This window comes from Pseudonaja textilis, chromosome 7, assembly GCF_049901715.1.
Source record: "Pseudonaja textilis isolate UNSWEBS1 chromosome 7, rPseTex1.2, whole genome shotgun sequence".
Taxonomy (NCBI): Eukaryota; Metazoa; Chordata; class Lepidosauria; order Squamata; family Elapidae; genus Pseudonaja; species Pseudonaja textilis.
The window spans coordinates 54,752,889-54,897,067 of NC_141996.1; the positions used below are offsets into that span (position 1 = coordinate 54,752,889).

The 144,179-nt window shown below is 40.1% G+C and overlaps 3 protein-coding genes and 1 pseudogene across 8 annotated transcripts in view; 2 read left to right on the forward strand and 2 right to left on the reverse strand.

Moving 5' to 3' along the window:
- The first annotated feature begins 4,975 nt into the window (after window positions 1-4,975).
- PDXK (pyridoxal kinase) lies at window positions 4,976-97,044 on the forward strand. 4 transcript variants are annotated; one of them, XM_087937676.1, is made up of 12 exons: window positions 5,001-5,653; window positions 36,227-36,281; window positions 59,445-59,549; window positions 70,653-70,736; window positions 73,366-73,412; window positions 74,027-74,112; window positions 84,868-84,913; window positions 86,520-86,631; window positions 87,818-87,954; window positions 88,435-88,501; window positions 91,441-91,555; window positions 94,864-97,044. In XM_087937676.1, exons 1-11 carry the CDS (start codon window positions 5,561-5,563, stop codon window positions 91,551-91,553), a joined length of 945 nt encoding a protein of 314 aa, XP_087793802.1. In that variant the 5' UTR covers window positions 5,001-5,560; the 3' UTR covers window positions 91,554-91,555; window positions 94,864-97,044. The 4 variants fall into 4 exon arrangements, with proteins under 4 accessions (XP_026569462.1, XP_087793802.1, XP_087793804.1 ...); XM_087937678.1 differs by lacking the exon at window positions 5,001-5,653 and adding an exon at window positions 13,293-13,348; XM_026713677.2 differs by lacking the exon at window positions 94,864-97,044 and having other exon boundaries at window positions 4,976-5,653; window positions 91,441-91,581.
- On the reverse strand, window positions 15,968-19,350 carry LOC148125344 (uncharacterized; annotated as a pseudogene).
- Window positions 40,346-45,526, reverse strand: LOC148125345 (uncharacterized). The gene is made up of 2 exons (XM_087937866.1): window positions 45,310-45,526; window positions 40,346-41,517 (listed from the first exon to the last, which is right to left on the reverse strand). The coding sequence occupies exons 1-2, from the start codon at window positions 45,524-45,526 to the stop codon at window positions 40,346-40,348; spliced, it is 1,389 nt and encodes a 462-aa protein (XP_087793992.1).
- Window positions 97,045-137,892: 40,848 nt separating the features above from the next.
- AGPAT3 (1-acylglycerol-3-phosphate O-acyltransferase 3) overlaps window positions 137,893-144,179 on the forward strand; it is a 105,047-nt gene continuing 98,760 nt past the window's right edge. Inside the window, exon 1 of one of the 3 annotated variants that reach the window (XM_087937671.1) lies at window positions 137,893-138,236. The gene's annotated coding sequence lies outside the window, so the exon portion shown is untranslated. Of the gene's footprint in view, window positions 138,237-138,384; window positions 138,659-144,179 lie in introns of those variants that run through there. The other 2 variants (XM_026713627.2, XM_087937670.1) reach the window with 2 other exon arrangements.

The window sequence follows — 144,179 nt, forward strand, 5'->3', positions numbered from 1 at the left end:
TATATATATATGAAGCTGTATACATAAGATGAATATGCATATGAAATTGTGTCTGTATGGAAATGTGATAACCTGGAACTATGCTGTACTCAAATAAGATGTTTTATTTGTTTTGTTAAAACTTAATAAGCAGCTTTCAGAAAAGATGTTTTATGTTTTTATGTTTTATGTTTTGTTTGTTTGTGTATTGTGTATTTGAAAATTAATAAAATTTGTTTACATAATAATAATAATAATAATGATAATCACGTGATACCAAGAGCCCCCATAGTACCTAACCCATCAACTATAATCACCGAGGTGCCAGCCTCAGCCACCTATTTTTCTGTCATAGATTTGTGCTCTGCCTTTTTTAGCATTCCGGTAGACCCAGCATCCCAATATCTATTTGCCTTTACTTGGCAAGACCAACAGTATACTTGGACTCGATTGCCACAAGGCTACACTGAGTCCCCCAACCTATTCTCACAAATATTAAAGGCAGACCTCTCCTCCATTTCCCTAACACAACAGTCTATTTTGATCCAATATGTTGATGATTTATTGCTGGCATCTCAAACCGAGCTAGCATGTAAAACAGACACCCTATATTTACTTGAAGCCCTGGCAGAAAGGGGGCACAAAGCCTCCCCTTCCAAACTGCAATATTTAAAACAAGAAATAACATATTTGGGCTACATTATTGCACCAGGAATTAGAAGACTGGCCCCTAACTGGGTAGAAACCATTTTAGCCATGAAACCACCCCAGACAAAACGACAGGTCAGAGCCTTGCTGAGAGTACTGGGCTTCTGCCGCCCATGGATTCCCTCCTTTGGAGAATTAGCCTGACCTCTCATTCAACTAACAGCCAAAAATATGCCTGACCCCATTGAATGGTCCAAATCTTTGGACAAAACACTTCAGACCATAAAACAAACCCTGGCATCAGCCCCAGCACTCGGGCTACCTGACTATAGGAAACCTTTTACCTTATTCATCCATGAAAAATTAGGTGTTACTTCTGGCGTATTGACACAACTTTTTGGACACACACATCGACCAGTCGCTTACTATTCTGTAACCCTAGATCCGGTAGCTCAAGGGGCTGTCCCCTGCTTAAGAGCTGTGGCAGCTACAGTCGAACTGATAAAAAGATTTGGTACTAGGACATCCACTATTGCTAAAAGTCCCCCATGAAGTTTTTGCGATTCTCTTAAAGAGCCAGACACAAGCCTTTACTCAGCAGCGTTTGGCTCAATATGAAGCTGAATTTTTTACCTCTGATCACATTACATTTGAAAGATGTAATACTCTAAACCAGTGGTCCCCAACCTTTTTTGTGCCGCGGCCCGGTACCGGCATCACAAAATCACCCGTGGCCCGGCATGGCAAGGCGAGCCGAGGACCAGTCAGCCAGCCGTCCCCCGCTTCTCCCCGCCACCTTCAACTCCTCCTTTGTACCTGTGTCGATGGGCTTCGGGACGGCTTTGGGACGGTCGCTCGGCTCGCCTTGCCATGTGTGCTGAAAGAATCCTCGCGCCTTAGTTTTGTTCGAAGCCGCCCCCCCTCGATGAATCTAAGACGCAAGGATTCTTTCAGCACCCAAACGCCGCTTTCTACCCGGAAAAGCTCACCGGAAGCACTTTTTCATCAAAACAAGATGGCGGCGCCCAGCAAACCGGCGGCCCGGTAGAAATTGTTCCACGGACCGGTACCGGTCCGGGGACTGGTGGTTGGGGACCCCTGCTCTAAACCCAGCTACCCTGCTCCCCACAGAACAGGAAGTGCATGACACTGAACTACCCCGCTCTGATTTAACAGATACCCCGCTACAAAACCCCAACATTGAACTTTTCACAAATGGCTCCTCCTACATGCACCAGAACAAAAGAGTAATGGGAGCAGCTGTAGTATCCCTACAAGAAATCATCTGGGCTTCCCCACTTCCTCCCTCCCACAGCGCCCAAGCAGCTGAGCTTATAGCTTTAACGAAAGCTTGTGAAGCTGCAAGGAACTGATCTACCAACATTTATACAGATTCCAAATACGCTTTTGGAGTCTGCCATGCGACAGGAGCTCTATGGAAACAACGGGGTTTTTCAACTTCAGCAGGACAACAAATAGTACATGCATCATTAGTAGCCAAACTGTTAGAAGCCATCCAATTACCACAAACGCTAGCAGTCATCCATTGTAAAGCCCACCAAACAAATGACTCTACAATAACGAAAGGAAACCAATATGCAGATGCAACAGCCAAATGGGTGGCAGCCAAACCTCTACCTCACACCATTATAACACCTGCCTTAACAACAAAACCAGAAATACCATACGAGCAGTTTCTAGATAAAGGGGAATCTGAACAATGGGGAAAAAAATTTCAGCCGGTTTTGAGCAAGGATTTTGGAGAGTCCCAAATGGCAGACCTATAGCCCCACAATGTCTCCTTAGGTTAATTTGCCAAAGACTACATACAAAGGGACATTGTGGCACACAAGCTATGGTAGATGCCATCAGGAGGGTATGGTATGCACCTGGACCCTATAGTGAGGCTACAAGAATAGCCACCACATGCCAAACCTGCCAAGCGAATAATACCTCCTCCAGGAAAACCATTCATAAAGGAGGAAGACCCTGGGCACAGAAACCATTTTAAAAGATCCAAATGGATTATATACAATTACCTAAGGCAAATGGGTACCAATATGTTCTTGTCTGCAAGGACCAACTAACCCACAGGGTAGAGGCCTTCCCATGCCGCCATGCTACTGCCCTAGAAACAGCCAGACACCTCCCCAAAGACATTGCGCCTAGGTTTGGGGTCCCCACCATTCTGGACATGGATAGGGGAAAACATTTCATAGCACAAGTCCTCACACATATATTTCAGGCTCTAGGCATTACCCAAAACCTCCATGTGCCCTATTCTCCCACATCATCAGGAGCCATGGAGAGAGCAAACAAAGAGGTGAAGACTTACTGGGCAAACTCTGTCAAGAGACACACCTCTCCTGGCCACAAGTGCTCCCAATTGCTCTCTTTTATATCAGGACTAGACCAAGACAGGACATAGGTATTTCCCCTTTTGAGATCCTTTTTGGTCGGCCCTCTGATACCCTACAAGGCCTCGATCCTCATTCCCTCTGCCTAGATAGGGGGGATATGGTTCTCTCTTCTTATATTACAGCCGTGCAAAAGAGACTACAGACCCTCTGGACCCAGAGTGCGCTGACACAGACCTTAACCCTGGAAGAAGCCCTGCATCCATATGAGCCAGGAGATTGGGTGTGGATCAAGTTCTTCACCAGAACCTCCCCTCCACAACCCAGGTGGAAAGGACCCTACCAAGTCTTACTGACTACACACACCGCCACAAAGGTTGCAGAACAAGACTCTTGGATACATTGGACACATGCAAAGCCAGCAGTCATAGACCATAGCCAAACTCCACCACAATCAATCCCACCCATCAAACTCAAGAAAGATCGGGACACAGATCAATGGACGCTTGCAGCATTCTTCAACACTGTTGAACCACACCACTGTGAGGAACCAAGTGCAAACGTTGCATTACACAAAAACTGGACTCCCAGGTGCTGAGTTATAAACTATTTTTTATTTTTTCCTCTCACCTTCTCCATTTTTTCTCTTTTTTACCTTTTTTCATCATATTTTTTTTACATCAAAGACTTTAACCATACCTTTCTAATTTTTTTTTTTTTGATACTTGACTTTTTACATTTTTTTTTACATTGCTATAAAAAAGGCAGGGGAGGAAGGGAAGAAAAGGAATCTAGCAATGGGGAACATGAAATGCAACATATACTATGTAACAATTCTATTATATATAATTTATATTATATATATATATATATATTATTATATTATATATATTATTATATTATATATATTGTATTATTATATAATAAAAAATCTGTAACAATTGTAACACAAGCAGCTGCATTCCTGGAACCAAAGCTTATCCCAGAGAAAGGAAACATATGGGAATATTTAGCAAGAGAAATACCACTAACTTTTGCTTAGCAGGAGGGAAATCAGTCAAGGACATCTTAACCACATGCCTAATGGGAGTAGCAACTAGGCCACATAACATCATTAACTACACCACGTTTAGAAACCTTCCTGACTCCTACGAAAGCATTTTTAGCTGGGGCCACTCCACAAAAACCAAGGACCACACCATGTACACCCTACACATCGCTGCAGTAACCACCTCTGAGAAATGCTTTAATGTCACTGGGTGCAGCACACCTAGGGTCACAGAATGCACCAGTCTTAGCAACACAGAACTAAAATGCAACCACACAGAGACCATATCATTCTCATATAGTTACCTGAAGCTCCCACCAGGGTGGTTTTTCCTTTGTGGCTTAAAAGCCTACTTATACCTTCCTGCAAATGCCACCAATGGCCCCTGCACCTTGGGAAGGTTAAACATGCTTATGCCATCCTTACACAAACGGCACAGGAGAGCCCTCCAAACCTTAGACTCAGACTGTGACTCCAAAGTCTCCCTTCCCACCAGAACAGAATACGTCTCATTGGCAATATCCCTGGTAGGGGATGAGTTTCTGCTTCCGAGTTTCTACTCTTTTTAGAGGAAATATTCTGCCTTTTTAATATTTCCTGGGCTATTTCAATTTTCTAGGAGAGGGGTGGGTGCTAACTTCCTACAGTCACATCAGGGCTACAAAAGTCCAGATGACCCCCTTGCTGGCAGCAGAGAAATAGAGGCGCACCCTGTGCCATCACCTGAAAGCCTTGGCAGATAGGGATGAGGGGGGGGAATATAACCTTGGGCAAAGCCCTGCACGAAAGGCACAGTAACCCGCTACGTCTTTGAAATGTGTCACAAGACGCCTCTAGAACGTGGCTCCTCTCTCTCTCTCTCTCTCTCTCTCTCTCATTCAAAGTTCCTTGGTTAGGAACGCACGCACACACAGTCTCGCGCGCGCCCGAGCTCAGAGTCGTTCACGAGCAGCATCGGGAGCTCCAGCGCTGCTGGAGAAGGTGAGGGCGGACAGGGAGCTCCGCACGGGGGGCGTTTCGGCGTGAGGTTTCTGTTTTTCCCAAGCGAGACGTGGGCCCCCGCAGCGGCGCCTCTGCCGTAGATGCCGCACGTCGGCGGCTGACTGGTCACGCTGGCGGCGGCAGGAGCAGCAGCAGCAGCAGCCAAACGACGGAGAAGCGGGGGGGGTCGCTGTTCCTGCCCTCCCCCTCCTCGCGCGTCCTCGGAGGCGGCCTTCTTGCTCGAGCCACTCCCTCCCGCTGCAGGGCGGAGTGTGAAGGTGCCTTTAAATTGGGCGAGGGAGCTGCTGCCTGCACAGTCTCATCTGTGATGTAAGGAGAGATTTTAGGCGTCTACACCGATCGCCTGACTTCGCCTGTCATTTTCTGCCGGGCACCCTTTCTCTCTGCCACTCCGCCGCTCGGGTAGATGTGCCCTTAAACCGCTTCCGCCGCCGAGCAGCAGCCGGCCCGGACCTCGTCTCTGTGCCTCTGCCCGGCTTGACCGGCTGGTGGGCGCTCCGCTCCTTGCTCTCCAGGGTGCGCAGGCATGGAAGAGGAGGAGGAGTGCAGGGTGCTCTCCATCCAGAGCCATGTTGTCCGGGGCTACGTGGGCAACAAGGCGGCGACTTTCCCCCTACAGGTAGGTGGAAGAGCCGGCTACTCCCGCGCACCTAAAGCTTCCGCCGAGCGGGCGGCGAGCGGTCTCGCGTTTGCAGCGCTGGGCAAGCCTGGGGAAGCGCGGAGTGCGCCTTCTGCCAATCCACGTGCCAGGCTGTGACGCCGCCAAGGGATCTTTCGTCCGCTGTTGCCCTCAAGAACTCGCCTCTCGCTGTTCAGAGGGAGCTGCCAAGTTTATACGTGCAGAGGCACTCTTTCCTTTAAGGCGAGGCATGGACGTGAAGAAGCCCTTGATGGCCCAAATGCTTGCATGAGACCGCATGTCTCTCTGCAAGGAGGTGTCCAAAAGCCTTTCGCTTCTCTGGTTTTATTGTATATACAAACGCCGTTTGTTTTTGCAGCGGTTGCCTTCCGAGGTTGTTGTGGTTTTTTTTTTCAATGCCCACATTGCCTTTATCCCAAGACAAACAAAGTGAGGTTCAAGGAGTGTGATAGAATAAGAAGTGGGCCTCTCTTTACTGTTGGGATCCTTATAATTTGCCTATGGTGGTTCCTTTATATTTTATGGAGAGGTAGAAAGAAAGAACGGAAATGTATTAATTAGGGCACCTGGAAGATTTGCCAGGATATGATATCAAATTCTAGGGAATGTATTGAGTGATACTTTGAAGACTTCTTCCTTTTTAATTAATATATTTTATAATGTATGTCTTTATTCAATATCATCAAGTTTAGTTTTTTTTTTCAAGGTTAGGCTGTTTGGCATCATCATTTTAAAATGCTTTTAATAAAAAAAAAATAGGTCGACTATATTTTCGCTTGCTGGTGTTTTAGATTATTTTAATATCTCTTGAACATTGGCTATTCTAGCTGTGGTTTATGAGACTTGTAATCCAAAGCACCTGAAAAACATCTGTTTGCTGCTCTCAGATCTAATCTGTTTATTATGGCAAAATAAATTGTACTCCTTTCTGCATTGCAAATGAAGCTACCTGATTTGTTTCTACAGAAGAAAATAAACAGGACACAAATCTGGCTTCACAAATTGACATATTCAGGAATTAATTTTTAAAAAGGCCTTTTACTTTACTCTGCCACTTTATCAAGGCAGTCATTCATGAGCAATGATTTTATTAACATGTACTGCTTTCATTTTAAAATACACTCCAATTCATGAAGCAGTTCAGCTTTTATTTCCTGAAACTCTTATAAAAACATCTTCAACATGTATGTGACTTTACTTTCTTTAATCAGCTCACTATTACAAGGAGCTGTTACATGAATCATGACAATTAATTAGGTAAGTTATCAGAAAGTATTGTTACATTTCATTTTCTATTTTCACCTTGAGTTCTATCCTTTACCCAATTTGGGGTGGAGGTGATTGGACTCAAGTTAATATTTTAATTTCTGGTGGCTAAAATCCAGAAAAGTTTGTATGTTCACCTTTAAGGTACCATGACATCTTTAGCTTTTGCTGCAACAACAGATTGATTTGATTACCTCAAATGTAGATATGCTAGAAAAAACTATTCCCCAATTAAAGTACTGTGTGTGGTTTTTTATGCAACTAAATTAATAATTGTTGCAACACAAGCATTGATTTCTGAACAAGAAATTGGATTTGAAATACATATTGCATAGGACATGGACAGACTTAGCCATACTTTCTGTTAGGAATGTAAGTCACCTAACAGTTGGGTTGGAAAATATATAAACCAGGATAGACATTTTAATACTGTCTCTTTAAGGGAATGCTAAAATTGTAATTGGGTGTGGTTCCTCAAACGGCCATAAGATGGAGCCAGAAACCAGGGTTGTTCTGTTGTTGCTGAGAGTGTTGCCCTTCCTGCATTTCCCTATTGACTTTCGCTGATGGTTGTTATTGGGAAAGGTGTTGATTGGATGGAGGTCTATTTGCCAGAAACATTTAAGTTTGTCAACAGTGGGGGCTGAATTCTCATGTTTGTCTTTATTATGTACAAATTTAGTTTGTTATAAGCAACTATTGATTCATATGGGAATTGATGTAACAGATTCTATTGTTGTTTATGAAGACAACCAATCAGCAATACAGATGGCTTCAAATCTTGCTGTAAAGATAAGATCAAAACACACAGATTTAAGATATTTAAATGTGAGGCAAAGTGTGCAAAGTAAGATGATTAAGCTGGAATACTGTATGTCAGAAAATAACATTGCAGATCATTTTACAAAAGCCCAAGGCTCTGTAAAGGATAAGGCTTGCTGTGAGGATTATGGACTTAGAATGTAAGGTTGTATATATTGTCCTATCCAAAGGGGAGAATGTTAGGAATGTAAGTCACCTAACAGTTGGGTTGGAAAATATAAAAACCAGGATAGATATTTTAATACTGTCTCTTTAACAGAATGCTAAAATTGTAATTGGGTGTGGTTCCTCAAATGGCCATAAGATGGAGCCAGAAACCTGGGTTGTTCTGTTGTTTCTGAGAGTTGTTGCTGTTCCTGCATTTCCCTATTGACTTTTGCTGATCGTTGTTATTCTTGGATTTGATGTAAGTCTGTTACTAAACTGTTTATGATACTGGACTTTGTTAATTGGATTATCCCTGGACTGAAAACTGACTGCTTTAACCGTGAATGACTTGGACTGTTTGTTGAACTTTGCTTAACCGTTTTACTGGAAGTAAAAACCTACATTTAACTATACAGTGTATCTGTGTGCTGGTTGTGTGTTATTCTTCACTACTCTCACTACATCTCCCTGTGTGCGCTCATTCTCCTAACGGGGAATTACCTCAACACTTTCAACTGGGAAACTGAAAATTCTAGACCAAACTAAGTCCAAAAATGCTAGGCAGTTTCTGGAAGCCTGGCACTCAGAGAAATAAACCATCAACAGGCACATAGAGATAAACATTTACACATTATTCAACACCAAGATAAGCAGGATATAACACTAGAATTAATTCCAGACCAATTGAGAAGTACGTAATACCCTAATCAAGGAGCTACCAACTCAGTTATTTACTCAAACAGTAAACAATAATCTAATCAATGAACTATCAAGAAGAAAACACTTCCATCAATACTGATAGGGCAAGCCAACTTTTATGACCAATCTTAGTGACAGTTTGCCCTTACAACAGCTATTAAAAAGTAACTTTTATGACCAGCCTTCACATTTACAACCTTTGCAGGGTGGTAAAGCAAAGGAAAGTTGTACTAAGATCATAAGCACAGTTGTGATTTCACCTAGCAACCAATTCCTTTAACAACCAAGTTGCTGGTCCCAATTGTTCTTAAACAAGAAGTATCTGTATTTGCTTTTATATTTCTTGGAAGGTTGTCTTTGATTTCATTGAAAATGAGTTGTGTAAAAACCAGTTGTTGAGTTGTTACAATGGCAAAGCAGTACTAAAGCTGGACCACATGCTGAGAAGATCACGTTGCATAGTCCTCTGAGAACTATGTATTATAAAATGGTGAAGAGATGAGATACTGGCTATGAGTTTGATTGTCTTCAAAAAAAGAGTTGGACCAATTCATGGAAGTCATGGAGATGGCTGGCTACTGGCATTGATCTTGCTAGCATTGTGATCGCCTTTGAAAGTATCTGCTGGTAGACTAGTGGACTTCCTCGTGCAGTTGGTTTGCCACTGGGAGGACAGTCTGCTGGACTAGATGGGCCATTGGTCCAATTCATCAGGGTACTGCTTATGTTCTTATGTTAAGATTATAGGTTAGGGGAAGCTTCTGGTTTGGGTTTCTTCAGCAACAGGCTGAAATCCACGATCGTGTGCAGTTTCGATCTGTGCTCGCCGCTGGAGCGCCCCGATCCTTTGGATTCGGGGTTGAAGCCACCCCGTAGAGGTGGTGAAGAGGGGGGAAATTGCTAGCTGAGTGGAGGGGAGCTGCATCTCTCCTTCTTGGCTGGTCTAAACTCCCTTCCCCAAAGGCAGTTGCAGTGGTGGTCAGAAATGGCCACCTCAAAGAAGAACCCAGCTGGATAAGATTGTGCAGGAGGAAGGCAAAGAGGAAAGCAGGACAGACCGGGCTAAACGACAGAGAACATCTAAGCAAGGTACCCTGAATCTAAAAGTACTTAGAGGGATACTTCTGAAAGAAGACTTTTAAGCGGCAAAGGAGAGAGAAAAGGAGGTTAAAAACCCTTTTTTTACCTTTATATTGACAGTTGCAAATGGTATGGAAAGAAATCTATATTAATTTACTTTGACACTAATAGGCAACTTTAAACTGAAATTTAAGTGTCAGAAGGAGAATAGAAAAAAAAAAATTTTGGTCATTTTAAAGCCCTAAAAAGGAGAAGAGTGGAGGCAAAAGTGTGGAACTTGGAATAATGGAAAAATGGAGTGCCACCTGGAAAAATAAAGAGGATTAACAGCGAAACTTTGAAAAGACTCCCAAGAATACATTGTAACTGAAACCTTATTAAAAGATACAGTAACCCACGGAAAGGAAAAGTAAAGAAAAGAAGCAAGAAGGAACAGTCTGGGGTCATTTGGTGATATAAAAAAAAGTTTTTGGCATTGGTTTTTTCTTTCTTTTTCTATTTTTACTTAAAGTCAATCGGGTGGTTGTTCAAAAGTGTTTAAAATGCCATCACTCCTGGAGGAATTGAAGATGAGTCTTAAAAAGCAGAAAGAAGATGCAGAAAGGGGAGGAAGATCCTTTGGCTTCATATATGAATTTCTTGAAATGGAGATCCTGAACTATGAAAAGCAAAAGGAAAAGCTTCAAGAGCAAGAAGAAGGGCGGGACAAAGAAGAAGCCATTTTCGATGATCAAATAATGCAAAATGTGGTAATAAGGGGAAAGGGGGGGAAAGGAGTTAAAAGTTTGAGATCAAAGGGAACAGCCAAAAAGAAAAATAGCCTGAAAAGGAAGTATAACAGCAAGGAGAAGCAGAAAAGAAAACCACAGAAGGGAAAATTAGAGAGAGAAGGGTATAAAAAAAGGGATGAGAAAAAAAAAGGGGGGGGGAGATAGAAAGGGAAAGAACTCAAGAGGGACAAAAGCAGGAAATAAGGAAAAAGGGGAAAAACTACCAGGATTAAAGGTATTTGCTCAGCAAGAAAACACAGAGAAGCTAAATTAAGTTAAAAGTGAGGATTCTGCAAAGGTACAAAAGATAGTGTTGTGACAGTAGAATACTGTAATGAGTTAGAAATGAAATAAGTAAATAATCTATGAGATAAAACTGTATTGTTATGTAATGGTATATTTATAATTAATACAATAATAAAGAAGAGAGGGAAACATTGCAATTGTTTCTAAAGATTGAAATGTGAAAGATTTATAAGGAAATTTATACCAGTTACTAGAATGAATTTGAATAATTATTTTGCTTATTAATAGTAAATAACTTATAAGATAAAATTGTATGACTGTCCAATGGTATGCTTATTAACAGTTAAGTAATAATGAAGAAGGGAGGGAAACATTTCAATTGTTCTCAAAGATTGATAGATATTGAAAAGAAACATGAAAGATTTACAAGGCTCATATCAGTACTAGAATGAATTTGAATAACTATTTTGTTCACTAATATATCTATATCTATATATATCTATATCTCTATATCTCTATCTCTATCTCTATATATCTATATCTATATATTGTTTTTGCTATGTTTTTAGAATTTTTCTTTTTACATTTTTAAAGGGAAGTACCAAGCAGAGTCTGAATGATGACATCTACGTGATATAAAATAGATATTAGAAATTTTAATGATATAATTTTAGAATGCTCAAATTTAATGTTTAATGAAATTTCATATGATAATAACAAGACTTAAAGGTGTTGCACTCCGATTGGCAATCATAGAGGGAATTTTGCTTTTTAAGAATGTTGGAAGAGAACATAATGAAATTGTAAACAAGACAGGCGAAAGTATAAGTGTAATGAATAAAAAGATACAGAAATTTAGGTAAAAGAAATACAATTAAATAAGAAGAAAATGAGATAATCATAAAAGAAAATTAAGAGAAGTAAAGGGAGAAATAGTGAGAAATTGGGAAAAGAGTAATAAGATATGAAGTTGAATATATAAGATGAATATGCATATGAAATTGTGTCTGTATGGAAATGTGATAGCCAGGAACCATGCTGTACTCAAATAAGATGTTTTATTTATTTTGTTAAAACTCAATAAAACTTTATTTTAAAAAAAATTATAGGTTACGATACTACTTGTATCCTCCATGTCTAAATTTCCTTCTGTATTCAACCTTTATATTGGAAAGGAGGATCTTCGGCTAGCTTGTTAAGACATGTTGGAACAAGGAGTTAAAAATAACATATAAGCAAATAAAATATTGCATTGAATTTTTCAGCATTTTGCATTGATCTACAATTACACGGCATTATTGATATACTTGAGCAATTCTTCTAGAGAATAAATGTGAAAGGTTGTCATAATTCGTGATGTCACTGAACAGGTGTGGGGAGCACAATTCAGGAAAAATAAATTCTTATTTAGCTAACCATCACTTAGTTCAACAACTGCTGATCATTTAACAGTCCTAGCAGAAAGTTTCTGCAGTTGTAGCATTTAATTGTGGAATTCTCTTCCCAGAGAGATCAGTCTGGTTCCTGGGGTCAGCCTGGTTCCTTCATTGTGTACTTTTCACTTAGGACTGAAAATTCCCCATAGGCATCAAAATTTAAATTAATTCCATATTCTTTTGGTTGATGTTTATGACTATGTTTTTGCTTTCACATCCCCCTATAATTTTTGTTACACTTAACATTTGAGAATTTCTCAATGAAAACAACATATTAAAATATTAAAATATATGGAGTTTATGTATTTATAACTGCTTTAGCGAGTAGAATGGATATTTTCTAACAATGGATCATTTAAAGCAGAAGTTACAATATGCAAGGACAGACAAAATGAACATGGAAATATGCACCAAAAACTGCATTTTATAAAACATAAGCAGCTAAAATACCTTGAAAACTTCTCATAAATAAACCTTAATTGGATATCAGATTAGTTCTAAAATCTGAATGCAGTAACACTCAAGGCCCTCGTGAATTCAACCTGCCTAATCTATAAATGTTGGAGTAGCTCACACAGGAAGATGCCTGTAAGATATTCAAGCGTAAAAGTTGAAATTTAGTTATGGTATACCTCCTCTTCAAGTTTTTGGGGAGTTTTTATCTACTGTAATGACTTGAGAGATGTATTTACAAAAGCCCTTTGTAAATATGGCCACCATTTTTATATTCTTGGATTATGCAATTTATGATGGTATTCTGTGTACCATCATGCTTCTTCTTTAGTGTATGTGCAAAATAATGAAAGTCTTATTATTTTGGATAGTTACTAGAAAATATTGACAACAATAGTCAATATTTACCTAACACAACATAGGTGAGATTTGATACCTCAATATCATATATATATTTAAACTACTAGAGCTTACCTGGTGACAGATTTTAGATAAACAATTCCCAGTGCCAACTGCACAACACTTCTACTGGAACACTTTTCTCCTTTAATTTTCTAATTTTCCCTGCTTTGTAGTACTTCATTTCAATTAATAGCATTTCGGGATGGGAGGATTTTCAGTGCACAATTGAAGCACTGCCCCTTTGTACATTGACCAGTGTCCGAAGGAGTAGGTCTGATTGCACTGCAGGGTCAGCCACCTTGGTTTTAGGTCCCCAATTCATGGACACTTCTGCTTTTAATCCTGGAAGTAAGGTATGCTACCAGTTTTTTTTCCTATTTGAACACAAGAGAAACAATGAATGGAACCAAAGTAAAATAAGAGATTCTTGGATATTCTGCAAAATTCTTCTATTTTTCATTTATGAAGTAAGGTACAACTAGATTTTGAAAAACCATTCCTGCTATTGAATAAAAGCCACAGTAGTATGAATCTACTCTGGGAATATCTAATTTGGAGAAAGGGAAAGTTTTTTTTAAATCACCAGAAGAAAATTATCATGTATTTTAAGTACTGGAGCAGACGTCAAAGTATGTCAGAATGTGCAATGTAGAAGCTGTGAGGTTAATCTGTGCTCTGTAGTGGCAGCTGTTTCTGATGAGGGGAGGTGAGTCGTGCATTTGAGTTCTGAAACCTCTGTAAACTAAATGGCTCTGAATCAGAACTGAAAAACTATTCAGCATTCTGACTCATGCTGACGTTTTGTTCCTATTAATAGGAGAACATGAAAGCTGCTTTAAACATCCAAATTAACCACAATAAAGAAGATTTTTGACAAGTAGTCAAAATGTGAGCCTTACAGCCAAGTGAATCAGAAGAATGAAAGTAAATTGATATCTGTCAGTGACAAATCTATTACATAGTTTAAAAATCAAAGCCCAGAGCTGCTGACAGCCAAATAATTTGCAACATCCAGGATTTATTTGAGCAAGCTTGCTTGATTTCTTTCACTTTCCCTTATCTTAAGTAGGACAGATTCTGTACATTATTTGGGGGTGAAAATATTTTATTAAACTGATATCTCGCATTGTGTATTGCTTTCTGCTTTTCACTTGGCTGATGAAAGCCACTGGTCAGAAAGTAAGACAAGAAAGAAAAGCTTCTCATTAAAAATTGGACTTCTTATAATTTCTGATTGCTACTAATCATTAAAAAAAAAATCAATCATTTCTGGCTGATGTTGCAGCACTGTTGGACATGAGGAGCGGGTCTCTTCACTCCCACACCGAGTTCTCCCTGTTGAAGGGTTCCAAAAGGAGCTAAAGCTACTCTGTAGGGATGGTGAAGAAAAAAGGAGCAACTCTCCTGCTGGACTCGGGGCTTTTTCCCTCTCTAACTTTTTTTCAGTGGCATTGTAACTTTGGTGTTGTAAGTTAAGGACTACCTGTAATAGCGAGATCCTTTGGATGGACTTTAAATTTTAAAAAGAAACAGGCTAGAAAATATTGTTGGCTGAAAAGAAAGATTGTAACAATCTCTATTGTTGTCTGCCCTACTTGTACTTGTGCATTGCTTCAATGATTGTTTTCAAGTTAAAGAACGGGAATCTCCATTGAGAAAGAGAGCGTGAAACTAAAGTGCAAATTAGACATAGTAGGGGATGGTGTGAGAAATTAAAATGAATTTTGCTACAAATAGATAGGAAAAGGTTAGTGAACCTGTTTTAAGGATGTGATAATAGTCTATTCTTTTACACCCTTGTGAGATACTGATCAGAAAAATCAACCAAGCAATTTGCACTTGATAAGAAAGATAGGTTGCGAAACTGAGAAAAATAGGTTTAGCTTTATAACAATTATATGCATATTTGCTTAGAAGGAAAGTGCAATTCATTTTCCCTATGCTACTTCTCCCTCTTTAAAAGAAAATTGGAAAGATAACATGGTTTTCAGAAGCATCTAATTCGAACTACCATGGAAAGAATATGTGATGATCATGAGAGTCAGAGAAGAAGCAAATATAGTTGAGGCCAAGGTCCACTGTCTAGACCAGTGATGGCTAACCTTTTCGGCACCAAGTGCCCAAAGCGCAAGGGCGCACATCCCCAAAATGCAATGTGTGCGTGTCCACGGGGACACTGCCCCCGTGCATAAACCCCACCCTTGTGCATATGTGCACATCCCCCATGCATGTGCTGCACCCTGAATGCACCCCCCCTGGCATGTGTGGCAGAGACCCAAAGACCAGCTGGCTGCGGGGGCGTGCATGTGTGGCTGAGCTGGGGTGATGGCTATGTACCATAGGTTCACCATCACGGGTCTAGGCTGAACCTTGTGAAGAAAACCCCTAATAAAAATGTGCTTAGTGTGGAAGCACAAAGGAATTCTGCTGTTAGCTGAGAGTGAAAAAAAAAGATAGAAACTGGCTGGACTAGGAACCCATTGTATCCTTGCATTTATCAGTGAGAACTTTAAAAGCCCTCATTATAATATTAGAAGTTTTATACTTTTCCTAAGTTTGATGAACTATTAATTAAATTAAAAACGAAAAAAAGAAAAAAATCCAAATTAAGAATATTCTTTTCTCAGAATCTTATTTTCTCAAACTATTTTGAAAATTTTGTGTTGGCCTGCTAAAGATCATTTTAATTTGAAAAGAATTAAATTTTGCATCTCTGATTTGTATGGCTCTTTATTATGATTACCCTAATCACTTGTTTGCATTTTAAACTATACCTGAGTATTATTATAAACTTTGATTCATTAAACATGAAACTCACTCAACTGAACATTTAAAAATGTATCACAAATATAATTGACTAGCACTGATGGGTTGCTGCCAGCATCCTAGGTATCAACCAAGTATCTTCTTAAAATGCATGTTGTTCCGAGCAGCACAGTCTTTTGCAGTTCTGCTGGCACTACAGCAGGAAGCTACAACTTCTTGATGTATTTTGCAAAATTCTTGGACATGGTACCAAGTGCCCTGATGACAACTGGTATCACTGTTACGTGTTTCATCCATAATCACGTAATTTCGATGGCCAGGTCGTGATATTTCATATTTTTTTCCAGATCTTTTTCTTTGGCTTTGGCGTCTCCTGGTACAGCGATATCAATAAATTGTACATTTTGGTTTTCAAAAACTGTAATATCTGACTTGTTGTGTTCCAAATGATGATCTGTCTATATTCAAAAGTCTCATAAGATCTTCACCTTCTTATTTTCGACAACTTTTTCCATATGTTGCCATGACTTTTTGGATATAGATAAGTAGTATTTTTTACATAATAACCAGTGGATTAATTTAGCAACTGGGTCGTGTCTAGCTTTGTAATCAGTTTGTGCGATTTTGCAGCACTCACATATTAAATGTGAAACAGTTTCAACTTTGTCGTTGCAAAGTCAGCAGTTTGGATTGTTAGTGGATTTTTGTATCTTCGCTTTCATGGCATTAGTTTGTAGTGCTTGTTCTTGAGCAGCAAGTATTAAACCTTCTGTTTCTTTCTTGACGGTTCCCATCTTAAGCCATGCCCATGTCAAGTTGTTATCACATTTTCCTTTAATGTTTTTCAAGTGCTGCCCATGCAAAGCTTTGGTCTTCCATCCATTTAATCTGTTATATAGCTGTTTTTCCTTATATTCTGCCTTTGTTTCTGTTGTTTTTATAATGTTCTCCATTTTCATAGCCAGCAGCAATTTTTCTATATTTTGGTTTACATAGTCATTCAAACTTCATTTTTCTTCTGCAGTTTGATGGATTTGCAATAGACCTCTGCTCCCTATTCTTCTTGGCAGGTACAACCTGTTGATGTCACTTCGTTGGTGTAAATCATGGTACATATTAATTAATTTACATGTTCTCCCTCGAGCTGCTCGGATCATCCAGAGAGTGGGAGGTGCTCCAGTCTGCGTCTCTGTAGGCTGAGCTTAATTACTGAGGAACGCTCCGCCCTCTGTCACGTGGTCCCTTGTAGCGTTCCCCAGCTTATGCTCAGCCTTCGCAGAGTTAGGCTGTGTGTTTTGATTGTGCTTCCCACTCTTTGGCTGATTCAAGCAGGATAATATTTCAGTTACAGGTTTGATTTCAGTTATTATTTCCTTAGCCTCTGCGCATCTGTGGGGGTCTTGAGACTTAGGGGTGTGCGTTTTCGCCCCCAGGGGGCTGAGTGGGCGGCTTAGCAGCACTTAGCGCTACCCCCCCCCCACTCTGCCGTTTATTTTCTTTCCATTCCTGCCTTGCTGTCCTTGTGCCTTTCTAGAGGTCCGGAGCCTTTTTTATTCTGGTTTTCCCCCCACTAACGCCAATCGCCCAGACAGTGGCGATTTCAGTGTCCTCGCCCTCGTGGCTTGCAGGACGCACCCGCCCTGAGCCGCCTGCTTTGTTTTTGCTTTCGATTTCCAGGCGGCCACCATTTTGGGTGCCACCTCGTGGCTGGGCGACATTTTGCAGGCCTCCTATTGCTGCGACGATCTGCTGGCCCTAGACTTAGGCTCCCAGGCCTAGTAGGGCTTATCTCTCTATCTCCCTCTCCCCTCAAAAAGGGGAAAAAAGCTGTACCTTATTTTATTTCTTGTTGGTGTAAGTGTTGGCTCCCGCAGCAGAACTCAGGGCGGGGAAGTAGAAAAGCAGCCACTCCCTCCCTGAGGGGGGGCAAGCTGCCTGAGGCCTTGTATTGCTGGCGTTTATTTGGCTGATTGGCTCCTCTTCCTTTTACCAACTGCCAGGTTGTTATTCAGTCCTAATACAGAATATCTTCATATTTCTTTACATTGGTGATCCAACCTCATCCAATTGGCATTTATTCTCTCTCAGATTTGCTTAGAGAGACTTGGCCTTCCATCACTGTCCCTGCAGTGTGTTTTTTCCGGGATCCTTATCCCGGTAGGATATATTTGTACATTAAAAGTCTATATCTGTGGCAGTTTTTTTTTAAATTTTTTTCCTTTTTGGTCATATCTTTCAGATTATTCATTACAAATTCCAAAAGGGGGCGCGGGTCAGTTTCTGGATACCCGGCCTTACCCAGGTCGTATCCTAGGCATGCCAACCGCCTGTACACATATATATATTTCTATATATTCATATTGATACTTCTGTTGTTTCACCATGGCAGATGATAACCCTAACTCCCGCCATTCTTTGAAGGCGAAATCTAAGTCCCATCATGTGCGCAGACAGGCTAAGGAAACCTCCCAGGAGACTTCTAAGGCCTCTCAAAGGGACGCCTTAAGGCGTCATAAGGCACTAGAGAGGGAGTTCGATAGGCGCTCTAGGGTGACTCAACCATCACCCCCAGCCGCCCCTTCTACTTCCAGGCACCCCCCCCTCCAGTTTGTTCCCCTCTCTCCAGGCACAGCTCATCCCAGGAGTCTCACGCCCCTGGACCAGCTACCAGCCGGATGCCTGAAGCAACCTTCACTCCCACGGCCGCTGGCCTGAGACAGGAGGACCCGCCCACGATCGAGATGCCTGAGTACATGAGAACTTGGATGGAGCAGGCTATTCGACAGGGGATAGCTCAAGGCATGCAGCAGATGGCCGGACCAAGCCTTCTTCAGACGGCTCCCGTGCAAGAGCCGGTGCCAACTAGGTCCATGCCCACCCTGGACCCCGCTCCTGGTCAGGTACCCTCCCGGGGGGCCAGCCCTCTTCCAGAAAGGGAACCGGAGGAGGGAATGGAGATTTTAGACCAATACAGGGAGGAGGAGGAGGAGGACCTTGAATGGGGATCCAACTTCCATGGGGAACCCTTTTCGGATTTAGACCCGATGGAAGCAGAGTTGTCGGAGGACGAGGGCCTTACCCCCGACCAGCCTTCCTTTGTGGGGTTATTCAAGCCCCACATGTTCAAGTCCATCTTGTTCAAGGCCAAGAACACCTCGGGTCTGGCCACTCAACTTCCCCCTGCCCCCCTCTCCTCTGGGGAGGAACCGGAGGACGCAATGTTCAAGCAGCCCGTGGTGGCTGAGGATGTGATTCCCGCCCCTCCCATTTTCCACGATCTGGTTTCTAACCAACTGGGCTTTACGGGGGCTCCTCCGGCCCCTTCCACACAGGATAAGAGGTTGTTTAACCTCGAACCGAGTTTCTGCTCCCTCCTCAATACCCCGGAGGTGGACGAGCCCATTATTGGTCTCGCCTCTTCTTCCTCCCCGAGTGACCCCCTGGAGGCCCTCAAACCCGAGGATAGGAGGTCTGAATTGGCCTTGCGTTGGGCTCACCTAGCCGACGCCTGGGCAATTAGATCGGCCACCGCAGCCTCCTTCTTTACCAGATCCTCTATCCGGTGGCTCTGCCAACTGAAGTCATACATCCCTCCATCCAATATACGGGCACTTCAGGACATAGCCAAAATCACAGCGGCGGCAGAGTTCTCAGCTGACGCCACGTACCATTCAGTTAAATTCGCCTCCCGGGTGTTAGCGTCCCAGGTCACTGCCCGCCGCCTGCTCTGGCTCAAACCATGGCAGGCGGACGTGAAGAACAAGGTCAAGCTGGCCTCCGCCCCTATCAAGGGGGAGAAGCTTTTTGGGCCGGCCCTGGACCCACTCTTGGCCGAAACTAGGGGAAAGAAGAAATTCCTTCCTCCTCTTTTTCGGAGGCCTGACCCCCGAACCCCTCAGCCCTTTCGAAGAGGATCCTCCCGGTCCTTCTACCAGTCCCCCTTCCCCCCCAGGTACCCGAGGCCTCCCTCGTATAGAACATCATATCCCCAGGATCGTTCCGACCCGAGCGATCGAAATAGGAGGGGCGGAGGATTTAAGCGTCCCTTCAGGGGTTCCGGGGGGAGATCCTTCCAGCGCTCCAAATAGATCCTGTCTCTTTCCCCCCATTGGTGGTCGGCTGAGACATTTCGCCGACCTGTGGGATTCTACCACTTCTGACAAATGGGTCAGGGACTCCATTAGGTTTGGTCTTACTCTGGAGTTCAACTCTCAACCTCCCGAGTTCTTCATTTCATCTCCTCCCTCCAGGGACCCCTCCAAACGCAAATTAATGGATTCTGCCATCCACCACTTACTCTCCATCCAGGCCATCCAGCCAGTTCCTCCCTCTCAGCGAGGCCAGGGTTTCTATTCCCACCTCTTCGTGGTTCCCAAGTCCTCGGGGGGATGGAGGGCTATCCTGGACCTCAAACGACTCAACTGCTTCCTAACCCCCCGCAAATTCAAAATGCACACCCTCCAATCCATTTTGCAGGGCACCAGGCAAGGAGATTGGCTATCTTCTATAGACCTCTCTGAGGCATACCTCCACATCCCAATTCGGCCTTCCCACTCCAAATTCCTTAGATTCTGTTACAATCACCATCATTTCCAGTATGTGGCCCTTCCCTTTGGGTTAGCTTCCGCTCCGAGAGTTTTCACTAAGATCCTCGCGGCCCTGGCAGCTCGTTTAAGGGACTACCCGGTCTGGCTCCACTGCTATCTAGATGATATCCTCATCCTGTCCCATTCCCAATCCCAAGCAGAGCTGGACACCAAGACTACCCTCTCTGCTCTCCACGCCCATGGTTTTCTGGTCAACCAAAAAAAGAGCCAACTGGTCCCTTCTACCCGAATTGCCCACTTGGGGGCCATCATTGACACGGTGCAGGAAAAAGTGTTCCTTTCCCCGGAAAGGCTCTAGAGTATCCGAAATTCAATTCAGGTTATCCGACGATCAAAGAGGGCTTCTCTATTAGAATTGTCTAAATTATTGGGAAAAATGGTTTCATGCATCTCTATTATTCCTTAGGCCCGTCTTCATACCAGGTCCCTGCAGTGGCTCCTGCTCCCGTTTCAAAGGTCCGGCAGGAGCAACTCAAAATCCTCCATCAAGGTACCTCCAAGGGTCCTCTCATCTCTCCTCTGGTGGACCAACCCTGCCATCAACAGGGGTCATCTCTTCAAAGATCCCCAGCGTCTCGTCATCACCACAGACGCCAGCCTGAGCGGCTGGGGCGCTTACATCCAGTCCCTTACAACACAGGGCAAATGGTCCCAAGCAGAGCGGGCCTGCAGCATAAACTGGCTGGAGCTCCACGCCATCCACCTGGCCCTGCGCCACTTCCTGCCTCAGGTACGCGGGCGGCACGTCCTTATTCTCACGGACGTTACCGCCAAGGCCCATGTCAACAGGCAAGGCAGGACCCAGTCTATCCGGTTGATGAGAGAGGCCGAAAGACTCTGCCGTTGGGCAGAGCGTCACCTCCTCTCGATCAAAGCAGATCACATTTCGGGGGCCTCAAACACCCGAGCGGACTGGTTAAGCAGGGCCACCGTGTACCAGTCCGAGTGGCGCATTCACCCATCCCTTTTCAGGGAGGCGACCATGATCTTCGGTCTCCCGTTAGTGGATCTCTTTGCATCCCCCCGCAACACCCAGCTCCCTCGGTTCTTCTCCAGATTCCCTTCCCCCGGGGCTGAGAATCACGACGCACTTCGCTGTCCGTGGCCCCCGGGACTCCTGTACGCTTTCCCCCCGTTAGCTCTACTTCCCAGAGTCATTCAGAAACTGATCCAGGAGGAGGCAGAACTGATTCTAGTGGCTCCCTATTGGCCCAGACGGCCGTGGTTTGCGGACCTCTGCAACCTTTCGGTGTCTCCCCCGTGGAGAATCCCTCCGGACAGGATCTCCCTGTCTCAGGGGCCCATTCAACATCCGGAGCCCCAATGGCTCCAACTAACCGTGTGGAGGTTGAGCGGGAAAAGTTGAGGAAGGAGAATTTATCTGACCAGGTCATTAACACGATCCTGGCCGCCAGATGGCCTTCAACCAATCGGATATACGATGCCACCTGGGTCAGCTTCTGCAGGTGGTGCCATGCCTCCATGGTCAACCCACTCTCGCCTTCGGTGGCCCAAATTTTGAATTTTCTCCAGGATGGGCTCAAAAAAGGTCTCTCACCTAATACCCTGAGACGCCAGGTAGCGGCTCTCTCGACCGTCGTCTCTGGCGACAATCTGGGTCCCCTCTCTCACCATCCCCGTATCAGGGCCTTCCTAAGGGGGGGCTACTAACCTCCGTCCCCCTGTCGTGCACCGGTACCCCACTTGGGACCTTAACAAGGTCCTGGTGGCCCTAACCAAACCTCCTTTCGAGCCGATTAGAGAATCCTCTCTCCAAAATTTGACCTTTAACGTAGTATTCCTGGTGGCAATTACCTCGGCTCGCCGAATTTCGGAGATTGCTGCCCTTTAGGTGAGAAAGGACCTTTGTATCTTCCATTCAGATCGGGTGGTCCTACGCCCCGACCCGACCTTCTTGCCCAAGGTCAATTCAGCCTTCCACAGGGCTCAGAAGCTTACACTCCCGAACTTTTGTCCCAATCCTTCGCGGGAAAGGGAGAAACGATGGCACACCCTAGATGTGAGGCGGGCCCTCCGCATATACATTAACTGCACGCAACCCTTTAGAAGGTCTGAGTCTTTATTTCTCTCCTTCCAGCGCAAGTCCTTAGGCCACAATGTGTCCCCTTCCACCATCGGGCGATGGATCAGGGCCACCATCGCCAAGGCTTATTCGTCTCAAGCCTTGCCAGTTCCCAGTGGGGTTATGGCGCATTCCACCAGAAGTGCGGCCACCTCTGCGGCCTGGGCTACCCAGGCTCCAATCTCAGACATTTGTCGGGCCGCCACCTGGGCCTCCCCCTCCCCTTTCATTAGGCACTATAAGATTGACATCTTTGCGTCAGCAGAGGCCTCGTTTGGTAGACGAGTCCTCCAGCGGGTCATCGAGGACCCAGGGGAGCTTCCACCCCAGATGCATTCCCTCCCATAGGACAGCCAAGCTTTGGTATGTCCCACTCTCTGGATGATCCGAGCAGCTCGAGGGAGAATGGGCGTTAGTCTTACCTGACATGCCATTTCTAGCCGAGCTGCGAGGATCATACAGCCCCACCCTTTTTTATTTTTTCCATCTTGTTTCAGCCAATGATACCTTAAGTCTAGTTAGATGAGAGTTAGACGACTTTCCTCCTCTCTCGACTTCGCATAAACTGGGGAACGCTACAAGGGACCACGTGACAGAGGGCGGAGCGTTCCTCAGTAATTAAGCTCAGCCTACACAGACGCAGACTGGAGCACCTCCCACTCTCTGGATGATCCTCGCAGCTCGACTAGAAATGGCATGTCAGGTAAGACCAACGCCCATTTTCCAGTCCAAGTTTTCCAGTTCAGCCACAGTCCAGTTGATGATTCCAGCTGGGTAGCATATCACTGGAACAGCCCATGTACTAATGGCTTTAATGATGTTTCCAGCATTCAGCTTTGATTTTAATATTTTGCGGACTCTCCTGATATGTTCCTTTTGCGTTGACTCTTTGACTTTTCCATTCAAGATGTTATCTGCTTTCAATATGCCTATGTATTTGTAACCTTCATCCTTCACTAATGCTTTCACTATGCTTCCATTTCCCAGTTCTATTCCTTCTATTTTTTCCCATTTTCCTTGCTACATGGATAATATAGCACATTTTTCAAGTCCATAGTTCATTCTGATGTCACTGCTGAACAATTGAATTGTGTTGAGTATTGATTCAAGTTCAGTGGGACTTTCTGCATACATTTTTAAATCGTCCATGTACAGTAGATGGTTTATCTTGCCATGCTGGCTTGAGATTTGCTATCCCAATTTTGTGTTTTGTAGGATTATTGTCAGTGGAATTAATGTGATGTTGAATAGTAGTGGCGAAAGTGAGTTCACTTGGAAGATTCCTCTTCTGATGTTAACTTCACCAATGTTCTCCCCATTTGTTGTTAGAACTGTTTTCCATTTTTGTATGTTTGCTTTCAAAAATGTACAAATATTTTTGCTGATTCCAAAGTTTTCCAGACAGGTGTTAATCCAGCTGTGGGGTAGTGTATCAGATCCATGTATCTGTCATTTCTTCAGTGGAAGAAGAAAAGCGGGGGGAGGCTGATAAAGAAATCCTTTCTTGATGTAACCTGAATATATTTAATCTTATATTGAATTTGTATAACCCACACATGATACAATGGAGGGAGAAAAGCCAGATGACTGGAACCTATCACCTCTGAGAGGCACAGCCAGGAGATGAGAAGATCATAAAAATTCCACAGTGAGATGTGTCCTGGGAATCTCTGGAAAAGTTTGTTCTAAAAAGGGGGTGGGGGGAAATTAGGTATGCCCTAGGAAACTGTGAAAAAGTTGTTCCTTACAAAAGGGGTGGGGAGGAATTAACATACTGGCTTTTGTTTCACTAAATACATCTCGAGATAAGGGGAGGGGTTCTAAACTCCCTTATGTATCCCTGTATGCCTGAGAGACCTCAGATGCTGCTTTGAACTCCTACATGAATTGTCTCATCTCAATAAAGGATTCCTTTTTGATACGTTTTGATACGTTTTCAGAAGTTCATTCTAGTTGAGTGAATGGGGAAAGTTCTGTAGCCTGACATAGTGAGTCAAATGTCTTCTTGTAATCGATCCATGCCATATTCAAATTTGTTTTTCTTCATGTTGCATTTTTTAGTACCATTTTTTCAATGAGCAACGGATCTTTTGTTCCTCTTGATTTTTTATAATTTCCTTTTTGTTCTACCGGATACAAGCTGTTTTCGATCAGATGATTAAATACTGAATTTGCCAGTATTCTTGTAACAAGTTTGAATGTTGTTGGCAGACAAGTAATTGGGCAGCAGTTGATTGGTTCTGTGCCCTTTTCTGGATTTTTCATTATCAAGTATATTCAGCCAGCTGTTAACCATTCTTCGCTTGTTGCATTTTGAAGCATTTCATCAAATTGAGTGGCCATGTGGTGATGGAGGCTAGTCAGGTGTTTTAGCCAGTATCCAATTCGTCCAGGCCAAGTGCACTCTAGTTCTTGACCTTATTTGCTTTTTTGCAACCATATCAGTTATTGAAATATTTTCCATTTTGTTTCATGTTGTTTGTTTTTGAATATCTTAGATCCAGGAGGCAGTTTTGTTGTATTCCACTGGATTTTCCCACAGTTCTTTCCAAAAGTTCAAAGGTTTTTCTTTACATGGGTGAACATTAGTTTGGACTTGATTTTCATCAAGTGACCAGGAAAAGAGGTGTTGGTTTCTTCTGAACTGGACATTTTCACAATATTGTTTTATTTGTCCTTCATATCTTTCTATTTTCTTTACTGTTGCTATTACACATTGTTTTAGTTCTTCCATGATTTCCGTTATTGTTTTTTTCCTCCAGGTTGTATTTTTTTGTGTAAACTATTTTTCAGTTTTTGTTCTTTATTTTTCTTTCTTTCAAGTACTTCAAATTGCTGACATCCCCTCATAATTTTTTTATTTTATTTTCAAATTGAATTTTCCACTTTGGTGTTCCAGTGGGTTTCTTTTTTGGCATTTTATAACCCAGTTCTGCAGTTATAATGGCGGCTGTGCTATACATCAGTTGGCTGGTTTCACATAGTGTGCTGGATGAGATGGAAGTTAAAATGTTGTTCACTGCAGTTAACAGATCTTTTACTCATTTGCTATGCACGTCGCAAATGGCAGGTAGTCTTTTTCTTTCTATGTTTTCTTTTTAATAGTATATGTTTTCTTTTTAATAGTATATTATTATTATTATTATTATTATTATTATTATTATTATTATTATTATTATTATTATTACAACTGTGTTGTCTATAGAAACTCAGGGCCTCTTTTCATATACCAGCAGGTCTGACTTTTTCAAAAGAAGGACCCAGCCAGCACACAAAAGGCAGCCCTGGCTATGCTGATGTGAAACAAGGACCCAGGTGGTACGCAAAAAAGACCCCAGTAGGGAGGAGTAGATAGGTTTGGGATGGTGGTGAAGTTGAACAGGAGAAAGTCCCTTACCTTCTTCCAAGAATGGTTAGGGTGCTAGTGGGCTGAATCCACATTCAACCATAGCAACTAGGATTGCCAGAACTACTAGTGCTAAGCGGAAATGTCACATGACATTTTCTTTAATCCCTGTGCCATTTAGCAGTCTAGTTGCTGATCCCAGTTCGAAATTATTAAGTGAAATATACTTGTAATTCAAATGTGTGGTTAAGTCACAGTTATTATGGGAAGCAAAATAAAAACAAAAAGATTCAAGCATTCCAACATGTCATCCTATTTTACCATTGCCATGGCCGTGTTGATGTTGTTCCCTTATCAAATTTTTGCTCTAATGTAATACAAAAATTATCTTATTTAAGCTTATATTATTTTCTCTAATGGAATCTTCCTTTTTTCACTTGGCACACATGAGGACTAGCTCCATCTAAAACCACAACTAGGCATCCACTAGCCTCAATTGTGGATGCACTAGCCTCTCATTAACTACATTTTGAGTCTCATTAAATGTTCCCTGTATCAATTTATAATTACAAAATATTGCATCATTTGTACTAATTTTAATCTTTCTGCATAAATTATTTCAGCAGAAATAAGTAGTACACATATGAAGAATGACTAAAAATGAAACAGTTTCATGTGAAAAGTTCATCAACAGCCTTTTGAGTTATAACAAAGAGGATGCAACTAAATGCAGCTAATTTAATCCAAATGATGGCAATAGAGTATCTTAGTACAGGAGAGAAAATATTTTTAAAAATAGCTGAAATCTTAATTTATTGCCTCAGGCTGACAGTGAAAGCATATTCAATATAACTATTGGCTTTCTATGTTTTAATGAAGAACTACTGTTAAAAGGCAAGCTTTTAATGCTTTCATTTTTTCACATGTTGAAAATTTAAACAGTTGTTTAGAATATGAAATGGGCTATCTTGAGTATTTCTTGAAAGTTTTTCAGACTTGAAACAGCTGGACTCTGCTGAAAAGTAGACTGTTTCAAAAGTGGAGTGTTTGATGACATATTGAATCACAAATGTGTTGCATGCTGCTACTAAATATCTAATCAAAATGCCCCATAGGAGCATCTTCTTTGTTTTATCCCTACAGCAACAACCCTGGGAAATAGATTAGGCTGAGCCTGAGGGATTGATCTCAGATTTATCCAAAAGGCACATCATTTTTAAGTAGGTAAATGGCTCTTTCACCTCTGAATCTCTTTTGCAGGTGATGATTGGGCAGGCATAGAAAAAGATACAAACTGCAGTGATACAGCAAAAATAACTTCTGAAAGTAGCTTTGTAATTCTTCATAGTACAGATTGAGAAAAGCTATTTTATACTCTTAGGATGCTGGAGTTAGTGTCATTATGCCTAGCTAACGATTTATTGTTCCACAATCATATATAAACAAATAACATGTTGCACTGAAGACAGTAATTACATAACTTTTAAAAATAGCCCAAATTTGTGGTCTAAGTGTGACACATTTGTTTTATCAGATGCCAATAGTAACACATTTCTGGTTTCCCTAGGGGAAACATTGGTTGTGTTGAGAATAGTGTTCTCAATTCAAAATGTGAGAGTTGGAACATACCCCCAGGATTTAGTAGGATTTTTCCAACTTTCCTATAAGCAGCCATGCAAGATACTATAGTAAAAACACTTCCCCTCCGCCCAATATTGAACTACTAAGAATGCTTTCACATTTCTGGTCTGTAAACAAATGATATATAAAATTAATCTCAAACAGTCCGAGCTCTGGACCTAATCCAGCAGTAACAATTCCACTTGGGCAGGTGATAACTGGGTTTATTAAGCCGGACTCAGGCATGCAAATGAGTTCCAAACTGTAATGGCTAGAAACAGATGCAAACAGGAAGTAAAGTCAGCGCTGGGACCACCTGCCTGCCAGCACAGTTGTGTATGTGGGCCACACCCTCCATTGACACAGGCCGCACCCGGAAGGCAGCTGTGTGTCAGCATGGCTGGTTGGAACCCTGCCTGGTCGCTCTGCGATGCCGGCCAGCTTGCATCGTCGGCCGTTCTAGTTGCTTTGCACTGCCCCGCCTCCCCACTGCAAGTCCACCTACAGTTCTTTGCACGCTGCTGTAGTGCCGGCTTCACAGCCCCCCCACAACACCAGGAGCTTCCCTCCCCCCCCATAAGGCAACCCCAAGGGGAAACTGGGGTTTGACAATTAAATTCTCTGATGAGATTTAAATTTGTTTTACTGCTTTATCATCTTCAAGGTCATGACAGAATACAGGTAGTCCTCAACTTAAAAACATTTGTTTAGTGACTGTTCAAAGTTACAGTGGTATTGAAAAAAGTGACTTATGACTTGCAGCATCCCCATGGACATGTGATTAAAATTCAGATGCTTTGAAACTGACTCATACTTATGATGGTTGCAATGTTCTGGGGTCATGTGATCACCTTTTGTAACCTTCTGACAAGCAAAGTCAAGTGGGAAGCCATATTCACTTAACACACTAACTTAACAACTACAGTGATTCACTTAACAAATGTGACAAGAAAGGTCATCAAATGGGACAAAATTCATTTAATAAGTGTCTTATTTAGGGAAAGAAGTTCTGGGCCCGACTGGTCATAAGTTGAGGACTACATGTACATGAAATGGCATTGTTTCCACTATTAGCTGCCAAAATATGCGCTCCTAGTAGAATACATTATTATTCTTTGTTCCTTATCTGTTAGATAATTGATTATCCACCATACTGCATTATTACCAGGCAATATATCTCTAAATCTTAATGGGTTTTGGTGTCTTTTGGTATTCTTTCAAATACTGCTAAACCTCATAATATCAGTTTGATGTGCTGTATTAAATAAGAGATATCAGTGTATACCACCACCCTAGGACACGCTGACTTGTGCTGGTCATTACATTCTGGTTTTTAGATAAATTATTTGGACTTTTAAAGTAGTTTCATCTGAGATGAGTTGATTTAACATGTATGTGAGGGTTTGACTTGATCTTGTTTTCATGAGGGTAAGATTTTCTTTAAAAAGTCTCTAAATCTCTCAAAATTTCCAAATTTTCTCTCCACAGCATGTGTTGATGAAGTTACAATTTATTTTTCCAACCACTGCTTTTACTTTGACTATTTTTTCTATGTTTACTTATTTTAATTGGGGCTTATATAACTTGCGGTCAAACTTAATTCTGAAAATCTGATGCACAGTTTCACTGAGTCCTTAGTTGCATGGATCCTGGAGTTTTTCTTATTTATTAGAGGAACTCTGGCAGAAATGGCATAAGAGATCTGAAGAGCATTGCTGCAAGAAATATGTATATCATGACTATTACTCCTATACAAAAGAATTCTGCTACTAGCTTTTTCCAAGTTCAAATGGCTAGCTTTAATTTTAAAACTATAAACAGCTGAAGGAACAACCAATTTCATTTCAAGCCTGTCAAGTTTTACATACTGTAAGGTCCTCTTGATGTTAATTGACACTTACTTGTTAATCCAGGAGGGAGGGGCATTCGTTCTCACCAAATTGCACAACACACTGTGGCCTTTGGAATTGAGATTAATCTATATTTTCTTGGTATTTTCTTAGAAAATAATTTAAGACTTTTAAATTTTTTTGCTTTTAAACTGATTTACTGGCATTTAATATTGTTTTTATGGAATGTCACAATTTTTTTTTCCTGTTCTGACCTTGTCCTATAACATGACTTCTGGCAGGTAAATACACAAGTATCACATTCACAGTTATAGGGAGAGAAAGAAAGATCTGCAAGATTAATTTCTGCTGGAATTTATAGTTTAGGTTGACTAGAAGGACAATTTGAACATTTGTTTTTGGTATGTATATATGCATTTTTTAATTTACTCTCCTTCTAGGATCATCTTTTTTCAGGTAAATGTGTTAATTTTATACCAGTTGTATTTCTTCAGTCACCAGATCCAAGTACTGGAGAAGCCCAAAGTCCAGACGGGGTACAATATGTCCAGAAAGATAATATAGTGTATTTCCATAATAGCAAATGCAATTTTTATTTTAAGGAAGAAACATGTATTTGCATCATATATTGCTTTAATTAATCATTAGAAACTAGTAGGCATAATTGTAACTTTTAAGAGCTATGATAAAGATTGTTTATCAGTTGTACATCAATAGATTTAAACTGCTTCATGTTAGTGCAAGCTAAAAGAATTTAGCTAAATAGAAAGCCAAACGAAGGCTCCAATTTTATATAAGCCATAGTTCAGACTCCTATCCATTTACAATTCTATTAAAAAAAATGGAAAATTTATCAAGATGCATTTGGGTCAGAGTGATTTACAGTTCTGATGAAATTATCTTAGTATCAACAATTGGCAACACCTGGCCAATGTTGTTGGGCTTAGAAGATCTGCAGGAATGGTCCTAGTTAATATTTGGATGTGAAGCCATTAAAAAATTCCAGGTGTGTAAGGTAGACTGAGATATGATATATATATATATAGAATACAAACATTTATCTTTATTTCATTTTTCCTTGGAGAACCCTGATATGCTGTTATTACTAGCTGACCAGAAAATGGGAGCAAAGGAAAGAACAAGATAAAGAGAGTTGAAGAATTCAGACTAAACCTTCAACTGGCTCCATTTACAGCAGATTAACAAAAACAAACTACAAGAAATACCTTTTAATCACATTTTCTTCCCTTGAGAAGGGAACTGATTTTTCTAAACCATAAGGAAAGATAAGCCAGAACTAAGTGTGAAAAAGTTTTTGTGAGAAGCAGTAGATAGCATGACCTTGTATATAGTATAAACCAGTGCTTTTCAACCTCAGCAAATTGCCTTAGGTTTCTTATTTCCAGGAAATCTTACTTTTGCTTTATATTGTTCTATCTCATTTTCCAAGTCTATTCTATTCTTTAATCTATCCATTTACATTCCATAGCTCTGGACTCAATATTCTTATACACAAGTCAATCTATTTTCCTTTTTACCCCATCTCGGCTGCTACTTTTTGAGCCCTTCACCTTTCCCCCAGTCCTGCCCACTACTCTGTCCCACAATTCCTTGCATGGTGGCATGTATTCTGGTCCTTCTGAAGAAAAAGGTTGCCAATCCCTATTGCAGATGCTAAGGGAGAGGGTGAACCCCTGGATGCTCCTATATTGCAAAGGCTTAGACCAGACCTCTGCCCCTTCAACAGTGACTGTAACCAGCCTTGGAGGAAGAAAAACACTGTGTCCCCCACTTCTAAATCTTAGTGGTACTGAAAGTTGTTGAGACAGTCCATAGTCCATGCATCCTGTACACTAGTCCTACCCGAGATCATCCACAAGCATGATCAATGTCATGTTAGTACTATATTCTGGTTTGAAACCCAAATGAAAAATGCCCAGATAATTAGCTTTCTCGGGAGGCTTCTGAAGCTGAAACTCAACCATCTTCTTCTCAACAACTCTCACAAAAAAGGGAAATATGGAGACAAGATGAAAGTTGTCTAATACTACTGTATCCAGAGAGGTCTTCTTGAAGAGGGAGAAGACCAAATCCAACCACTATAATTGATGGTTTTGAAGTTTTCATATGCTGTTTAGTAGCAGCTTCATGTAGAATCTATAGATCAAATAGGGATAGTGATAACTGCCACATCAATTAAAGTAGCATATATTCCTTGCCATGTGAAAGTGTAGGGAAAACATAAGACTGGATATTTCAAATTTCAGGAGAGCCCCCTTTTTTCAAGGTTGTATTGAATTCTAATCTTGACCCTGCTTTCCAGTTATCAACATCACTACCACCCTGCCAGGGTTTAATAATCAGTGTGCTTGTCAAACCTAAATGGTAAATCAGAGACATTAACTGCTTCTTTGGTAATAAAGAGCAAAAGGGCTTTAGCAGCTTTTTATAAATACTAGCTGGATAACTGCGCTTCGCGACAACACTATGTGATTGGGCTATGTAGGAGAAATCTGGTTCACAATCCGTTGGCTCAGTGGTGGTCAGTGATTGAAACACATAAGGGAATATTGCTCCTGCTACCTTGAGTCCGGAAGCAGTTCCATAGGTGGAAGGCATAGACATTATGGTGAGGTACTGACGTTTACTTCTGTAAGGAACCCCAGACAGTTCCTGAGCTCTCCAGTAATCTCTGAAGTTCTGCCATGGAGAAGATGGCTATTACATCAATATACCTCAGTGCGACGCAAAGACCAAGGGTCCTCTCAAGAAGACCGTGTCTGTTGCTGACTTTTACAGCTACAGGATAATGGAGATGGTGAAGAATGATACCTACAGCTGTTCCACAACTCAGGTGGGGAGGGGAGTAGAACTCCTTAGCATCAGAGCATGTTAATTACTGTATTAAGAAGTAGTAATGATCTGATGGTCATTTTGAAAAATCTTTTCTTAATGAACACCTAGAAGCCAAGAGGAACATATATACCAAATTTCAAGCTTGTAGGCTTTACAGTTCTGGGAATTTCGTGATGAGTGAGTGGTACTTGGCTTTTATATATATATATAATATAGATTAAGGGTAGTATCTCAAGATGGAAAAATACTATTGCCCAGGTTTTGGAATCATAGATTCTGCATCTTTATGGAACTAATTACATTCTCTTGGCTATTTTTGCTATCTTGTGACCCATAGTCATATAGTTACATTGATGAGAGCTATTAGGAGCAGGGTATATGGTTGTGATACAGTTTATACCAATCCTGTCCTTAGTTTCAAACAGATCAGTTCCCAGTAAAAGGTAAAACAAAGAATTCAATATTGATAACATTCAGAGAGTTGGGTATGATGGTGCCACCAAACTGAAATAATCATTCCACGAATCAATTAAGGCTTAGAAACCCAAAGTCAAGTCATTATATATTGAAATATACACTGCTCAAAAAAATGAAGGGAACACTTAAACAACACAATGTAACTCCAAGTCAATCACACTTCTGTGAAATCAAACTGTCCACTTAGGTAGCAACACTGATTGACAATCAATTTCACATACTGTTGTGCAAATGGAATAGACAACAGGTGGAAAGCATAGGCAGTTAGCAAGACATCCCCAATAAAGGAGTGGTTCTGCAGGTGGTGACCACAGACCACTTCTCAGTTCCTATGCTTTCTGGTGATGGTTTGGTCACTTTGGAATGCTGGTGGTGCTTTCACTCTAGTGGTAGCATGAGACGGAGTCTACAACCCACACAAGTGGCTCAGATAGTGCAGCTCATCCAGGATGGCACATCAATGCGAGCTGTGGCAAGAAGGTTTGCTGTTTCTGTCAGCGTAGTGTCCAGAGCATAAAGGCGCAACCAGGAGACAGGCCAGTACATCAGGAGATGTGGAGGAGGCCGTAGGAGGGCAACAACCCAGCATCAGGATTGGTACCTCCACCTTTGTGCAAGGAGGGACAGGAGGAGCACTGTCAAAGCCCTGCAAAATGACCTCCAGTGGGCCACAAATGTGCATGTGGTTGCTCAAATGGTCAGAAACAGACTCCGTGAGGGTGGTATGAGCACCCGACGTCCACAGGTGTGGGGTGTGCTTACAGCCCAACACCGTGCAGGATGTTTGGCATTTGCCAGAGAACACCAAGATTGGCAAATTCACCATTGGCGCCCTGTGCTCTTCACAGATGAAAGCAGGTTCACACTGAGCACATGTGACAGACGTGACAGGGTCTGGAGACGCCGTGGAGAACGTTCTGCTGCCTGCAACATCCTCCAGTATGACCGGTTTGGCAGTGGGTCAGTAATGGTGTGGCGTGGCATTTCTTTAGGGGGCCACACAGCCCTCCATGTGCTCGCCAGAGGTAGCCTGACTGCCATTAGGTACCAAGATGAGATCCTCAGACCCCTTGTGAAAGCATATGCTGGTGCGGTTGGCCCTGGGTTCCTCCTAATGCACGACAATGCTAGACCTCACGTGGCTGGAGTGTGTCAGCAGTTCCTGCAAGATGAAGGCATTGATGCTATGGACTGGCCCACCTGTTCCCCAGACCTGAATCCAATTGAGCACATCTGGGACATCATGTCTCGCTCCATCCACCAAAGTCACGTTGCACCACAGACTGTCCAGGAGTCGGAGGATGCTTTAGTCCAGGTGTGGGAGGAGATCCCTCAGGAGACCATTCGCCACCTCATCAGGAGCATGCCCAGGCATTGTAGGGAGGTCATACAGGCACATGGAGGCCACACACACTACTGAGCCTCATTTTGACTTGTTTTAAGGAGATTACATCAAAGTTGGATGAGCCTGTGGTGTTTTTTTCCACTTTAATTTTGAGTGTAACTCCAAATCCAGACCTCCATGGGTTGCTAAATTTGATTTCCATTGATAATTTTTGTGTGATTTTGTTGTCAGCACATTCAACTATGTAATGAACAAAGCATTTAATAAGAATATTTCATTCATTCAGATCTAGGATGTCTTATTTTTGCGTTCCCTTTATTTTTTTGAGCAGTGTATAATGATGCTATAGGATTGTTCTATAAAGATTTCCATGCTAAGCATGGCATTACTTTATCAGATTCTCCAAATCCTTTGGCCAGCTCCTGCTCTTCTTCCTACTCAGAAGAGGATTAGTCCAAAGTTGTTATGACAGACAAGGCTTAAAGCTGCTAAAGATTTTTTTTTTTTTAAATCCCCAGTCCCCAAAAGAGGCAGATACTGTGTAGATTGGTCCTTTGAACTGTGGTCTTCCCCAAACAGTGAAGCAGATTTCAGAGTTGACTGTGATTTTGCAAATGTGTGCAAAGGCTTCATTTTTGGAATAGTAGCAATCACTGACATAAAGTGGGGAAAGGGTTACCCTGGCTTGTCATGCTAAGGGAACAATAAATGCCTCTGGAACACAATGTGCCTAGCAAAAGAGTCATTGCAAATTCGAGCAAATTGCCCGAAAATAAATTATACAGTTATTTCTGCAGCATTATTATGTCTCCTTAAGATTCATGATGCTGTATATAGTACCTTTTTCCCTAGGATTATTTTATTCCAGCCCATAAGGATTGGAGATCAAATATATTAAATGTCAGGTTTTTCTGTCATTTTTCAGTAACAGATTTTTCTGTCATTTTTCATCTTTCTCTAGCAGTGGATTAAAATGTTCCAAGTCTGAAACATCAACATATATTTAACCAACATTCAAGTGCTGTTTGTAAAGCAGAACTGATATTTACTAGGACTCTGTAGAGATCAGGATTCAAAGAGCAAAATGTGAGTTACAGTACACAGAGGCTTATAGAACAGCATAAACCAAACATGTCTTCTCCTGAGATCATGGAACAGCTCTGGAGAGCAGCCACAAAGCCTAGAAAAAGAAGCAGCTGGTTTATGTTTGTGTCCACATGTACTTTAATTTTGCTCTTCACAACTAGATTTCTGCGCAACAATGTTTACTCCTTCATTATGCACTATGCACACGTGTATACATTGCTGTTGTGGAACATATAGACTTTAAACCAGAGATCTTTTTATTGGGAGTCATACCGGACATATACAATAAAGAACTGAAATATAAATGTTTTAACAGCGGCTAGAATTATATTTGCGAAGAACTGGAAAAATGACAAAATACCTATGCAGGAGGACGTTATCAAAAAAAATTATGGTCTGTGCTGAAATGAGTAAACTGACATTTGAAATTAGAGAACAAGAAGACAAGCAATTTTATATGATATGGATTTATTTTATCAATGGTTGGATAAAAAGGCATGGTAATATAATAGACTAGATAATTTTGTGATAGAAATTTAATAGACTGATATAAAACATAATATAGATATATATAACCACTGGTTGAAAGTATAACACAAATTTTAAGATAAAACTTGGAACATTTCGTATAAAATGATGGAATAAATAGTTTAGTCATGGATGATTAATAACTGATAAATATATAAACATATGTTAGTTCGACAATGTGAAAACTGATATAAATTGTGAGTAAATGACTACAAAAGGATAGCACAAAAGATATGTAACCAACTGACACACTGTATGTATATAAAATGGAAGATGTTTTTTTTAAAAAAACAATGCTATTTCTTTTATAAAATTTTATGCTTTTGTATACTGATTGGTGGCATATAAGATTTTTTTTCCAGCTGTCTGAATCCTGATTACTGATTTTTCCATTCTTATTCTTATTTTAGCTGCAGTATTGTTAGGGTTAAACTTATTTCTGCACATATTTGTACTATTTTTGTTATATTGGGAAGCCTGGTGTCTTTTTTGATTAATTTGTTGATGTGTCCCTGTGTATTTTTCTTATTAAAAACATTTTCCTCTTTAGTTTTGCTTATTCATATCTACTGTCAACTTGTATCGAATACTAAGTCATAACAATTTCTTATTACCCTTGAAAAATGAAAAAAAAAATCTCCATAAACATTTTTTTCTTTTATTATAGGTGTTGGGCTTTGAAATAGATACTGTGAATTCTGTCCAGTTTTCAAATCATACAGGTAAGTGTATGTGCCTGTGTAATGTTATAATTCAGAATAAATTATGCTTTTAGAAATTATCCTTAGTGTTTAAACATGCTACTGGCCATATCCAATGAATGGTTGTAGACCTATCTGTTCTGTGTGTTGACATGGTATCTGTCAGCTGGTGCTCCGTTCAAAATCCAAGAAAGAAATACTTAGACTCTTGTAATTAGAGAAAAGATATCTTTTACTGGAAGTTAAGTGGTAGCAACAAGAAAATTCTGAATCTGGGGAAATAGGCACGTACATCACATATATCCAGGGAGTGAAATGTTCCCACCCCCAATAGTTCAAACGGTTCTTCCAATTAAAAGTTGTGAACGTGACCTTGACCTTAGTTGACCTTGGCTTACTCAGATAAAGGTTTGCAGTTGCGCAGAGAAGAGAAAGCTAAGCAGGAATTAGAAACCCTCCCCAGTTTATACAATATTAGTTAGTAATACTTTCAGCTCACGTCCCATACATTTCCCCCTTCTGCCCCCCGTTACTCATGACAGCCAGAAAGAAGCAAAGGAAAGGAAGAAGATCTTGAAGGCTGACATTCGGCCCTCCTAGAAAAAAGACGTTAGTCCTACAAAAGAGGGAAATATAAAAGGCACGACTTAATAACCAGTTAACATAAAAGAGACACGTATCTAGGGTTTATCAGGATAATTAGAATGAAATGCTCTGACAAGCCTAGGGGCTCTTAGATCTTTTTCATTGACCCACTCAGCCTGGGACGAAGGAAAATGCTTCCAAGCAACCAAATATTGGAGCTGACCCCTCCGTCGTCGAGAGTCTAGAATTTCTTTAACTTCAAAATGTTGTTCGCCGTCAATAAGCAATGGTACAGGAAGGTCGGTCTGGATCGGTCTCAGATCGGAAGTATGTTCAGGTTTTAACAAACTAACGTGGAAAACCGGGTGAATTCATCGAAGGCTTTTAGGTAATTTCAATTGGACTGTCACAGGGTTTACAGTTCGTTCAGTCGAGAAAGGACCAACATACTTAGGACCAAGTGTCTTTGACTTTTGAGTGGTTTGTAGATATCTGGTGGACAAAAAGACTTTATCGCCCACTTGACATGGGTTTTGTGGAGTCCTCTTTTTGCCTGCAAATTTCTTATGAGCCCGATGTGCATCATCCAATGCTTTACGAGCGACTGGCCAATTAAGCTGGAGTTGTGTTATCCATTCATCTAATGACTGAATACTAGGCCTCTCACAAGGGAGTTCAGGTACAAAGTCTTGTCCCGATGCCACCTTGAAGGGGGTAAATTCAGTACTACTATGGATAGAATTGTTATATGCCACTTCAGCAAATGGTAATAGGTCAGTCCAATTATCTTGCTGATAATTTATGTAACATCTAAGGTACTGCTCCAATACCGCATTAGTTCTCTCACAGGCCCCATTGGTTTGGGGATGGTGGGTGGAGCTTAATCCCTGGGCAGAGCCCAAAAACTTCAGGAACTCCCTCCAAAAGTTCGAGGTAAACTGGACACCCCTGTCTGAGATTATGCATTCAGGAACCCCATGTAATCTACAGATATGCAATATAAACAGTTTAGCCAACGTTTTTGCAGATGGAATCTTCGAACAAGGTATGAAATGTACTTGCTTGGAAAACAAATCAGTTACCACCCAAATAACTGTGTTTCCCCTGCTTTCGGGTAATTCCACTATAATGTCCATAGAAATTTCCTTCTACGGAGCCGTTGGTCTAGCCACATTTTGTAACAACCCTGCTGGCTTACCAGGAGGTCTCTTGGCTGATGCACAAATAGAACAGCTAGCCACATAAGTTTCAATGTCCTTCTTCAAAGTAGGCCACCAGAATTGCCGCTTAACGAGGTGTAAGGTTTTCACGAATCCAAAGTGACCAGCCGCTTTAGAATCATGAGCTTGTTGTAAGATTTGGCTCCTCAGTTTCTCTGGCACATACAACTTGGCTCCCACCCAGGCCAGTCCATCTCTAACTGTACAGTTATTCGAGCATCCTTTAATTGCTCAGTCAAATCATTCGATAGATCCACTTCCTTCTTCTTTTGGGCTCTAGTAACTACTGGAGCTGCCAACTGTTCGACTGGGACAATCGGCCGTACTACTTCCTGGCGAGCACTATTATATTGAGGTAGTCTAGATAGAGCATCTGCCATGAAGTTCCTCCCCCCTGGAATGTACTTCAATGAAAAATTAAACCGTTTAAAGTACTGAGCCCAGCAAACTTGTTTGGGGGACAGCTTCCGAGGCGTTTTTAAGGCCTCCAAATTCTTATGGTCAGTCCACACCTCAAACGGGTGTTTTGCTCCTTCCAAGAAATGTCTCCAAGTGAGTAGGGCCCAACGAACTGCAAAAGCTTCTTTTTCCCACACTGCCCACCTTCTTTCGGTTTCAGATAATTTATGGGAGGTATATGCACAGGGTTGTAAAATCCCCTTCTCATTGATTTGCAGCAATACAGCTCCCACTGCCACATCACTCACATTGGCCTGGATTACGAAAGGAGCGTCCATGTCCGAGTGCTTTAGCACTGGTTCAGCAGCAAACAGTCGTTTCAGCTTTTCAAAGGCCGCTTGACATTCCATGGACCACTCCAGTGGCTTACTAGGCTTTGGTTTCGCCTCCCCTTTGGTTTTTAGTAGGTTTGTGATAGGCAGTGCTATCTTTGCAAAAGCCGGGATAAATTGTTGGTAAAAATTGGCGAATCCCAAGAAACTGAAGTTGTTTTCTGGTGCGTGGGGGGGGGGGGCATTCCAACACGGCACGCACCTTCCCTGGATCCATTTCTATGCCCTCATGTGAGATGCGATACCCCAAATAGTCAATTTTCTCCTGATGGAACTCACATTTGGACAATTTAGCATAAAACTTAGCGGCTCGGAGTTTCTTTAAGACTGACTGCACCAGTTTCACATGTTCATCCCAAGTCTCTGTGTAGATAAGGATATCATCAAGGTAGACCAAAACCCCCTTGTATAAATGTTCATGTAAAACCTGATTAATCATCTGCATGAATACTGCTGGGGCCCCCTGTAGGCCAAATGGGAGCACACGGAACTGGAAACAACCTATCGGGCAGTTACAAGCGGTTTTCCATTCGTCCCCTTCCTCAATTCGAACCCGGTAGTATGCTTCTCTCAAGTCGAGTTTCGTAAAAATCTTCCCCTTGGCCAGGTGGGCCAGTATGTCCTTCACCAGGGGGAGGGGGTACACATTTTCCACTGAAATGGCGTTCAGGTTTCTGTAATCAACACATAAGCGAAAGGAGCCATCTTTCTTTTCACGGAACAGTACTGGGGCCGCCACCTGGGGTCTAGCGGGCTGGATGAAGCCACGTTTCAAATTTTTATCGATAAACGACCACAGCTCTTCTAATTCCCGCGGTGTCATCGAGTACAGCTTCGGTTTCGGGAGTTTCACCCCAGGTAAAAATTCAATACTACAATCTGTTGAATGATGAGGGGGCAGCTCATCTGAGGCCTTCTCACTGAATACGTCCTTTAAGTCCCAATATTCCTCCGGAATTTTCTCCTCCCCCTTCAGGTCTTCGGTACCCGTGGAAACTAGGTCAATAGGATTCTGGAGTTTCGGTTGAGATCACCCCTCCCCTTCCGGGCACTGGTCCGTACATATACGCAATGACCCTCTTCCCCAATTGACGTGGGGGTTCCATTTCCGGAGCCAGGGAAATCCCAGTATTAGTGGCTGTTCCATCCCAGGGGCCACAATAAAACACAGAGTCTCACTATGCTTCCCCATCGTCATTTCTATAGGTTCCGTTATGAAACGTGCAGGCCCGCCCCCCGCCACTGATCTATCCAATTGGCAAAAGGCTATGGGCATTTTTAAAGGTTTTAGTCTTAAGCCCATCTTCTGTACTACTTCCGGGCTGATCACACACCTTGTGCACCCAGAGTCTAGCAAGGCCGACATTTCCCCCTTGGCCCCCGATGCGGGTACCGTTAACTGCACTGGAATGGTCATGGGGCCCTTGTTTGGACTTACCAATGAGTCGTCTTCCGAATCGACGTCACTCTCTTCAGAGGAGGTCAGAGCTCACAGCCCCTCTCCCTTCAGATGGGTGACCTCTACAACCTCCCCCGTCTTAACTGCCATTTCGCGAGGCTTCGCTGAGGTTTTTCCGGTTTTTTTTTCTCCTCTTGGCGCCCCCTTTGGTTCCAACTTGGCCCAGAAGTCTGCAGCCCGGTGACCTTCCTTCCCACATCGGAAGCAAACAGTAGTCTTGAGTCTTGCTGCCATCCCTCCCTTTTGGTGTTTGAAGGCTTCTTGAGGACGTGTGGGGGAGGGCTTGCTCCAACCAGAGCCTCCCCGGCATCTGTTTCGGGTTAAATCAATTTCCACCTCTGCTGCCAGCACGTACCACATCTGCAGATCATTGGAGTCTCTTCTGGCAGTGCAGCTCTGGTATACATCGTCATTTAACCCATCTTTGAAAGCTTCTATCAGGGCTACTTGGGACCAGCCTCGAATATGACACACCAGCTCTCTAAATTCCTGGGTGTAGTCGGCCACTGATCTCCGCCCCTGATTTATGGTCTTCATCCTAATCCTGGCCTTACGTTCCGCCAGTGGGTCCTCAAACCTTGCCCGTAGCGCAGTCATGAACAGGTCATAATTCAACAGCTGGGGAGCATTATCATTATGCAAAGTCATCATCCACTTTGCAGCTGTTCCCTCCAGAGCCCTGGTAACACATCTAACCTTGGCTGCTTCTGAGGAAAAATCCCCTCCGTATTCCTCCATATAGCTCCAAACTTGTGCTAGGAAAAATCCCAACTCTTTGGGATCCCGCCCATATTTTACTTCCAATGGAGGCAACTTTGGAGTTCTACGTCTTCTGGCAATTACTCCTCCTGCTGGGCCCCCTGGGGCTGCTGCTTGCTGTTGTGCTAGCCCAGGTTGATTTATGGGGATTGCTGCTCTGCTTCTTCTGGCTGGGACTGCCTCCCCCTCCTCTTCCTCATACCTTTGTGCAGTGTGAGGTTCTCCAAGGGCCTCATTGATGAAGTCCCTGGCTTGGTTCAGTAAAAAGTCTTTCCTTTCCCTCCCTTGCCATGGCTCCTCTCTTCCACGCCAATGGGTAGTGGTGACTCCAGGGGGGGCCTCCTCCGGATCCTTCCAGCCGACTCCCAATGACCATTTGGGTTTCACAGCTGGGGTTTCCCCAAGGTTGAGCTCTGCTAGCAATTCAGCTTCCCATGCTTCCTCTAGCAGCAGAGAATCTTGTCCTCCAGTTGCCCCCAGGTCTTCTTGGTCGCTGGCTGGAGTTGACATGATGTTCAGACCTCCTCGGAAGAAATTGTATTATCTCTCCGGGTGGGCTGGTAAGGTGAGATTCAGAATAATGTCAGCTGGTGCTCCGTTAAAAATCCAAGAAAGAAATACTTAGACTCTTGTAATTAGAGAAAAGATATCTTTTACTGGAAGTTAAGTGGTAGCAACAAGAAAATTCTGAATCTGGGGAAATAGGCACGTACATCACATATATCAAGGGAGTGAAATGTTCCCACCCCCAGTAGTTCAAACGGTTCTTCCAATTAAAAGTTGGGAATGTGACCTTGAGCTTAGTTGACCTTGGCTTACTCAGATAAAGGTTTGCAGTTGCGCAGAGAAGAGAAAGCTAAGCAGGAATTAGAAACCCTCCCCAGTTTATACAATATCAGTTAGTAATACTTTCAGCTCACGTCCCATACATTTCCCCCTTCTGCCCCCCGTTATTCATGACAGCCAGAAAGAAGCAAAGGAAAGGAGGAAGATCTTGAAGGCTGACAGTGTCTCTGTCTAAGCACTCTTAAACCAATCAGCTATATACTTGTCAGCCTTTACTTGTATAGTATCTATATCATACTCAAAGAAGGGAGAGGAGGCAGATATTAGTTATTCCAAAGCAGAAACGTGTACTCCCTGTGATTCAGTGACCCAGTCAGAATGAGACTCTTTCCACACCTCTATGGAGTCTGAAACAGAGCTGCAAGTCTTAAATCCATAAGACAAAAGGTGCCATTGTACAGGACAATTCCCCCCCTCCCCCCAGTTGAATGTACCAAACTATAATAGCAGGTACCTCAAGGATAACAAACCCCAGCTATGTGTTGATCTCATGCCAGCTGTGCTTTTGGTGGAAAGTTCTCTTGGAAAATTGTTGGAATCAACATGTATACCTCCATCTTGTTGGTCCATGCTTGGAATACTAGTGCAAACTACCCATTCTTTGATTCTTGTCTAGCTACTGACTATATATTCTACCTGACTTCTGACTTGATAAGATATAGTTACAACCCTTAGGATTAGTCTAGGTTTGCCCAGTTGATAATTATTCTGGTAAATTATTATTATGCTCCAAACTTGGACTGTCTCATTACTTATTTTAGTATAACTGTTTCATTCAGAAGCAATAGAAATGATAGCATAATATACTTCAACAGTAAGCCAGCCCAATGCATAACTACGGTAGTATGTTATATCTTACAGAAAAGTCCAGATCAAAAGAAAATGAACTTATTTGGTTTTAACTGTTTGCTAGGTGATGTATCTCCTGCATAGATGTTTGAGTCGACTTTCTGAATGAGCCATGTTTCTGTACATTTTTTATTTGTTTATCTATTTATTTATTAAATTTATTTGCCACCCATCTCGCCACAGGCAACTCTGGGTGACTTACAACATAAAAAGCAAATGCTTGAGCACTTCAAGCAACCTTCCACATTTTTATGTCATCTTACAAAAGTGCAGATCATAGTTCTCAGATACTCTCCTTCAGTGTAATTCTTTGTCTCCTCTAGTCTTAGATAGTTGTTTAGATAGTTCAATGCTTTCATCCATTTGCCAGGTTAAAAAGTAACACCTCTATCAATGGATTCCCCTAGGAATTGGCTTTTAGACCTTCACCTTCCTTTGAGTCAGGCCATCGACTCTAGTTAGTGTGTGATAATAATGGATCTCCTATTATTTTCTCTGAAATTTGATATTTAGTGTTGAGAAGGGTACACTAAAAATAAATTCATTTAGAGTATTTCCTAAATAAATAATGCCTTTGCTAAGTATTCTCATAGTAAAATAAACACTTTTTTCAGTGTCTCATTTGAATGCTTTTTTACTATTCTAATGATCTCAGGATTTCTGAATTTACATATAATTACTTCTCTTCACACATTCACCTAAAGATTTCAAGAATATGTAAATTAATATCTTTAGGTGAGCTTCTGGTTAGGAATTCACTGAAACATACCATTTGCCCACCAGCATGTAAACTTTTCTAGGCAACTGTAGATCAGGTAAAAATAAAGTTGAGGAGATGTGCATCATAGTAAGGCAATTTTACTAATATAGGTGGGGCAAGCTCCATTTTAGTTATCTTTTTGTCATCTATAAAAACAGTTTTATTCAGACTGTCTTTTTTATTTTAATTTGGTCTAAATAAAATGTAATCTTGTGAATTTCCTTTTTTTAAACATTGGAAGTGTTGTTTATTGTTACCAAACTGTTCTCTCTACCTGTGTGTCTGTGCACATATCACAAGCATGGAGAAAGAAATTGGTCCATTCAGACTTATTCTGTCTTACTTTTCAACTTGACATTAATAAAATGCCACCTGATTAACACCAATTTTCTGAATCATCATGTTATAAATTAATGAAAAGAAATGTTAATGTGCTGTTTTGATATTCAAAACACAGACAACTTTCACTTCCAAGAAGGTCCATTGCCTCTTCACCTGCTAAAGAGTATTTATTGTATGATTACAGTGAGTGATTCATCCTCAAAGGACATTTTGATACAAAAGAGACCTGGCAACAGCCCCCAGACCTGCTTAAAAAGAAAGAATAAAAGAGAAGCAATTTTGAATTTGTCATAGACTCAAATGCTTAAAAATATAAAAATTGTTGAAGAAAGAGGGCTTGATTTCAGCAGACCAGAATGAGAATTTTTAAATGCTATTCTGAAAAGATTTGGCAGCTTTGTTATTGATGTATGTGAAGAAAGAGAATACAGACATACACCCATGCATATGTGTCATAAACAATAGAATCTCAACAGCTGCAGTGGCACAAACAGTAATGGACACTTCTCAGCATTGGTTACCAATTGGCTTCTGGGTGCAATTCAAGGTGCTGCTTGTTAACTTTTAAACCCCTGAATGGTAGGTCCTGGTTATTTGAAAGACCATTCATTTTTGTCCTTCAAATGTGATCATGCTGAGTGGGCACATTTTAAGTCTTATTAATTAAATGTTGTCATCTTATGGGAGCCAGGAAGCAAGTCCTCTATATTGGAGGACCTGAGATAGGCACAACTCCCACTCTACTTGGTTTCTGGAAGTCTTTTAAGACCTGACTCTGTTCCCAGGCCTTGGGTTAGGGTATCTGGGGAGCCCCTGCTGAGGGGTTGTTGGTTTTTTGTGTGGTTTTTTTAACTTTTGCTTTTTGAGGTCTCTTTTTAACCCAGGTACTAGATTTATTGTATGCCACTCAGATTTCCATTCTTGGAAATGTGTGGTGTTAACAAATCCATTAAAATAATAAATAAATTATATGTTCTGGAATTCAATTTTAGTTTTTTTTAATGTATTATGAATCAGGCTACTAATGGTACAGTGTTTCTGAATATTTATTGAATTATTGATATCTACGCTGAAGGGAAATTACAGGTTTATTACAGTTCTCCATCGAGCTGCTCCGAGCATCCAGAGTGGGAGGTGCTCCAGTCTCTGCACTCACAGGCTGAGCTTTAATTGAGGAACGCTCCTCCCTGTCCATGTGACTCCCTCGTAGCGTTCCCCAGTTTTAGCTCAGCCTCGCAAGAGACAGGCAGCATTTAGCAGACTTCCTTGGCCAATTCAGGAATCTAGCAAATTGTGTTCAGGTTTGAATTTTCCCTTTAGTCCTTGGCCCCTGCGCAACTGGGTTATTTGCTCATTGTAAGAGGAGCGTTTATTCGCCCCTCGGGGGGTAGAAACGGGGGAAGAACAGCACCTTCGGGCCCCCCCATCCTCCTTCTACCTGCCGTTGCCTTGAAGCCATGCTGCTCGCAAGCAGCAGCTCCCTTATAGCGCGTTTCTTCACGCGCTGTTGTTCCTTTCCCCCCCACAAACGCCTTATGTAAGAGGAGAGCGATTCCTCCTCTCTGCCCCTCATTCCGCTGCGTTTTAAGCTGCTTTTTTTCCTGAGGAGGCAAAGTTTCCGTCCCTGAGCCTTTGCGCCGGCCATCGGCCGCCATTTTGGGCATTGCCTTGTGGTGGCCGCCATTTTCTTTCAACTAATTCGCTGCGGTGACTGTTCTGAGGCCCAAAGCAGGACCAGAGGCCTGTTTAGTGCCCCTTTGATCAATTAGGCATTGTGGCTCCTAGCCCTATTGCCTGTTATTGTAACTTGTTGGCTATCCCGCAGCCGGCTCAGAGGCGAAGTAGAGGCAGTACCAATACCTCCCATTTTGGCTGGGAGGCAACTGCACGAGGCCCACCCTTCTCTTTTATTTTCCTTTTGGCCTCAGCGTTCATTTGGCTAATTTGACTGCTTTTCTCTAATTCATTTAGCGTGTTTTTCTGTCCATCTGGAATTAAATACTATAGTACTCCGGTACTCTAGTCCTTGATTGTTCATATTCCCATTTCCTTTTTTTTAATTTAATAATAATAATAATAATAATAATAATAATAATAATAATAATAATAATAATAAATGAATAAATAGAAATTATATATTTAGATAATAATAATAATAATAATAATAATAATAATAATAATAATAACAACAACAACAACATTAAGGACAAAAAAAATTCCAAAAGGGGGACGTGGACCAACTGTGGGAAATCCGGCCTTGTTGTAGGTCAAACTCCTAGGCGAGCCAACCGCCTTCTTTGGTTACTATCATACATTACTTTCGCTCTTTATTATGGCAGAGGACAATCCCAGAGGACCTTCCTTGAAGGCCAAATCAAAGACACACCATTTGTGCAGGCAGGCCAAGGGAACACCTAAGTCTCTCAGAGAGAGGCGTTAAAACACCACAAGGCGCTAGAGAAGGAATTTGATGAACGTTCAAGGGGCTCAAGCTCGATAATCCCAGTACTTACTTTCCCACCCCATCTACCTCTTCTCCAGGCCAGGTTTCTCCTCCCAGGCACAGCTCACCCACCCAGAGCCGTCCATCCGCTGTCACACCAGCAACCTCTGCTAATCCAGAGAAGTCCATTTTCAGACTACCAGTTGTGGAGGCTGAAGTGATTCCTACTCCACCCATTCTTTCTGACCTGGTAGCAAAACAATTGGCTTCTGTAGGGGTGCCTCCCACCCCCTCCAATCGGGATAGGAGATTTTTTAATCTCGATGCAGAGTTTCCACCCTGTTAGAGACTCCCGAGGTTGACGGGTCCATAGTGGGGTTAGGGCCATCCTCTACCCCAAGTGATGCTCTGGAAGCCTTAAAGCCAGAGGACAATTGGGCCAAATTGGCGTTTTGCCAGGCGCATCAATCTAATGCTTGGGCCACTTGAGCAACCACGGCTGCTTCCTTCTTTACACGGTCCTCCATTAGAAGGCTCCATCAATCAAAGCAGCATGTCCCCCCATCCAATACTAGGCCACACCAGGACATTGCCAAGCTTACGGCAGCAGCAGATTTCTCAGCTGTCGCTACTCCATGCCGTTAAGTTTTCCACCGGGGCTATTTCATCCCAGGTCACAGCCGGCGTCGGTCTCGGCTCCAACGTTGGCAAGCAGACGTATATATAAAAAATAATAATTCAAAAAAAAGAAAGAAAAGAAAACAAGTTAAATTGGCTTCTGCTCCCATCTCGGGGGGCAATCTCTTCGATCCAGCCCTTGGCCCTTATTAATGGAAAACCGATATATTAAAAAAAAAAAAATTCTTCCGTCTCTCTTTTGCAGACCTGAAGGCAGAGTATCCCAGCCCTTTCGGAGGGGACCCCTTCGAACGTCCTATCAGACAGCTTTCTCTCCCAGGTTTCAGAGAAGCCCTGCCTCCCGGTGGGCCCAACTCCAGGATCGAACCGACTCCCGGTTCCAACTCCAAGAAAACCATTCGGGGCGCAGGCAGTAAACCTCCCGGCACCCCAGATAAGTCCCTCACTCCTCATCCCATTGGCGGACGCCTCAAACACCTTGCCGACCCATGGGAATCCTTCACATCGGATGCCTGGGTTAGGGACACTATCAATTCGGCCTCTTTCTCCCCCCTGAGCATTTCAGGATACCCCCTCTTCCAAAGATCGCACCAAACGTGGACTAGTAGATGCCGCTATCCAGCATCTTATTGAATCAAGGCCTACAGTCCGTCCCACCCTCGCAACAGGGAAGAGGGTTTTTACGCTCACCTCTTCATCGTTCCTAAACACTCCGGAGGGTAGAGGCCCATATTTGATTTGAAAAGGCTCAACCGGTTCATTCTCCGGCATAAATTTAGGATGCACATGCTACAACCTATTCTCCAGGGTACCAGGAAGGGAGACTGGCTCACTTCCATTGACCCCTCTGAGGCATACCTACATATCGTTATTTGACCCTCCTGTTTCAAATTTCTGCGATTCGCTACAACAGTCAACACTTTCTATATGTGACCCTTCCCCTTGGCTTGGCCTCAGCCCCGAGAAACTTCATCAAGAGCCACGCGGTTCTGATGGCTCTCCTTAGAGTCTTCCCCATCCGCATTCACTATTTTCTGGATGACACTCTTATCCTGTCCCCTTCCAAACTCCAAGCAGAAAGGGACACCAGAACCCCACAACGCCTTACATTGTCACCCTCCCGCTCTCCAGGTGCATGGGTTCCTCATTTATTGGCAAAAAAGCCGGTTATCTCCATCCACCCGAATAGCATTCAGAAATCGGTCAGGGAGACCAGGCGGGCAGAATAAAGGTAGCATTACTGGACTTAGTAAATTGCTCAGCTTCATGTATTCCATGAATTGGTTTCATGCATTTCATTATTCCTTGGGACTGTCTGCATCCCAGATCCCTTCAGTGGTTCCTGCTTCCAAGCAGCGATCGAGAGGTAGCAACTCAAACTCCCTGGTGAAGACACTTTCAGAGGTCCTCGTGTCCCTCCTCTGGTGGACCAGACCTGCCATCGACAGAGAGCATTACTCAGGGAACCCCGGTGGGTCTCCCTCACCACAGACGCCAGCCTTCCGGATGGGGCGCTATCTCCACTCGTTCTCAGCTCAGGGCACATGGTCAGCAGCCAAGCTACGGTGCAGCATAAATTGGCTGGAGCTTCACGCCGTATACCTGGCCCTACGCAGCTTCCTCCCCCAGGTATGCGGACGCCACGTCCTCATTCTGACAGGCGCACGTCATCACACAGGGGGGCACACACCCATTTGGCTCATGAGAGAGGCCAAGCGTCTCTGTCGCTGGGCAGAGACCAACCTCCTTCCACCAGGGCAGCTTACATCGGGGGCCTCAAACATTCAGGCAGACTGGCTGAGGAGGACCACTATAGACCAGTCAGAGTGGCGCCTGCTCCTCTCCCTGTTCAGGGAAGCCTCAGCAATCTTAGGCCAACCACTAGTGGAGCTATTCGCATCATGTTCAATGCCCAGCTCACGAGACTTTTCTCGAGGTACCCCGCTCTGGGGGCAGAGAACCACAACGCCTTACGTTGTCCCTGGCCACAGAGCTTCTTACGCATTCCCCCACCTCCGTTGATCCCCAGGGTGATCCTAAGGCTGATTCGCGAGAGGGCGGTACTCTCTTGGTTACCCCACACTGGCCCAGGAGACCGTGGTACACGGACCTTCGCAACCCGTCAGTGGCCCTTCCCTGGAGAATCCCACCGGGCAGAGTCTCGTTATCCCAGGGACCCCTCCTGCATCCGAACCTGCAGTGGCTTCAACTGGCCATCGGAAGGTTGAGCAGGACCGTTTAAGGAAAGAAGGGCCTGCCAACCAGGCCATCTATACCATTCTGACAGCAACTCGGTCCTCAACCACCCGTATGTATATATAATGCCACATGGGACATTATTTTGGTAGATGATGCCGCGATCACATAGTGATCCACTCTCTCCATCTATTGCACAAATATTAGCCTTCATGCAAGGTGAACTGGATAAAGGGCTAGCCCCTAATTCCTTGAGACGACACATTGCAACCTTATCAACCGTCATCTCCTGTGGCAATATTGGCTCGCTTCCACCATCCTCGTATCCGAGCATTCCTTAGAGGAACTGCCAGCTGGCATCCTCCAGTGGTACACCGATACCCAACTTGGGATCTTAATTGGGTTCTCCTGTTACTGCTAATCCTCCCTTCGAGCCCATAAGGGAGACATCTCTTCAATGTCTAACGTTCAAACTAGTGTTTCTAGTGGCAGTCTCATCTGCTCGTTGGATATCTGAAATTGCAGCTCTATCCGCCAGAAGGATCTCGGCGTTTTTCACGCTGATCGGGTGGTCCTACGACCGGACCCTTCCTTCCTGCCCAAGGTTAACTCAGCCTTTCATGGATCGCAGGAACTTTTTCCTTCCTAACAGTTGTCCCAGTCCCTCGAGAGAGAGAGAGAGAGGGAAAGACACTGGCATTCTTTCATTGTCAGGCGTGCGCTTCGTATTATATCAGCCGCACTCAGCCTTTCAGGAGGTCGGAATCATTATTCTGTTCGTTTCAACCTAAGACGCTGGGTTTCAAAGTATCCCCGTCGACTGTAGGCCGTTGGATTAGAGCTACACTCTCCAAGGCCGACTTAGTTCAAGCACTCCTGTTCCCAGAGGAATAACCGCACATTCCACAAGGAGTGCAGCTACCTCAGCAGCTCGGGCAACTCAGACAATGATTAATGACACCTGTCGAGCGGCCATCTGGTCGTCCCTGTCACCTTTCATTCATCTTTACAAGATCGATGGTTTGCTTCAGCCGAAGTGTCCTCTGTCAGTCGAGTTCTACAACAAGTTGTTTGGAAACCAGAGGAGATTCCGACCCAGATGGAGTCCCTCCCATAGGACAAGCCATGCTTTGGTATGTCCCACTCTGGATGCTTCGAGCAGCTCAATGGAGAATGGGCGTTGGTGCTTACCTGATACGCCCTTTCTCGTCGAGCTGCGTAGAGCATCCAGCCCCACCCTAAATTAGCCGTCTGGTGGGGAATCCTGTTTCGGCCAATGAATCAAGGAGTCAGAGATTAATGTTTTACAATGGTTAGGATGAGATGATAGTGTTTGTCTTCTCGTCTTCGTAAAACTGGGGAACGCTACGAGGGAGTCACATGGACAGGGAGGAGCGTTCCTCAATTAAAGCTCAGCCTGTGAGTGCAGAGACTGGAGCACCTCCCACTCTGGATGCTCTACGCAGCTCGACGAGAAAGGGCGTATCAGGTAAGCACCAACGCCCATTCTCTTCCACCTTGTCTCTCCTCTCTTTTCGTTGTGGTGGCTTCCTTCTGCTCCTTAGACTCTGTATTTTCAGTTTCAGTTCTATCCTGAATCATTCTTCAAATGACTTAATTTTCCCCACTAATTCTAAACTTTGAGTCACTACTTCCATTCATATTCCCTCCTTTCAATCCAGTTAATTATTTCTGGAGGATGTTCAGAAACTAATTGAACAAACATATGGGTGGAATCAGATTTTAATTGGGAAAAAGGCATGGTTCTCATCTCTGGGTCTTGGGCCACTGAGAAGGCATGATGTGTCCTTCCCTAAGTCTAACATCTGGAAGAATGTCATTGCAGCTGAAACAGGAAAGTTTACGGCTAGCAAGACCCATAAATATCCCTAATTCTCTGTCCTAATTCTCAACACTTAGGCAATCTTATTACTAAGCAGAATTTCTGAGCGTTGCTGGCATGGGCTTCTTAGTAGAAGGATAGATACTTAATAAACCATAGTGAATTAACTTGCTCACTTCTGCTACAAGTCTGATAAAGTGTTCCAAAATGTGGAACATTCCATAAAGAGTCTTTGGACTACCTGGGCTACTGAGTGTCAAATCAGGGGGTTGAGATGGACTTTGAAACATCTAGCTATGTCCAATCGGGTCCTAGTAATGCAAGCTATGGCAAACATTAGTTATCATGCTCTTAGATTGCTAGCTAGTTGCTAGCCATTTGATATTTTAACAGCAAAAAGTTTAGTCCACAAGGGCTGGTAGTATGATTCTAAAACCCTGTCTTTTAAGAAAAGCAAAAGTAGTAGAGATTGACCAAGTATGGAGATTATTTCACTTGCAATTCTCCCTCCCCCCCTCCCCCCCCCCAATTTCTCCTTAGCCATAATCCTTTCTCTTTCACCTATTCAAAGTTGAGACATATGCAACATTTTCCCTATATTTTCTTTTATCAAGCTAATCTTAATATGTATTGATTAGTAGTAATTGGTTTTAGTGGTATCATCAGAGTTTATTTAAGGTAAAATATGTTGATTTAACTGATTAGGGTTAATCAGATTTCCCCAAAGTGGTCAATATTGATCTCCAAGGATCTGTTGCACTATCCAAGATTATTATTGTTATGGTTGGTTGCGCATTCAGCCAGATGTTAGACTGGATTTCACATTTTTGCCTACCTATCAAGCCTTTCCCAAGGACCTGTGAGAGGCAGTTGTTTTTGATAGTAAAGCTGCATTTTTCAGCTGACTGATGATACTTTTGACAATGCCGGTAGTCTTCAAATGATGCTCCACATATTTAGAGATTGCACTCAAGATGCTTATTACTATTGGTATTATTTTTGATTTTTTTCCCCATAGTATTCTACTTTTATTTGCAGGTATTTGTATTTTGGGGTGTACCTTGTGAATAATAATAATAATAATAATAATGGCATTATTATTGGGGGTCAAAGAACAATCTGAAATCTCATTAAGAAATCAGAGAGTTGAATCATTAGAGGACCCCTGGATTAGGCGATATTTCATATACATGAATACAGGTAGTCCTCAACTTATGATCACAATTGGCAGTATAATTTTTGTTGGTAAGCAAAGCAGTTGTTAAATGAGTTGTGTCCAATTTTATTATCTTTTTTACCATGGTTGTTAAGCAAATTATTGCAGTTGTTAAGTGAATCATGCAATTGTTAAGCAAATCTGGCTTTCCCATATTACTTTGTATGTAGGAAGTCAGCTGGGAAAGTCACAGATAGCAACCATATGACACCACAATGCTGCAATCTTTGTAATACATGCCAGTTGTCAAGCACCCAAATTTTGATCACAAAGACTGTGGGGATGCTGCAACGGGTTTTAAGTGCAAATACCAGGTCTAAAGTCACTATTTTTATTCCATTGTAATTTCAGATGGTTGCTCGATGAATAGTTATGAGTAAAGTACAGTCTTTGTGTATTTTTCTTTTCTAAATATAAGAGCCCAATAAAGTAACTTTGTCACTTTCCAGACTCCAGAGCTCTATCTGCTTCAATTGAAAATGTAAAAGTAAATGCAAACTACTTCTCTTGTTAATTAAGCAAAACTGTCTGTCCACATTAAATTAAGGAAAATGTAAGTAAAATGCAAAGGGTAAATTTTATCTTTCCTGAGGGGTAGGAGCAGAATGTTGAATGTTTCCATAGATAAAACATTAGCGTGCTGACCCACTTCTTGCTTACCCAGAGCTTTCTCTTGTTCACAGTATGCTACTGTACTGTGTCCTTGAATGCCTTGGAGCATTTCTTTCTTCCCTCCCAATGTTTATTCGTAAGTATTCTTGGCACAACTGATGGGTGCATCTTTGAACTTTTGTACTGTCAGGACCTGAAATGCAAATACTTTAATAAGAAGGGGTCAAATAAATATAGTGATTGAATTTGGTTCAAAAACTATGGTGAATAATTATCATTATGAGCTGATGGATTTCATGCCTCATAAAATTTGAAAAACCCTTCCCTTTGCTTTCAGTTTGGAATATGGCAGACTTTCCAAATCCATTTTTTAAAAACTCCAAAGTATAACAGTGTTAACAGAATATTAATGTTGATTTATTTTCATCTGCAAAAATAAATACATTGGGTGAGAAAGTAATGGATCATCACCTACGAAGATTTCCGACCATTATTCAACAATATTAGTAGTGGTACTGGGTTGAAATGCATGAAACTATTTCAGAGGCTACAGCATCAAACAAAGATTTACTGAACTCATCTGATCTGCCTGCACTCATTATAAAAGGAGTGATCGCATGTGGAGTTAGCATATCAGTAATGGTAAAAGCTACTGGCTTCCATTCAGCAACACTCCAAAATACAGGCAGGACTCCTTCACCACAAAAGTGGCCTTTCTTTCTGTAAGTATTTTAATCAATGCACTATTAAAACTCTCATGTCTGGCTGCATGTAATCTTTAACTGGGAAAAACAGTGCATCACAGAGGAACAATTTTTGAATTCAGGTACCTCAAAAATACAGGGAACAGGTACATCCTGTATCTCAAACCCCCAAAATGATAGGCCTTACCCATTGTCAGAAGAATGGGTAAGGGTTCCAACTCGAGCCGGGGTTGCACAAGAATAAATAAAAACGAGATCCAGACAGCTATGAGCAGTCTACCAGTCTACCGAGCAGGCTGAGCACATAATGTCAACCCACGGGAGCGACCAGGAAGACTGGAGCCCTGGGGTCGACCTCCCTCCAGCCACACCGATGCCATGAGAAGATGAAATGGCTGGAAGAGTTGCAGCTCGAGGAGATTCCAGTCTGAGCCAGATGGTCGCTGGGCGTAGGATGCATGGAAGATACTGAGGAGCACACCCCCACGGATGTCTCTCACCAGAGGCTGGCAGGGGGATTATGCCTTGCAGGAAGTGCTCCCACCCCATCACCCCACAGACTGCAGCATAGAAATGCTCCTAGGGGTGAAACTCCCTAAGAAAAAGGTCTACTCAATGACCCCGTGAGAGCTGAGAAGTTGCAGGCCTTTATTGATAAGAATCTAAAGCAGGGCTTCATCCAATCAGATGGGCCACAAGTGTGTTGTTTCATGAGAAAAAGGATGGGTCTCTTCACTTATGCAGGGACTATAAAGGGCTTAACATGGTGTGTGTGTGGAGAATGTTTATTCGCTGCCTCTAACGAAGGACATAATGGATTATCTGGCCAAAGGAAAACTCTTTACTAAGCTGGACTTGAGAGAAGCTTAGGAGTGAATGCAGGACAATGCAAAGCAGGGTCTGAGTTCCCTCCAGGCAATTCCATTAAAATAAAGTGGTTAGAAACCCCTCCCCTCAGTCTGATGTTGAATGAGCTAATCCACAGGTGTGAAAATGTTGTGGAAATGGTCTGAGAAAGAGATAAGGAGTTGTTCCCATGCGCTTCTTCTGTGAGGCTTCCAAACTCAGAGAAAACAATGGCCCTCCCCCCTTGTACATTCCCCAAGGTAAAAATAGGTGACAGGGTAAACTTAATAAACTAGGGAATTACAGGATACATAGGAAACAGGATTAGAGCAATAAGTGAGTAAAAGAATATGTGGTTCCCCATTTGGCCCATCACCCGTAAGGCACTAGACAAGGCACATCAAGCCCATAAAAGACAGTCTGACAAGAAATGAGCTAAACCAAAAGAGTTCCAAGTAGGGGACAGGGTCTTCCTGTCTATGAAGTACTTGCAGACCACCCAGAAATAAAAAAAACGGGGTCCAAGTATGTAGGCCCTTTCTCCATAGTTAGAATTGTCAATCCGGTCACAGTATATTAGAACTACCCCAAACCCTTAACCCTGTGTTTTATGTTAGCTTGTTAAAGCCTGAGCATGTATCTCCTCTTCAAATAGCCCAAACTGTCTCCCAGCAATTTCTCTCCTTATCAAAGGTGAGCAACACTTCAAAATCAAAGAAATCCTGGATTCCAGGAAACATCCAGGGGGGATGAGTCTGCCTACCGAGATGAGATGGGCTGGTTGTTTTTGTGGTGTGGAGACAATAACTTGGTCCTCAACACCAATAAGACCAAGGAGCTTATAGTGGATTATAGAAGGAACAGATCAGACATCCAGCCCTTGCTTATCAATGGAGACTGAGTGGAACAAATGGCCAGTTTTAAGTTTCTGGGTGTTACCATAAAAGAGGACCTGACCTGCAGCACTGGTCAAAAGGGCCTAGCAGAGATTATACTACCTGAGACTTCTCAGAAAACAACTGAATGAAAAACTGCTGGTGACCTTCTACCGCTGCACCATAGAGAGCATTTTAACACTGCACTTCTGTATGGTTTGCCAAATTCACAGTAGCAGATAGCAAAGCACTCCAGAGGGTTAACGTCATTGCCCAAATGGTTGCCTCTCCCCTCTTTGGAAGAGCTTTATAGCTCCCGCTGCCTTAAGAAAGTTCAAAAAATTCTCAAAGATCCATCTCATCCTGGGAACCCTTTTTTAAAAAACTCTGGCAGAATAATAAAAACAAGGAAAATAATATAATAATAAAAACAAGGAAAAATAGGCTGAAAAACAGCTTCTATCCCAGGGCAGTAGCTCTTTTGAATTCTGCTGTATAGTGCAGTATTGGTGCGGTGTTGGGGGTTTTCGGTTTAATGTGGGAAGGGTGAAGGATTTGTGTTTGTGTTTGTTTATTTTCATGGTCATGGTCATGGTCATGGTGTGCACTGAAGATGCTGTTTGATTTCGTTGTATGAGGTGCAATGTCAATAAAGTAAAGTAAGTAAGTAAACATAGGGGAAGAGTACAGTATTTGGTGGCCTGGAAACATTTCCCTCCCTCACAGTATGAACAATTGGGACATCTGGGCCCTTAAACTCCTTCAACTATTTCACACAAAATATCCTGACAAACCTTAATGTTATTTTACTCTCCTGTATTGTAGATTGCTTCTCTCCTGTCTATTTTGTCTTACGTTTTTTTTCTTAGGGCTAATATCTCTACTGCAGGAGGGCCCGAATGTCAGCCGGCTCTCCAGCATGGGTTTTCCCTTTGATGCATACTTGCTATCGGCTGCCATAGTAATGGGGAGGGGGGCATGGCATTTGGGTTTGGGAAGTGAGCTGGTGTGGTGAAGGCCCATGTGAACTAAAAGGGGGATTTGCTCTCAAGAATCACTGCGCTGCTGAGTGGAGTTGTTTATACCCAGTCAAGGCCAACCATCCTAGAACTCCAGATGGGCGAAAATACTTGAAGAAGTGTCACATGACCATTACATGGGATATGGATTGGACATTCAGCCGGGGTCCCTGGAGTAAGGGATTTGGGGAAACTTTGAACCTGCAACTTTCATGCCTTTTGAATTAGATCTTGCTTTGCTTTCACCGCTATTATTTCAAACTCTGTAAAAGTACCATATTTTTTGCACTATAAGATGCTCCAGACCATAAGATGCACCTAGCTTTTGGGAAGGAAAACAAGGGGGAAAAAATCTGCCTCTGCCTTTCAGCAATTTGCCTCCTTGCAGCAAACAGCAAACAACCTGATCAGCTTCAGCACACCTGATTTAGCACGAGCAGCTGATTGGTGGTAGGCTCGGCCTACCAGAATACCACCGGTCAGCTGTTCCAGGCTATGGGATCGCCGCCACCTATCACCCCCCCCATGCACCCCATTTTCGGCCACCAGCACTGATCCCTGCTGCCTGGAACAGGCCGAAAATAGGATGTGCAGAGGCAAAAAAATGGGGCGCCTGGAGATGGCTATAGGCAGCAGTGATGGGCAGCAGCAATCCCTGCAGCCTGGATCAGCTGATCAGCGGTATTCCAGGAGGCTGATCCAACCCCCAATCAGCTGCTTGTGCTCAATCAGGCTGTGCTGAAGCTGACCAGGCTGTTTGCTGCTTCCTATAAGGAGACAAATTGCTGGGAGGCAGAGGCCGATGGGTGAGGGCCAACAGGTGGGCTAGGTTTCAGTAACATTCACTCTATAAGACACACAGACATTTCCACTCACTTTTTGGGGGGGAGGGGAGTGCATCTTATAGTACGAAAAATACGATACCTCTTCTCTTCTTCATTGGAGTCAGGAGTTTTCTTTCTTGGGTTTTAAATGGAGGTAGGCCTGACAATATATATGTACACTATTTATAGGTGTAGTTTATAACCATACCTTTTGTCCATTTGAAACATCATAAGGGAAGCATCTTTAGGAAGAGATGATGATGATAATTATTGTCATTATACACAGTATACGCATACAATGAAATTCACATAACACCCAGAGACCAGATCCAACACATGCACACACATGACAATCCCCAAACACATCCCACCCTCCAAAGTTCCCCACCCCCTAAAAACACCCCCTAAAAACACACAAGCATCCCCACAACAGACCAAATAATACGGCCCAACAGCTCACAGATGATGGTTCTTAAGATCATTGTTTAGTGCAATTATAGTGTGGGATGAAAACTGTTCAGAAAACATGTGGTCCGAGTTTTAATTGTTCTGTATCTTCTATCAGAAGGCAACAGTTCACAAAGATTGTGAGCAGGATGGGAAGAGTCTCTGAGAATGTTGTGCGACTTCCTCAAACAGCGAGATGCAAAGATGTAATCCAGGGCTGGTAGCTGGAGCCTAATTATATTCTGGGCAGTTTTAATGATTTTCTGTAGAGCTTTTTTGTTCTGCTCCCATCCCATGCAAGGATGCCGTATGTCAGGACACTCTCAATGGTGCTGCGGTAGCTTGTTAGCATTCATAGTCCATGAGAGGTTCTCCAAGATATAAGTGTCCAGAAATTTAAAACTACCAATCCTCTCCACCTCCTTGCCATTTATGTACAATGGTAAATGTACGTCTCTCTTCCTCCTGAAGTCAATTATAAGTTCTTTAGTTTTTTGTGTTGAGTGTGAGATTATTTTCTTTACACCTCAGTGTCAGCTCTTGTACTTCCTTTCTATAACCACGGTCGTGTCATCCGCAAATTTGATAATTGTGTTGGTGTTATACAATGGAGTGCAATCATGTGTGTACAAAGAATAAAGGAAGGGGCTTAATATCAGAGTAGAAGAATGGTGAGAACCTATCCTTACTGACTGTGGCCTATCTGTCAGAAAATCCTTTATCCACAGACAAATCTTCTGATTTATACCCAAATTGAACATTTTAAGAAACAACCTGTTGGGTAGAATGGGGTTAAAGCAGAACTATAATCCACAAATAACAGTCGTGCGTATGTTTCCTGTTGTTCCAAATGATTCAATACAGTATGGACAACAAACAATAGACATATCATCATCAGTTGATTTTTTACTCCTATATGCAAAAGGATTCATTAATTAACATTGTTAGAAGAAAAACAATTGTGCATTGCTTCAAACTATGCAATCCTATGTTCTATGGACTGCGAAATTATTTTGGGATGAATAAAATTTGAAAGGGTCAGTACAAGGCCAATTATTCCCAACAAATGACAATCCACACAGTCTGCCACTCCCAGTCTGCCACAAGTTTTTCCTGAAGTTTCACTTGATAGGGGTTCATTTAAAGTCTTATTTTGCCCATATGCATTGTGGATACATATTACATTAATAATAATTGCATCTGTTACAACATGTCAATAATTACAAATATACAAACGAACATGCAGTTCCTCTGCAAGATCTAACTTAATTAATTGTTTGTGTTTGCAGATCTTATCCATTAATATGTGGATTAGGTTTGGGTAACTTATTTGAGGAAGTTTGCTAATTTTAGTTGATTAATTTAGTTTCAACTAAACATCTCCATGAGTTTTTAAGAACTTTTCAAGTAAACTAGAAGCTTTGCCACTGTTGAAGGCCTGGAAGGATCTGGTAAGGAAATACCTCTGAAATAATGACTCAGCTGGTCACAGGTTGTCTGTTTGTTAATGTTAAAATCTAAAGGTTGATCTTTGTCTCAGGTTTTAAAACTGGGCTGGATAATTTATGGTTTCCATAAGGTCCTTGTGTGACTTCTAGAATCTCCTTTTATTGAGTGGCCCAAATGCAATGATTAAGTAACATTTTCTCCAGCATTAAAAGCTCCCCCACCCCCAGTTTTTCCTTCCCAGTGCCGATGGTTAAAATATTTAATTTACTTTATTTTCCCCCAGGCATTATTGTTATTTTTAGTATAACAATCAAAGCAACAGCTTTATTTGAAGTTTTCAAACTATGTATTGCTGAGTGGCCATTGTTACTTTCAATTCCACTTTGTTGCCTTTAAATGAGATCCATGAAACCAAATACCATATAATAGCACTAAGTTTCTGTTTTCTTTCTTTGTTCAGGTTATGATCATTGGAAGGGACAGGTATTAAATTCAAATGAACTTCATGAACTGTATGAAGGACTGAAATTAAACAATGTGAATCATTACGACTATGTACTTACTGGTAAAGTATTTACTGTTTTGTTTTTTGTAACAGTTTAGTTACAATAATTAAAAAATGAAAAAGATTTAAACTGGAAGAAAATTGATCAATCTTATTGTATATTAACATTTAACTAGGATGAAGGCAAAAAGGGTCCCAAACTAGAGAGGGAATACATGATCATAAATAGCTTTAACTGTATACTTTCTCTCTAGGGATCATTAATCTGATTTCTACCTCCCTGCAAAAAGTACAACAGTTTGATTAATTTCCTTTTGATTCCTTTCTTGTGATCACTAGTCCTGTTTTAAAACTTGCTAGATGAAATTGATTAATATATTGATTTAATATATTAATATTAATATATTGATAAATATTTAATATTAATACATTGATTTCTACAAGAAAAAGAGTGTTTTTATACTTATAGATAACAGGAAAACGTAATTATTTGAGCCTAGAATCATAACCTATAAAGGGTTGCTATGAAGGGCATTGCACAATTGACATTTTTCCCTTCTTTGGTTTCCATGAAAGTTTTGGATATAAATGAATATATTTATGTTTCCTGTGGTAGAAATGGATTTTCAGCATAAACAGACCTTTTATTTGGGAGACATTTCTGTTATTTTCCTTGAGGAAAATGTAAGTGATGAAAATATAAGAATAACTTCACAGGAATTTTGCAAGGTAACTGTTTTCATTTCCTGTAGTTAGCCAGTTTTCAGCTTTCCAAATACTACAACTCTCTAGCTGGAGCCGATGAGCATTAGAGTCCCACAGTATAGTGAAGAGCCACAGAAGGTTCTTTGGCATTTAAGAACTTCCCTACCTTAAAAAAATTTAAAGAATACCCTACCTTACAAAGTTACATGTTTTTTAATTTTATCAAGAATTTTTACCTCCAATTATTGATTTGTCTTGCTTGAAAGTATGCATAATTTCAGGTCGATCTGAAAATAGTGCCTTTAGGTACTATGTGCAACTCGATTGTTTTGGTAGCTGATCTTAATGAAGCAAAACAATTCAAAAATTAATACTTCTGTTCAGTTAATATATATATGCTTAATGTATATACAATATCTACATTAAGTCCTTAAGTGTGGCAGCATAGGTAATGTAATTGCAGCCGTATGAACTAATTGCACTTGTAGATTAATTCTGGTGGAACTAGGATAGAAATTGTGTATCCATCCAAGCTCTTTTTGATCTCTTGGTGGCTTTCATTATCATCAATCGTAGTATATTTCTAGACTGACTTCAGTGCTTAAAAATAGAAGGTACAATGTTACATTGATTCCTGTCCTTCCTTCATACTCCATATTTGGGGGTGGGGGGAATGATGCAGCCCAACATCCTTTCATTACGTGGATCCCCAGGTTCTATTGCTCTTATTTAACATCTACATGAAGTCACACAATGAGATCATCAGTCAGTATGAAATCAGATATCATTAATGGATCTGCATGGATCTGTATCCTTAGTTGCTGTCTAGGTTCTTTCCCAGTGTCAGGAGTCTGTGGGAGTCTGAATGGGAAATAATAGGTTTTAGCTCAGACCTAGCAAGGATGAGTGGCTGTGGGTTTAGGGATCTGGAAACTCTCACCTTTGGTTCTATATGAAGTTAAACTTCCCAAAACAAAAGTATTTTAGGAGGCCTTTGGCATCAAGGTAGAAACCAGGACTTCAAGCAAACATCTAGCAAGAACTTGCTCACTTCAACCAAGTTGGTCCTCCACCATCTTACCTCTAATGTTGCCCTTTTCTAGATAAGTGGTCTTCTGCTCAGAATCACAACATTGACACAGCAAAAAAGCCAAAGCTATAGAATATTTGGGTGATTATTCATGTACAATACTAAAAAGATGTTATTAGAATCATGGAATGCTACTGGTCTTCAATTCTTTGTTCTTTTTTCCTGTACTTTTTATATTACATACTGAAACAGCTACTATTCATTATTGATTGTGCAGGTTTTGCCTCACATTATCATCTCATAAACTGGGAAATTGAAAATGAAGGTTGCACAGTGCACAGTATTATAAAAGTTTTCCTTGTAGCATCTAATACAAATAGAATAAAAATGAAATCTTTTCAAAAAGATATTTTTATAAAAATAAAGAATACCCACATCTCCCTATTTCTTATAGTAAATTGTGTTGTAGTTCTCCCATGAGCTGTTCAGAGCATCCAGTAGTGGGAGGTGCTTCAGTCTCTGCATGTCTAGGCTGGGCTTAATTTGTGGAACGCTAATCCTCCTCCACAGGACTCCTCCACAGCGTTCCCGTTTTGGCTTAGCCTCATTGAGGATAAGCAGTGCTTTTTGTTCTTCCTTGGCCGAAACAGGAGAATTATTCAGCAGGTTTGGAAATAGTCCAGTTTGTTTTTTCAGGCTTTTAGCCTCCAAGTCACATTACGATCTCCCTGCATTAGCTCTCTCCAGCTGGCCGTCAGAGATCATTTGCATTTTAGGGCAGTGCCGTTTCGTGCCCCGAAGTGGCAGGCGGCTACAGCATTGCTCCAAGCTCCCCCTCAACTGCTTGTTGTACCCCCTGCCATTGTGATTCCACATTGCCTTTTTCTACATCGGCAATAGCAGCGTGGGCGTTTTCACCCTCATCCGAGTTGTATTGTTTGAATTTTCCCTTCAAAATGCCATCTTGGTGTGGAAAGCATAAAAACTTAATTCTTTCCACCCCTTTCCCAGCCGTTTTTTTAGCCACAAGGAGTAGCTGTCGGAGGCATTTCTCCACGTGGCGGGAGTTTGTTGCTGGGAAGCACGCATGCACCAAAAGTAACGGCCATTGTTTTGCTTTTGTTTTAAAGACCACGTGGCTGCGCTATTTGTAACTTGAACCGTGTGAAGTAGTTTTCCTTCCCGATCAGAGGTTTTTCTTCAGATAACCTAAGGAATTATTACACCTCATTTTCTTATTAGATTCAAGGCCATCCGTGCATTATTGTTAGCTTAACCCTCACAGCTTTACCCACCCAGAGGCAAAACAGTGAGCACCCAGGCCCATGTCCGCCTGTGCAGGGAAGCTGTTGAAGGCCTCTCTTTATTATCTTGGTCTTTTCAGGCATTCTTAATTTGGCTGTTTGGATATTCACTATATCAAGCTGTTTTTCTATTAATTTAGATATATATATATTTATATCTATATATATTGGTGATTATCATTCACTCCAATAATAATAATAGTAGTAGTAGTAGTAGTAGTAATAATAATAATAATAGTAATATATTCAGTATTAATATCTTACCAATGAAAGATATTACTACTGTGATACAACTCATAAGAAGAAGGGGATAAGATATTATCAGGGCAACCGGTCCGTTCTTGGATCAGGCCCCTGGGCATGCCAACCACCTCCACAGTATCGTTTTGAATAATGGCAGGCGGTAGTAGCTCTCAGATCTCAACATCAAGGGTCAAAGCTAAATCTCAGCACAAATCTAAGCAGACAAAAGGTCATTCTAAAGCTTCAGAAAAGGATGCCAACAGGCGCCATAAAGCATTAGAAAAGCAAATAGATAGGTGTGCAAGGGAGGCACACAGGACCTCACAGGACTTTCCGCCCCCCAGTCCAGGACCATCTACCTCTTCCCACCCCCCTCCTCCCCTAGATCTCTCCCTCTCATCCAGACGCAGCTTGGTTCCCCAGAGTCAACAGGCCCAGTTACCTGGAACAATGACCATGCGAAGGGCTCCTGAAGCTACATTCACTCCAACGGCTGCCAGTCTTCAACAGGACAACATTCTTCCAGAGGAAGTTTCAGAGAGGATGAAGGCGTGGATGGAGCTGGCAATCTGCCAGGAACTTGCAGCAGGTCTTCAACATGCAGTCTGACCAGGGAACACCTGTAACCACTGATTATGATTTTCAATCGCTAAGGTCATTGACCAGATCGGAGCAACACTATACTCAGGTACAGTTACAGGGGGAAGCGCTCCTCCCTGATTTCTCAAAATTGTTGAATCCTCCCGAGGTAGACGAACCTATAGTGGGATTAGCATCTTCATCCTCCATTCCCAGTGAAGCGCTGGAGGCATTAAAGCCGGAAGAAAAATGGGCCAAGCTAGCCCTATGCATCAATCTGATGGGCCATCAGAGCGGCCACGGCTGCTTCCTTCTTTACCCGTTCTTCTCTCAGGTGGCTCCATCTCTTACGGGAGCGTGTCCCTAATTCCAACATTAGAGCGCACCAAGATATTGCAAAACTTATAGCAGCCGCTGAATTCTCAGCTGACACAACTTACCATGCAGTCAAGTTTTCAGCCAGGGCCATTACTTCACATGTCACAGTGTGACGCTTACTATGGTTAAAACATTGGCAAGTGGACATTAAGCACAAATGCAAGCTGGTTTCATCTCCTATTGCGGGAGACAGACTGTTTGGCCCTGCCCTCGACCCGCTGCTAATCGAAACCCTAAACAAAAAGAAAATTCTACCTTCCCTTTTTCAGAAGTCAGATTCGGAGGGGATCCTTTTGGCTCTTTTATCAGGGACCTTTCTCATCCAGATACCAGAGACCCCCATCATTCAGACCAGGGCAGCAGCCAGAGAGGTCCAACTTCGAGGATAGGAACAGAAGGGGTGGCCAATCCAAGAGATCCTTTCGAGGAGCAGGAAATAGGTCCTTCCGGCATCCAAGATAACTCCCTGGATCCGACTCCCATTGGTGGATGCCTTAAATTATTCACGGACCAATGGAACTCCTCAACGTCTGATTCCTGGGTCAGAGACACGATCAGATTTGGCCTTGCGCTGGAGTTTCAATCCACTCCCCCAGACTTCTTTATGTCATGCCCTCTTTCCAGAGATCCGGTTAAACGCAATCTTATGGAAACAGCTATCCAACATCTACTGGACATATGAGCCATCCAATCAGTAGGTACCAACCAACGAGGGCGAGGTTTCTATTCATATCATTTTGTTGTTCCCAAACGTTCGGGGGGGTGGAGAGCAATATTATATCTGAAGCGTCTTAACTGTTTCTTAGTATATTGCAAGTTTAAAATGCACACCCTGCAATCTATCTTACTCAGCATCAGAAAATGATGTCCTTACATCTATAGATCTGATGGAGGCATACCTACATATTTCTATTCGGCCTTCCCACTATAAATTTTTGAGATTCTGTTATAACAACCACCATTTCGAATATGTGGCCCTTCCTTTCGGACTAGCCTCTGTCCCTAGGAGCTTCACAAAGGTTCTTGCAGCTCTCACTGCTCATCTCCGAGGTATCCCTGTATGACTCCAGTGTTACCTTGGTGACATATTAATTTTGTCATCTTCCCATCATCAAGCAGTCAGAGGTACTCAGACCACATTACAATCCCTACATTATGAATCCTACACGGGTTCTCAATCAATTGGAAAAAGAGTCATTTAACACCTTCGACTCGATTAATCCATCTGGGGGCAGTCATAGATACAGTGGAAGGCAAAGTTTTCCTGTCACCAGATAGGCAAAACAGCGTTCATCAATCAGTTAAGGAGATCAGGGTTCATAAGTGGATGTCCCTAGCTGATCTATCAAAATCGTTAGGCAAGATGATCTTATATATATCTATCATTCCTTGGGCCCAGCTCCACACTAGATCCCTCCAGGGTTGCTGCTCCTGTATCAGCACTCCGGCCGAAGCAACTCCAAATAAAAGGTCAAGGTACCATCAAAGTTCTTCATATCTCTTCACTGGTGGACCAGACCAGTCATCAACAGAGGTTCCCTCTTCAAAGAGCTCCACAGACTTACCATCATCACTGATGCCAGCCTGTTTTGATGGGGAGCTCACTTTCAATCAATCACAGCCCAAGGCCGCTGGTCCTCCATAGAACAGTTGTGCAGCATAAACTGGCTGGAGCTTCGAGCAGTATACCTGGCTCTCTGCAGCTTCCTTCTACAGGTACGCAATCAACACATACTAATATTGACCGACAATGTAACAGCAAAAGCTCACATAAACAAACCGGGGGGCACACAGTCAAAACACCTTATGCGGGAAGTCGTTGTGTCGTTGGGCAGAGAACGATCTGCTTTCTATCAGAGCAGAGCACATTTCAGGCCTGTTGAATACACAGGCAGACTGGCTAAGCAGGGCCATGATCGATCAATTGGAGTGGCGCCTCCATCCGACCCTGTTTTAAGAGACGGTCAGGAGATTCGGGCACCCGGTGGTAGACTTGTTCACTTCCCCCCTCAACTCTCAGCTCCCCAGATTCATTTCCAGGTACCCCTCGCAAGGAGTGGAGAACTTCAACGCGCTCCGCTGCCGTTGGCCCCAGGGTCTTCTGTATGCATTCTCACCACTTCCACTGATCCCCAAGGTCATCCAGAAGCTGCTGGACGCAAGGGCGGAGCTGCTGCTAGTAGCTCTTTACTGGCCCAGATGGCCGTGGTTTGCAGACCTCCACAGTCTATCTTTATCAACACCATGGAGAATTCTTCCGGATAGGGTTTTGCTAACCCAGGGACCCCTTCAACATCCGGACCCTCAATGGTTACATCTGACCATCTGGAGGTTGAGCGGAGACGTCTGAAGAGCAAAAAGTTCTCCAACAGAGTTATTGCCATCATCCAAGCTGCCAGACGCCCCTCAACAACCTGCATTTACAATGCCACGTGGTCCAGTTTCTGCAAATGGTGTACTAAGTCTCACATTGATCCCATCTCTCCATCAGTGGCTCAAATCCTAGAGTTTTTACAAGAGGGATTTGACAAGGGATTATCACCTAATACGTTGAAAAGACAGGTCACAGCCTTGACATCAGTTGTCACTTGTGAGGGTCTACTGTCTCTTTCTCATCACCCATGCATATGGAGTTTCCTTCGAGGAGCCACAAATTTACACCTGCCAGTGGTTCTCCGTTATCCCTCTTGGGACCTTAACAGGGTCCTCGTTGCACTCACTAAGTACCCTTTCGAACCCTTGAAATCGTCAAGTCTCCAATTTCTGATGTATAAAGTAGTTTTCCTTGTAGCGATCACTTCCACTTGTCGTATTTCGGAACTGGCAGCTTTGTCAATCAGACAAGACCTTTACATCTTTCATTCTGACTGGGTGGTCCTTCGTCCTGATCCTATGTTTATACCCAAAATTAATTCGGCTTTTCACAGCGCACAAGAGCTGATACTTCCTAATTTCTGTCCCCAGCCATCCCAAGGGTTGGAACTATAGTCACATCGGCTTGATGTGAGATGAGCATTGCAAATATATATTCAACGCACAGTGACTTTCAGAAAAACGGAAGCCTTATTTGTGTCCTTTCAGCCCAATACCCAGGGTCACAAGGTATCACCCTCTACGATAGGCCGTTGGATACAGGCTGCAATAGCTAAATCATTACAGTCTCAATCTCTGCAGGTGCCTAGGGGCATAACAGCTCATTCAACTAGGAGCGCAGCAACTTCGGCAGCTTGGGCCACACAGGCACCAATAACTGAAATCTGTCAGGCTGCGACTTGGGCTTCCCCTTCGCCCTTCATTAGACATTATAAAATTGATGTGTTTGCCTTTGTGGAGGCCTCCTTCGGCAGAAGAGTTCTGCAACGGGTCCACAGGGACCAGGAGGGGGGTCCAAGCCAGACGGAGTCCCTCCTGTAGGACAGGCCAAGCTTTGGTATGTCCCACTACTGGATGCTCTGAGCAGCTCATGGGAGAAAGGGCATTGGTACTTACCTGACACGCCCGTTCTCTTTGAGCTGTGAAGAGCATCTAGCCCCACCCCTTTTTCCATCTGGTGGGGTCCTGTTTCGGCCAACGAATTGTTAGGGCATTGAGGGCAAGGGTGTTTATTTCTCTCATCTTTGCCAAAACTGGGGAACGCTGGGGAGGAGTCCCGTGGAGGAGGAGGAGGAGGAGGAGGAGGAGGAGGAGCGTTCCACAAATTAAGCCTAGCCTAGACATGCAGAGACTGAAGCACCTCCCACTACTGGATGCTCTTCACAGCTAAAAGAGAACGGGCGTGTCAGGTAAGTACAAACGCCCTTTCTCATCAGTCTTTCTTATAATATATATTGTAGATGCGTACTTAATTTGAATTAAAGAAGAATCTATTTTAATATCTTTTTCCAATAAAGCCATGAATAATATGTCTTGTATTTCTGTATTGTCTCATTTTAAGAGGCAAGTATCATGGACTTTATCTGAAAAAAAAGTAAAACATATTGGGTAATAGTTTGGGAAAAATTGTGGGTAAATAATTAGCCACAATCCTAAACTTGCAAAGATGCCATGTTAACTAATCTCAAAGGAATAGTTACCTATAAGTGAAAGGTATAAAGGTCATCCTGCTATATGTGCTTTGGTTTCATGAAAAATTTGTCTTTAATTTATCCAAGGCAGAAAAGCTGGTCACATCCACTTTATTCAGAAGAGGGGTAAAAAAGCGTAGGGGAAGGATCCAAAAGAAGAATCTGGTAGAGTGAAAAAAGAAGGGTTACCTTTTTCTTAATCACTTCCATTTGAAAGATTGTCATTTGGAAGGAAACAGCCTGCACAATATAAAAATTATGCATTGTCCCTCCTTTCCAGGACATGGGAGGACTTTCAATTACAGCTTCTCTAAGAATATCCTGGTGTTCTTATTTTGGCTGTCCCTGATCCTGGAAAAGCAACCATGGTGCACAGAGGGGCCTTGAAAAACAGGATCTCGTTCAAAAAAGGCAGACTTGTTTTTCCATCCCTTGCCTGAATTTGCAGCCTCACTCTTTACCTTGTAGTGTGTCTCATTGTGGTTAGCAGAATTTAACTCTAGGTAGGTCACTGTCAATATATTTAATCAATCTTTTAGAGCCCCCATTGAATATGCCATAGGTGACTCCATACATAAATCATTGGCTCCCTAATTATATTCCTTATAGTTTAAGTGGAGAATAAGATTGAAAAGATTCAGATTCTATACAGTACTAGGTTAGTACACTATTTTGCATAACCCAGTAAGTCATAAACCATGACTCTCAAGTTATGACAGTTCATTTAGTGACCGTGCAAAGTTGTGACATAACCACCATTACTCCAAGTACTTATGACACAGTCCAGAGGTTACGAATGTTGCAGCACCATGGCAGTCATTCATCCTTAAGAAAAACCACAGAGCACTGCAACATTCACCCTGCCTATTCCTCCCCATGCACCTGCTGGGCTTCTACAGGCAGGCCTGTGGAGACCTACTTATCTGGCAAAGATCTAGTGAGCTGTCTCCTCTCCAGCCTCCCTGCTGCAGTTTCCTTGCTTGCTCCTGGTGCTCCAAAAGTGGAGCGGTGAGAGCAGAGGGAGAGTACTACACTTCTGGAGTGGCAGGCAGCCTGAGCGAGCCTCCTCCTAAGGTTTCCAGTCTCCGCACAGAAAAGCATTTGCATGCCTGCGGGAGACTTTGGGGCAGTGAAATCGCGATTTCACCATCTCAAAGCACCCCATCGGCACTCAAACACTTTTTACCCAGAGACTGGAAGCTTTGTTTACATGCTGATGGGATGCTTTGAGGTGGCGAAATCGTGCTGCCTCAAAACGCCCTCGGCATGCAAACACTTTTTGCTCGGAGACTGAAACCTTCTGGGGGCCATGATCTCACACAACTTCAAGCACCCATCTGCTTTTGCAGAGAATGGGTGCCTGAAGTCCGGCAATATAAAGGCACCCAGAAGCTTCCAGTCTGTGTGTGAAAAGTGTTTGCATGCCAAGGGGAGACTTGAACCAACATAGTTTTGCTGTCCCAAAGCCTCCCATTGGCGTGCAAACGCTTTTCTGCACCATGACTGGAAAGCTTTGGAGGAGATTCAACAAACCTACTCCATAATTGGCAGCTGCCTCGGTGAGTCAGAGAAGCCAAGCAGGGCACGCTTGTCCTGCTCTCCCTATGCTTCTCACTGCTCCACCTTTGGAGCACCAGGTGCAGGCAAAGAAACTGTGGCAGAGAGGCTGGAGAGGAGGCACCTCACTAGATCTTTGCAAGGTAAGTGAGTTTCCACAGGCCTAACTGCGTGAATCAAGATAAAAATAAGAATATTATCGCTGGCACTATGTTATTCACACAAACAAAGAAATCAGCACGATTCAGCTAATCTATATATGAGCTGGCCAAAAGACTATTCTGTTGCTTGGGGTGTAACACTGTACTGGCTTTCCACCAAAGAAGAAAATATGCATGGGAGCACAGCTTGGAGGTTGATATGAGAATCTATATATACATGTTAGGTTATTAATCTAGAACTGGGAACATCATTGCATATCCATTGCTATATAGCAGTGGTGGCTTACCTTTTTGAGCTCCTGTGCAAAAAATTGTGTGCGCATCAACACGCGTGCACTCGCATGCCAGCACCCAGAATGCAATGTGTGCCCCCGCTCCATGTGCATGCGCATACAATCCCCACCCCCACCCCTTTACTTGCACTGCACCTCACAGTTGATTTTTCGGCCTCCCAGAGGCTTGAGAAAAGCCTCTGCAAAGCTTTTCAGGCCGAATTAAAAGCCTCTGCAAAGCTTGCAGGCTTTTTCCAAGCCTCTAGGAGGCCGAAAAAGGCCTCAAACCAACTGAAAAAAATCAGTTGTGAGGCACGCACATATGCAGGGAGGTAAGTTTGCCTGTGGCTTGTGTGCCAGCACAAATGGCTCTGCATGCCACTTGTGGCACGTGTGCCATAGGTTCGCCATCAAGGCTATATAGAAAGCTTCTCAAATACAAGTATAGGACAAATCAAAGCATTGCTGAACTGAAGCCAGGCAGTAGTTTCCCCAAATCTCAGAAAGTTTATGATGGTTCATTAAGGATCAGTCATTGAGACTGTGGATATAGATTACAGTTTATCACACTATTACAAATCCTGTGTAATGTATATTGAAAGTTATATACTTCCTTCAATTTCTACAAAAAATAAAATGTAAGGAATAAAAGGAGAAGGAAAAAATAGAGGAAGGGAACTGCTAGGAATAAAGGAAAAGTGAAAAGCAATAGAAAAAGGGAAAGTTCCAACTTTCTTCAATACAGTTACAAATATAAAATACATTAATATTTTGATTTAAAATTTAAAAGTAGTATCCATGTAGAAACAAAGCTAGACAAAACTGGTTTATATAACATATAAATAATTTCCCTTTCTCAATTTATCGAAGGCTATACCCGGGACAAATCATTCCTTGCAATGGTGGTTGATATTGTTCAAGAACTAAAGCAACAAAACTCCAATCTGGTATATGGTAAGTTTATGATACATATGATACAACAATCCATTTCCCAGCCTTAATATTGCCAACAGGTGACTAACAGCCCTGGAGAGCACTAGGTTGAGGAAGGCTCTATTCATTATATATTATTGGAGATTCCTCAATTTCTGAGATTTTTTTTAGAGGTGTTATGTTATAAGAAATTAGTATTAGTCATCTTGACTTACAACTCAGTTTGGAGATAAAGAAAAATTGTACTCCTTGTTCACACACATTTCAGTTACAGTTCAAAAACCACATTCACCTAGAATGCCTTCAAAATGTGATTCCTCAGATCAAGTGTGGAATTCAAACATTTTTATTACTGGTTCTGTGGGCATGGCTTGGTGGGTGTACTTGGTGGTCATGTGACTGGGTAGGTCAAAAGAGAGAAACTCACTTTAACGGGGTTGGACTAGATGACCTACGAGATCCCTTCCAGCCCTGGATTGTTGTGCTGTTTCAAAGCATCCTCTGAAGCTGCATCTAGTGTCAGGGTTTGTGGTCCTTCCTTCCTCTCCTTTTTCCCTCCCTCCCTCTATCTATCCGTCCACCCATCCATTTATCCATCCATCCATATTTCATTCATTTTCCCTTCCCTCTTTCTCCTTTCCCTCCCTTTCTTTCTCCCTTCCCTCCCACTTTGTTTCTCTTCTTTCTTTCTTTCTTTCTTTCTTTCTTTCTTTCTTTCTTTCTTTCTTTCTTTCTTTTTCTCCCCTCCCTCTTTCTTTCTCCCTTTCCTCCCTCCCTCCCTCTTTCTCCTCTCCTTCCCATTTACTTTCTTTCTCCCTTCCTTCCTTCCTTTTCTTTCTTTCTCTTCCCTAGAGCCATGAAGACCTGGCTATTCTCTTGTGCTCTGAACCAGGATGGTAGATGAGCCCATTGTGATGTGTGTACAGAATATGTTTTTATCACTAATTTCAATTATGTATCAATTGTGTCTTCGAATGTTAAAGATTTTTTTTGTTTGCATTGCATTTATTCTTTTTTAAGTTTTATTTTGTACTCTGTCTAATGTATAAAATTGTGAGAGGGATGGCCTTATAATTCTTTTAAATTCTTTTAAATTAATAATTCATCCCTATCTCATTAATAGCTCTCCTTAAAACTCTCCATGGGCTTCAGAAAAATACATGGGTAATACAAGAAGGCAGAAAAGCACTACAGACTAAGTTGGATTTGTAATGTTATTTGAGTCTTGAGATAAATCTGTTAAATTACTATCTGTTTTTAACTGCTATTTGCTCATGAATATAGAACAGAAAGCAAGACAATAACGTTATCTGATGTTACAAAAGACAGCTAACTTTATTACGTACATTGGCTTATCTCTTCTAATATTAAAGAGGCAATTCAGTTCCAGAACTTAAAAAGAATTTGAATATAGCAATCATTGAGAAGCTTGTACCACATGTAGCTATCAGCTGCTGTCCTTGACTTTTCAAACAAGGCTGTTTTGGATCAAATTATTATTGTTTTGCTTTGAAGAAATAACATATTCTATCATGCTAGGACAGTCTTTCACAACCAATTTTCCTCCAGTTATAATGACATGCTAATTTACCTCCAACCGTCATTAGCCAGGGAATAATAGCTCAAAACTATGAAAGGCTGTTAGACTGGGAAAAGTTGTTGTAGGGCATTGGGCTGTTCCAGCTGTTGTTCTAGTCACTTAGATGGTCAATGTTTGAGAAGTGTTTCTATGATATTTTAAGGTAGACACACTACTTGTGATTTTGCTTGATTTCTTATGGACCCATATAAAAATGCACAAATGACCATTCACTCTTCCTGGAGAGAAAAGTTCTCCCAGGATGGGCTCCAGCACAAGTCCACAATCTTGGAAGAATAAACCTCCCAGTGACCAACTCAGATTGGATTCTGCCACAAATGATCATTTTCTGGGTTTTTTTTGGTATTGCTTTTACAGAGATTCACTTCTCAGTGCAGGACAGGAACAATTTTTTAAAGCAATGAATACCACTATTGTGTCATTTATCATGTGATATTATATCATTATAGAAGATCTCTGTCAGGTTTCCAAGTGATGGAATCCATTTAAAAAACAAAAACAAAGCCCATCTTCCAAGACAAATTCTTTTATTTAGGAAAGCATCAAATTGGCAAAGTCCATGGTAATTCTGGATCTGACACAACCCAGAATTACCCCACAATATTAAAAGTTAGAAACAACGCCCCAAAAGTCACATTCTCCAATAGGAGAATAATTCAACGTTGCTTGATGTCATAAATTTCCACCTCAAGGGGCCCAATCACGGACAGCTCAGCTCATTTCCCACAAGAAGGAGAATCACCTAGCCAAAATAACTCTCCTTATCTCCACTCCTCTTAGTAATGTGACAAGCCCGAAACCCTTCCCCGTGATTGCCAAAGAGAAAGTAAGAAAAAGAATATATACTAAGCCTAACTAAAATAGCTACACATTGTCAATTTCAGGCTTAACAATCTCTCTTGCACCCCATTTCTGTACATTACTGGAAGTAGCATTGAAATTTGAAACAAGACTGACAGAGTTTTGTTTTAATCGTTACTAATTGTAAAGCATTCTTACGTGCTACTACATGTTCCCTTCTTATGATTAAGTTTTGTCTTTCTTTTGTAGTGTGTGATCCTGTGATGGGTGACAAATGGAGCGGGGAAGGCTGTATGGTTGGTAATCCATTATGAACTTGGCCCATCTTCAAAAACAAATGTATTATGCCAAAGAGTAAACTGCTTTTGAACAGAAAGCTAATCCTGTGTTTTCATGAATGGACAGAAAAATGAGACTGCTTGAAGCATGGCTGCATAATGAGTGCTTTCTTAAAAATCTATTTATTGGAAGTGGCTTGGGTAATTTTGAGTTATTTCCCCTATGCCACTCTGACCTTTTTACAATTTTGCATTTTAACGTTTATCTTTTTACAATTTTGCATTTTAACGTGTGGCTGTGCAAATATCTAGAGTATTGCTACTATGCACTCATATCTATACAATTAATATATTTTTTGCAAATATGACCTGAAAGAGCCGAACCATAGATACCTGAAGATTAGGAGAATGTATTGTTTGGAGCTTTTACAGCCTAGTGTTAGGGATTGTCACCGTCTGTTTTAACATTCGTTCACATGGAAATTTTGTAAATGTACTTTGCTTATGAGTCTCAGCTACCAGTTAATTGAGAGGAACTGTCCCTGTATGTGTTTATATTTGAACCCTTTTTTACTTTCCTAGAATGAACTGCCTAATCTTCTAAAATTATTATAACTTCCTTTGTTTTTCAGTATGTTCCAGAGGACCTCTTTCCAGTGTATAAGGATAACGTGGTGCCTGTAGCAGATATAATAACACCAAATCAGTTTGAAGCTGAGTGAGTGCTGTTACAAATTTTCCATAGAGATTGGGTTTTTTTTCATTGTTCAGCAATGAATAGCAGAAAAACCAAACTTTTAAAAATGTATAAACTTAGTCGTTGATTTAAAAATAGTAAATTAGTGTCTCTTTAAAGGACACGAATACATTTTTCTTCTTCTTTTCTGGATAGTTTTTTTTTAAACTATGTGAAGGAAATTCAAAAACTTTTATGCAGTAAAACTGTTAATCCTCTTACTTGCATTCAAGCTAAGATAAAAAATAAAGCTATTATGCATTTATGTTCTTCAAAAAATGCATTTTTGAAAACTACTGTTGCCAGTTGCACAGTGTGTAAATAATGCAATGTGTACTTTTATCCTTAATAGGAATGTTAACTAAGAAGATTGGGAGGATCTACTTTTTCATATAGATATGAATATTGGAATGTCTACATCAGTGGCTTTGTTTTGGGGCCAAAATGTTTCAAAACATTTCATTAATCAAAAATTTATTCAGAAACAAATTAGACCTCATCTCATTGGCCCAACAAAAAAATAGAGGGGTGGTGTTATATGCTAAAGAAAAGATTGCGGCTAAGCAAATCTATAAGGATAAAGAAGGGAGGATTCTGATTGTAGAACTAGGAATAAATCACAAAAAAGTAGCAATTGTAGAAATTTATGCCCTGAATGGAGGACAAGAGCAGTTTTATAGAACACTATAAAACATAATTCACAATATAGAGTATGATGAGATTTGTTTATTAGAGGACTTTAATGCAATCACAGATAAAAAAAATTAGACTACAAAAGTAATAACATAAGGAAAGGAACAAGAAGAACATTACCAAAAAAACTTCTTTAAAATGGCAGAGGAACTAAATATCCAAGACATCTGGAGAGAAAGAAATCAGAAGGAAAACCAATACATTTACTATTCATATAGACATTGCTCGTGATCCAGAATTGATATGGTGTGGATGTCAAGGGAATTCAACACAGAAGTAAAAGAAGTAGAAATTGAGATGAATCCCTGGACCGACCCCAACTCTATTAAATTTAGCTGGAAAGGACAAAGCAAAACTCCTAGATGGACACTAAAAAATGCGATCTTAAAGGAGAAAGATTTTACATTAAAGATGGAGAAAGAACTAGGCCTCTTCTTCAAGGAAAATAAAGAAGAAAATACATTCCTGCAAAATCTTTGGGACACAGCAAAGGCATACATGAGAGGGGTGGCTATAATCATATATGGCAAAAAATAAGGAAAAAAAAGACAGAAAACCCTAGAAGATGAATATAAAGGTTTGGAAATGAACCTCCAGAAAGAACCAAAAAAGAAAAATTTAAAATAACTAATGGATTTAATTAAACATAAACTAAATGTCCCAGAGAAAGAAGATCTAGCACAATTAAAAAGAACAAAACAAAACTTTTTCAAGAAAGCAAATTAACCAGGGACATGGCTATCATATAAGTTGAAAAAGCAGAAAGAAAAAAGATGGATTGGCAAACTACAGAATGAACTAGGGAAGATATGCTACCACGACGAGGAAAATAAGATAATTCAGGAGTTCTACGGGAAATTATATAATGAAAACAACCGTAGCCCAGACAATGCCTAAAGAAAGCAGAATTATCAAAAATTACAGAGGAGATAAAAAAATATGTTGAATGAAGAGGTTAGGATGTCAGAAGTAATTTCAGCAATAAATAAACAACAAAACAATAAAACACAGCGACCAGACGGACTCCCATTAGAACTATATAAAGGCCAACAAGAAATATTAGGACAAACTCTACTTGGAAGTATTTAATGCGGTTCTAGATGAAGATATAATGGATGAAAGCAAATATCATATTGATACCTAAAGAAAATACAGACCAGACACTAATTAAAAACTATGGACCAATACCCCTTTTAAATTCAGACTATAAGATATTCACATCGATAATAGCTGAACGACTAAAAAAATTCTTAAATGATTTCATACATGAGGATCAAAATGGTTTTTTATCAAAAAGGCAAATTAAAAATAATATAAGAATAATATTAGACACCTTAGAATTCTATGAATTACATAGCGGAAGACAAGTAGCACTACTTTTCTTGGATGCCCAAAAAGCATTCAACAACGTTAAATGGGAATTCATGTAACAGCAACTTAAATATATGAACTTTGGAGAGAAATTCAATTTCTGCGATATATTCCAACCAAGAAGCTAAAATAATAATAAATGGAGAGATGACAAAAACATTTAAAATGCAGAAAGGAACGAGACAAGGATGCCCATTATCCCCGCTATTATTCATACTAACCCTGGAAGTGTTAACAAGGACAAACAGGAAAGAAACACAAATAAAAGGGGCGTTGGTCCTATCTGAATGCTTCTTCTCGGGGAGCCAAAGGGAGAATCCAGGATGGGGTAGTCTCTAGTCTCCTAGCTCTGCAGACCAAGTTGAAAAACTGAGGACACACCCCCTGGTAATGGTCCCCAGTTCTGAATGACGTCAAAGCGAATTCAGCTGCTCCTCGTCCTCAAACAGATAGCTCAGTTGATACTGCGAAAAAAAGGGACATTTCCTCCCTATTCCAACCTGACAGAATACAGGGTGGGACTGGATTTTCCCTTCGGCTCCCCGAGAAGCATTCAGGTAGGACCAATGCCCCTTCTCCACTGAACCAAAGGGAGAATCCAGGATGGGACATACCAAAGCTGGCTGATGGCTGTCCTACGGGTGAGATCTGGATTGGTCGGAGGTCTCCACCTCTACATGCACACCCTGCAGGACTCGTCTTCCAAAGGACACCTCCGCTGAGGCAAAGGAGTCAATTTTGACCAGGTCGCAGCTCTACAAATGTCCAGAATCGATGCCTGCATTGCCCAGGCTGCGGTGGTCACTGCACTTCTGGTTGAGTGTGCTGTGATTCTCCTGGGTACAGGAAGGCTCTAACTCATAGGCCTTTGCAATGCAGGCTCTGAGCCAGCGAGCTACTGTGGAAGGTGTCACCCTGTGACCCAAAGTTGATGGCTGAAAGGAAACAAACAGGGCTTCCGTCCTCCTAAGAGAAGTTCTTTTAATGTAAATACGAGGGCCCTCCTGACGTCCAAGGTGTGCCATTTTCTCTCCAGTGCATGGGTAGGCTCAGGACAGAAGTTAGGCAAAATCAACTCCTGTGAACGATGGAATAAGGGGTTCACCTTGGGCAGAAAGGTAGGGTCCAACCACAGAACCACCCTGTCTGCATGCAATACGCACAGATCCTTCCTGATGGATAAGGCTGCCAACTCCGAAATACGCCTGGCCGGGGTAATGGCCACCAAGAATGACACCTTGCACGTGAGAAGGCGAAGGCAGACTTTACGCAAGGGTTCAAATGGGGGAGAAGTCAGTGCATGCAGGATCTTAGGCAAATCCCAGGTGGGGTAGCGGTGGACCACTGGTGGCCTCAAATTCGTGGCTCCCCTAAGGAAGGCTTTCACCCAAGGGTGTTGGGCCAGAGTAGTAGAGCCCTTGACTGAAATCACCGAGGCCAAGGCCACCACCTGTCTCTTCAAGGTATTGGGGGCAAGACCTCTATCCAACCTGTCCTGCAGGAACTCTAATACCTTTGCAACAGAAACAACAGTGGGTTCCAATTGGTGACTAGCGCACCAACTGCAAAAAATCTTCCATGTTGCATTATATATCCTGGTCATGGAAGGTCTTCTGGCCACCTGGATGGTCTGAATGACCTTTGTGGAAAACTACTCCCATTTCAGGATCCCCCACTCAAGCGCCAGATGGTCAACCGAAACCAGGCTGGATCTGGGTGCTTGATCAGGCCCTGGCTGAGGGAGATCTTGTGCAGGGGAATTCTCCAGGGTCTGGTGACTGACAGGCCTACCAGGTCAGCGAACCAGGGACGCCTGGGCCAGTAAGGGGCTACCAACAGAACTTCCGCCCTTTCTATCAGTACTTTCTTGATTGCCCCTGGAATCGGGAAGTGGGGAAGGCATACAATAGTCCCTGGGGCCATCTGCACTGGAGAGCGTTGACCCCTTCTGCTCCCTGGGCAGGGAATTGAGCAAAGAACCTCAGGAGCTGCGTGTTCTCTGGCAATGCAAAGAGATCCAGAATTGGGCAGCCAAAGCGTTCCGTCATCTCCTGGAAGAGACTGGGATGCAGTTGCCATTCTAGTGGCCCTGCTCAACCAGTCTGCCTGCACGTTGGACACTCCCGAGATATGTTCTGCTCGTAGGGACAACAGGTTTCTCTCCACCCACCTGCACAATTGAGTTGCCTCCTGCATTAGAGATCTGGACCGTGTGCCCCCCTGCTGGTTTATGTGGGCCTTGGCAGCCACATTGTCCGTGAGGAGAAGAACATGTGTCCCCACCACCTCCTGCCTTAGATCCTTGAGCGCTAAGCGGGCAGCCCTGAACTCTAGCCAATTTATGTTGTGGGCGAGCACCTCTCATGACCACCTCCACTGGGTGACCTGGACTCCCAAGTGGGCCCCCCAACCATAGAAACTGGCGTCGATGGTGATGGTAATCCTCTGGGGTTCCCTGTACAAGCATCCCTGATCCATGGCTCAGGACTGCCACCAATGGAGGGAACGAAGAACTGGCAAGGGGACATGAACCCTCCTTGGAGAGTCGCCCCTGCTCGCCCTCTGGTAAGGGAGCAGGAACCACTGAAGGGGTCAGGCATGGAAGTGGGCCCAAGGGACAATATCGATGGACGATATCATTTTGCCGAGAGGTTGAGACAGGAAGATGATAGGCGCCTCTCTGGAAGACAGGATCAGCGACGTGACTTCCCTGATACTGTCTCGATGCTCCTGTGAGAGAAAAACCTGTCCAGCCAAGGTGTCTATGAGAGCCCCCAAATGCAAGAGCCGAATCGATGGTACTAGGTGGTATTTGTCCAGGTTTATCGAGAACCCATGCTCTCGAAGAATTCTGATTGTCGACCTCAGATCCTCCTCTGTCTGGGGTCTGGAAGAGGATGCTATCAGGATGTCGTCCAAATAGCATTGGATCCTTATGGGTAAGGCTCTGAGGTGTGCCACTACCGCTACCAAGAGCTTGGTAAAAGTCCGAGGGGCTGATGACAGGCCTAACAGGAGAGCCCTGTATTGAAAATGGTGGCCACCATAACAAAACCTCAGGAACTGACAGTGATTGGGGTGTATGGGCACATGGAGGTAGGCCTCTGTCAAGTCTACCGAGGCCAAAAATCTCCCTCCCACAGTCCCTCTAGAATGGAGTGGAGGGAGTGCATCTTGAACCTTCCGTAGATTAGATGTCTGTTGAGCCCTTTCAGGTTGAGGATTGCTCGCCATCCCCCCGAGGTCTTTGGAATCACAAACAACATTGAATAGAAACCCTGTCTCTCCTGGTCTACTGGAACCGGCTGGATGGCCCGAATGTCCAGCAGATGGTGGATCGCCAATTCCATGAGATCCCTCTTTGAAGGGTCCCTAGAGATGGGGCAGCACACAAAGGCTCTTGGGGTAGAAGAGAGAAACTCTAGAGAGAGACCCGACCGTAAAGTTGACAGGATCCAAGTGTCCGTCATGGTCTGTTCCCACCTCTGCCAGAACCATCCCAGACGGCCCCCTATGGGGGATGAGACTCGAGCATCACTTGTTGTGCCTGAAGGGTCTGTTGGAACCCCTAAAGGACTTTCTGCCCTCTTGCCTTTAACACCCTCTGGTGGCAAAGGCCTGTCTATCTGTCTGAGACGAGGATCTTTGGAAGAAGGGCCTACTTTGATGGGGAAAGCCTGCCCCAGCTTCCCCGTGTTTAAAGGAGAGCTTCCTGTAGTAGCGATGAGACCTGTAATCAAAGCGCCTCCCCTGGGAGGGCAGGATCTTTCACTTGTCCCTGGTTTCCATAAAAAAAAAAGGATCCAGGGCCTCCCCAAAAAGCCTTTCTCCCTTAAAGGGAGCCAACGCCAGTTTCCATTTGGTTCTGACGTCCATCTGCCAATTTCTCAGCCAGAGAAGCCTGTGTGCTGTTATGGAAGAGGCCATGGCTCTGGAAGAGAATTTGGCTGACATGAGGGTGGCATCAGCAGTCAGTTGAGCTGCAGCTATAATCTTATTCAGGTCCTGATGCACCCTGAGATCCTCAGGTGGGATTCTGCCCTATAGCTGCCTCAGCCACCACAAAGAGGCCCGAGTAAAAAAAGATGTGGTCATCGATGTTCTGATGGCCCAGGAGTCGGCTTGATGAGCTCTCCGGAGCTCCATCTCATCCTTCCAGTCCTCTGTCTTTAAAACATCCTCCGCATCAGGTGGGATGACAGATGAGGAAGCTAGGGCTACCACTGGGCCATCTACCTTTGGCATTTCCATAATGTCCAAAAGGTCCTTATCTACATTAAATAAGGTAGACTCAGACCCACTGGGGCGAATGTACATCCCAGGGGACTCCCACTGCTTTTTGATCAGGTTTAGAAACATCTAGGGCACCAGTACAGCGTCCACCACAGATGCTTTCTCAGTGAACAGGAAATCCTCCTGATCCTCTCCCTCCTTGGGAAGGTTCTGAGTAACCATGTCCTTTTTGAGATGAGCCATGCTCTTGGCCTTAACCAGCAGAGTCTTGAAAAGAGCCGGCTGGAAAAGGTCCTTAAAGGAGGGGGGACCTGCTACCTCCGACTCCTCCACCATTTTTTCACCCTATTTTTCTTTTTCTTGGTTGTTTTATTAAACCTCCGACTCCTCATCCGAAAAAACCCTTTCTGGAAGGAAATCTCTCTCGGAGCCAAGCCGAGCACTCTCTGAAGTGGATCGACTGTTCTGCAGAAGCCTGCCCCTGCCCCTGCAGGATTCCTCTGTTAGTGTCCAAATAAGATAGCTGGCGTAACTGGTTGACCTCTGCCTGCAATTCCTGTGTTATTGTTTGGGAGATCCACGCTCTCATGAAGGATGGCATTTCTTGCATCTGGGTCTCCTCAGGCTGTAAGCCAGCTGCTGTAGGTGTAAAGGTGGCTGCAGGCACAGGTCTGGCTCTGCTGGAGACTTGGTCTGCAGGTGCCACCATCGAGATCCCCTGAGATGGCTCAGAAAAATTGTGAGAGGTCTCAGCCCTGATTTGGAGGTTTCCCTGAAAATCCTGCATACTTGAGCCCCCAGGAGACCAGGCAGTCATATACTGCCTATCTGCCAGTTGGTCTGGCTGCCTGTCATCTTGAGGAGGCAAAGTTTGAGAGGTGGCTCTGTTTTCAGCCATCCTGGAATCTCTCACTGCCCTGTCAAACTGTTTGTCTATGGCTTTTTGTCTACATCTGGCCTGTCTATCCTCAGCCCTAGAGGGTCTCTTAGGGGCTAGATCCCTGGCTCTAATCCTAGCTGCTGCCTCCAGACCAGCAGACCTGGGCTTAGGAGATCTTTTTACAGCCTTCTCTCTACCCTGCTGAGGAACTAACAATTCTTGATCAGCTCCCTTGGCGGCCATCTTTGAGCCCGCAAAAATAACTGTCACTTGACAGGGGTAGAGAAAGGGAAAAAGAAGTAAAAAAACAAAAAACAAAAAATATTCAGCCTAAGCTGTCAGCTACAGCCACAGTAGCTGTCCACCACTTCAGGAGGCTAGCGCGACCCAAAGTGGTGAGCTCAGCCCAGCTCCACAATTCAAAAGCCGAGTCAGGGAAAAAAAAGTTGAAAAACAGCTGCCTCTTTGAATTACAGCAAGCCCTGACAGGTCAGAAGCTTTCAAGCTGCGCTGGCTGCACCGCAATTATCAGGCAGACTCAAGCATCTCGCAGCTGCCACGGTGCTCTGGGGACTGGGTGGGGAGGTCAGGATTTAATTCCGATGGCCAGAGCCCCCCCCCGGACAATCCTGCAGACAAATTGCAAGATTGTCCCCAAACAAAATAAATGGCCACTGCTGTCGAAAAGGGACAGAAGCATTTAGTGGCAGCTGCGGCTCATCCCAAGCAAGGGAAAGTGGATCGGGAGAAGGCGAGTTGAATAAGACACCGACTCCCACCCCAGCCCAGGCCAAACAGGCTCTCAGGGTCACTTCCACCCAAGTTTTGGCACAAAACAGAAAAAAACCCAGTCCACCAACAAGGATAGTCAAAAAATTAAAATAACAAGCAAAAAAACGGGAACTGGAAAAAAGGCTTGAAAAAAAATGAAAGTGCTAAACTGACAAGCTGGCTAGCTGTCAAACCTGATCTAAGCCTCTCTGTGAAAAAAGCTTAATCCAGGGGGTGAATATTCTTCTACAATCCTAACTATTCAGAGCCCTTAAAGGGTGGTCTGAACATGCTGAGACCGAGTGAAGAACTGGGGACTGTTACCAGGGGGTGTGTCCTCAGTTTTTCAACTCGGTCTGCAGAGCTAGGAGACTAGAGACTACCCCATCCTGGATTCTCCCTTTGGCTCAGTGGAAAAGGTCTAGAAATTAAGGGGGAAACATTTAAATTGCAAGCGTTTGCAGATGACAGTTTTAATCTTGGAAGAACCACAACAATTGAGGCCGAAACTCATGGAGATACTAGAAGATTATGGGGAAGCTGCAGGATTAAAAATAAAGAAAGAAAAAACTAAAAAGATCGTCAAGAACATGACGAACAAACAGAAAGAAAATCTTGCCAAGGGAATAGATATCCAGATAGGGATTAACATCTTGACAAGATGTACAACAATCAAAGAGGATAAGATAACTGTGTTATATATTTTTCAAATTTCATTATATTTGTAGAATGCAATGACAATAAAGATATTCTATGTTAAATTAGTGAAGCAAATAAAAGATTTGGAAAAATGGAGAACTCTGAGGCTTTCACTAATGGGTAGAATAGGTGTAATAAAAATGAATGTATTGCCAAAACTGCTCTTTCTGTTCCAAAATATACCCATAAAACTAGATAATTAGGATTAAATTAAAACTTTTACAAGAGGTTAAAGAAAGAAGTGGTTTTGGCTTACCAGATTGGGAAATATATTATCAAGCAGCAATGCTCACCAGGGTAAAAGATTGGATAACCTTAAAAAATAGAAGATTATTATCACTAGAAGGCCATGACTTCCAACTAGGTTGGTATGCATTTTTATGGTATGGCAACTACAGTGCACATAAATGTTTTCAAAGACACCAGATTAGACAAGCATTGTTCATGGTATGGAGTAAAATTAAACAGCAAATTTATATGGAAATTCCAGCTTGGTTATCCATTTTAGAGGCATTAATACATCCAAACTTTTTGAATCAAGAAAGAATTATCACATACAAGGAAATAATAAATAAAAAAAGGGAATTAAGTCCAGACAAGAGCTAAAAGAGCAAGGGGTAGATTTGGAATGGTGGACCTACTTACAAATTCAAACAAGATATGGGAAAGACATGATTAGTAGACAAGCCACAACACTACATTGCAGTTTTATTGGGGACAGATGACAAATTGATGAGGAAAATTTATAAATTCTTATTGGACTATAAAATGAATGACGAACAGGTAAAGGAAACGATGATGGTACGGGCCAAAATTTTTGGACATTATATAGATTTGGATAATTGGCAAACATTATGGGAGCGAAATAAAAAGATAACTTTGGCCACATCATATAAGGAAAACTTAGATAAGATGTTTTATAGGTGGCTCCTCCCTCCCGCAAGATTGGCTAAAATGTACAAAAATCTGTCACCTATTTGTTGGAAATGTACCCAAGAACATATTACCATACATGGTGATCCTGTGAGAAAACTCCGGAGTTTTGGCATAAGTTCCAGATGTGGTTAGAAGAGATGATGGGACAGAAAATAGAGTATAAATCGGAATTATTTTTACTTGGCATTATGACAGAAAGATATAGCAAAGAGGAGATTTACCTAATAGTACATATTATCACTGCAGCAAGAATGACTTTCACCCAAAAATATAAAGAGAGAAATTCCCAACGAAGGTGAGGTGATAAAAAAAGATATTGATATGTGGTGAAATGGATAGATTAATTCTAGAATTAAAAAATAAGGAAGAGACAGAATGCCACAAAATGTGGAACAAATTTTATCAATGGTGGGAAAAGAAAGGAAGGACCCAGAATAAAAAGTAGGCTCTGTAGAATGGGCAATTACGGATAAAAATGAATTGTACAAGTGTATAAATGCACAAATGTATATAAAATATGTATTATATCTGATAGCATGTATGACAAAAAAGGAATGTCAGGACAATTACACCATTTCCAATGTTTTAATAATTTAATCAATAAAATTGGGGGAGTAAATTAGACCTGCTTTTGAGAGACATTTCGGCAGAAATCAACAGAATAAAGTTAAACCTGCTCTGAATTCCTGAAATAATAAACTCAGTGAAGTGGTTCAATCTTCGTTGGGAATTCTGCTCAAGTGCCTTTGAAGCTAAGGTACCAGCAACATTCTTTTGACTGGACAGCCTTAAAACAATTCTGAACACTGGTGCAAAGGCTAAAGGAGAAGGAACTAGAATCATACTTTGTGGAATTGTGGTAAGCTTTTGGAATTATTGATAGTTTCCTTTAAAAATGCATCTTGAGCTTCCATTAAGCTCTGTGGTAGCCACAGAATACCGTACTTTGGCTTCAATAATATATCTACTGTATTTAATAGAATGGGACAAGAGAATGGTTAAATAGATTGGTGCAAAGTTTTTACAAATTTTATCTCATTTATCATTAAAAGAGATTTAATTGATGTTTTTCACCAAAATTTTCCATGAAAAACATGGAAATTTTATTTCTAACAGGAAAAACAATGTTTTAAATTTTTATTTCCTTACTTTAGGTTACTTACTGGCAGGAAGATACGCTCTGAAAAAGAAGCAATAGAGGTAAGTGTGTTGGAAGCCAGGTTTCTCCTTCAGTGCTTTAACAGAGCTACATCTCTTTTCTACTAAAATTTTCCCCACCGTCCATTATTTAGAAAATTATAAATTAGAAGTGACTGTGCTATCTATCAGCAATAAATAAATTGGAGTATATCAGATTTGATATACTGCCCCTGGTGTTTATTCCAATTTTGTAGTCATGATGTCTGAGCTCCTGCAATAAACAGATTCCACTATAGAGCTTACTTATCCTAAAACATTTCATTAAGCAAATCTGTTAATACATCTATATTTTTTGTCTGGGGTGTCTATTGATTTCAACCTTTAGCAACTAGTAAGATTCCTAGTTCCTGATATTATTTTATCCTTCAAATTCCTAACAATCCACATGTAAGACAAGTGGAATATTTTGTTCTCAAATTCTTGAAAATGCCTTGATGAGATTATACATAAAGAACTTTGCATTTCCTGGTGTTACTGTTGTTTATCTCCTGTTGCTATTAAGGAAGGGTATTTAAGGAACTATGCTCTTTTGGGAAATCAGTGTACTGGGAGTGGCTATTTCTTAGATTTGGTATCACCAGCCTTTCTCTAAAATACATGGACTTCATCTTCCAGAATGCATCAACCATCATAACCACTTTTTAGAATGTCTGGATGTGAAGTCTGTGTAGTTTGATGGATATCAAGATTGCAGAAGGCTGTGCTAAATCAAAATAAAATCAGTTGTATTATACATTGCACTGTTTTGGTACAATTGGTACTGTTTTCATGACACAATCCTGCCAATTATGTCTGTAGAAGTGCCGTTGATATCAATGACCATTGGATGTCCCATCCTGCTATTACTGCTTCAACATCTGTAGGCTGGATTAAAAGCAGTATATCTGATTCTTGCAGTAAAATATTTTGACATTAATTTTACTAATTATATTCTGTCAAAATGAAATTCTCATTCTAAGACAATATTATTAAATGTCAAATTAACTCTTTTAGCTGCAGTGACAGGCCCAACTTTAGTAGCCTGCAAATTAACAAGTTTTAAGGTTTAGTTTGGCCACCTGTTAAAATCTCTATTGAACAATTTTCTTCAACATATTGGTTTATTCCCATACAATATTATAAGACATAGGAAAATCTAAGCTTCAGACAAGTAATAAAACAGGGTTGTTGTAATGTCATCTCAGTCTTTTAATGTTCCATATTAAATGTAAAATCACCGAACCGGTAGTTACACCAGTCAGATCCCACCCCTGAAAATGACACTGCATTTTTCCACCATGTGCTCTTTTGTTCAGATATTCTCATTTTTTTCTGCTTCCTTGCAAAAATATCTTTCTTTCTGTTAGTGCCATAGATCTACTAACTGAATAAATCAGATCTAAAAGATTTATACATGCTTGAATGCATTGAAGCAATTTATTGCCAGAGAGATTTGATCTCTCATAAGGACAGTTTTAAATAATTGAAGCTGTGAAATTTTTTTCTTTGTGTTATATTTTATATAAAAAGGCATGCAGTTTAGACAGTTATGTCCCAAGAAGCAGAGTCACCATCTCACAAACACACAAATTAGTACTAATATATTTTTCTTCATATATTTGGAAAGGTAATGGATATGCTCCACAATATGGGACCAGAAACGGTTGTAATCACCAGCTCAGACCTTCAGGCACCTTCAGGAAACGATTATCTGATTGCATTAGGAAGCCAAAGGAGAAGTATGTTTTATTTTTAATCAATAGTCTGTTCTATTGTTAGAGCATTTACAGGTAGTATGACACTTATCCAATTTTTCCCATTTCTGTTAATACAAAGTAAAAGTAATGCTTTGTTTTCAGCTACTATTCAAATATATAAAGCACAAATTGCAGAAATATACAAACTTCATTCCAATAAATATTTAAACTGCAATCCTATCTCACTTGAGAGTATGAATTTTTGAATTAAATAGAGTTTGTTTCTGAGCAGATATCACTTAATGTTAGTCAGTGATTTTCTGTTTAATAGAACATTGCTTTGTTGTTGTAATAATGCTCTGTAAAATAATTTTATTTACAATATGAAGGAAGATGGTTGTAACTTTACCCTCTTCAGTAATAGTGCCAATAATATTCAAGAGATATATTAGGCAATTAAAAAAATAACATGTTCTGTTCTGATAAGCTGTATTTTAAGAATGGCTAGGTGTACTTGTTCCCATTACAATTTGCATTCTTTTAATGCTGACTTTTTTAAAATGGATGGGATTCACCATTCCATTATCTAGCTCTCACTCCTTTTAAAATAATTGGTTATATTGTACCTTTAGTATTTACTAAAGGAAATCAAACTATTCTGGTGCTGAATCACTTTATAAATGAACTTATGTGAGTTAGATATATCACCCACATCATGGAGAAGCCTCACAGGATCTGAAATGCCACAGAATTCTATATCATAAGTAGCTGTATGTTCCACAGGGTGAAAGAAAGCACTATGTATGAAACAGCTTTTCAGATGTGTTGACTCATTGGAGCATGTTATCGCAGTTCAGAAAGTGTAATTGAGTCAACAGAAAGTAACTAATTTCATTTCTAAAGATTCCAAGTTTTCATTTAAAGAGGAGACTTCAGAAAAGATACACATGCCTAAAGATTGAGGGCGGGGAGGGGGAATCCTTAATTCTGCAAAGTCCTCTAGCCCAATTCATTTCAGTGTCAAAGCCCAATACTTTATTTTTTCTCGTGCTCCCACCGAATTGCAACATGCATCCAATATTGTTCATAGCTTGTTCACTGTCAGTGCATCTTGTTCACTATCAGTGCATCACACTATAATGTATGACAAAGCTATGCTGAGATGTACTGTTCTATATGATTACATAGCTGAGAAGAATATAACTAACAGATAATAATGCCTTATTAGCTACAGCAGATGGCACTATAGTGACACAAAGGATCCGAATGGAATCTCCCAAAGTAGATGCTGTCTTTGTTGGAACAGGAGACCTATTTGCTGCTATGCTCTTGGCTTGGACTCACAAACACCCAGACAATCTTAAGGTATGGATTGGGTTTTTTTTCATTTCCTCTCTGTATCAGTTACAGAAAAAAAACACATTTGTCTGCTCTCAACAGGATCAAGATATTTTACAAAATAAGTCTATGTATTAGGTTAGTAAAAGTCTGGGTGGCCATAAAATAATTCTAAAATAAAGTGAGACTCTTATTTGGAAATGATGCTAAGCTTCTGTTTTAACATAATAAGAGTGATCATGGACAGACTTTGGACTGATGTTAAAACAGAGTATATAGTTTCACCCACCAAAGGAAAAAAAACATAACAAACCAACTTCTGTCAGGATTAGTATGGTGTGTCAGTTAGGACAGCATTTCTATAATAGGGAAATAGTTTAAAAAGTAAAACACTTTTATTTGTATTTCTTATCCAATTTAAATAATTAAACTGTCAATCAATATATGTGGCCAGAGACAGTGAAGTGGTAATACTGTAAAACTTTTTTTTCCTTTTTACAATTGCAGATGGCCTGTGAAAAGACAGTATCAGCAATGCAACATGTTTTGCAAAGGACCATCAAAAGTGCAAAGGGTAGGTCAATTTCATAATGATTCTGTATACAGTTATTTATTTATTTAGCATATTGTTCTGTATACAGTATATTCATTTATTATTAGAAGGTTTTCTAAAAAGTGCCATTGCTGAGTGACTGAACATGTGATTTGCTCAAGTCCCCAGTTCAGTTTCCTGTACCTCTAGTTGAAAGGATCAAGTGGACAGATAATAAAGGAGATTAATGAGACTTCTGTGTTGATTCTATTGTTGATCTATTCATATAACATAGTAACTCGTGGTTTACCTTATGGTTTAATGAATTATGGGTTTGAACAACACATGAAACTATGCATTACACAGACAAAACTCACAAGGAGCTAATTATTATATTTAGCCCAATCTGTTATGTAAATCCAGTAGGTTGCTGAGTCCCATTATGATTTCCACTAAGTCATAATGTGATTTGTGGGGAGCATTATATAAGGTGAGAATCCACTCATATATTGGTTTACATTATGTGTAAAACAAGCTACCATTACTTCTTCAGTAATAGTGACAACAATAGTATTATGTAACAATCCAGCCAAAATAAGTCAGGTTTATATGCAAGTGTCCTCGCAGTTCTGATTAAATTAATCAATTGTTAATATGCTACAGATATTTTCAAAAAAATTATACCTCTGTGAGAAAGTAATTTAACTTTCAACAAATCTGTATGTTTGATCTTTAAAATTAGTTGGATCCAGTTAGAAACAGGAAGAAAAATTATGATGCTCTATTCTCTTATCTTTCTTTCATCTTACATATAGAAGGTATTGCAAGAGCCACTGGCATAAATAGTTTCAAAGTGGAACAGACCAGGTGCATTAAAATGACAACTCTTCTAATTTCCAGCCAGTGTGATGCTGGAATGGGGAAAGTTGCCCCATTTACAGAAAATAGTTCTGATTATGAATATGGGCTACAGGATGGATTGGCAGGGTGCTGAATAAGTAGAGATAAAATTGCCAATGTTTTCTAGTCTGCTTTTCATTGTAAATACAACTTCAAAGTACAAATAAGTAAACCATAAAATGCAGTTTTCAACATATGAAATTAAAATAACAGAACAAAAAGAAGATAGCAATAACTCTGAGACACATGCACACATTTTTTTCTCTTGATTGGCTGGCAACATTGTGTTTCCTGTATTGGAGGCTTTTAAGTGTGGCTTGGCTCCGAGTAAACGGACAGCTATCATTTATTAGGAAGCTAGGTTTCATCTGTGTGCCTAGTTGGGATGTGTTTGAGCTGGGGTCTGTTTGTGCCCAGGTGTTTGCTTGGCCAACACAATGCTGCCAGCCAATCGAGACCAAAAAAACGCTACAAAACAGACAGAAGTTATTAGAAACACCAATCAAGCAGAACACAGCAAACTCCAAGACCAATAAACACAGACCAAGACTCCCAACCAATCAGGATGAAGAAAAAAACCATTCTAACACAGCAGTAGGCTAGCACCAAATTTAAAACAGAAGCGGCTGTGAAAGCCTGATTCACAGATGAACACAATACAGAAGCCTGATGATGGCAGATGAGATTCTGCCAAAATGTTGCTATAGCTTTAAAAGCACAACTATAATGACGTGGGAAAATACCTGAACAAAGCTGAATTATGTGTGTGTGTGTGTGTGTGTGTGTGTGTGTGTGTGTGTGTGTGTGTGTTCTGTTTTCACAGGTACTTACATGTATGGTATTCAGCCTGGCTTGTGGTATGGAAAAATGCAGTAAAAAAGCTGGAACACACTTTCTCACTAGTCCAACACATGAAAGCCACAGGTCATAGCATCAATGGCACCAAAACCCTAGCCACTATAGAAAACCCCAGCCACAGAATTATCAGAGAAGCCATAGAGATTGAAAAAAAACCTGAAAGCATGAATAGAAGAGATGATTCCACCAGAATCATCTCTTCAATTCAATTATTGGAAGCCTGCACTCACAAACAAACAAAATCTCCGCATCACAAGCCAGGCAAACACCTGGGCACAAACAGATCCCCCCTGATACCTCCAGCTCAAACACACCCCAACCAGGCACTGAGATGAAACCTAGCCTCCTAACAAATGATAGCCGTCCATTTACTCGGAGCCAAGCTGCACTAAAAGCCTCCAATACAGGAACACAATGTTGCCAGCCAACCAAGACAAAAAAAGCCACAAAACAGACAGAAGATATTAGAAACCCCAATCAAGCAGAACACAGCAAACTCCAAGACCAATAAACACAGACCAAGACTCCCAACCAATCAGGATGAAGAAAAAAACCACTCTAGCACAGCAGTAGGCTAGCCCCAAATTAAAACTGAAACAACTATAAAAGTCTGACTCACAGACGAACACAATACAGAAGCCTGATGATGGCAGATGAGATTCTGCTGAAACGTTGCTACAACTTTAAAAGCACAACTATAATGATGTGGGAAAATACCCGAACAAAGCTGAATACCATACATGTAAGTACCCACGAAAACTTAAGAATACACACACACACACACACACCTATATATATATACATGACTTCATGAAAACACAAATATAAATTGGGTTGGTTATGTGGGTGACTCATTTTATGATCATGATTTACGACTGTAATGAACAAGTTCCATTATGATCATACATCTACCTGTAAATAAATTAATATCTTCCAACAGTCAGAGAGAGCAGACTAGATTTATTTCCCAGAGATAGGCATACAAATATTTGGGATCATTACAAAAAAACCTGCATACCTGAGACTCACAGATTTCACAATTCTATTAATGTTCCATATATTAAATCTTCATGCACTGATCTTAAAACTGTAGTAGAAGGACAGTAACGTTTATTGATGATAGGAGAGGTGTAGGTTTAGGAAAACTGAGATTTTCTTATGCGCTGTTTTATGTTAATATTTAATTTCCATGGTGTTGTGTTTTTTGTTTGTTTTCTTTTAAGCCCAAGCTGGAGAAGGAAACAAACCTAATTCAGCCCAGCTGGAACTGAGGATGGTCCAAAGCAAAAAGGACATAGAAAATCCAGAGATAATAATAACTGCTACTGTGTTATAAAGGTTGTGTACCTCCTAACAACGCACAATGTATTGATGTCTTCATTTTCTTTCCTGTAAATTGTGATGTTTGCCTTAGATCTGTGACAGAAACCTGACTTCCATGAAATAGTGCCCAGCATAGATGAGATCCACTACCAAGCACATGTGCTGGCCTTGCTTGAATTAAGAGAAAAAAAGTTAGGTGTGTATTACAGCTCCCTCCCAGGTATTAAAATGGCTGTCAAATTAATTTTATTTCATTATAAAACCTGGGTATAAGCACACAAGGTTTCCTGCCTTGCCAAAGATTTCAAGACTGCATTTTTAGTGAACCAAGTGACTGGAGTATATAAACTGGTAAAGTGTCATGTGCCAATTAAGTAGTTTACCATTTCCCTTAAATGAAGAGTTTTGGTAGCCTGCTAAAATATTCAGTACCTCAACTGTTTTGGAGCATAAGAGAGGTTCAGGCAATGAAAGGGGATGGGTGGGTGGGTTTTTAGGTACTCTACACAGGCCTTGGAGGTATAACATGTCTGAACCATTCCCATCTGTGAATAAATCCAAGATTCCACTGTCCAGAGGTGCTAATCCTTTAATATTGAACTATTAAAAATATCCCATGTCATATTTTTGCTTAGAAAGAAATGATGATGTGTAGAATATAATGGTGATTCTACCTCTGATAGAATAGGCTTGATTCAATTTTATCAGCTTTTTCCTTACTGATATACTTACTGAGTATCCCAGTTTATCTTCTGACAACTAGGAGTGACATGAAAGGCTATGTGTTACATATTAAGACCAATTCACTGTTTATTGCTGCGAGTGAGAGTATTCCTGTTTTATGAATGGAGAATTAAATTAAAGCACCATCTAATAAATCAGTTACATCAGAGGCAGAGTTTTAACACACTAAGCATTGCTGTTGCAGTTTCTACCCCTTTCAAAAACAAAGCACACTTTCTGGAAATGAACATAGATTTTTCTGGGAGTTTAACGTCCATTAATATTGATTAACCAGTACAGACTAATCTCAAGAATTTACAGTTATTAATAGTTTACTCTAAAATAATTCAGTCGTGCGTTGCAGTGAAATGTAAACATGTCTAAATATTCTGGAAGTCAGTAAAATACAGGACTTCTTTTGCATGCAATCTCTTTTAATATACTGGTGTAGGCTTTCGTGGCCAGTATCTGTTGTGCTGTGTTGGGCTTTAGGGTTTAGGGATGGTGGCCTAGACAACAGATTTTCTGATGTTTCACTGGCAACTGTGATTGTGGCCATCTTTGCCTCTGAAGATACCAACCACAGTTGCCAACTAAGCATCAGGAACCTGTTGTCTAAACCTCAGTTAGTAAACCGTGAAGCCCTACACTGCCCAATCTCTTTGAAATTACCAAATTAGCTTTGATTCTCTTTATCTTAAGATCATGCACAATTAATTTTAAATTTATCTCTCATTTCTTTTCCCCATTGTTGATTTTTCCGTAAGTTATATGGAACAGAAAAAAAACAGGGTATCATATCAATCCACAATCCACATCTTCTTTACAGGTAACCAGGGTATTTTCATTATTTCTATTAAATATCATTTTCTTGGGACATCTTTGAAACTCGGATTCTTGCAAAAGTGCTGTCATTAACATGTGAAACTCTTGAAGCAACCTGTGAATTCCATTCTTAGAATCTGAAAGACTTACTAACTTTCATTTATTAAAAATATTTAAATGATCCTTTATCATACACCTGAAGGGTTTTTTCTTTCTTTCTCCAAAGTGGTCTTCAGCATCAAACAAGTTTCTCACTTGTGGCCTATTTTAGGGCTAGGGCAATATAAGACCTTCTCTGTCTTGTGGAATAGCCTTTCAGTAATGTGTAGGCATTAATATCTTTGATAAGCATGACAGCAGAAAGGGACAGACTACCTACATCTTACCTGTGGAAAGAATTAAAATGTAAAAAGCACTAGCACATCATTGATTGCTTTCATAAACTACATTGCCCAAATATTGCCCACATGCCCTGTCCCAGCCTTTCAGTATTTAATCATAGCATCTGTATTTGAAGCTAAAAGACATTTTGAACCACTTCCTAGACCCTGAACAGTTTTGGAAGCCATATTTTGCCTGAAAATGCCAATATAAGTCCTTTTGGAGAAGGTAGCATTTCTTCCTCCAGCTATCTGATCATAGCTTCAAGCATTCCATTAAATGAATCAATCTCATTTTGGTAGAATTCTGATTTCAGGTTTTCAGGTCAAAGCACAATAGATTCCGACACTGTCTCCCACATCTCTGTATCATCCAGATATATCTTGACTGGATACCTGGTTTGCTTTAGAAATAACACTTTTAGAAGTTTTATTTAATAGTTTAGACCAATGGAACTCTTATTTCTTTTGGGGTTTTTTTTTTCCTTTGTCTCTTTTTCAGAATGTTTACTTTGAATAAGAATTCCTTTCACCTACTCTTTTAATTGTTGGAGGCAAAATACAAACATATGTTTCTTGTTAAAACATATTCAACAGATCTGAGAGAAATATATTCCCTTTAAGATAAAATCAAAATGCAAACACTGTATCTGAAAAAGTATTTCTCTTGTTGAAATATGGAAAAATTCTATAATTGACTGAAATTTGTAGTCATTTATGTATTGTTACCATTTCCATGAAATAACCTTTAAGAAGTTAAAGTGTAGGAAATGTGACAATCTACTACAGCATGAGATTCCTGCCAACAGAACCAAACAAAACAGTTATGTCAACAATTGCCATTCTAACTTTAAAAAAAATCCAATATCACTGTTCACTGCCCTACCTAGATCCAACACAGTATTTAGACTGGGGGAATATAGTTTTGAGGGGAAAAAATATATCTGAGCAGAGACTTTACATCTGTTAAGCCTATTTGGACATTTAAAAGATTCCAGAAAATATCAAGGATTAAAGTTGCATTCTACTTATATCACTACTCATAATTTGGGGAAATTTGAAAATAAACAATCATAATTCTTGCCCTGCACTCCTACTAGGTGAATTAGTGCCATGATATTCCTAAATCTGGAACAACTATATTGAGGCACATCATCTTTAATAGAAAAATAGATATTTAAAGCTGCAATAATCAAAAATATGCTACCAGTTGAGCTGATAATGCCATTTCCCTTGTCATAAGTTAACTAGTATGTATCAACTCAAATTGAGCATTTGGAATTTGAGGTTTTTTTTAGATAAATGGGAATCACTTTATTTTTAAAGAAAAAGTGAATGTTTATTCAATACAGAATTTTAATTATGTCAAACCTTCTCAAATGCCTTCTCTTGTAGAATAATCACCAAGCCAGTACAACTGTAACCTTAGCCAGGCATCCAGCTAGTCTGGAGAGCAGCAAAATATTCCTTTTGGAGGAAAGCAAAGATCCCTTCAAAATCAACCTACATCTTCATTTTATAATAAATTTTAAATATTACTTTAAAATGATGTATTTTAATACTAAATATTATTTACCTGTGTTTTTAATTCTGTGCTGGCTAATTTTATTCATTCCCCTAATTTTGAGGAAAAACCTACAGTGTTGCTCCTGCTATAGACATTGATTCTTATGTTTTGAGACTCAACATGAAGTAACTAAAGAAAAGGAAATATAAAAATTCAGTATGTTATCACTGATCATTTGGTAGTTGCTGAGGTTTTTAATTGCTTTACATTATCTGGTTACATATACAGTAAATCTACATATTGCAAAGAACAGTGATTCAGTTTTCCTATGACTGTTTTTTCTTTTAGACAACCAGTTCCAAATACTTTTGGAATCAGAAGTATACAAAGCTACTAACAAATACTTTATATATTGGCATATTCATTTAAAGGAAAGAACATTTCACAGAGTACTTGTCCTACTTATAGGCTCATCCTTGTCATTTTTATCCTCAACTGCGTTTTAATATATACACTATTAGAGATGACTGTTCCCCAAGTGTACCCATCAAGTACTAGCACTATCCTCATACATCTCTCTCTCCCCCTCCCTCCCTCCCTCTCCCTCCCTCCCTGTCTCTCTCCTTCCCTCCCTCCATTTTTTCTCCAAAGAGCAGTGAAATGGATCAGAAGAGAGGCAAGGGTTTACTATAGTCATAGGTGGGTTTGGGTAACACATAAGCATCAAAATTTCTAAATAAATCCTGCAGAATGCTTTTTTTTTTTAATGCTCTGCTCTTGCATGGAATCTTACCATTCTTCTGTGGGAACTCAGGATAAGATAATTATAGGATGAGATAATTTTGGCATTACAAAACTGCACTTATGTGCTTGGCATCTTCACTATTGTGTGAGATTGTATAACGGTATCCACTATTTCTAAAGGTTACCAGTCCCTGTCATAAACCATAACAAATTCATTGGCTGATTTATACAAACAATAAAGTGGTTTCTTGGCTTGGCTTTAGCCATTATCCCGAAGTGTGAACCCAACTATGTTTTTCAGCATCAGCAACTTAGGATACTTTAATGCAAGGAACCAGACTCTTTCTCTCTCTTTCCGTGCGCATGCGCACAGGAACACACACACACACACAAAAAAAAATATATGGACACAAAGCTGATCTGAGCTAACTGATCTGGCCTAGCTGGATAAGAAACATGTTGAAATTAAAGAAATTAAATAGTGTGTATTTTAATACTGGCAGAAGTATAACCATGTTGACATATATCACTAAATTGAAAAACTACTACTACTACTTTTTAGTAGTTGTTTTAACAAAAATAAATGGTGGTGATCATTTGTTGCTCATATGTATCCCACTTTTTGCAAGGACCATTGATTTCAGTATATCTGTGAAAGTAATTTTTATTACTGTGGTTTGAATTGTTTATGATTCACAAGAATTATATTCTTTAAAAAATGTGTAACTGGATTCTGGCACGCTTAGATTTTAAACAAAATAGCTTCAGAAGATGACAATGTTGTGCACAGAAATCAATAACAGGAAAATAGTTAAGCAATTAATTATCTTCCTGAACTTATTTGTTCTTTAAAATATACTGAGTGAGGAACCTCTAATACATTTGCACATACTGTAATCTTTTACTAGCTCCTCAGCTGGACCAAAATTCATGTAAAATGAAGCTTAATTTAACATATTTAATACTTTCTCACCACCTTGAACATAATAAAATGTAGAAAATGAGTAGAAACATGCATGTGAAAACATACAAATCCTTGCATTATAACATGCTTTTGACAAGCATGTACATATATTAAAACTGCTTTATTTTTATATTTCTTTATCAAATTGTATTCAAAATGCAGCAAATCTGATCAACGCAATACTTTACAAAGAATTTAGAGGACCAAGATTTCTAGCTAAAGATACTGCCTTGTTGAGTTCCCTGATTTGTAATCTTGACTGGGTGATGTTAATTATTGTCTGTCTGATACTGTGATCATATTTGTTTCTTGATTCATAATATATAGCAGGAAAGATTGTAATAAAAGTATGTTTAATCAATATGACTCTGCATAACTATGGTTAGATTTTCTTTTTGTTGTAAACTACATCAAATTTAAACAATACCAGATTAATTTTATAGTGCTGTTAAATCAGGTGGCCTTTAATTTTTTTTATTACTTCATGTGAACATGTGCATGATGAGGATCATAATGTGAATGATGACTGAGCATCATTATCAGCATGGGAAATGTCTGAAGAGAATTAACAGTCAAGTAACCATGAGTTCATACAAAGGGCTCAATCTACCTTGAAAAATTAGCATTTTCATTCTAAAGTGACATAGTTATCTCTATCCCTTAATTAAGTCATATGGAGAAGACCTATACAAAGCATTGGATGTTTTATTTGGAATATTCATGAGCACAAAGGTAGCACATGTCTGTAGTGCATTAAATCAGCCATTTTGTTTCCCAAGACTAAGCGGCTGTTTTAAAGTATTGCATGCAGGACCAAAAGTACCTTTTGGAGATCAATTCCAAAGGACTACATAGCCCTTGTAATTAGGTTTTAATCTACATAAAGTGTAGATAAAGTGGATGATGAACATTTCATTACATATTCTGCACCTAGTTTGATATGTTTACAAAGTAAGGTAGGGATATTCTAAGTGACTGAATCTACAACTGAACTTTAGTAATTGCCAGATGTGTAACAATAAATTTAATGTTTTTCCCTACTTTTGATCATTGTTGATTTGGTGGATCTAATCCCGGCAATAAACCATGGCCTTTAGATTAAGGCTAAGGGGATAGTGGGTTGATCAGTGCTTGCTACTACATTAAATTACCTTTGCACTCTCACATTCAGTATGACGATAGTTGGGAAAGGGTAGAAACGGACTGTATTAATGATCAATTATTCTGATCTGTGAGCTGCTTACACAAAAATCTGTATTTACAAGAACTGGAAACTTCTAATGGGAAAAGAATACTAGAGCCAGCAATATCAACTAATTAGTAGACCCCTCTCATTCCATTTTTTTCCAAGAGTCTCCTGCTTTTAAACTTGAAATGTTGTGGGCCATGTCTGTTTGTGATGTAAACTGTGGCCTAATATTTCTCCTGTCCAAATGGATCATAGTTAGAGATCATCCTGTACAAACTTAAATCATATTAATCACAAGGTAACATGACTTGGAGTGCTAGTTGAACAAAGTTGCAATTCGAGAACCTTATTGAAGTATTTCATTCAAATGAAAAACATTGTGTTAAGTGTTGAGTACTTAATAGATCACCTGCATGGGAAATGGTATTAGAATTCCGACTTAATTAGAAAACTGAACTTCCTCCTTTAGGGATGCTATACATGCAAGTGCATTTTTTGCTTTCTCAGATTTTTAAGTGTAAAATTTAGTCCTTAAAATCAAACCTAAAAGAATGGAAGTGTTTGTGGTGGAATTGGCAAAATATAAAAAGCAAATATAACAGCAAAGAAACACATTACTCTCTTGCTTCCATTTGGAGTGAAGTGAGGCTATGAGAAGAGGGTGATATTTTGACCAACTGCATTTACTATTTTCCAAAATTCTAGTTCTAAGTCTGGATAATGCCATCCAAAGACAATTGATACCTGTGCAACTGGAACTGGTACTCCAAGTTTGCCTACCTTTTTGAGCAAAAATGTATTCTTGAACTTATTCTTGTATTTGAAATCATGATTTGGGTGCATTTAAAGAACACACAGTAGAGGAAGCACATAAAAGTTACTGCTAAATTGTGTCATATGTTAATAAGTGGAAATTATGTGTATCTTTGACATATTGCCTTTCATTGCATTGCTAATTAGAATAATAGTTGTGTCTAGAAGAATGTGGCATGTGTAGTCTGTGTGTGTGTGTGTGTGTGTTGAAGTTCTATGTACATGAAATTAATGTAGAAATTAAGGCTTAGCAGTGCAGGCCTTCAGCAAGGGAAATAAAATTATATATTTTTATAGACAGTTGTACAATTTTAGGTCTCAGCTACAGTACATCACATCAGCTTCTTCCAAGAATGTAAAGCTGCAAGATTGGATAGAAGAGGGTGGCTGTGGAAATGAGAAAGAGAGTTCAATCAACCCCAACAGCCCTAGATGGATTTAATTAATAAAGATGCCTTTGAAATATATTTTTAGCTCTAAAATATTAAATGGAAAATATTTATGAGCAAACTTTCTATGTCTATGACATTTGTGTAGTGCTTTGTATTGAAGAAATCAAATGGTTCTATGTTTATACTTCTTATTAATTGTTCTTGAGTTGTAGGGACAATAAGTAGACAAATAATTTTTATTCCAGAAAAAGGAATCTATGTGATGTGCAGTTGTGTATAACTGTTAGTGGCCACTGTCCCTATGAAGAATGTTGTTTGTATATTTTCTGGTTTGGCACATGTGACTTTTATCCATTTTGTAGTAAAGTTTACATGCTAAAATATGTAATAAGTAGAAAGATAATAAAGTCAATGAACAATCTAAGTGAAGACCAAGGTTTAATTCCTGTTGAACAAAGTGCAACTTAAGAGAGTCCTTTTAAAAAAATTAATGTACTTTTTTTTAAAAGGAATCTCTTAAGTCTTGTGTTTCATTAAAATAGCTGAACTAGTGATGTTATGATTCTTCGGAAGGTCCCTCGTAAGTTTGCTCAAATTAATGAGGCATATATGTCCCAAAAAAAGCATATAAAGAGAAAATTATTTTCTAGGAGAATATATTCTTTAGATGTAATCATAAAAGAATGGAAATGGTTAAAAGAATTTTAAAAAAACCTTCAATTTTCTAGGTTAGATGCTATAAAGTAATAAAAAAGAAGAATATTATGGGATATTAGTTTTCTATTTTCTTCTTCAATGGAAGAATTATCTTTTGCATTACAGGTTACAATATATTCTTGCACAAAGCCACCCATGAATTTTTAACTAGTATACCATAAAAAATGTGCCACCTGCAGATAAGCTGACCCTCAATTTTTTCCTATATTTTAATATTCACAACTGGCTTATCTGTGGGTGCAACATTTTTCATTTCATTTTGGTTTAAAATTTGAGGGTCTGTTTCTACAGGTGGGCTTACTAATGAGTATGTACAGAATATATGGATAGAGAATATATGGATAACAACCTCCTCCTCTATCCATATATATCATCCTGTGCAAAAGTCTTAGACCATCATTAGATTGGTTGTGGCAATAATATAATGACCACTATAATTATGACTGGGTCTCCTTATTAGAATACAACCAGAAAATACAGGAAATTTGTAGGCAATATTTAAAATAGGAAAAAGCAGAAAAAAACATCTTCCATAAGCTAAAGTAGCAAATACGTAGCATAACCTACCCTTACACTTGAGCAACAGCAGACACCTTGCTCCCATAAATCTAAATGAAATGAAACTGTCAGAGTGTTTGCAGCATGACTACTCTTGTGAGACAATCCAGGAGTAAAACACAGGACACAAAGGTTTTTTTCTTTTAACAGTGGTTTATATACAAAACTACTATATCCATACATACACTAGTAGGCAAATACCAGGCAAGCAATCAATCTTCAACTCTACATGGAGAACTACAATGGAGATAGAACATGAGGAGAGAGACGCCCGCTCATGGCCTCCCTTCTATAGACAGCTTCTCATCCTCATTGCCTCAGCATTTACAGCAGCCTTAGAGCAGCTGGTCAGCTATTAAATCATTACCTCAACACTTCTCCCATTTAAAGTGAAACAGCTGATAAACCAAATGCTTTAACATATTCCTGAGGTTTCTCCACAGGCTTTGTTAATGTATCAGCTATATTATAGTCAGTAGAAAAATGCTGTAATATTATCAGGTTCTCCTTTACAGCCTCCCTAATATTACAATATTTGATGTCTACATGTTTACTCCTGCTTCCAATGCGATCTCCTGATGCCATTTTTATACATGCCACATTGTCTTCAAACACTGGTACAGTTTCTTTTACATTCAAAAAGGGAGACCCCGGCCTAGTTGAAAATTACAGACCAATCTATGTTGTGTCACCTGCAAAGTCATGAAATCAATTATTAACCAATCCATTACCCTCCACTTTGAGACAAACAACCTACTCTATTTGGTTTCAGAAAAAAAATATCCTGTAATCTGCAACTCCTATACTGCAAAAATATATGGCCTACACAACTTGATCAGGGCAAAGCAATAGACACTATTTACATAGACTTCTGTAAACCTTTGATTCAGTGGTACACAATAAACTACTTCTAAAATTAAACTATTATGGCATCTCCAGACACCTGCATAATTGGATAGCTGCATTTGTTGTCAAACAGGCAACAAATGGTCAAAATAGGGAGCGCCCTATCAAATCCCATACTTGTCAACAGCGGTGTCCCCCAAGGCAGTGTTCTAGGACCAACTCTCTTTATACTTTATATAAATGACCTTTGTGATCATATTAAAAGCTACTACGTTCTTTTCACTGATGATGTAAAATGTTTCAACACCACCGACAATACTAGTACCCTTCAAAAAGACCTCAACTATATGTCAGAATGGTCAAACAAGTGGCAACTTCAAATCTCAACAAACAAGTGCTGTCTTACATATTGGCAAAAAAAATCAGAAAATAAAATACAAGCTGAATGGACATGACCTTAAAGATGACCCCCACTCTGTCAGGGACCTTGGAGTAGTCATTTCGAATGATCTAAGTGCTAAGAGCTTACTGTAACAACATAGCCAAAAAAGCATTAAGAGTTGTAAACCTAATCCTGCATAGCTTTTTCTCCAGTAATATTGTACAGCTAATAGAGCATTCAAAATATTTGCTCGACCAATTCTCGAATACAGCTCATCTGTCTGGAACCTGCATTGCATATCAGACATTAACACAATTGAGAGAGTCCAGATATTTCACGAGAAGAGTCCTCCATTCCTCTACTCATAACAGAATACCTTATGCCATCAAACTTGATATTTTAGGCTTAGACAACTTAGAACTATGCCGACTTCAGTCCAATCTAAGCATAGTACATAAAATTATCCATTGCAATGTCCTACCCGTCAATGACTACTTCAACCATAACAATACATGAACTCATAATACATACAAACTCAAGGTAAACCACACCAAACTCAATTGCAGGAAATACAGCTTCAGAAACAGAGTGGTCAATACCTGGAATACTCTACCTGACTCTGGTTTCTTCCAGTGGTGGAGTTCAAATTTTTTTTACTTCTGTGGGTGTGGCTTGGTAGGCATGGCAGGGGACGGATACTGTAAAATCTCCAGTCAGAGGTGGTATTTGCTGGTTCTCCAAACTACTCAAAATTTCCACTACCAGTTCTCCAGAACTGGTCAGAACCTGCTGAATATCACCTCTGGTTTCTTCCCAAAACCCCCAAAAGTCTAACCTTAGACTGTCTACTGTTGACCTCACCCCATTCCTAAGAGGTCTTTAAGGGCGTGCATAAGCACAACAACATGTCTACCATCCCTATCCTAATGTTCCCTTTTATTCTTATCAATTTCATGTATTAATAATCATGTTTATACTTAAATATGTTATCTAATACATGAACAACAAATAAAGAAAGAAAAATAAAACAGTCACATTTACATCCTTTAGCAATTGTATATACCAGGTTATTTCAGAACAAGCCTCAGACAATGCTATGAATTCTGCTTCAGTAGAGAATGCCACTGAAGCTAGTTTCCTGGATTTCCATCTAATTACATTGTCAGCAAACAATACTACAAACCCCGTGTTTGATTTTCTATCCTGTATATCATTTGCCCAGTCACTATCTACACAGCATTTTAATGAGAGATCACCGGATGGCTTTATCCATAGTCCTAGGTCCATTGTTCCTTTTAGATATCTTAATATTCTTTTTATTCCTAACCAGTGGTGTTGTTTTGGCGCCACTGTGTGCCAACTTAATATACTAACAGCATTGGTTATATCATACCTTGACCACTGGGATAGATATAATAAACTACCTATAGCAGATTGGTAATCTCTTTATCACATTCTGTGTCATTTTCTGTTCCTGCATTGTTCTGAAAGCCTAATATCATAGGAGTTTATACACCGTTACAGTCTAACATATTGTATTTCTCCAATAATGGTTTTATTTTCTTAGTTTGACTTACTATATATCTTTCCTGTTGTGTTTTTCTTATCTCTACACCTAGGCAAGTCTTTATTTCCTCCAGGCTTTTTAGTCGAAATTATTTTTCCAACTGTCTGGCAAAACAATAAGCTTGTGAACGCTGTTTACTAATAAAATATATGTCATCAACATAAGCTAACAGCAAACACTCTGCTCCCTCATACTTTGCCATATATAAATATGAATCTGCTTTGCTGCTCCTAAATCCTAAGTTCCTGAGAGCAGTATCTAAGCACTGATTCCAGTTATTGGCTGACTGTTTTAATCCATATATGGCTTTATTCAATTTATATACATATCCAGGCTTTGCAATTTCATAACCTGGAGCTTGAGCCATATATATCTCCTCTGCCAATTCTGCATTCAAATAGGCAGTAGAAATATCTAAGTGATATATGGTATATCTATACGAGACTGCTAAAACTAATGCCTTATGGTCTCACTTTTTACAGTTGGCGCAAATACTTCATCAGAATGAACATTTTTTCTTTGTGTAAATCCCTGTGCAACTAACTGCCTTATACTGCAGTTCATTATTGTGTAACACCTTTTTCTTATATACCCATTTGCACCCTACTGCCTTTTGTCCTTCTGGTAATCTCATGGGAGTAAAAACCTGATGCACATGCATAGATTCCATCTCCCTGTCCATAGCATCCTTCCATTTTTCTTGTTCTAGCTTAGACAATGACAACATCTGGTAATTATGGGGTTCATACTTAACACTATATATTCTAATCTCACTTGCAGTGAACCTTTCAGAGGTAACCTTTATTACTCCTTTCAGATCTCCTTGGTATTATCTGTTCCTGTATTTCTGTGCTTTTGCTTTTTATCACAGGTCTATCCTCTTCTATATCTACCTCTGACTCATTCTCTTGTCTCCTTTATCAAGCTGCCTTCCATAAAACTAGTGCTATGCATTGGCATGAACGCCTCATGATTAGCATGCACCCTATTCCAATTGTTCTGCTCACAAAACTAGCAGATCTTGAAATCAATATCTTTCTGATTCCATCTGTAAACCTATACCCTTTGGATCCTGGCTCATACCTAACAAACCTAAGCTTCCTGGCCATTTTTTCTCCTTTTTTCCTAGTGCCTATTGGAATATGCACCCAGGCATAACTGCCAAATGTCCTTAGATGAGCCAAGGAGGGTTTCCTTTATCGCCACACGTCATATACTGTTAATTTGCTAATTTGTTAATTTGCTGTCTTCATGGCTTCCCCCCAGTATATTTTACTCATGCCTGCATCAACAAGCGATGAGTCCTTCATTGTCTGTATTACACTATTCCTTCTTTCAGCCACTCCTTTTTCAGCCGGTGAATATGGATTCGTTCGTCTATGCATTATGCCTAAACTGCTTAACCATCTTTGGAACTTATCAGGCATAAACTCTGTTCCCCTGTCTGTTTGCAGCTGGCATACTTTATAACCATACCATTGCTCTACAAGTGTTACCCATGGCCTGAACTGTTGCAATACTTCTGTCTTGCTTATTAGCAGATAACCAAACCCATATCTACTGTAGTCATCTACTATGACTAAGGTGTACCTAGCTCCTCCTAAAGAAGGTGCCATAGGGCCAAGCAAATCAGCATGCGCTAATTGCAATACTCTGTTTTCCTTGAGCTATTTTACTTACAGGATACACCCTGGACTTTGACTCCTTACAAACAGCACAATCTAAATACACATTGCATTTCTTTATTCTAAGTCCCTCAGCTAGGCCTGGCATCTTCTGCAATATGTCAAGACTTGCATGCCCCAATCTCCTATGCAACAAATGTACACAATTGTCATGTGTGGGAGCATTCGTAAGTACACGTGCACAACCAGGGATGGGATTCAAATTTCTTAACAACCGGTTCTGTGAGCGTGGCCTAATTTTGAGTATGGCTTGGTGGTCATGTGACTGGGTGGGCATGGCTTGTATGTAAATATTGTAAATATTTATGTAAACATTGAATTTTTTATTAAAAAAGAGCAACTTTTACCCAAAACCAGGCAAAGCAGGCAGGCAGATTGAGTTGTTCACAGAATCACAGATTCACTCAGAGATCTATCTTTCTGCAATCTGCTGCCTGAGACTGCCACATAAAATTTGCTTGCAAGCAAACTCATAAAATTTTCTAGCAAGCAAACTCACAAAATTAACTCACAATACACCATATATTGAATTTTTTATTTTAAAAAAGCAACTTTTATCCAAAATCAGGCAAATCAGGCAGGCAGATTGAGTTGCTCACAGATTCACTCAGAGATCTACCTTTCTGCAATCTGCTACCTGAGTCTGCACTGAAAAATAAAAGCTTCAGTCCTAAGGAAGGTTCAGCTCTGCTTTTAGATTAGCTAGAAAGCAAGAAATCCAACAATTTCCTGCTTTCTAGCTAATCTAAATCTTCTGGCACAGCTGATAGATGGAACAGTTGATGGTTGGGGAAAAAATGGAAAATAACAACTTACCAAAAATTAGGCAAAGGCAAAAGGCAGGCAAGTTGGATGGCACACATGTCAGGTAAGGAGTGGGTGGGGAGGGGAGGGGCCAGCCAGTGGAGCTATTTGCCAGTTCTCCAAACTGCACAGAATTGTAACAACTGGTTCTATAGAACTGGTCCGACCAGGTAGAATCCCACACCTGTGCACAACTATTTTCCTGTCTTCCTAGAATGTACAGGCTATCCTTAACTTATCCTCATGCACGTATCCTTCCACTTCTTATCCTCGTGCACATATCCTTCCACTTTTCCTAATGGAGTACTGCCCTCCTGCAAATAGTATTTCATAACCCTGCCTGTCTAACCTGGATATACTCAATAGATTATGATCTAATGCAGGTACATATAGGACATTGTATAATGATTCTCCTATCTCTGGTACATAAACGTTACCTTCCCCTTTTACAGCAGCTCTTTGACCATTGGCCAGGCTAACCCATGTTTGCACTGCTGGTTTCAAACCAGAAAATGCTTGTGGATTGTTAGCAATATGTTGGCTCGCACCACTGTCCAACAACCAAGTATTCCTGGTGTTTTCAGTCATTGATGCTGCTAGGGAAAACGATGCTGGAGAACTGCTCCACATGTGTTGAGTAATCCTGCACCCTTGTCTCGCTGCTCCTCTGTTTTTCTCAGGGCAGTGTCTCTGGACATGCTCAATAGAACCACACATGTAACATCTCTTCACTATGTTAACTGTCTCAGCTGCTCTGCCAGTATCCTGGACTGTTGTAGATGCTGGTCTGTGCTGAGTATTCTCTCCTCCCTTTCCTGGTCGCCTCTCCAGCTATTTCTGCTTCTCCTCTAACAATCAACCAGTTAAATATGCCATGGTTAAATCCCACTCTCGCATAGACTCTAGGCTTGTCACAAGAATGTCCCATGAACTGTTCAATGAACTGAGCATCACATACCCTTGTGTGCCTCAGTAAATTCATTCCTCTTTCTTCTAACTCAAGGAATGTCCTTCTCATATTCTGCAGATGTGTGGACATACATGGCTTCAGCTGTGCTTTATACTTGTCAGCAACACTTTACTTCCTGCAGTTTCTCTCACGTACACACTGCACAATGCCTCCCAGCATTCTTTCGCAGACTGGAGACCCCTCATGTGGAAAAAATATTCAAAATATGGTTTTCAAGCTGTTATAATGAGGAATCAGGAGAGGTCAAGGACAAAAAAAGGAAGATGAAAGAAACTTTCATATTCTGATAAGAAGTTCCTCAGGTGTTTGTTTGTGTGTGTGTGTGTTTTGAGAGAGAGAGAGACAGAGAGAGACAAGGACTTGGCTCAGCATCTGGCAGCTTCATCAGAATGCCAAGTTGTCCCTTCTAGAGTCCAAAGAAGCTTGATTAAAAATGAGCTGCTCTATTCTACAAATAACTTCACTTTATTATACCTTTATGAACCAAGTCATTGAAATGCCATCCTCTTAACAAAACCCTCTCTTGAGTCTTTGAAATCAAAATTATTTGCCAGACTATGTTGAAAAATAATACAATTAAATTAAGTACAATTAAAATCACAAACAATTGTGAGAATCGGTAGTGGCTATGAAAGTGTCAGTTTTAATTTTTAATACAATAAATATTTATATAGTCCATACAAACGCTCTTCTGAGACCCTCTATAATTTTTAAAAATGGGAAGAAAGTTTTCCTCCTGAATGAAAAAAAATAAAGAAGCACTACAATAAAAAATAATGTGAGCCTTTAGGTTGTGGTAGAGAAAATTACAATTTGCCCATCCTTGTCATGCAACAAATAAATAGCGACTTCTACTTTAATGCAAAATTCATAGTCATCTGTAGTTTTCACCAACAGTGTTCTAAACTTCACAGTGGCACTATTGTAGAACACACAGTGGCACTATTGTAGCATTACATATCCAAAAGGCTTTTTTACTGTGTGTTCTAGAGTTAAAAATTAGGCCCTCTAAGTACACTCCAACAACCAACAGCTAGAATTATTAGTCTTGCTATTTGAGGATAGGGGTCCAGAACACCTAGTAAAGTCTAGGTTTTTGCATATGACAACAACTATAAAACATCAATGCACTGCATAATACAAATACGGCTTTAAATGAAGAAATTAGATATTTTCATATATGCAAGATCATGTGCTATTTAACAATGATCAATGATCCTATTAAGAAGAATGTGAGATGTAGATAGGTAGGAGGATGTAGTTTAGGGGTGTCAAATTGGTGGCCCACAGGCTGGATACATCTTGCCAGCCTTACCCACTCCAACTCCACAAAGGGAAAAAACATTGTGATACTGTATATCACATGATGGCAATGTGATGCCACGAGTTTGACACTCGTGACATAGTTCATTGTTAAGAATGATCAATTAATGCTACCAGAATCCATTTGATTTTTAGCAGTGCCCAAGAAAGTGTATAGTATAGTGTATAGTACTACAGTGTATAGTTAGCTAAATTCCAGTAATCCTGTGATAGGAAGGATAATAAATCGTATGATTTTCTTAATCTGTTCTTGGCAGGTTATGTGCAAACCCATCTATCATGGTTTATAAACTTGGCATAATGGCTTGGTAAGATATATGAATACAATTGCTATGAATACATGTGTGTGTCCGTACACACAGGCATGTATTGGCACAGGAGAGAGGATGAGGAGTAAAAAACAGCTTCATGATGTGAATGTTTGGAGAAGAATAAACCAAGGATCCTGATTCTTATTTAGCACCAAACAAAATATAGTAATGCAGAATACCATGAGATGCAGCCAAGAACTAAAGATTTCAGAATTATTTGGCTGACATCTACTGCTGGCATCCAGAGTTCAGTGGTCCAGACCTGACAGACCTCTCTCTTTATTATTCCCAGCCCCTTTCCCCGCTGACTAGATGCATATGTAATCTTCCACACCCAGGACAATTTTGTATGTATTTTGTAAACTGCAGCCTAAGATCATTTATGGCAAACAGTAATTAAGGATGTCAAAATTCTACAAAATGGACATAAATAATTACTGTTCTAGAAAAACAGTACCGTACTTCTTTAATCCATCAGCCTTTGTTAATATTTAGCAAAGGTGTTATCTTAAAAGCCCACAAGAGTAATAGAAAATACAGTTTGAATACATTAAAATTGTTGTTCTTCTTTTCAGCAAAAGGATAAAGGAACTGATTATGGACAGAACATGACATTTGTTCCCATCTGTATTCTACTTTCACAGAGTCATAGGGGACATAATGCACATTATTGCTCTATGAACATATAGTAGTGTCATCTTGACCCTTTTGGCTCCCTGCAGATATCTACTACTGTATCTCAGTGAATTGGATCTGATATTTTTAAAAGATATTGAGCATAGATGGATGTGTTCACCATTCTTTGTAAAATGACTACAGTACATGGGACAGTAATAAGCCCATTTACAGTGTTTAAGACCATTAGCTCCTCTGTGAATTTCCAACAGAAGTTCATGAAATAGGTTGCAATTTAACTTATGGGAGTTTAAAAAAACCAATAAACAGAGTATGTATCAATCCAGTTTCCTTTTCAGTCAACTTTATAAAGCTAGAGGTTAACTTATGTTTTCAAGCAGATTTTATTAGGCATACTCCCGTAAATTTCTAAATTAGGATTAAGGGCTGGCAACCATGGCAAACTGTTGTGGGGAGCAGTTTGATATTTCCCATTCTTCCTAGCTAACCAATATTTCTTCAGTTAAAACACAAATAAAAATACCAGGGCAGATCTGAGTCATAATCCCCACATGCATTTTGGGGAAATGTATCCTCCCAGTCCCATTGTTCTTAAAACAAACCACCCCATATAATTATAAATATAAATTTAAATATAAAAAGCAGCAGAGATGCTGCTGCAAAAACTGTGTGGCCAATTTCTGTGTCCCGTTTTATTTTCCAGGAGAACCACTAGCAGTTTCCCCACAAGATGATAGTAAGTGGGTTTCCCCAATGTGTACAGCCATGACTAGAATACGTAAACTGAAAATAAATTACAATTATAGAATTTGTTTAAAATTAAACTCACACAAATCAACATGATAAAGCCAATAAATCAACAATAACTTTTCTTTAACTATTTAGATAACTTTCACCCCTGCTTTTGTAAAACTTAAATTTGACCAGCATTTTATTTAAGGCCTACCCTTACTGGTTAGAAGCTGCAGACAAATTTATTGAGCTTATCGGCCAATTCACAAAATATGAGGTTTTTGTTTTAATGATCTGTGGATTTCTTCCTTCTAAAATAGGTAGTATTCAGCTTGCCTGGCTGATATCTGACATATCAAAACAATGGCTGCAATCCAGAATTCAGGAGGTCTTATGCCTTTATTTAAAGGCAACAACATTTTTCTTTAAAGAAAAAGATTTGTTAAATTATCATTCCTATTTCCAACAATAGTATTTACACAATGAAGTTAACTTTGCTTTCTGTAATAAGGAAAACAAATTTAATTATTCTCAGTTGGCACATTTTTATAAAACACATTCCCAGGAGGATTGACGCTAATTGTGTCTTCTTATTGCTACTTTGTACATGATTCCTTTAACAGACAATTTTTGTGTAGGAAAAAGATATACAGTACGATTATATGCCAAAAACATACAGTATCATTAAATTACCCCAAATACATGTATTATTGCAAATAAAAGTATTTCTCCATATTGTTTACATCAGAAGATAATCTACTTTTTCTACTACATATAAATTATCACTAGGAATGAGAAAATGTATGGATTACACAGACTTCTGGAGGAAGAATACCAAATTCTCATGCATTAACAATCAACCCTTAAAATAATTATGTTTTGTTAAACATAATTTATTGAAGCAGTTCATCAATAAGTAAAATGTTGTGTTTTTGAAACAAATATACTATTCTACACAGAACTGTAAGACCATCCAGATGGAGGCTGCTTCTTAACATATTTTCTTTAGGCACAAAAGTATCATGAAGAAACAATGGGAAAAGATGTAAGGATGAACACTGAGGGCTAAAAATTTAGTTATAAATGGTGGATTTGAGACAAGGCCGGCCAAGAATGATAAGGTACAAAACATTTCATGCATTACAGCAAACTTGCTTAGCACTTGATATGAGGAATTGTAACACTTCTTGACAAGGACATGTGGGAAAAGTAGGAGTGTCCCTCATATTTGATAAGAATGCTCAAGAAATGATATACATGTGCTGCCTGGCAAACAAGACCGTGGTTTAGAAAAAAAATTAAAAAATTGATACATACCAAATTAAGCAGATTTCCCCACATTTATGCAGAGAATCTAGAAATTCAAAAAGAATTGCTGAGATTATATGGAGGGGGGAAAGAGAGAGAGAGAGAGAGAGAGAGAGAGAGACTACAAAACAGCATTCAAACTGCTTCATGCTCATTTGCTGCTGCATTTTATTCTTTTTAATCATACAGACATCTGTTTTTAAAAGGCTAGTGCATTTATTTTTTGTTTGAGATAGAATATATTGTTGGAAGAAAAGTCTGATCTGTTTCCAATCTGGGAGAAAGGTGCTGGAAATGAAATGGAGGATGATTGGAAAGAAGGACTCTGTTTATTGATGAGAAAAACCAACAACAGCATGCAGTTCTTTCTTTCTTTCTTTCTTTTTCTTTCTTTCTTTCATGCTCTTTCTTTTTTGCTCTTTCCTTCCTTCCTTCCTTCCTTCCTTGTCTCTATATCTCACACACACACACCAAGCTCTCTCTCGTGACACACACACCTGGTCTAGGAAGAACTGATCCGGTGAGCTCCAGAGCAGCGGATGGCGGGAGAACGAAGAAAGCAGCAGCCCTGGAACATCCATCCACCCTCCCTTTCGTAGCACCATGGCAGAGGAGGGCGGGTGGCAGGAGGGTGGGGGGGCAGCAGGAAGCAGCCCCAGGAGCTCCTATGCTCCATTTTGAGGCACCTCCGCCACCCCTCTCAGCCCCAGTGCAGCAGAGAAAGTAAATGGCTGTGACATGCTCTGGCCGCTGCCATTGCCGCATCACCCTGGGGGTCGCTTGCTCACCCATCCGCCAACGCAGCCCCAGGAGCTCCCTCCCTCCATTTCAGAGCATCTCCGTCACCCCTCTCAGTCCCAGTGCAGCAGAGAAAGCCAATGGCTGTGGCATGCTCTGGCCGCCGCCATAGCCACATCACCCCGAGGGTCACCTGCTCGTCCATTCACTGGCCAGACTGACCCAGAAACAGCACCCCACCTTGGCTTCCTCCCACCTGGCTGTGGGCTTCTTGATGCAAGCAGAGGCTGCTGGTTGGAGTGAGTAGAACCACAGTGCTGGGCTCCAGTGGCAGCGAGTGCCAAGGGCATAGCTAGAATTGGAATAAAAGGCTGTGTGGCTGTGGCAGAAAGAACTAGAGCAACACCCGGCAGCTTGGATGTAAAGATGCAAGCAAGGCAGCAGCTGCTCTCGCATCAAGAAGCTCTGGTTCTTTCTGCCAGAGATGCACAGCCATTTCTTCCAATTCTAGCTATGCCCTTGGCACTCGCCAATGTGGGACCCCAGCACTGCGGTTCCCCTCGCTCCAAACAGCAGCCTCCGCTTGTGTCAAGAAGCCCAGGCAGGAGGCAGCCCAGGACAGAGTGCAAGGTGGGAGAGGCCTGGCAAGGCCTTAGGGTAGTGGGTGGAGGCCCAGCAAGGCCCCAGGCGATGGGTGGAGGCCCAGCAAGGCCCTAGGGGCAGCAGGGGGAGGCCCAGCAAGGATGGCGGGGGGGGGGGAGAACCGGAAAGGTCCTGGGCTAACATGACTTGTAGGCTTACCTGTGAGCAGGCAGATCAGGGCTTCTCAGTTGGGGCGCAGGCACCACGTGGGGAAGGCAGGTTAAAGGCAAGAGACTGCTTGGAAGGATGGTTTAATGGTGGACAGGACCACATGGTTCCGAGGTCCTGGGCAAAAAATGAGCACATGGGTGAGAGAGGGAGAGAGCTGTATACTCTCTCTTGGGCTTTGAACTTGCTTTCCTATTCCTGTAGCAGGAAATGTATCCTGATTGGTTGTCAGACTCCCATGGGGCCCTGCAGGGGTAACTTTCTAGGTTGTCCCAGCTTTGGTTGAATCTTGCTGAGTGCTGTAATGAAGGGGCTTTGGGTAATTCCTATTATGGCTTAATGGCTTTGTCCTGGTTTGGATCTGAGTGAGGGCTAATGCTATCATTTTGAAACTAAACGCCTTTTGCCTTGTAGATAAGCTGGCACCAAAATATCTGCTGGGGCCAAGTTTCTGTGTCCCTTAAAATTTCCATTTCTCTTTTAGGGGTAATATTCTGCCTTTTTAATATTTCCTAGAATATTTCATTTTTTAAGGGGAAGGGTGGGTGCTAACTTTTTACAGTAACATAGCACCAGGCTTGAAGTTAATTTAGATATCTGTGGCATGTACTAATTTCACTGTAATCCTGACAAGCTTGGAGGCTTGGATCCCTTATATACTTTGATAATTTTTCTCTTTAGCTTGGCATTTTGTAGCCCAAGTATACCCACCCACTTTTTTGGAAAGTTTAAATGAACTCTCTGCTAAAGGGTTTCACTTTATGAGCAAAAGTTGGCTGCTGATAGTTATCATTGCATTTTAACTATTTTAATTCCTTAAGGTGCTCTGGCAATTCTCTGAACATAGCTACTGTGAGGTTTCTTGTCAGAGTGTTTGCAGTGTGACGGCTATTGTGAGACAATTCAGGAGCAAAGCATAGGACATAGAGGCTTTGCCTTTTAACAGTGGTTTATATATAATACTGCTATATACACACATACATACATGTGTTACAGGCAATCAATCAATCTTCAGCTCTACACTGAGAACCACAATGAAGATAGAACAGGAGGAGAGAGAGATGCCCTCTCATGGCCTCCTTTATAAAGACAGCTTCTTAAAATGACAGTACCCTGTTGACTCATCTTCAGTTCATCATCTTGGCTTACAGCTGGTCAGCTATTAAATCTTAATAATCTTAACACTCCTCTCATTTAAAGCTGAACAGTTGATAATCCAAATGCTTTAACATGTTCCTGGTGTTTGTCCACAAGTACAGGCTTTGTTAATATATCAGCTTTATTACAGTCAGTAGAACAATGTTGTAATATCATGGGAGGAAAAACCTGATGCATGTCCATAGATTCCATCACCCTGTCCATAGCATTCTTCCATTTTTCTTCTTCTAGCTTAGGCAATGGCAACATCCCTTGGTAATTATGGGGTTCATACCTGTACTATATATTCTAACCTCACTTGCAGTGAACCGTTCAGGAGGTATACCTTTATTATTCCTTTCAGATCTCCTTGGTATTATCTGTTCCTATGTTTCTGTGCTTTTTCTTTTTATCACAGGTCTATCCTCTTCTATATCTACCTCGGACTTGTTCTCTTGTCTCTCCTTTGGATAATTGGACATAAGAAATAGAATAAACAAAAATAAAGATGAGCAAAATATACAGAGAAGCGAACTACAAGCCACAATAGACATGATGAGCAGAAGATTTGAGGACATTTTGAATAAAATACAGAGCATGACAGAAAATCCAGAAATGGAGACGCAAATTACAGAAGGAAAACAAGAGACACAGAAGTAGGAGGAGCTAACTAAATAAAATGAAAGGATAAAAAGGAAATAAAACCTAAAATGTTAATGATTGATGCAATAAATCAAGGGTATTCTATTCTTAGGGGAAAGCAACAGGGAGGGGAATTTCAGGGAGAATATTTTGAGAGAATAAGGGTAAAATTAGACAACTGGAAAAAGATAGTGGAATATAATAGAGAAAGGAGGAATGACTAAGGGTCAAAAAATGGCAGAAAGTGGAAGACAAGCTAGGAAGAGATTAATTAAGGCTTTAATGAGAGTAAGAGATGATAGCTGACAAGGGGAAAGATAAGGATTCCAAATGAATGGGTGTACTACAATTTAAGATATATATATCAGTGTTAATTCTAATAAACATAAAATATTTTACTATAGGATTACTATTAAAAATATACAAATGGCTAATTGTAATAAACATAAGGTTTAACATTATAATTGCAATAAATATGAAATTAACTTCTAATATGCATCAAATCAACATTGTATTGTAGGGAAAGAAATGACATGTAGAATCTGATAGAAAGAAAAATAATATAGTATATGGTAACAGATATAAGTGATCATATTATTATTATAATTTGCTAAATGAAAATAGGATGGAAATTATGATGTGTGTATTATAATGAGATTAGAAACGAACTTTGTTTTACAAACATAATAGTGGCACAACTAAAAACCAAAACGGGATAAATAATGGACAATAAATATCAATATGAACTTATGAATGGTTATTTGAATTACATAATTTATTAAACATTGCAAATACATCTATTAATATATTTATAATATATTGTATATTTTAATAATATTAATATAATATAAAAAGTGATGTTAAGAATATAGAGATTGATATAAAATAACATATGGGAATATTGAATGATAAAGACTGATAATATGCATTAACACTAAATTAGACAACCAATTTAACAGTATTAATATGAAACTATTGTCATATTTATTTTAAAATGTAAAACAACCTGGACCCACACTGTTCACACAACAACGTGTTTGTAGAAATAAAAAAATGTATTAAAAAAAGGAAGAATTTGTGTTCAGCTGCATCTTGATTCCTCTCTCAAGCAAAGCCAGGTATTCCCCTGTATATCTCTGACATGGTTTGTTAGTTGCCCCACATTAATGCTAATTTTACAGTTGCTGGAGTAATATTGGGTGACTTAATGCATATTTCCTCTCTCCTTTCCAGTGGAAACTTAGAAATTTTTATGACCAGAGTTCTACTTTCTCTAACATCTACCTAGCCATGCTGAGATACGTTGAATCGTTTACAGGTCTACTCAACATTGATTGTGTGAAATGGTTTTATTGTTTATTTTAGGGACTTCGTTATTTTTGTATGTTGTTGTGAGACACCTACCCCAGTAATGTTGTAAAGTCTGATAAATAAATAAATAAATAAACCTTGTCAGCAATTATTTCAGATCTTTCATTTTACTTGCTCTCTGATCAAATGGACATGTCAGGGAGTAATGCAAATATATAAAAAAGAATGTGCATCAAAATATAACATCTTATGAACAATATTTTCTTTGAGATTGTGCTGGAGCATAGAAACCTTATATACCAACTATATTTAATGTGCCAACAAAAATAGAGATTTTATAAATAATCCAATAAGATTGAAAACAGGGAAACAGGACTATTTCTGAGCAGATTCAACCAACATCAATTAGCTAGAAACAATATTTCTTATTCAGCAAATACAGCATTTTCTTGTCAGTCTGGAATGTTCCTTATCAATTATAGTCAAGTGGTTGGAGTTACTTAAGTTTGCTGAGAGATTACCATCTATCTTGGTTTTGTATATGCTGCGTAAATCATAAGCAGCTGAGTCAAGCAGTACAGTTGCAAATGAAACCTTATTTATAGTTTCTTTATTATTCAGAAAATATGTTTAGAACAACTGTAAGTGTGAGAATGTTATACTTAATTTCTTAGAGGAAATTCACTGAATTGTGCCTAGCTTTCAAGTGAGCCTATTTGTTTTTTATTTTCCCCTCCAATTCAATATTATATATTTTTAAAAGAATATAAGAAATAAGCTAAGAAAGAAAACCAGGCACAAATGTGATAAATAAACAAATCTGAACTATCATAAAGCTAACCTATTCCAATACATCATTAGAAACATATATTTCATATCCATTTTCTGGTCAGAATCCACATATCTCTGCTGAACTTTAAAAATCCATGGCTAACATTCTTCCGATCATGAAGAGACATGGTAAGTAATAAATAATGCATTCTACTAATACTATAAATTATATAGCTAGTTGAAATACAAACTCTAGAAACCAAATTTTGGATGCTAGTCAGAATTTGTTGTATTGGGATTTTAGCAAATACTGCCTATTGAAGTCAAAAGCTTGCAGATTGAGCAGGCTTTAATAAGAATAGACTTAGAATATTTTTGCAGTAAGTTAACTGTTCAGAAGGTCCATCAAATCATCGCATAATAGCATATGAAGAAATTACATACATTTTTAAATTCAGAACTAAATCTCATTTGATTTTCGTATCAGTCCAGAACATTTTGAAGGTAGCATTTGCAAGACACGTAGTTACATAACACAAGATTTAATTGAACAGTAGATGTTTGTTTCACTAGGGGTTTTTCCCCTCAAATAAAAGTTAACTTTCTGGATTTGATTTCAGTTTGACCACAAAATGGTGTAATCCAGCAACATGTTAACTTCCACATCTTCTAAGGCTGGTTTCTCTGATTGTCTTGATTGTCTTGTTTTTTTCATTCACCAATAAAGTACCCTATTATTACCCTAATGGTATGTAGGAATGACCTTTAGAGAAGGGGAAACAGGGGCAGTGAAGGGAATGGTTAGATAAGAGGCAATGTAGCCAGTAGCATGTCGACAGAGCAAGTGGCTCAGAAGAGAGCTTTCATAGTTTCTTGGTTGTAAAAGAAAATTGGGAGAGGAGGGGAAAGGAGAGAAGTATATTTTCAGACTTGCAAGATGCTGTTAGTACAACTTAAAATAAAGTAGAATTAGCTCATCTGCTCATGTTTCCTGACTGATCTACCTTGCAAAGCTGACCTATGCAGCAAATACACAGATACTAAAGAAATGAGTGGCTTTCCCTGTACACACTGGATTACAGAAATCAGACTAAAACAATCAGATATACCAAGCTACAGCTAGAGCATACAATAACAGACCTGCTGGTTTTAAAAAATTCATGTCTTAGTTCCTCCTGTTTTCCCCATAGGAAATGCCTTGTCCTCACATTTATTGATTGAATATTACCAGTGCTGGGATTCAGTAGGTTCTCATCGGTTCAATAGAACCGGTAGCTATTTTTTTGTGGAGTTCAGTGAACCAGGCCCAGCCACTCCTCACCTTGCTGCCTGGCCATTTGCCTTGGTGTCACCGCCCCTCGCCTCCCTAATCTGCTGGGGATGGTTTTAACCAAGCCTGATGCAGCACAACCTGGAAGGGAGAGCAGTTGGCGAGGATTTGTGGAGTCTGGTGATGGCTGATCCACAGTACCAGAGAAAACTCCCCCTCCTCCTCCTTGGCTTGGCTTGGCTTGCAGTGTTCTGCAGGGAGAAGCTGAGGGAGGTTCCCCCTCCAGCCACCTAGAGGTCTCGCGTTGATTCAAGCTTGAGGCCGACTGCCTTATGCTGCTCCCCATGCCACTCTCCTTGGTGGGGTTGGCTATAGCCTCTGGAGACAAAGCCCTGACGTGACCTGGGAGGGAAGAGGTGCAAAGCTGCCCATACCTTTCGTCCCCGCAACTGGGCTGGGAGGAAGCCCATCCAAGCACCTCCAACTTTGCTTCCCTCCCATCTGCTGTGCTCTGCCTGGGCTTCTGGCAAGGCTATCAGCCAGCCCTGACGGAAGGAGTAGGGCAAGGCAGAGAGTGGAAGACTGGGATGGGATCAAAAGCCCACCTGCTGGGGTAGACTGACCTGGCCTGCAACCTCTGCACAGACTGAACCCCTGGGCTGCTGTGAAGTCCCCTCTGACTCCAAGCAGCCGGGCAGAGTTGAAGGGCCAGAAGCAGGGGTGGGATGCTACCATTCTGCCCAGTTCTATAGAACCGGTAGCTCTGAAGAGCAGCAGACACTAAAGTGGTTCTGTGTCTGCTGCTGTTTGGCCCACCGCCAGCCCAGGCTCTTACCTGTCCTTTATTTCCTGCTTTTTCAACCTCAGCTGCTTTGCGCGTGCAAAACGTAATCACCAAACCAGTAGTAACACCGGTTGAATCCCACCCCTGGCCAAAAGGGCCACTCTGGGAATCTGCAGATGTCCCCTTCCTGCTGGACAAAGAGCTCCATCATCACAGGAGGCTCTTCCTTACTCCTGTCAAACTTCTCAAAGTAGCTATGCCACTGGGACCCTTTCTCTTCAACTGTGGCACCAACCTTGTCAGCTGGTGCTCCATTCAAAATCCAAGAAAGAAATACTTAGACTCCATTAATTAGAGAAAAGATATCTTTCACTGGAAATCAAGTGGTAGCATCAAAGGAATTCTGAATCTGAGAAAATGAGCACGTAAATCACATATACAAAGTGATGGCAACGTTCCCACCCACAATAATTCAATCTGTCCATCCAACGGCTGACATTGATCTTTCTGAGGCTGATTGATACTCCTTGTGATTTTGGGGTGATTGTTGAGTTAGACTGGCTGGCTCTGCTATGTAAGAGCTGTGTAATAAGAGGATGTCACAAATATGCTGGTAATGTCCAATAACTAAAAATCGTGAAACTCAAAAGAGGCATAGAATTTTGTCCTAACAACTGACTAACCTTCAAAGATCCTTATTTATAAGAAAATGTTTAACAAGCAATTTACAGAGATGATCTTTGACCTTATTCCATCTGCTTTTTTCTAGTATCTAAGAGATAGTATAATTTGACCTACTTTTTAAAGCCATGTTTGATGTAATGATGGAAGAACTATGTTGAAAGTCAATGCAATCTTTATTACATTACAGAAAGGTAACAGAATGAAGCTGTTTTATGAAATGCTGTAAAAGTATTGATTAAGCAGCACATCCATGCATCCATGGTTGTATGCCATGCTGCTTCATTTAATATTTCTTTTAAATGTTATCTTTACCCAAAATTCAAAAGATCATGTATTTATTTATGACAAAATATCTTGAAGGCACAAACCCTAATATTCTGAAGATTTTAAAATTCCATGTACAGTTGGAAAATAAGAGTGCACATATAGTTTATTTTTTAATAAGTCTTATCAAACTGGCTGGATTTTGTTTGGAGCAGATCCACATCCTTGCACTGCATAATTTACAAACCAGAGCAGTCAAAATGTAGACTCTAACATTACCCCCAGATTTTGTATATATGTACTAGTGGTTTAAACTTGTTTAAATATATATCTGGAAGAAATGATGAAGGTTGGCAGTACAAGCATGGCATAATAAAGATTACTAGGATAGGAAAAGAGCTGAACAGGAGAAAAATCAGAGATACAAGGCTGCAGCAGGAGTTAAAGGGCATAATTTTTATTATATATATATTTATGTATATTCCACCTTTATTATTTTCAAAAGTAATTCAAGGTGGCAAATATGCCCAACACACCTTCCTCCTCTTTCCTCATAACAACAACCCTGTGAAGTGAGTTGTGCTGGGAGAGGGTGATTGGCCCAAGGTCATCTAGCTGGCTTTCATGACCAGGCAGGACTTAAACTCCATAGTTACAATTGTTAACTTCTTTACAACACAAACAATAGAAAATAATAAAACTTATTGGAAGATTACTTTTATTTTGATCAAGATCTATAGTTGCCTCTCACTAAAAAAATCTATATATAACTCCAAATGATGAACCACTAAAAATAGCAAAAGTTTTGAAAATTAGAATAAATTGGTTTTCTACTACAGATCAGTACTAATATGTTACAAATTAATAAAGATTTGTAGGTAGACTTCTTTACTAACATTTTTTTGTATTCCTTGAATTCATAATACCATAATGTGCTTTTGTCTTTGCACATACAATGTTAAGGTAATAGATTTAATAGCTGACCAGCTATTAAAGGCTGTAAGCCAAGATGATGAACTGAAGATGAGTCAGCAGAGTACTGCCGTTTTAAGAAGCTGTCTATATAAAAGAGGCCATAAGAAGGCGTCTCTCTCTCCTCCTGTTCTGTTGTCATTGTAGTTCTCTGTGTAGGGTTGAAGATTGATTGATTGCCTGGTATTTGCCTAACAGCAGGGATGGTATTGTACTGGCTCAGACCAGTTCTATAGAACTGGTTGTTATGATTCTGTGCAGTTTGGAGAATCAGCAAATCATGCCCCTGGCTGGCTCCTCCCCTTTCCACCCACCCCTCCCCTCCCCATCAATCCTAATTACATATGCGCAACATTGCATACCTGCCCGACATCACTGACTGCGTTCTTCTCCACCCAGTCACTCCTTAAGATATTTCTTTATTCCCCCCTCCTGACCATCAGCTGTTCCTATGATCAGCTGTGCCAGGATTCCCCTTGCTTACTTACTGCTTTGCCCAGGAGACTTCCCTGAGGCCCAAGAAGGCAAAAAATAGAGGGTGTGTGTGCATTGTTTGCCTTTTCTGGACCCCAGGAAAGCTTCCTAGGAGCAAAAAATGCCCTCCAGACGGCTTCCCTGAGGCCCAGAAAGCTCCAAAACGGAGCGCAGGGGGTTGCTCCCCCTCTATGCTGTTTTTTTCCCTTCCTGAGCTCTAGGGAAGCCTTCTGGGAGCAAAAATGCCCCCCAGGAGGCTCCCATGAGGCATAGGAGGCCCCAAAACGGAGTGCAGGGGGTTGCTGCATGCCCCCCTATTCTCAGCAAATATGCCCCCCCCCAGAGGTTTCTCTGAGGCCCAGAAGGCCCCAAAAATGGGGGTGGGGTGCTGCAAAACAGCCATGTCTACCCAGTCACATGACCATGCCCACCTAACCACACCCACAGAACCAGTAGTTACAAAATTTGAATCCCACCCCCTGCCTATCAGTGTACGTATGTATATAGTAGTCTTGTATATAAACAGTGTATGCATGTACATAGTAGTCTTGTTAAAAGACAAAGCCTCCATGTCCTGTGTTTACTCCTGGGTTGTCTTGTAATAGTAGTCATGCTGTAAACACTCTGACATATAATTTGTTTAATTTATATAAGCCCGCACCTCATACAAAATGACTCTGGAGAGCATACAATAAAACCAGCAATTAAAACATTATATAAAACCAATGTAAACATGTTACATAAAGCACAGCCAATATTTATTGACTTTATTGACTTTGTGTTCTATAAAGTATTTTTATTTGAAAACTAGTTTATGGTTTAGCATATTCTGCTGAGACACAATCAAAAGTAATTTATTCAATAAACAATGGTTGAACAGCTCATGGCTTTATCTATGTATCCCATGGCTTTGTCTGAACCAGATCAGTCTTGTACGTTTAACACTACAATTATATATACCACATTTGTCAAATGTATAATTGGAGGACCTATTTGTTGGCCTGCCTTTTAAGATTTTTGAGATTGGCGGGGTTGAGAAATGCAGCCTTCTCAATAATTAACTTGGATTTTATCTCTTATTTATTTTCTTTGGCTTTTACTGAAAGTGTATTTTAAATCATATATGCCATTCTTATACACGCTGTTTTGCTGCTGATGTTTAATTCTGATTGATTCTTCACATTACGTAATTTTGATTTATAGTTTTATGAGCTTGCTATGGTGTATCGCAATTGCATGCCATATACAGTATTTTAAGCTATTTGGGCAGGGCCTGTTAATGATTAAAATATATACAATAATGAAATATGCCCATTTATTAGAGTGTAAGTAGGATTGATTTCTGAATAACCGTGCATAGACTTTTCTGCAAGAAAGAAGTAATCTGATAAATAAAAATTGAGTTGTTTGCAATAGTTTAGAAAACATGCTGTATCTTATCTTATGCAGGCCATAGTCTTAACTAGTGCTATAAAAACAAAACTATGCCAAATATGATAGTAACAATCCCCATTAAAATCTGACTTTCATCCAAATAAGAAATCTTCCCTCTGAATTGTACCAGCAGGCTTTAAAATTGTGTTCAGCTATCTTATTATCCCCATTGATTAAAACAAATAGACTTTCAATAGAAGAGAATATCTATAGCTCAGATATGAATTGTAGAATCCTTGGTATTCACCGAGCTTGATTGTTTGCTTGCAGACATTTCATTACCCAACAAGGTAACAATATTATTACATTATATTATAACTAAGGGATTGTCATGAAGAAGATGGAGTCAACCTATTTTTCAGAGCACTTGAAGGCAGAACAAGAAGCAATAGATAGAAACTAATCAAGGAAAGAACCAATCTAGAACGAAGGAGAACTTTCTTGATAGTAAAATAATCAATCAGTGGGGAGGGCAGCTTTCCTTAGTTGGATGAAAATCAGATCACTGGACTTCACTGGAGTTTTTCTATGAAGAGATTGGACAACCATTAGTCTCCTGATTGAGGAGTGGGTTGGACTAGAAAACCTCCAAGTCCCTTCCAACTCTGTGATTCAGGATCTTACTTGGATTCCACAAATGGGCTTTAAATGACAAGCAGAAATCTGAAAGACTTCTAGAAGAAAAGAAAAGAAGAAGTTTCTCTCATTTGACTTACCGGTAATTGCTTTTTGCTGACTAGCTTACAACACCTGAATTCAGTTCATGTTGCACCATTATATGCTGGCACAGTAATCACAATGGCTAGGATTGCATAATATTCAAACCCAAGAAGCCATATTATAGTTTAACACAAAGAGTAATGTACAATGCCCTCTTCATAGGAGTTGGTTTTATAACAGGCCTCTGTCTCATATTCCCATCTCAGCTTTCTTTCCCCGTAAGATTTAGTCCTGTGTTTAGGAGCTAACCTGGTCACCACAGGGGATAAGAATTCTACTCTGATAGGTAAGCACTCTAATAGAAGAAAAAATGGATAAAGAAAAATGATTGAACCATATTACAGCATCCTGCAATGTCTGGATCCAGTCAGACAATGACTTATCTATTACTCAATTCTGCCCCTCCCCCCAAAAACCCAATGATACCATTATCTTTTTAATATTTGCACACTAGAAAACTGTCTTAAATGATCTGTCATGAACGCTGGAATGAAACCACATACATTTATTTGAGGTGAGACACCAATTCATAAAAGAAGTGGCCCTGAACTGCAAAGTGGGCAGCAAATAAATTTGATAGTCATGATGATAATAATAAAAATAAAAGCAAGAAAGAAGAGCTAGAATGGAGGGAAGGAGGACAAACACTCTCCAAACACCCTTTTTCTATCATTCGGTCTTTGGTATATGCATATGTTCATGAATGTGTGATCAGTCTGTAAGATCTCATTCTTAGATCTTCAGAAGTTGGCAGAAATTTGGGTGGGTGGCTTAGCTTTGCTTTTGACAAAAGGACTGGAAAGTAACAAAAATCCTCCAACAGAACTTGTAAAACTGAACTAGCAAAATTATCTTAAGCCATCTGTAATGCATTGCAGAATTAACCCAAACTGTTCCACATCAATCTAGATAGGTAAACCAAATATTTGGCTGCACCTCCAAGTACTGAAAATCCTGGAAATTGACAGATATTGTGTAGTGTTTTGAATATACATTTTGGAGTAAATCATATTGTATTCACTAGACTTATTTCCAAATTTAACATACCTAAGTTGAATATTCTCCTATTCAAAATTTTAAAAACTATCTGCATAATTGTTCTGTCTTCACCACCCCTTTCCCCCTCTACCTCATTCTAATTTAAATGTTGCATCCATCAGTTTAGCCACTTCCATGTATCTGAGTGAGTTTAATTCACCGAAATTTTCTGATTTTTGACTACCATAAACTAGCACACATTTCGTCCTACAGTATGATCCCTCTGTGTATGTTTTACAAGAAGTAAATGCAGCAAACATTTCATGTCACCTCAAAGACTACCAAGTTTATTCTAGCATTTAGTTGTGGGGATTAATCTTTTAAAAGCTTCCTTGGTGCCAAATGGATTTTATTTTCTAACATGAATAGCAAGTGTGGGGGAAGGGCAGCTTTACCATACTTGTGGCTGCAAAAAGGAGGATTAAATTTTTCCTTTCCAGTCGCTCTCAGTGAAAATTCAGCCTTTCTGCATATTATTCAGTAAACTGTTTTTATGGGAATTCTAACTACAAGTTTATCATCACACTTTTTTGATGCTGATTTTATCCATATGATTCAAACAAACACTTATGAAACACAAATATCAATCAGTTTCCAAGGTGTCAAAGAACTGTTGTTAAATTGTGCTGCAATGAAATAACATAGTAATCTAACTATTGTAGAAGAGAAGTAACAGAATTAATTAATAATTAATCCACCAGCTCTTTTACACAACACATGACAGGAGAATGGTCATATTGGTTACAATTTTAATTGTAAATGAAATGAAATCAAGTTAATTTTTTTTCCTGGTCCCACTCTGAGCATGACTTTTAAAGACTATGGTGGTGGTGGGGTTGCCTCCACTCTCAAAATGTATGGTCTATTCCAGGCCTGCAAGTAATTATTTATTTTATCATATTTTTAAAAAGTAATCTCTTCGTTAAGTGGAGCTTCCTTTCCAATGATTTAATGGACAAGTCTGTGGTGACATGCCCAGAACAGAGTAAGAGGACAACAAAATTAAAGCAGTGTTGCAGCAATGTAAGACCTACAGCTTTGTTCTTGTCATATTGTACACCTGCATGAAAGGGTGGTGGCTCCTTCCTGATAACATTTGGAAGTCCCTCAAGGCTATGTCATCATCAGCAGCTTTAACAAGTAAAAACCACTAATTATCTTTATCATTCATCTATAAACGATGACACAAATATAGTTTTCCTCCCGTACCATCACTCTTCTGAACACTTAATTCCCACATAGCACTGTCTAATTTCTCATCTTCTTGTCTTTTCTCCTATTGGTTTCTTATAATTTATCAACTGTTGTTTGTTACTTAGGATTAATAATTGTAACTATGACTTATGATCTGTGACCTATTACTGTGACCTATTACTATGATCTGTGACCTATTACACAATGTACATTGTGAGCTTATGCAACAAAGACAAATTCTTTATGTGTCCAATCACACTTGGCCAATAAAGAATCCTATTATATTCTAATTCCATTCCCATTCCTATTCTATTACCAAATAATTTTCTGATTTGCTAGTCAAGCCAATGACACCAGAAAGGAAGACTTTTGCTTAATTGGCAAAACAAAGAGTCTGCTTTTCATTTTTCCTCTGTAGACTATGAAACTGTGAAGATAATCCTCAAAGAAAAAGACAAAAGGCCTGCTTAACAACATTTGTTCAATAGATTCAGATTCTCTCAAGACATCCTCATCACAATACATTCTGAAGATTCTGAACCTCAACATCTTAATCTAGTATGTAACTATTTTAAAGTAATTTCATTTGGAATTCTGATATTACTGTGTTCTCCTGTTTACCTGTATTTATCTTTTCAATTAAACTCCTTTTTATATCTACAACTTTGACTTCTAAAAGGGAACATTCTTTTTTTTTAATATAAATTTTATTGTTTTTTAAGACAAACATAGACAAACAAAACATAAAAACATCAAGCCATCTTCCATATATATACATACAGTGTGTTAGTTGGTTTACAAATTGTTTTGTGCTTCTACTTCGTAGTCTTCAATTACAATTACATTGTATATATTCTCATATTGTCAGTCAAATATTAAATACGTTAATATCATTATTAATCAATCATTTGACTATACTATTATTCATTCATGTTTTACAAGATAATCCATATTTTACTTAATTTGTTTTATGACAGTTCATATTATCCTCTCAAATCTATCCTACAATCATTTTGTAGATATAATAAAAAAAACATCTTTATAGATTCATTATTTTCTAAAAATCTGCATATTTCATTACCATGTTTTATTGTCTAACCATTGATAGAATAGATCCCAAATTTTATAAAATTGTTTATCATCTTGTTCTCTGATTTCAAATGTCAACCTATTCAAATCAGCACATTCCAATATTTTCTTAATAATTTCCTCCTGTGATGGTATTTTCTCATTTTCTAGTTTTTGGCAAATACAATCCTAGCTGCTGTTAATACATTTACAATCAGATATTCCAATTCTTTACTATATATTTCAGGTAAAATTCCCAATAAAAATATCTCTGGTTTCAAGTCTATATCCTTTTTTGTCATTTTTTCCAACCATGTGTGGATTTTAGTCCAATATTTTTTGGTATCCGCAGAAGTCCAGCACATATGGTAGTATAAGCCAGGTACCCGATGACATTTCCAACATTTTCCAGATTTGTTCTTGAACATTCTTGCTATTCTTGTTGGGGGAAAATGCCACCTGTAAAACATCTTATACAAATTTTCTTTATATGCTGTTGATATTGTCATTTTATAATTTTGAGACCACAATTTTTGCCATTTCTCTAGATCAATCCCATATCCAAAATTCTTCCCCCAAGCAATCATTGTTTCTTTAACTTGTTCTTCTTCTAGTTTAATTTCTAATAAATATTCATACAATTTTTTAATCACCTTTTGATCAGAACCTGTCATAATCTTATCTAAATCAGTCAATTTATCATAGAAACCTTCTGTTTTAGAATCTTTGTCATACCTTGAATGTATTTGCGCATATGAAAACCAATTCATCTTTATACCTTGTTCCTCTAATTTTTGCATAGATTTAAGTTCACCCTTTTCATTCAATATTTAACCATATCTAACTGTTTGTTCCTTTTTATATATTATAGGATAAGAAAATGCTTCAACAGTCGATAGCCAGACTGGAATTTTCAAATAACATTGCCTTTTAGTCTTCTCCCAATTTAACCATAGAGACTCCTGTATATAATGTCTTCTAAATACCCCTGTGTTTTAGTTCCTTTATACCATAGAAAAGCGTGCCACCCTAACAACAGATCATGACCTTCTAATGTCAACAATAGTATTTATTAATGTTATCCATTCCTTAACCCACATCAAATTTGTAGCTTGGTAATACAACTCCCAATTAGGCAAACCAAATCCTCCTCTTATTCTGGCATCTTGCAAAAGTTTTAACTTTATTCTCGCTTTCTTACCTTGCCATATATATTTCAACACAATTTTATTTAAATCTTCAAAATAATATTTTCCAAGCCTAACTGGAATTGTTTGGAACAAATATAAAATTCTGGGTAATATCTTCATCTTGACCGTTGATATTCTCCCTATTAATGACAGTTGTAAATTTTCCCATTTCGCCAAGTCTAGTGCTATCTGCTGCTTAAGTTTGATATAATTATTCTCTTTTAGTGTACTACATCTTGCTGTCAAATGTATCCCCAAGTACTTGATCTTATTTGTGACCTGAATTTTCAATAGATCCGCCAGTTCTTCCTTTTGTCTTGATAGCATATTCTTTGTCAAGATCTTTGTGTTATCTTTATTTATTTTCAAACCAGCCACCTTTCCATATACCTCTATCTTTTCTATCAATTTTGATGCTGTTTCTTGTGGGTCTTCTAAGATGAAAACCAGATCATCTGCGAATGCTTGCAAGTTAAATTCTTCCTTTTTAATTTTCATCCCTTTTATATCCTTTTCTTCTCTAATATTTCTGCTTAGCACTTCCAAGGTTAACACAAACAACAAAGATGATAGCGGGCACCCTTGTCTTGTTCCTTTTCTTATATCAATAGAGTCTGTCAGTTCTCTCTCTATCATTACCTTTGCCGTTTGGTTATAATATATAGCTTCTATTGTTTAAATAATTTTTTTAGCAAAGCCCATCTGTTCCAGTTGTAATAACAAGAGTCGCCAATTCACATTATCAAATGCCTTCTGTGCATCTAAAAATATCAAAGCCATTTGCTTTTCAGGGTGTGTCTCGTAGTATTCCAAAGTGTCCAAGATTACTCTCATATTGTCTTTGTCTCTTTGGCAGAAATCCATTTTGATCAGGATGGATGAAATTGTTTAAGTATTTTTTAAGTCTTTCTGCCAATATTGAAGCAAAGATTTTATAATCTGTGTTTAGTAAGGAAATAGGTCTATAGTTCTTGATTTGTAATGGATCGGCCTCCTCTTTTGGGACAAGTGTAATATAAGCTTCTGACCATGATTTGGGCATCTTCTTCTTTAACATAACTTCATTCATAACTTCTAGCAATGGAAGGTTCAACAATTCTTGTAGTGTTTTATAAAATTCTGCCGGAAGTCCATCTGGGCCTGGTGCCTTTCCATTGGTTTGCTTCTTAAGTGCTTCAGTTAACTCCATCATCGTTATATTGCTTTCTAACATTGTTTCAATCTCTGTAGGTATCTGGGGTAGATTAGCATTCTGTCAATACTGTTTAACTCTTTCCTCATCAATATTCTCTTGTGTGTGTAGTTTCCCATAATAGTCTCATATGATTTCCTTCTTCTCTTTACTACCATAACAAACTTGGCCATGGTCATCTATTAATTGCAATATTTTCCTTGATTCTTTCTCCTTTCTCAATTTGTATGCTAACCATCTACCTGGTTTATTTGCATCTTCAAAATAGTTGTTTCGCACCTCTGATTTTCTGTGCTAGTTCTTCTTTTTCCATTAGTCCCATTTTATGTTTAATTATATCCATTTTTAACTTAATGTCCTTTTTCTGTGGCATTTTCTGTAGCTCTTTTTCAAGTCCTTTATACTCATCCTCTAATGCCTTAGAGGCTAGTCTTTTCATGGTATTTCTTTTCCTTGTACATACGTTCTGCATTGATGTATCTTCTTTTTTGTTTTCTCTAAAGAAGAAAGCCAGTTTTTTCTCCATCAACTGTGTGAAGTCTTTTTCCTTTAATATAGTATTATTTAACGTCCATCTAGATCTTCTTCGTCCTTTCCATTTAATTGTCATTGGATTGTGATCTGTCCAAGTACTTGTTTCAATATTTATTTCTTGAATATTAGTTAACAATTCTGTTGACATCCATATCATATCTATTCTGGACCATGATAAATGTCTATTTGAATAGAAGGTGTATTGTTTAGCCTTAGCATTTCTTTCTCTCCATGTATCTTTTAAATTTATTTCATCTATCATTTAAAAAAAATATTTAGGGAGAGTCTTTCTGTTTTGCTTTGTTGTTTTCTGTGCTGTGTAGTCCAGTTTATTATCTACAATTCCATTAAAATCTCCCATCATAACAAAATTAGCATAGTCCAGCTCAATTATTTTCATATGTAATTTTTTATAAAATTCTTCTTGATTGTCATTCGGGGCATAGATTGCAATCAGGAGTGTTTTCATATTATTGTCCATTATTTTCACCATTAGTATTCTTCCATTGTCATCAGTATAGATCAATTTCACTGGGATAATATCTTTAATGTATAAAACCTCTTTTCTTGCATTGTGTCAAAGAAGTAAATATTTTCCCTAGTTTTGGCTGTATCAGCAATTGTTCATGTTGCTTTTTGATATGTACTTCTTGTAGGAAGATTATATCAAATTTTAATTTCTCTAACTTATGGAAAGTTTTCCTTCTTTTAACAGCTGAGTTAAGTCCATTTCTGTTAATTGTAATCAGTTTTTTCTCTTGTTTACTTGTTTCAGGACCACAATCTCTTTGTCTTTATATTTCAATGTTTCTCTCTTGCCACTTGCAATATTTGCATTTTAATGGCTTTCTTTGTAAATCTGATGTGAACTTCTCTTGGTAAGCTATTTCTCATTGCATATCTTGTGAAGACTCGATAAACCTCGTCTATTCCATCCAACATCTTCTCTTCAGTTATTTCCAAAGCTTCAGCCAAAATTTCTATCATTGTCTCAGCTAGATTTTGTCCCATGAAAGGGAACATTCTTATTAAATTCTCATTTTTAAAAATATTCCCCACATGTAAGAAAATATGATTGTGCAATTACCACTGGTGTTTCTGAACTGCTTTGTTAAATTTATTGTTTTGGGACTATGGGATCAAAAGTCAAAGTATGCTCCTATTTTTTTTTGAGTTGGGCTCAAGGAAAAAAAGCTAGAGGCTCTCACTTAGACTAACTTATTAGCTGTTTCAGCTTGACTAATAGCAAATACCTCTGCTATTACTATAATAATTCTTTTTGGAAAGTGTTAGAAGAGATTGCCAGTGAAGTCTGAAATCAGCTTGCCATCTCTCTCCTGCAGTTATAAGGTATACAAATTTAAGCTTGCACTAAAATATAGTCTCTCATTAACTTTTTTGGTTTAATATAAATCTTACCATAAGCAGCAAGATAAGCTCAGTGTAATCCTTTTATAGTGATTCACATAATTTCATAACCAATATGGGCAGTGGTGGGATTCAAATAATTTAACAACCAGTTCTCTGCCCTAATGATTTCTTCCAACAACCAGTTCACCAAACTGCTCAGAAAGTTAACAACCAGTTCTCCCGAAGTGATGTGAACTGGCTGAATCCCACCACTGAATATGGGTGTAATAAGACGGAACAAGGTAGTCTAGAATAACTGTGACCTTAGGGGTTGTTACATCTTTTCCCTAATACATATTTGTCAATGCATCAATACACTCAATTGTATGGTAGAAGAGAATAGGAAAATCCCCAACACTTTCCACATTTGGCTGCAAGGCCTCTCCTCCTGGTTTCTGAATGTTCCTGTTATAATCCTGCCACCCCTGAAAAGCTCTGCACAACTTGCATGGATGCAGCTATCTTTTTCAATGTTAAATGCTGAGGGATGTTTTCTCTATACCTGAAAGAACTGTGCATGTATGAATAGGGTAGGTGAGTTCAAGAACACATATGGTTTGATGTATACTGGTTCGTATTCCCATTTACTTTAGGCTATGGACTTCAGTGGCATACAGTCTCCAATGTACTTGCCTGAAATTGAGGCAGTCCATTAATTTCAATAATTAATGTTATTCATTACCTAAATTAATGCAGTCTTTGGAATAGAAAAAGTTTTCCATCCCAGCTGTAAAGAAACATTGTATTTCTGCCAAAGAGCCTTTCTATAGACTGGAAAGATCAGACACAAAAGGTATATACGATGTAAAATAAACTAAATGAGTACCATTTGTCCTAAATCCTATCCCTTATAACACAGGATCCAAAACAATTTATTAAGACTCACTGAAATATTTATTATATAAGCAGTATGTACTGGAGGGTACCCCACCAAAAGAATAGTGAGAGATACCTCTGCAGAACAGAGGTACTTAAACATTTCAGGAAAGGAGAATATGTGTGTGTAATAGATGTGTGTGTGTGTGTCACCTAAGTAATAGATGATGTAAGCATACATATCATACTTCTTGCTGTTATTATCTTCAAAAAGACAGCAATTGTCCAAGTGAAAAGAAACAGATCAGTGGATTGTCATGGGAATATCCTGATAAGACATACCAGGCTGGTGTGAGCTGGCTCCAAGGCTAAATTCCTTATGTTTCTATTTTATTAACAAGATCCCATTCATTTGAAAATTCACTCCTTCCATAAATGTTAATTTAGATGCAATTCTTTTTGGTTTTGTACTGATTCATTAGCGTCTCCCATGGTTCTATATATTCTTATTCTTCAATATTCCAGTGTGTGACAGGGAGATTCAACAAAATATCTTACAGCATAAAGATGGCATACAAATTATGAATTGTGCAATGAAACCTGTATTGGCTAATTTTCAGGACATTTAAACACATATCTTAGCTAAATACCACTGACCTCCAAGTTCTATTTCCTAGTGCAGAATGCTACTGAGAAACTCAAACTATCTACTCTTCATTCAAGGTGATCTACAGATAATATTCCAGCAGAAACATGAACAAAAGAGCAAAGTTGATGACAAATCCTTACTCCCACTCAAGCCATTTATATTTCCATGTAGAACTTGCCCGGCCTAGACAAGCATCTTCTATTCACAATGGCTCTCTAATTTTAGAAGTAGCTTTCTATCGCTTCAAAGACTTTTGCTGTACTCTGCAAATCTACAGCCAAAAAACTCATAAAAACAGCTACCATGAACTGGATGAAAGGTGTCACTAGTCCTGCTGCATTCCTACATGTAAAAGATGATTTAGAAAATGTATTTTAATTTAGCCTACAATAGACACTGAAAACAGCTTACAATAATTCCTATAATTATATTTTAAAAAGCTATTTGCCAATGACAGTCTATCATTTGTATTAGTTTCAGATCTTCTGGGTTCATGTCAAATATGAGAGACTTCAGAAGTGTCTTAACTTTAAAATGACCTTCCTGTTAAAACAATTACAGAGGATGAATTCTACAACTGATATGAATGCTCCTTACTAATGTAGATTAGCTTCAGTTTTTCCAACCTGTCATTCCAGAAGGGATGGAATTTTAATTCCAGGATTTCCAATTATGAATTATGATTACACCTTAACTGAATGGGGTTGCACAATACAGTAAACCAAACAAATTAGATTTTCATTAAACCTCAATCTCTTTGCAATTTCTTTTTAAAGGTGTGTATTTCCTGCATTATCTTTCTCCATTAATGTATCCAAAGCAGCTCTTAAAATTCAGGCTTTATTCACAGCTATTACACGAGAGTGCATATTCCTGTTATTATCTTTTTTTTACTTTTATTAGTCAAATGCAAAAGCTTTAATTAGTCAAATGCAAAAGCTTATTATGTGGTCAAAGTAATTTGACAAAATGTTCCTAGGAAATCCAAATTTTATTTCACTGTAAGCCACTCTTACCAAATCCCACAGCTACCTCAATAAAAACTCTCCATTCTGTACTTCCTATGAATGCTAGCAAAAGAAATAGTCTAACAGCCTAACAAAACATTGATGCATAAATGGAAAGGTTATGGGTCAGAGATCAAGTGGAATGAAATACTTTAGAAAAGATGACCAATGTGATTTTGACATGCACCTATTATCTGTATTGAACCATTACCCACAGCTCCTTGTCCTACTACAAGCACGATGAGGCACGATGGCACTTTTGTTGTTTCTCTCCACTTATACCAAAATTATATTCTCTCAATAAATTAACACTGTCAATCATTATTCTTAAGGCAGGATGGGGCTGAGGAGGCAAATGTTGACTCAGGTGGCTAGCCTGTTGTGCTTACACATTTGTCCAAACCTATTCCAGGTGTCCAGGCAGCTGACAAATGAAGTTGCAAGGGAAGGAGTGGGAAGGCGGAATTGATCAGGATTCTTTTGAAGGTAAGTTTAGTGTTCTTTTGGAAGAGCCCTAAGCCAACTTCCAGAGAAACCTGAAAGGTTACACCCAGTGACCAATTGGAAGACAACAGAGCAGGGTGAAATGCCAGTACTAAATTTATTAAATAACTATAAGAGAGTTAGAAAAAGTTGTACCAATTTCCATCTCTTCAGCTTACCAGAAACCACAACAAAGATAGAGGACCACTTTTGAAGATGGCCAATGGTTGCATAGAACTTCTTCTCACAGGTGAAAATGGTATACAATTTAATAATGCAACCCAAAATGATTGCTAAGTAACTTTCTAAGTGAGCCTCTTGTGGAATTGGCAACATTGCAGACATTGCCTCAGCTGGCAAAATCTTATAGGTGCAAAAGGAAAGAGGAGCTATTATCATTGTGCCCCCAGCAATCTTCTGTGGTACCAATAGGACAGGTTAATCTCCTATTTGGCTAATCCAAGAGCCTGGGAGATTGCATTGTTCTCCAAGTTCCTCCAATTCTTAAGCCAAACTTTTTAACAGCCAACAACAGCTTTCTCTTAATCAGTCTTTTTTTCCGTGTTAGAAGTCTGTCTTTGGATTTGTTTTGTGCTAAATGGTTTGTAAATGCATACAAAAATGTAATTTCAATGAAAGAAATACAACTGACAATATTGCTGCTAGCTAATATTTATGTCCTATTTATATAATAAATACCCTTTCATGGCCACATGGTTGTATAAGAATTTTCAGCAACTTAAAAAGCACTCTAGGTTTGATTAAAAATCCAGAGTTGATGTTTTGGCTAAAGACATCAAATTTGTCTTTCATGCCATGGTTCAGGTAAAAAAAAAGAAGATTGAATGATTTAAGAAGGTAATTTTTAAGTGCAATTCTAAAATGGCCCTGGAGCCATGTTACAAATTAGAGAGCAGATCAAAATATTTTTTCTTGATAGGATGTAAGGTGGAGCATTTTCAGCCTAGAACTAATTATAGTCTTTAATAAGCTTTGTGGTTGTAAGTTTATTTAAGTTTTCCTAGACATAATTGTATTTTATTAGTGAGACTAATCCTAAAATAGCTAAAATGTTACCTGGCCTCATTCTTTAATTCAGATTACATCTACAGACACAGATGCACATAGAATGGGAACATCTTTCTTACAAAACAGAAGTGAAGATTGAACGATATTTGTCATTATTGTTCATTGATAATACACCTGAACCTTGATACTAATTGTAAGATGAAATCAATCAAAATTATTTGAACACCCACACAGACAGATCATATACACTGAGAAATCACACATTTCAGACCCACATGTTACTAGCAAGAAATAAGGAATATCGATCTTATAAGCAGTAACAGGAAAATCATTCTGAATTTGATAAATAAGATTTGAGTCATCTGAGTCATTCAAAACTTAATTTTAACCCTTTTTCAAATAACAAATTATTTTACAGCAGTAATTATTTATTCCTGCAGCAATTACATTTGTTGTTCTTCATATGTATGTATATCAACACAAATATGCCCATTTAAGGCTATTTTCCTAAACATACTTGTCTGGCAATTAATATTAATTGGTATAAAGTTACTTGTGAATAGGCGTGCAGAAAAGCCTTGCACTCAAAGACTGAATAGAAGAGTGCCTTTACCAGCCTACAGTGACCAAGACCTGCTGAGCTGATCCTACCCTGAAAGCCAAATAGTTTACTGAATTACATCAGATGCAGAGAAAAAATTAATTCAACATCAGGAGAGCCAAGGAAAACATACAACTACTTATTATCAGATAAAAATTAAGTCATAACCACACACTCACACACAAATTAACAACTACAGGATCCTTCTCTTCAAGGAATGTTAAAATAGTTCTTGCTTGAGTATATCCAATGGGAGAAGATATCCTAACCCTAACTCTCACCCACCCACCCCCACTCCCAATAAATTGCTCCACTCTCAAACCACTTTTACTGTTACAGAATCCCCCCCAATCTCTTACATACATGCAACATCTGCCTTCTGGTAACTTAAATCCATTACTTTGTGCCCTTTACTCAAGAATGATAAGAGAACAGCTTCTGACCTTTTTGTGTGATCTACTTTCAGTATTTGAAGAGTGCTATCATATTCCCCTTAGATATCCTGATGTTATGGATGTCTCTTTTTGGACTTTTAAGTATCAACTTCTTTATGGGCATTATGAATATGCAGAATTCTCCTCTACAAAGATCCCTGACAGCTAAAGTTCTCATGGCTAAAGTTCTCATGTCTAGAAGCTCTACACATTTATAGTTCATATTCATAGTTCCTATCAAAATGCAGGCACTAGAAAAACATTTCTTTGCAGAGTGTAGCTGGAAAATTAAACAGCTTATTCACATGGTCAATTCACTGAACATATGAAGGGAGCAAATGTTTGGAGCTGTCACATTCTGTTTTCTGCATAGCTCACAGTATGAAATGTAACTTACACATGTTCAAATGTATGTATCTGTGTAGACAGCAATCAAAACCAAGGTTTGCTAGTTGATAAGATTGCTGACTAGTAAGCCTAGGGTTCATACCAATCCATAGCAGGAAGAACAAGGAAAAAGCCACAATCCCTCCATAGTGATTCATTTAACTATCTGCTGATGATCCTGCACCAACCTCCAAACCAAGGAGTCAAGTGTATTGAGTAGTGAGGTCTGTGAATGTTAATTGGGTCAACTAAGCCACTAGCTGTTAACTTACAATGTTGGCTGCTTTATATAGCATACAAATTTAATGTTAAATATGGCTTATTGATTCATTGCACTAATCACACTTTATCGTAATGCAATTGTATGATTGCTATCAGTTTAAACCACAATATTAATACTATTTCAATGGCCTCTGCACTTGTTTTTGATTCTTAATATATTGTGACCACCTGCAAATAGACTAGGTACCATCAAGTTAGTGTCAAATTTAAAAAGGTTCATCCTAAAAGCATCTAAATATATCAAATAAATAAAATGACCAATATAAACCTGCAAGATTCATACAGTTTAATATCGTGGGGGTGAAGTAGGTAGAAATTATAAATGAGAAAGCTGTTTCTCATGCTTTCAGATATTCACCCAGGGGCATCTGTGCAAACAGATCTGCATCTGCTGGAAGTTAGGGGTGGCACCCATGGTCCTTCCTCCACCACTTCAGTTTTCAGCGGCCAGACAGAACTAGTCAAAGTACTTATGAAAACTTCCTATTAATTTTTATTTTGTTGTGTTGAAAGGTGTCAAAATGCCTTTCCTTCGAGGATTCGATTTTCCCGCTGGGAGAGCTCCGGCGCAAGGATATGAACAACTGCTTGAAAGCTGGATCTTTTTATTTTTCAGGAAGGCAAAGAACAGCGATAAGTCTGCGTTCCTGGGCTAGCTGGCTTCTTATGGTAAGTCCCTGGTTTTTATACCCTTTTCTCCCTTTGAGAGTTGATTTCGTGTGAATGTTTGTATTTGTGCTTAATGTTTCAAATCCTGTTTGAGTTTATCTTTATTCCCGCTGGAGGGCAAACTCCGTGGAGTGCAGAAGGCAAACTCCGCAGGGTGGTTAGATTGTATTATCAGTTTTATTCCTAATCTCTTTTAGCTTTATAATGTTTTTTTTCATATTTGTTTTGTGGCAATCTCCTGTCTGTCTCTTTGTAATTTATATTTTTTTGCGTCTTTTGTCTGTTTGTTTTGCTTATTTGGTCTGTCCTGTGTTTGTAAGGGTTTCCTTTTCTTATTTGTCTAGTTTTCTTAATTACTTAGGCTTTTGTCTATAGGGATTCTTTAATACCTTTTATTTGATTCCTTTTCCTATGTAAGTTTGTTTTATGGCTGGGCTGATGTCCACCTTGGGCTTTTCCTGCTTGAGTGACACTACTGTCTTCGTGAAGTTCCCTTTCCACAGTTGTAACCGAGATGCTCTCCTTGGCCCTCACCTTAAATAAGAGGATAAAAAGGCAAAGTTGATCCATTTCCTGGCATGAATGGGCGATGCCTACTAATAGCGGGACCGGGCTACGGGGTGAAAAACCGTGTGAAATTAACCACGCCGGCCGAAGGCACCGACGCCTGCAACCACGCGGCTTCTTCCCCTTCCCGCAAGCCTGGGAAGCAGCAGCCCGTCGCCGGTGCTTCTCCTCCCATATCTGAAAGCGGGACGCGGGAACCAGGCTGCGCTTTTCCATCCTCCACGGCTCCAACTTCCAACGAGGAAAGAAGAGCGGCGCGGAGGGACGATGCTCGTGCCGGAGAGGCGCCTTTAAGCGAAACTCGGGCTCTTTTCCACCCCCGGGCAGGCTACCTCAACTGAAGCAAGGCTGCCGCCACCGCCACCCTGCTCCCCCCCTTCTTCACAGCCGCCAGCCCCGTTCCCCTGCCTCCTGGTTCGGGAGGAACTGAAGTGTCGTTGCACAGGAAGTAGCGGCTGTTGGGAGGACACACGGACACCCACCCACCCCAGAGGCACACACTCGCACAGGCAGAGGCAGCTGGTCCTGCCGCACTCTGGGCACAGGGCTTCATCCCGGCGCCGCTACCACAGGATTCCTTCTCGGAGCGGCCTCCGCAGAGCAGAGCAGAGCAGAGGCGGCTGCCCCGGTCGCTGGCGCCGAAGGAAAGTGTGGGCACGGCTGCTTAACTGGGGAAGGACGAAGGGGCTGCAGCCGCGGGATCGAGGCTCTGGGAGCCGAGCTGGAGAGCAGAAGTTCCGGGGGCGGCGAAGACTGCAGGTTTGTGCTGCTTCGGCAGGAACTCCCGATGCTGCAGCGAGGCCGGGGCTCGCCTCCCCTCTTTCCCCCAACCCCACCTCGTCGGGAGATGGGCTTGACGATTCCCCCGCCCCCTCCTCTGAGCGCTGGAGCCTCCATTCTTCCTGCAAAGCCCTTCCTCGCCGCCGTCTCTTTGCTGCAGTCCTCCCAGGATCCCCGCTTCCTACCCGGTCCGGTCCTTTCGCCCAGCTGTCGGCTTCGCGCCGCTTCCATCGCTCGCTTCTCCTTTGCGCGTGACCTTAATGGATTAATCCGCTTTTCCATCCTTCACAAAACGGCGTGAGAGCTCCGGGTTTCGCTTCGGCGCGTTAAGGGGAGCGAGCGTCCCCTCCTCCTCCTCCTCCTCCCATAGTTTCGTCCCTTTCTCCGCCAGCTTCCGCTCGGTGGGTGTATGTGGCTGCCTCTGAGGGGTGCGTGTACGTGTGTAAGCGTGTGTGTTACTTTTTTTTGATTGAATTTTCCATTTAATTTGACGCGTCTGATTGTAATTTGCGCAAACCCAGCGCTTCCTACGGGTTTACACGCCACGCCTTGGTCCTACAGCCGTTCAACGTGTCCTTGTTTGGTGCCTATGGCTATACGTTTTCTTTCTGCCTTATTGGCTTGGGTTTGCTGCCGGCAAGGGGGCAGGCTTTTTGAGAACTAGCTGGGACCATTACTTTGCATCAGATCCCTTCGCAGCCAAAGATTGCACTGTGAGAGAATACAATTACAATTAACTGTAGGGAAAATGAGTGTTTTAGAATAATTAATGGTAAACTGAAAAAGACTGTCATCCTTCATTTGATCCTGGCAGAATGTGTCACTGTGTTCAGATGACGTACACTATTAAATTAAACCAGTTGCTTTTGCTCACACAATACACTGAACTGAGAATTAATTATGTAGACTAGAATCAAATGATACATTAAACCATTAACTAGCATGTAGTAAGAACCCATACATAAAGATAATTTATGGGTTCATATGTTGTGCAACCCCTCCTCCCCATTGAGCTTATGTTTTAACTTTCATGATTACCACAAGGGGTGCACTTATAATTAAAATTTTCATCTATGCCAATTAGCTGTGTTATACTATGGTAGCCTTGTAGCCTGTACTATTTGTGCTATATAAATAGAACTAAAGAGTTCTTGGAACTTTGAATTATACTTAGTACAGTAGTTGCTGATTCATAATTAGCTTTCTTTCTCTTTCTTCTCACACCTATTCGGAGTATGTGGGTGCTACTATATTTCCCAATTTTTAGCCTTTTATGTAGTGACAGATAATTTCTAAATAAATAAAGTAAGTCATTCAGTGTTTGGGTCAGTTTATCAATACCATACAGAAAAGCTCTTTGATTACAATGTGCTGTTTGATTATAATGTGTACCCAAAGATAGGGAATTAAGGCCTTGGTGTTACAACATACTTGCTTTCCAATGCTCTTTATTATACAGAGTCTTGTAATCAAATGCCGTTTCACCCAGAATAAATAAATATACAGATGGAAATATAATATCTGAAAGAAAGTGATAGGACAATCTAGTTCTCTAATATTTAGTTTTCTAAATGAAACAATTTATGTGACAGATGTTCTTATTCTTTTCATATTTAGCATGGCCAAGTTGGATGGAAAACTGTCCATTCTGGACTCTGAAGTTGTGAGGATACCCACTGAAAGGGCACTGATGTGAAGGACCACAGTGACGTGGCAGTTTCCTGGGAAGTAGGGAGCATATCCCCACCCCAAAGGTGTGGGACGGGGGCAAGAGGCAGCACAATCTGGAAATGGATAGGACACTGAGAAAGAGTTCAGATAGGCAACTTCCTAGTTAGCTCATGGTAGTAAGGATTTAGTCTGGAAAGATTCTGTCTAGTGTGTAAGCAAATGAAGAACTGAACTCTGCCTGAACTGCTCCACAACATTTTTGCACTTAGCCTAAAATAAGTTTACATCAAGATAAAAAACCTACATTTTGCCCTCAGCTACTTTTCTGAAACTATTAATAATAGTTGTTGGGTTGCAGCCAGTTAGTTGCACAAGTCTCATTCACTTCAAGTGCTCAGGTCCATTAATTTCAACACGTGTCCCATTTATTCAGTGGGTTTCAAATGTGATCTAATTCACTGTCCAACTTTCATGTCAAATACAGTACTTTCTTTTGACAGAAGTATGTTTCTAGAAGGGTGTTTTTTCCTGCTCTCTTCTGTTCAGATGTACATGCGATGTGATTAATGTTAATTCCCTGTGTTCCGTGGGTTTAATGTTAACAAGAAATTTTTTTGTATCATTTCTTACGTTTGGCTTTGCCACATCTATTGTATAACGCCATTGTATGCTAGAGCTTATTTACTTTTAACAGATTTGGCATATATTTTTACATTTTTCATGAATGTTACTGGGGGTGTACATTTTATCCCTTGAGGCTCATGTAGCTAGAATTTTAGCCTAAAAATTTACTTCAGACGTTTTTGAGTAATTGTGCATTTTCAAGTTTTGATTTCAATTTAGTTCAATATGCTAACAAAAATGATATTTTCTATTTCTGAATTTCTAATTCTGAATTATCTTTCTAATTGATTTGACTTTCCAGATAATGGGTGTGTGATTGTACTTTTTGCTGGCTACTAATGAATGAAATAGTTGCAGTCAATTCAAGAAATCTTCCAGAATCCTTACATAATTATATATTTGTCATTGTGTGCATAAATTCAAACATTGTTTACAAAAGTGTAATTAAAAAGTTCTGGGAAAGGAATATTGGGAACACATTGACTGACTCAAAAATTTAATAATAATAAGAGGAAGAGGAAGAAGAAGAAGAAGATACTAGGAAGAAAGATGTGTGCACATTTGGAGTGTATTCCTCTCTTTGTAGAGATAGCCTTATGAGAAAAGCTCTTTAAAAGTGCTATATATCATTACTGAACTTTGGAACATGACACAAGTAGTTAACTAAACATCTTGGATCAGATTGGTCATTTCATGGACAAATTCCATTCAAACATCCCTTGACAATATGTTCTAGCTCTTCTAGAATCTATCCTATAATCTCTTGGATCCTATCCATCTGTTCCTATTATCTGTTTTCTTGTTTACTCTTCTATTACAAATTTCTGTGTTTCCTCATGTTTTTACAGTAGCTTCTAATTCACTTTAAAGCAGGGGTATCAAACTTGATTTCATTGAGGGCTGCATCATGGGGGGCTGGGGTGGCCATCGCCAGCTTGACCTCACTTGTGTCAGCACTCTGCTAGCAAAAATGGGCTCCCAAGCTCCATTTTCAGCCACAGCAGCCTCCTGTCGCCCTCTGCCAGTGAAAACAGAGCTCGGGGGGCTGTGCGCAGCCCCCCTGAGCTCCATTTTCGTTGGCAGAGGTACTGTGGGCTGGTCCTATGCTGGCAGCCCCACAGGCCAGATCTAAGTATCTCGCGGGTCAGGTATGGCCCCACTAGCCATAATGCATTTGTAATTTGGAAATAATTGAATAAAGCAAAAGCAAATTTTGTTCCTATGTTGTTTTGTTCTTTCTATTATCCATCTTATGTTAGCAATTGATCTTGTATCCTTCTGCCTTTTTAAAAACCTGCCTGTTAATTTGACCCCCTCTCTCTTTCTCTCTCTTTCTATTCTTTATAAAATCTTAAGCAAAACTTTGATGAGAGAAGTTAGTGCCATGGTTTGATAATTTACACATTTTTCTTTCATTTTGGTTTTTGAATATAGAATATATTTAATATACTTGAATGTTTTCATTCTCTGTCCACGCAGTCTTTATGCATGTTTAAAGCTGTGGGTTTAACTTCTCCTATGGCTTTAAACAGTATTTTAGTGTTTTCTCATGTCACAACTTATTTATGTCCTGTTGTACTTTTAAATAATCTTTACTGAGTGAATTATCTCCATATAGTAGTACTAATATCACCTCTACTGTTTGTCATTGCATTGATTCGTCTGTGAACAATACTGAACAAGTCGGGTTATGGTTAACAAACATAAAAAACTTCTTCTGGGCTCTCCCACATCTTTTACATGATGATCTGAAGCTGAATAGAAAATACCATGTGAAATGGAATTGTCTGAATATACAGCCAAGGTATTGCAGTGGAATTTGAACTGGACAAATGTGCCATCCTTACAATAAATGGGGAAAATTGTGAAAACTGAAGGAATCAATATACACCATGGAAATAAAATCAAGAGTCTGGATGAAGATGATCACTACTAATACGTGGGCATTCTTCAGGCTGACAGTGTCAAATATACTGAAGTCAAGAAAAAGTTTATACGTAAATACATCATGAGAGTGAAGATTTTAAAGTTCAAAGTCAATGAAGGAAATACTATCAAAACAATTAACACCTGGACAATTCCAGTCATTAGATATGGAATAGTAGACTGGCCTCAAGCAGAATTAAAATAAGGGGAAGAAAAAGATAATCACATCATTCATTCACACAATGATATATTTACCAAGGAGCGCAGGTGGAGATAAAATATTGCAAGTATACCAGACAATTAAAGAAATAAAAAAGACTCTGGAAGAATATCAGAAGGACAGTGAAGGAGAGGTACTGAAGGTAGTGCACCAAGGTTTACTGTGTATCAGAGAGACTCATTTACAGGAAAGACTAAGTGAAGAATAAAAAAGAGATATGGCAAGGCAAAGTATTCCATGGCTAGTGTACACACACACACACGTGCACACACACACACACAAACACACACAGGCAGAGGAGATGACTGTCAATGGCTAAGAGCAAGAAAGATACTGAGGGATTAATTCTGGCAGCACAAGACTAAGCCTTAAGAACAAATTCATATAAAGCCAGAATTGAAAATACAGCAGGGATGTCAAACTCTCAGGTCATGGGCAGGACTGCGTCATGCATCAGCCACCCCCACCCCCACCCTCAGTTTAGCAAAGGGGAGAAAAAGTTGTGATACGTCACATGATGACAATGTGTCGGTGTGAGTTTGACATCTCTGGAATATAACCACAGACAGTAAATGCTTCCTCTGTAAAGAAGCTGAGAAACCTAGTTAGCTTCTGCAAGAAGATCACAAAGACTAACTACAAACAATGGTATGACAAAGTAGCAACAATGGTACATTGGAATATTTGCATGGTATTGTTAATAAATAATTGTAATATTTAATATTACAATTTAAACAAGAATATCTGCCTATCCCTAGTCACTGCAAAAGACTTGATAAGTGGACAAAAATGCCAAATTCAGTCAAAAACATCTGTTTGACCAGCCATAATAATAGTATGCTGCCTTACTCCCAGTAAGTCTGGGCAGTTTACAATTGTTAAAAAAAACTTTTAAACCAAAAATAGACAAGACAAATGAACAAGGATGGCAAAGAAAACAACCCCAGAGGGAAACAAAAAGAAAGAAAGAAAGGGGCATCCTCTTCAAAGGCCTGGCAAAGAGCCAAATCTTCAGGACTCTTTGAAGTAGGGTGGGATCCATTCGTAACTTGGAAACTTTATTCTAAAAAGCAGGCGCCGCTACAGAGAAGACATGTTGCCAAGGTCCAGAAAATGGCATTATCTGATGGAACTTAGAATGGGTCAACTCTGTCAATTCAAACCAGACAGGAAGTTACTATATATAGATACCTATATTACTATTCATAGAGGCTTCAGTATATACTTTCCATCTCTTATCTGATTTTTCATCTGAATCTTCAGTGGTTTCTGTTGAATCTTCCTAATAAGGAATGAAACTAAGGAGGCAGGAAGAATGGTTCCCAGGATAGAGAGAAATGATGTGTCAACATAGATTAAGTTGCTTCCTAAGCCGATTTAAACTTTGTGTATTGTAGAGTCCAACTTTTCTGTCTGTCTATTTAATCTATATCTTGTATAATACGTGTGTGTGATGTGTAATGTATATATAACGTATATCT

What these genes read in the sequence shown, in the direction of transcription:
- PDXK (XM_026713677.2), top strand. Translation starts at nt 5,561, where the DNA reads ATGGAAGAGGAGGAGGAGTGCAGGGTGCTCTCCATCCAGAGCCATGTT. An exon ending in CCAGTTTTCAAATCATACAG is followed by an intron (nt 36,282 to 59,444) that starts GTAAGTGTATGT and finishes TTCTTTGTTCAG; the next exon opens with GTTATGATCATTGGAAGGGA. An exon ending in CTGAAAAAGAAGCAATAGAG is followed by an intron (nt 84,914 to 86,519) that starts GTAAGTGTGTTG and finishes ATATTTGGAAAG; the next exon opens with GTAATGGATATGCTCCACAA.
- LOC148125345 (XM_087937866.1), bottom strand. Translation starts at nt 45,526, where the DNA reads ATGGCGGCCGATGGCCGGCGCAAAGGCTCAGGGACGGAAACTTTGCCT. An exon ending in TGGCTTCAAGGCAACGGCAG is followed by an intron (nt 41,518 to 45,309) that starts GTAGAAGGAGGA and finishes CTCTGCTGCTAG; the next exon opens with AGGAAGCATGGGAAGCTGAA.